This window comes from Lethenteron reissneri, chromosome 22 (assembly GCF_015708825.2).
Source record: "Lethenteron reissneri isolate LAM-NWPU_2019-01 chromosome 22, ASM1570882v1, whole genome shotgun sequence".
NCBI lineage: Eukaryota > Metazoa > Chordata > Hyperoartia > Petromyzontiformes > Petromyzontidae > Lethenteron > Lethenteron reissneri.
Window position 1 is genome coordinate 8,189,515 of NC_083800.1, and position 120,962 is coordinate 8,310,476.

The 120,962-nt window shown below is 45.1% G+C and overlaps 2 protein-coding genes and 1 long non-coding RNA gene across 6 annotated transcripts; 2 read left to right on the forward strand and 1 right to left on the reverse strand.

Annotated features, from left to right (window-relative positions):
• Positions 1–1,617: 1,617 nt before the first annotated feature.
• Positions 1,618–5,985, forward strand: LOC133345427 (uncharacterized). The gene is made up of 3 exons (XR_009755441.1): positions 1,618–1,678; positions 5,383–5,441; positions 5,783–5,985. It is a non-coding gene; the product is annotated as an uncharacterized LOC133345427 (long non-coding RNA).
• A 9,312-nt stretch (positions 5,986–15,297) lies between these two features.
• ZFYVE27 (zinc finger FYVE-type containing 27) lies at positions 15,298–73,575 on the reverse strand. Of its 4 annotated transcripts, XR_009755455.1 has the most exons (13): positions 73,142–73,575; positions 55,615–55,685; positions 54,027–54,213; positions 52,289–52,384; positions 51,805–51,917; positions 49,071–49,264; positions 44,899–45,006; positions 38,981–39,001; positions 33,725–33,878; positions 27,115–30,211; positions 24,221–24,267; positions 23,446–23,527; positions 19,574–19,584 (listed from the first exon to the last, which is right to left on the reverse strand). XR_009755455.1 is itself a non-coding variant. In XM_061556505.1 (12 exons), the coding sequence occupies exons 1-12, from the start codon at positions 73,378–73,380 to the stop codon at positions 19,517–19,519; spliced, it is 1,380 nt and encodes a 459-aa protein (XP_061412489.1). In that variant the 5' UTR covers positions 73,381–73,574; the 3' UTR covers positions 15,298–19,516. The 4 variants fall into 4 exon arrangements, 3 of the variants coding, with proteins under 3 accessions (XP_061412489.1, XP_061412491.1, XP_061412492.1); XM_061556505.1 differs by lacking the exon at positions 27,115–30,211 and having other exon boundaries at positions 15,298–19,584; positions 73,142–73,574; XM_061556507.1 differs by lacking the exons at positions 27,115–30,211; positions 38,981–39,001 and having other exon boundaries at positions 15,298–19,584; positions 73,142–73,572.
• Positions 73,576–78,930: 5,355 nt separating this feature from the next.
• Positions 78,931–107,568, forward strand: SMYD1 (SET and MYND domain containing 1). The gene is made up of 10 exons (XM_061556136.1): positions 78,931–79,272; positions 81,055–81,228; positions 87,065–87,278; positions 89,390–89,520; positions 91,891–91,929; positions 94,602–94,779; positions 95,838–95,930; positions 98,025–98,188; positions 101,027–101,195; positions 107,397–107,568. Exons 1-10 carry the CDS (start codon positions 79,145–79,147, stop codon positions 107,550–107,552), a joined length of 1,446 nt encoding a protein of 481 aa, XP_061412120.1. The 5' UTR covers positions 78,931–79,144; the 3' UTR covers positions 107,553–107,568.
• Positions 107,569–120,962: the final 13,394 nt, after the last annotated feature.

Genomic DNA, 120,962 nt, shown 5'->3' on the forward strand with positions numbered 1-120,962 from the left:
AACTCTCTTGTGCTTTCCAGTTGTATTGCTCCAGAATTTATTTCCTGCCCAGTGGTCAAGAATTTTTCTAAAAGTTAAAATTTGGAAATATTTCCTCGAGTTCATTACCGGTCGTTATAGTAACGAAGCGATCGGAAAATCTGAGATGGTTAAAACAGTCACCCTTCATCTGTTTGTCTTTATTTCTACAATTCAGTTTCCATAACACTATCTCCGAGTGTCACTGCGCCATAGCTTTTAGTTTCTGAGCCACGGCCAGATATTTTGTTTGTCGGTACCGCCTCAGGTGACATCACTTTCAGTGGTTCTAATTCTGTGTGTGGCCAACAACAATTCATTGTACACCATTGGAACCTCATTTGCCAGTAAAAAATATGATAATTGCTTTTTTACCCTTCTATCTGGCAACAAAACTGCGCCTTTTGGCATCATCTGGTCCAACCCATGTGAGACTAGGCTCTAAGGAAAGCTGTCTCGGGTGTGGACCAATCAACTTAAACTGCAGTGCATACATCATCAGAGTTGATGTTTTTTGTTTGCATTATGACTGCAGGTAATGTGGTCTATGCAAACATGACTCCTTGTAAAAAAGGTGTCAGTTTTGTTGCCAGATAGAAGGGTAAACAAACAATTATAATATTCATTGTGTCAAACAAATCATTCACTCTTATTCGCTATGTAAATACATCGATGACTAAACTTGTGCTACCTAACGTTGGTACCAATTTCAACTCCGGCGCACGGATTGTTTTGCGTGAGAATAACTCCTCGTCTGACTCTCTCATTGTCTTACTTTCCTTATACAATCTTAGCTGTTGCAGCTCTACGAATGATTGCGCTCATTTCTGTATATAATTGTTTTATCGAGGCTTTGTGATAGCGGTGAATGTCTTCTTCAGTTTCCACTTACTTCTTTTTCATAAGCAGACAATAATAATAATCAGTTTTTATATCACGTGATTCACAACGCTGCACAATCCGCAACACGTGGAGACAGTTTCTATGTTTTCAGACAATTAAAGATGAGTGCTTGTGTGGGAGGAAACTGGAGCACCCGGACAAATCCGCTTACTGCATCGCGCGCTTTCAGATGCGCTTCCGCGGCCGTCTGGATCGTTCTTCATTCCGATATTAGGAAGCCACGTTAGCCATGCACTTTTAAATCATCTCCATTTAAAGCGAATTTCTCTAGAACTGCTTTTTGTGTTCAGTTTGTTGCCCTTCCCCCCCGCACCTCCAATGAGCTGGGTTGGCTACGTACGGTGCGATAGAAGTTCAACATGCATACATACGTCCGTACAAAACTGCACGTGTGCGAGGGGGCAACATTCTATCCCATCAAGATGGAATTAGCTACTCAATAAATAGTCCCTCGGTTAACAGCGACATCGGTTAACGGTTTTTCGGTTAACGATTTGCCTCCCATCGGACCCCATTGTTTCGACCAACGTTAACATCTTGATTAACGGCAATGTTGACGTTTTGCACGCGGCCGCCAAATTTGTCCAAACCGAGCACTCATAAGTGAGCTGAGCCATTGACCTCCGCCAATCACCTAATTGCTACATTCGATTAACAGTGATTTCGGTTAACAGTAGTTTCCGTGGAACGGATTAAAAACGTTAACCGAGGGAACTACTGTCGTCTATTGCACTATCCAATCAATCGTTTGTATGTGGTGAGTGTTAAATATATATTTTTATAAATACAGCTAGCTCTCCTGGTTGATTGGCCTCTAAATAGACGAGCGTTGGATGTATCTGACGTCCGTGAACCGTTGAAGAATGTGCGATCAGATGTGAATGTGTTTGCGAACTTTCATACCGGTGTTGTCTCCCTATTCGAATGCAAGAGCGTCCGAGGCATCGTTCTTCAAGGAAGACGTTTAATTTCGGAAGTTTTCCATATTTTCATCCTGTAAAAGGCAGCTCTTACCTCTTCAGCTGTGACATCTGGAACCTCTTCCCTCCTCAACTGAAAAAATTAAATAGATTTTTTTTTGCCTATGAAGATCTGCGTAAAATTCCTCTACTAGTTTTACGATTCTGTCTCTATTATGCATGCATTATATATGGTTCCATTGAACAGGTCCTGGGTCTCCCCTAGGTCTACTCAGTCTCAAATGAGTACCTGGTGCGATGTGTAAAAACATCGCCACTAGGGAGACAAAGGTGGCCGGGTGTGGTGCTGGCCACCCACACTATCATGTGCCGTGCCGGCCTTCATAAACTAAACTATTTTTTGTTTGACCAGGTAAAGCCCACTAAGTTGTATAGCTATTTTCAGAAGCTACCTGACCACAAATGATAGCTCAACGAAGTGGCTTATCACGTGGAAATTTACATCAGCCAAATAATTTAAACGCATGTTTCTAAATGTTGTGGAGGGAAAAAAACTGGAGGACCCCGAGAAAAATCCACGCGACCACGGGGAAAACATACAAACTCCAAATAGACAGGCGTCGGGATCGGGATCGGGATCGAATCCACAACCTCCTGTATACCAGGCGAGGTAGTTAACATTTCGCCACCTCGGCGCCAACAGCACTTGCCCCAACAGTCTGTTAAGGCTATACGGGAGACCTTTGTCTTTGTTCATCTGATTCTGTCAGGGCTACTCTGGTGCAGTGTATCAATCACCAACTTCTTTTCTTGCTGCTTCCATTCCCCTCTTGCTTGTTTCGGGCATGTCGAAATATCATTTGCAGGATAAATTATTGAAAATTTATTTTTTAGAAAATATTGAAATGCACCTGTTTGCTTTACAAAAAGAGATTGCACGCACGGTTAATCCTTTTTACCCCCAACATGGAATAATAACCAGCATTGAAATAAATATTACATACTGGTACCTTGCAAAATTCGCTAAATTAAAATCAGTCGACGCCCTCAAATAGCCAGAGGCTCTCTGTCACCGTGTTTCACTGAGAGACAGGAAGAGCAACGCGCGGATTGGAGAACGTACGCAAAGTCATTGCTCCCGTTACCGTGCCATGAGATGGGGTGATTTTTTATTATTTTATTATTTTATTTTATTTTTATTAATTTTAATTTCATTTTTTTACCTACGTGACTTTACCGAAAAAACTACAAGTATGAATCCTTGCAGTCACGAAAGCTTCAAATCTAGAATGAGATGGGGACTTTGGCCGAGATCCATGGAAAGTGGCAGCCAGATGAGTCAAACGCACGCGGGAGATTGAGCGTTGAAATCATCCCGCGTGCAGGATCGGGATGGATCGTTAGCGTCGCAAGCTGCACGATATGTGACGGCGGTTTGGGGAGGTCAGCATCCAGCAGCGGAGAGATCAATGGCTGCTGCTGCTGATGATGATGATAATGATGATGAATAAAACGATCTGCTGTCATGAGTGAGTCACCCAGTTAACAACACGGGATGGGTTTGTTATAGAAACTACGTAAAGTAAGTCATAACATGCTCCGGTCTCAAATTATCTTTGCCATTCCTGTCAGCCCAACCGAATCAAATAGGCAATAACAAAGTGCTGCCCCATTAAATGTTGCTTCTGACTGACCTCTCTTTATTTTATTTTGCTTTTGGGGGGGGGGCAGGAAAAGCTCCCGATATCGCTCGGCTTTGATGTTGAAATTGTGTAAACTTTCTTTGTCAACGGACTTGAAGCACCTGCTGCGAGCCGACATGGGGGCACGAGGGTCAATTCCTATCCGGTGATCGAGCGATTATCCCAATCCAAATCCACGGCTTTAAAAATAAATATATATACACAGCTACGCGTATTACCTAATCGTGTATCTGACATTCGCATGCGGAAATCAGTTTTGTTTTGTCCGGCGGGAGGCGGTGGCGTCGGGGGGGGGGGGGGGGGGGTGATAACAGCCTCGCAATGATTAATAGCACCGTTTAAGATTTCAAAAACTCCTACGGCTTAATTACACACCAATTATATTTATACGAGGGGTAAAGCCGAGATGCGTAGAGTTAGCGACGTGAGACAGAAAAATTGCGCACCAAACGGGGTGATTTAAAGCCGCGTCTAGCATTCTGCACGGGGCAGCAGCGAAACACCGCAAGAGAGCCGAAGAAACCCTCAATTGGCGTGCGTTTCGCCGCCCCCCCCCCCAGCCCCCCTCCCAGCCCCCCATTCCCCCCACCGGTTCTGTCGGAGACGAACGCCGGTCAAAGAAGTCGACGTTTTTGGGCACCTCGCGAATTGTGCGGCGAGCGCTCGGCTACCCACCGCCCCGCTTCCCTTTCAACCGCACACCCTTCTTCCATCAGTAAAGACACTCGGGGGGGGGGGTCCCGGTGGTGGGGGAGGGTCCCGGTGGGGGGGGGGGTCCCGGTGGTGGGGGGGGGGGTCCCGGTGGTGGGGGGGGGGGTCCCGGTGGTGGGGGGGGGGGGGGTCCCGGTGGTGGGGGGGGGGGTCCCGGTGGTGGGGGGGTCCCGGTGGTGGGGGGGGGTTTGGTGGGGGGGTGGTCCCAGTGGTAGAGGGGGTCCCGGTGGTGGGGGGGGGGTGTCCCGGTGGTGGGGGGGGGTCCCGGTGGGGGTGGGGGGGTCCCTGTGGGGGGGGGGTCCCGGTGGTGGGGGGGGGGGGTGTCCCGATGGTGGGGGGGGGTGTCCCGGTAGTGGGGGGGGGGGGTCCCGGTGGTGGGGGGGGGGGTGCTGGTGGGGGGGGTGTCCCGATGGTGGGGGGGGTGTCCCGGTAGTGGGGGGGGGTCCCGGTGGTGGGGGGGGGGTGTCCCGATGGTGGGGGGGGGGTCCCGGTGGTGGGGGGGGGGGTGTCTCGGTGGTGGGGGGGGGGTCCCGGTGGTGGGTGGGTGGGGGGGTCCCGTACAACAAGCGCCGCTTGAACAAGCAAAACATCGGGGGCATTAGCGCAACGGCGTGGCATTTCACAAATAGCTGCAGCGTGACTCCTCCACACGGCGGCTCACGGCGCTTACTGGAGTCTGCCGCCATATGAGGGCATTCGCACGACGTCGGCCGTGGCACGCGGCGAGTTTCTCAAAATGTCGAGCACGTGCCCCGAAGTGACTGCAGATTTCAAGAGAAAAAAACCGAGGGCTTTTGTTTGCAAGAGCCTGTCAAAGGTTACGCGCGTTTTACCGGGAGCTCGGCGATTGCGCCCGGCTTGTCGTCGGGCACAAACGATGGCACGGCGAGACAAAATATGACAATTTTTTAAATGCCGTACCACTGAAATGCGAGATCGAGGAGATTGCTAGTATTGTTATTGTTATCGCCGGTGTTGTAGGTATTAACGTGAAGGAATGTAGCTTCCCTAAGAGTTGCCCAATAAGCGTAAAAAAAAAATCGGTATAAAAACTGCGTATTAAATTACGTCTCGCGTGAAGAAACGGAGGATCGCGGTAATGTATTAAAATCAATTTGTCTTCGCAGGTGACTCTGTAAGACGTTACTGGAGGAACTCCACTCTTGTTAGGTTCCGTGACCTTCAGGTGCGTTAGCAAAACCAAATCCGACACGAAGCCGAGACCAATTTTGCAACAAAAAATACAAAAGTTCGAACAAATGTAATCAGTGTTGCACGGTTACCCGCGCTTGTAATTCATAACAGCGTCTGATTAATGCTTTTGCCATTGTTTCCACGACCCCTGCCTGCAGCTACTACAACGGCACAATGTTATTATTTAGAACAAAATCCGCCGGCTCCCAATCGGACTCTGCCATCTTCCATCACTCAGCAGGCTGACAAGGGATTTGTTCTGACTTCTGATTCCTATCAGTTCTCATCTTACCATGAAGAGGGCTGGAATGCGTGTTTTTTCTTCTTTTCTAGGAGGGAGCTTTCAGCAGCCAGCTTCATGCACGACCACCGGATTCTACGAAAAAGTGTCGGACGTCATGCGAAAAATCACGACTGCACATTTTTATATGATTATTATTTTCATATATATATCGCCGACGTACCACGCTTCTGATGTGCGTACATTGTACATGATAGGCCATTGTTTGTATACAGATATGTTCAATCAATTTGGGGGGGGGTTGTCTCACAATGTACTCAATAATATATTTCAAAGTCGTTTTCATCCCACATTCGATTAAACGCATCCCGACAGACAAGATAAACTCGTCTTCCGCACTGATGAAAAAAGCAGCTTCTGTAGGGTGACGGTGGCGATGGTGGCGTTGATTGAGAATATGTTTTAATGACTGCGGGTTCAATAAGAGTCGACTAATCCCCTTCTACGTAAATTGAAACATGGAACAAATCACGTTTCGGAATCGTGGGATGAAGTGACGACTTTGTAGCTTTTCGCGCTTGTGCTGTTTGGCTTCTCCCGTCTGTTGTCGAGGTCGTACCGCGCACTGTTCAGCACGACGTCCGACGTTTTGCACCACGTGCTGTGCGCTTCTTCGGGAACTGAACACAGAAAGCGAAATGTCGGATAACATGCTAACACACACGCGACACGCCCCAGAAACGTATCGGACCGTAGGCAGGAAATCCGCTTTGGGTTACCAGCAGATATAATGTGGAGTCATTGCATTAAAGTTGAAATCGACGCGCGTCATGCGTTAAGATGAAACGTTAAAAAGATATGCAACTGGAGTCGTACTTTTGTTCTCTCTCGATAAAGCTCCATGAGCAATTTCAAGTGGCCCATAGGAATGGCACCATATATGTCGTGCGTGTGTGTACGTGTGTGGGGAGCGGTGGTGGAGCGGTTAGCGCGCTGCGCTACGAACCCGGCGACCCGAGTTCGATTCCCGCTCACGGCCAACACCGGTGACGATTATCTGAACCGGTCCTGGGCCTCCCCTAGGTTGAATCAGCCTCAAATGAGTACCTGGTACGATGCGTAAACATCGCTACTATGGAGACAAAGGCGGCCAGGCGTGGTGTTGGCCACGCACCCTCTCGTGTGCTAACAGCACTTGCCTCAACAGTCTATTAAGGCTATACGGGGGATATTTGTCAGTGTGTGCTCGCTAACGGCTCTTGCCCCAACAGTCTATTGAGACCATAGAGGCGGTCTTTGTCCGTGAGTACCTGGTGCGATGTGTAAATATGGACCACCAGGGAGACAAAGGCGGCCGGGCGTGAGGCTGGCGACCCCCATCCCCCCTCGTGTGCCGTGCCGGCCGTCATAGGTGCTCGATAACAGCACTTTCCCCAACAGTGTGTTACAGACTATACAGGGGATCTTTGTCTGCCTTTGAACCCCGCTGCCACCAATTTTTTGTTTCCAAGAAATTTCACTTTTTTCGGCTAAGAAACCCATTTTTTTTGTTGTTGTCTGGTTCTGGCCGGTCGCATCAAAGCGCTGCTGTATCAACTCAAATTGCTGGAGAGCGCCGCCGCAGTGCAAACAGCGGCACACGTCGGCGACGTGGATGGCAGAGGGGCGAATGGAAGAGCCGTTAGAATTGCGCATCGCTCAGTCGTTGGGGCTCACCTATATACCATCGCAGCTATGATGAGGCGTCGTCAGTGCTTGGTTCCCCCGTTGTCCATCGTATTCATTGGATCGACCTAGAGGCTTTCAAGTTTCAAGTTTCATTTATTAGGTATAGCCCTGTGAGCCATGCGGCTCTTAAGTCGGGTGCAACCACAACAAACAAAATATGAACACAGAACATCCCAAAGGGACGACGCGCAACAGAAACACCCTGGAATAAACCAGCAAATGTTCAAAAAAAAAACGTATTAAAACGCTGTGTGCAAAAATCACAATGTGGTGCAAGCCCACAACAACCATAAGACAATTTAGATTAACCATATGTTTTGGAATCACCAAAATAAAGCTATAAAAACAATGTAACAACTGCAATCATAGCAACTATGATTTAAAGTTAACAATAAACGATATGCAGTTTATCGTTAAACGGCGCTCTTTTAATTGTTACGCAAGTTGCGCAGGTTTTCGCGGTTGTCCTGCGTAGCGCGCTTTCAGACGCGCTTCTGCGACCGTCTGGAACGCTCTTCCTTCTGATGTTCGGAAGCCTCTGGGAGCTATGCACTTTTAAATCACCGAGATTGAAAACTCATTTCTTTAGAACTGCTTTTTGTGTTTAGTTTGCAGCCCTTCCTCCCGCTTGGTTGGCTACGTACGGTGCGAAAGAAGCTCAAAATACATGCGTACATACGCAGCTCACCGATGTGTTGTCGGGTCACACCGCGTGTTCTTGGGCACAATGTCCGACGTTTTGCTCCACGCGCTCCACATGCTTGGAGATTTTTTTTCAGGAACTGATGAAGTGTTATAATTTTTTTTTTTTAAACCCCCATGTTCTGGAGTCTCGAGATTTAGTGCATGGGAAGCACGGTATAAACAATCACCCGACTGCGTTCAGTTTCTGAGGAAGCACGTGGAGAAAAACGTCGGACATCAAAACGTACTGCCCAGAATGGTGACTTATGATCACACATCCCGCATGACTGACAATTGCCTTTAGCCAGCAGTCGATTAGTAAAACGCTGAAAATAATTACCTTCATTATACACTACCATACCTTGCATTACGTACATTACGTTTTGTATATAATGTACCAAGCCCTCTATATTTGTAGAAAGACCTGTAATTGTTGTTTTGAATCATCACACTCATGGACTGAGTTATTAGATTTGTATGCAATGATGACCTGCGGCATGGCTTTATGATCAAGGCAATGGATATTTCACTGAAATTGAATCCTTGCTGGTGCGCATTATTGTGCAGCGTACAAATAACTAAGGAACAGAACAACTATGTTAATACGCTCACGGGGCAGCACAAGTCATGACACCACTTTGAGATCAATCGCCCTGTGTTACGTTATCCAAATTCAACGTAAATGCGAACATGGGCAATGGTATTCGAATTCCAATCTGCTCAAGACACAATTTCTAAAAGAAACATTACATTTGCGAGTAATTACGCAGCTCTCTGCTATGTTATCATAAAAGGTCACAGCGCACATTATTTAATTTCCAGTCGTTGAGGTCATGTTTTTCTTTGCAGTGGTTGAGTGTAAATTACTCGGCGCCATTCTAAAATGTACCCTCATACGAGTGGCTGATGTTGTCGTCGCAAATAACCACGTGTTATGTTTAAATAAGGATTTCGATGCGACCACAGCTGCTGTTTTAACCGTAATAGCTGTTGAATTATCTAAAGTGTTATTAGCGAAAATAAATTTTGCCTTTTAACAAAAATGCTTTCTAATTAATCACAGTCGTGTTTTAAACAGCACACTGTGTAGATGTGAGCGGGGTTTTTTTTTCCTTTTGCTATTTAGAATACGCGTAAACCCCACCTCCGATTATCACGGTTGGCTACGTACGGTGCGAAAGAAATTAAACAGACACGCGAAATGTTTACTTTACATGGGCTTTCTTTCCACGTTAAATCGGTCCGAAGAATTGAGACATTTACGAAAAAATGTCATTGCTTCTTAAACGTTTCACCAAATCCCATATTTAATATCGAACATTCCTCATCGGTCAGCTCATCCAATGGACGTAAATAAACACATACCACTGACCATTCATGATGACATTCTCGGGGCTCCAGTGGAACAAAAGCGGTTAAGTGTGACAAACCACATGGGCGGCTCGGCGAGAGCGTCTTGTTACGGCACATTCAATGAAAACGCTCTCACGCCAAAATTAAATGCAGTTCGTAGTATTTTAAATTACGCCGAGGATAGTCAGCCGGGGGGAATATTTTCCGTGCGTGGTTAGCGCGCACTGAACTTGCGAACCAGACGGAGGCAATGAGGCGAATTCAAAGAGTGAGGCGAGTTTCTTCAAGTTCCCAAGCGCCTCGGTCTATCCAGCCAGCAGCACACAAAATGGGTTCATCACGGTTCGTCGATGGGCAGTTCGTGTGTGGTGGGGTAAAGTGTGGGGACTCACACCTCCTGGAAGAGTAGGCCAAATACCATGTACAGCTCCCTCGAGTGGAGCCCCCCTCCCGCCAGCAGTGTCGTGAGCCGGTCACCTGCAGGGCTGCACCTGAACCTATCTACATCGCGATTGAAATGGTCGGTCACACGCAGCAGCCATTGCAGCTCCATTAACTTTCACTGAAGTATTAAGACGGATATGTTAACAAAATATTCTGCAGTGCTAAACGTAAGCACGCTCCATCTATGTTCAGTGCGTACTGTCTAGTAGAACACAACGTAGATTTCTCACGTGAAGCTGCTGGATGAAAATCAGCACTGCGCAACGTTCAATAAACCCTGATATTTATACGAGACTCAATATGAGACACCGCAGAACCAAGCGAATTATAGTGATCACGATTTGAAGGTCACGGGATAAATCCAATTGTCATTTTCATTTATATATGTTTTTTTAACGTGTCTATTCATGCCAGCTGCGATAGAACTCGAACTCTCATCTCAGTAAACCAAACCCAATCTCTCTCCTTTCTCCCATGTTGCCCCGTTCTTCAGTTGGGGGTGTGCACAGGTTTGTCGTGGGGGCAGCAACGGCGGTGAATGGGTCAAGTCAGATGTGTTGAGAGTTTAATTGAGCCATTCCAATGCGGAGGGAGGTTGTTGACCACAGGGTGTATATACCCGCAACACTATTGGCTCCCAGAAACTCTTTTCAATTGGAAGGGAGGAAAATTTCATGAAAGATGTCCGTTTGTTTCATTTGCCGGTGTCTCCAACCGCGTCATCTTCTTCCTTATTCTACAGGATGGTCCAGATGTCTTGTGACACCCCCCCCCTTCCCCCCACACAAATAATGTAACCCCAATGTTTTTCCCTTTTCATATTCCTTTCTGTTTTAAATAAACCACCTTACTTTCAAAATATTAAGTTTTTAAGAATTCAATTTGTGGGGGGGGGGGGGGGGTTATCACATGCCATCTGGACTACCCTCAACACGCAGTGCGATCGTATTGGGTATGTAACGATGCATCGACGAAAACGACGGTGTTACGTGATTCTAATAATACCTTTAATGGGTCGCACGGGTCAACTGACATTAGCAAAGCAGGTGTCGAGCATAAACTGCGTAATTAACTTTTAAATGTTGTGGTTTCACTTCCAGAAGTGAATCTTAGTTTGGGAAATAGCGTTTGATTATTTTTAACGATTCTTAAGCTGAAACACACGCATAAACATCACGGGTGTAAAAAATAATTTATATTTAAGGGGTGTATATACTGCTTTCTCCCGATATTAGGAAGCCACTAGAGCGATGCAATGTCTACTCGAGGTTGAAAACTAATTTCTTGAGAACTGCGTTTTGTGTTGGCTACGTACGGTGCGAAAGAAGTTCAACATTCAACGTAAGTAATGTATTTATTTGACTCCCTCCAGCCACTGGATGCCGCTACATTTGCACGAAGTAAACAACGAAAATAGATTCGACACAATTGTGTCGTAACCGTGCAGAATGTTGTTATTCTTGACGGCGGCGAATGGAATGTTATCGCAATTATTGAGATTAAACGCAAGAAAACACGGACAAAATACTTCTTACCTTGCCAGCTGTTGGTCCGACTGGCTTCTGTAGGTTACAGGTCGAATTAAGTAACCTGTGGCGAGGTTTATGACGGGAGAAAAGCACGTGCGTTTTGTTAAGATCCCTTTATGCGATTGCCAATGCATGAACCAACAGATGTCTTTCCGCGAGACAGCCAATTTAATGCCTTAGATACCAGAGGACCATAAATAATGCTAATCGCTTCCAAAGGTTCTCATTCATTCTCGGCCACTTAAAGTTTTCATTTAAGTAAGATGGAAATTACCGAAATATTTAATGAGTCACGCAAAAAAAGTGTCAGTTTATGAGTTGGTCAGCTGGAAAACATTACGGCGCTCATCAAAAACACTTGGCCGAGCCTTCTTGATCGAGAAGTGAGAAGTTTGCGCCTGAAGAAAATAAAAGCGGGTATGTGTATCTATCCCTGCACGCGTGAAACAACAACAACAACCGCACAAGTACCACCCCCCCCCCCCCCCCCCCAAAACTTGCAAACGTACACACTTCACGCTATGCGCACACAAACAACACTCCCCCACACGTAGTTTTTATTTACACAATACTTACTCCTCTTCATCCCCGATGGGACTTAAGGCTACAATGAGCCATCTCTCATATTCTTAGGTTTTTTCGGTAAAGTCACGGAGGTAAAAAATTTAAATTAACAAAAATTTATAAAAGTAAAATTAAAATAAAATTTTAAATCACGATAGCTGTATCACTTGATACAGATATCGTGCTGTGACGGTTCCACCTGAAGACGGAAGCTTGTGTTGCCTCCGAAACGTCGTGATTTTTATTTTATTTTTATTTTACTTTTATTAATTTTAATTTTTTACCTACGTGACTTTACCGAAAAAACCTAAGAATATGAATCCTTGCAGTCACGAAAACTTCAAATCTCGAGCCATCTCTCTTTCTCTCCATATTTTCATGTCCTTTGGCTCCGTGTTGTGCCTCTCACCATCGCGTCTTCATCTCGCCAGGCTCTATCGGTGACGGTGTTTCGTCGGGTGGTTTTTGGCCTCTTCGATTTTCTTTTGCCCGGGCGGGGGGGGGGGCTCCATCTCAGAGGAATTGTAGGGATGCGGTTACCGTTCCATTCTATAGAAATGGCCTGTCCATCGCAGTCTTCGTTGTTCGATCTCCGTCGCGATGTTCCTCGCTTCGGCTCCTCGCGGACAATTCACGTTTGTAAATTTTGTTTGGCCAAAATATACCGCAGATATTTCTGAGGCATTCATTGAGGAAGGGTCCTCTCGACCTTTGAACACAATCTGTACCCTTGACTTACGCAGCCGTTCTCGTCAATATAGAACGTACACAATAATGTTAATAAGAAGCAGATATTGTAGCCCACGACTTTACCAAAAAGCGACGACCTTCCCCCAAAGATGGGGGGATAGAAGATCGTCTCCACGACTGCTGACCCCAGCAAAATGTTTTTTTTTAATCCAATCAACAAACATATTTCATGTCTGTCAACCCCCTTATCAGTGCCTATCTTACTACAGACCAATTCAGACCTTATTGGTCACCCTGTGCCCTTATAAATCTCAACTTTCATCCTACCAAGTCCCATCATAAGGGAGAAACACAAACAAATAGACAAACACATTTTTGCCCGTATTGAAACGGGCTGTACGCCGTATGGAACCGAAATCTCAATTTCTTTGAACAAGAATACGGGGAAACCGTATGGGTCGATATTTGTATCCATTCATTCACCAGCTGATTTATCAAATCAAAATAAGCAGACAATCAGGATTTTCTCTCCTCATAATTTATCTCTACAACAGCAGCCGCCATTCGCCGCCAAGTGCCGGTGACGTCCCCACGGCACCTGTGCCAGGCTATGTGCACTTTAAGGCCACGTGAAGTGTCGAACGCTCGCTGGCAGTAGGTTTACGGGTCAGACCCAGGTGCCCATGGGTTGACTAACTGAGATGACTGGCAGATGCGCCACCTGTGCCCCATAATGTGCCAACTTCCTGTGCTTTAGCCACTCGGCGCTCCGCTCGTTGTTGTGAGCATCACTCCTCGATATACACGCAAAAAAAGCTTTTTTAACCAATAATATCGCCCCCCCCCCCCCCCCCCCACTCTGGGAGTGCTTTATTTCAGCTGAATCGGTTTAAGACTGGCACAAACCTCTGGACCGGTTTCGACATTCACCTTTATAACATCAGCGATCAGGATTGCCCTGCCAGGTATGTATCGGCAAGGACGTTCTCTGTTAGACATTGATCCTAGTTCGACGATACGTTATACTGGTAGTAACCACCTGGTTCCACCAGCCCACAGGGGATTATTGTGTCCGTCCGTCCGTCGTGCATCCAAAAATGGGAGGGGTAGGGCTGGATGGAGAGGGCAGGGTGGGGAGGGGAGGGTGTGGAGGGGCTGGGTGGGGAGGGTGGGGCTGGGTGGGGAGGGGCTGGACACCCCGTGGTGCCCTTATAAAACTCAACGTTTAACCTACTCACGCCGGCTTGTGCCCGCCCTCACAGTCGGGCATATTTGCGGAATACACCACGCCGCCGTTGACCCTGCAGGCCATTGACCGTGCAACCCAATGTTCCTACCAGCTCCCTCCACAGGAGTGTTATAAAACACAAACCACGACGGAGATTTTCTCAACCACATACTTTGATTTGCGCAGACCTTTAGAATTACTCCGTCCAGGGTTATTCAAACTCCAGTCCTCTCCGCGTTACAAATCTACTCCCCATTCAAACTAACTGGTTTCATTCTAGATTTGAAGCTTTCGTGACTGCAAGGATTCATACTCTTAGGTTTTTTTTCGGTAAAGTCACGTAGGTAAAAATAATTAATAGAAATAATAGAAATAATAATAGAAATAATAGAAATAAAATAATAAATCACGACGTTTCGGAGCCAAACACAAGTCTCCGTCATCAGGTGGGATCGTCACAGCTAAATTTACAGTTAAATTTACTGTAAATTTAGCTGTAACGATCCCACCTGATGACGGAGACTTGTGTTGCCTCCGAAACGTCGTGATTTATTATTTTATTTCTATTTCTAATTTACTGTAAATTTAGCTGTGACGATCCCACCTGATGACGGAGACTTGTGTTGCATTGTGTTGACTTGTGTTGCCTCCGAAACGTCGTGATTTATTATTTTATTTCTATTATTATTTTTATTATTTATTTTTACCGACGTGACTTTACCGAAAAAAACCCAAGAGTATAACTGGTTCCACCCTGCACGCGCCCGATGATTGTTAAACACGCCCCATGTAACGCGCTAATAATTCAATTAACGCCGCTTTATAAGAGCCTATTCAACTAAAATTGAGCGTGTAGCACGTGACGCAGGCAGCGTCAATTGCTCAGCGCGCCACGTGGGACGTGTTGAGCAATCATCGGGCGCGTGCAGCGCGGAACGAGTTGATGTGTATTTGAATTGGAGCAGTAAATCGTGAGGATTGGGGTCCAGGGAATCCCCGCCTTAATCCTTCCGTTGACGAAATGTAACACGACACCTGCTTTCTCGCGTTTTGGTGTTTAGATTTAGGGGTTAAACAGTTTGCAAACGACGTGCTTCCATCTCAAGGGATGATCCGGGTGAAAGATTTAAAAGCAAAAGGTATTAGGGTTACGGGTTTAAGTAAAAGTAGTGCCTTAGACCCGCTCTTCTTACCGCTGCATCTACCCCACGCCCCCCACCCCTAAGCGGCGCTTATCCTAAAGCATTTAAAACATACCTTGTGAACTCTATTCAGTCTTTCACCATCATCACAGTGACGAGAGTGGAGCAATGGCACGATACCGAAGATACCGTCGGTCAAGAACGGCGCGCGGGGGAGACGTCGTGGGAGATTTTTTTGTTTTCGTAATTTTATTTGGAAACGTTAAAATGTGTACGAGCACACAGTCGGGAGGGGGGGGGGGGCATAAATTATTGGCAAAGAACAACAGCCATGCCTTGGTGTGCACACGCACAATAAACGAACGCATTGACAGAAACAGAGGGGTTCAGAACAGAGAAATCCAAACTCAAACCCTCCCCCCTCCCCCTCAAATCGTTATAAAAAACCTTAAAACGTAACTCTTATAAATTATTGTACAATTTAACTTCACGCCGACGTTCTGCGCGGATTAACGTCGCCATTACTACGTTTCGCGTAACATAATCACGTAACTGTGATTATACACAAGCCTTGTTGCAACAATAAAGGGGGTAACGAAAAAGTACATTTTAATGCAATAAAAGAAAATGATCGCCAGGGGAATCGTTCGGTTACTTTTTGATTACTCGCGCAATCTCAAGAAAGGTCACGGTTTCAATCGGTGTGTAAAGTGTCCACAATCATTACAGTATTTTGATAAATCACGTATTGCGCTTACTGTAAATACCACAAGGTGTACGAACGTTGACGTCGTGCAGGGAACTGTGTCTGCTAAGGTGCTGGTTAAGAAACACAAATTAATCGCAAAAAAAACTGAATCAGAAAACGGCGTCAAGATACTGTGCAAATTAGCCACGTACACAGGACATCCATTACCGGCGAGACAAAGTAGCGTGATGGTTTATTCCAGTGTTGCTTTGACTTTCATTTCACAGGCAAACAAAACTCTTAAATTCCCTCCTCCAACCACCACTACCTAAAATTCCTGGGGCTTTAAATAAAAAAATGCACTTCCATGAACTTTCTGCGACTTTTTTTTCAATTGTTTACACGCAATAGCTTCTTTCTTCACTCGATGTGCTGGGGAACATTTGTCTAAGTAAACATTGCACAGGAGCCAAAATGCTCTACAAAATCAAGCTGCTGAATGCATAGAGCTTCAAAAGCAAGAAGCACGTTTGTAAGACTAGAAGAAACGTTTTAAAATGGGGTGGGTGGAAATAAAACACAGATGTCACATTAAAGTTCGTGGGCATTTCACACCGTTCCCAAGTGTAAATTTTGCCTGTAAAGGCTAACGTTTTACAACAACAAAAAAAAATCAACTGGCACAACGCAAACTCTGTATCTGTAATAAAAAGGAGTAAAGCTAATTGTACATACGCTTTCTTTAAGTTTAATATCTGCACCAACGTTCTCGTAAATCAAAAATGGGACGATTCCGAAATAAAGAGATCACACCGACGCACCAAAGCGCGCAAGACGAGAAGGAAACCTTGCGTTAAACCTTTACGATTCATAAACACAAGTTAGCAACGCTTATCATAATAAAGTGTACGTTTAATTTTTGCACATGCATTCGATTGACTCCAAAAATCCATCCAATAAAGTGCCTGCACGTCGAGGCCTGGGTTTGATTATGCTCCATTTAAAAATCTGGACATACAGTACTCTATAAAAACAAATGTTTCTCGAGCACTTGACATGTCCTTCCCGTTAAAACGTAACTGTCAAGAAAAAAACAGCGGGGTTCCGTAGACAGCCAGGACAACACGGAGAGAGATATGTATTCAAAAAGAAAGCCAGTGCGCCACTGTAACATTTATTTATCTCTAAGAAAAAAATATGCATCTCATTTTGAAAACCTGCAATATGCAAAAGAACACATGCCCTCAATGGCAAACTCAAAATGTGGAACATTTAATGGACGGACTTAAAATTGGCAGATCAGAGCGCTTTCAATCTCGCCCCTCCCCCACAAATTAAATCGTTTCTGTGTGTCGCTTTGGTGTCATCCCTTGTCAAGAAAAAAAGCCTTCAAACATGCATCATGTACACCAAGTAACACTAAAAGTATGTTTTTTTTAATGCCATAAAACGTACTAACTACCCTGTTCTAGTTTGCAAAATATGCTGAAGAAATCAACGTGGGTAATCAGCCAATTAAGTTGAGCCTCAGCGTGATGGTGACACTTAATGTATGAACAATACGAGATTGGCGCGCGACACCTTATTGAACTGCTGTGTAACAGAAAGCTAGTATTGTTAACAAATTGACACATTTTAAAATGCATTTAAAATGTCTTTTACTGTAAAACAAAACGTTACTGTGTCCATGTGTCCACAAATGGTAACTGACAAGTTTGATGCTTCGGGCTGTCATTTGGCCGCTATAATAACAAAAACATTCGGTACACAAGCAGGCAACCACAATCACGTGACATCATAGGTGGCTTCATTTTTTAAATAACAAGAGGGCCCATAAATGAAAAGATATGCAATCATATATTCGTAAAAAAACAGCATAAAAGTATTGATATGGTAATGCCAAAGCTTTCTCAAAACGTATCCAACATATTATTGCATGTTCCCTCAGGTGGTGAATGCCTGCGTGCTTTAGTAAGCCTGGCAGCAAACCATTGGTTAACCAGCGAGGTCTACAGGAACACCAGTACAGATATTTAATTGGAATTCACTGAAACTGGACTTTTCAACACCTAATATTTTCTCCTCCCAAGAAAACTTGCCGCCAAAGTAAAACCGACTTAGACTAGCACGTGAAGACCGTTGGTGCTGCAGAAGGTTATTTTATATTGGCTAACAGATTGACCTTGTTTCAAAAAGCTTCATTTCACGATTCTCCAGCAAGAAAAAAAATGCGTTCGATGCACGCTATTGCGATATTTCAAATCCAAGTGGTATCTTCTTATCATTTCTTCAAAGCGTTTCTAGCTTCAGCACTTAACCGTAAAGTGGGTCCCCCCCCCCGCCAACCCCCATGGAAATTGCAACGTTACAATCGATTTACTCAGCAGCCAGGGGAACATTCACTGTGGCATACCACGTCGCAGCGTTTGGCAAAAAACAGTAACGGACCTGGAGTCCTGATCGTCCCCATTGCTCTCGCGACCCTTGTGCGCACGAATAACGGTCAGCAGAAAATTACGCCGCATTTATGAAGCAAGTTTTCGTGAAATTTGTATAGCGAATATGCGCCGTGTTTACTGCGGTTAAAGTGTGATGTACGGTGATTTTAATGATTTCACTCTTATATTTCATAAATATCGATATTTCGGTAAAGTTTCCCGTTAACATGGGTCACGATAAAAAATAAATCCGCTTCAATGACAACAAACTGCGAGGTTAAGTTCTCCATTCTTTGGATAGGGTGAGAGACACGCACGGACCGAAAATAAGCTAAACCAGGGGCCACAATTCACGTATCCAGGCAGGGGACAGTCCAGTTGAATATCATTCACGAATGCTTCGAGGTGCCATCGCCCACGAAGCTCTCAAAAGACTGGAAGCAAACGACCACTCTGTCGTGTCTGCAAGCACAGCATCGAAGAGCCGAAGCCCATGCATTTACAAACAATACCGGACTGAAATAGCATTCTGGTCTCCAACCGTAAATTGTTTCTGTACGAATCCACATCAGCACATGGGGGGGGGAGGGGGGTTACTGTTTAATAGTGTTTGCCACAAGCCCCATATGTAAAAGCAAGGATTTCTCATTTGAGCTATACATGTCACACACATGTCACACACATGGAATGCTTATTGCAGAATATCACTTCCCCACCCAACTCTCCCCCCCCCCGCAAACCCCTTGCGCCACTGCCATCCCCCCTTCAAATAAAAACCCACCACCGTTCTTGACAGAAATCTGAACAGAAAACAACAAAAAAGTTGTGACCGATTTACAGAAATCACGCAAAGAAGCGACACGCGTCCACGTGTGTGAAACAATAAACACCTGTGCAGGTTCAACTATCACAGTGGCCCGCATGTCAAACATTATTTAGACATTTTTTCAATGCACTTAAGCACTTTACCACCCATCCAAATGTCATCTAATACAGTATTCCACTGCCAGAAATGTATTATCAGCCCAAGGTGGCAACGTGTTGCGGCAAAAACGGCGCAGACTCTGGCAGGACGAAAGCAGTTCAAAGCAAACTCCACGTAACTTCATCTGTGCACAGAGGGAACTGCAGGTGAGAGGGTTAAGGGGGAGGCTGGCATTTCCTGCCATTTATCATCTTATCCACGAGGCTTCACGTGTCCAAGCGTCCTTCCCCCCCAGTCTGCGCAGTGTCTCTTTTAAAGCGTTCGACAGGATTATAGGGTCTGTTATCCGACGCAGACGGGGGAATCAAAGCTTCCACAGGTCCTGTCGTGACCCCGGCTGATCCAGTGTCTGTTTAGTACTTATTCAGCCGGCCGTAGCAGGTGTAGCAGACTTGCACCGTCTCCTTTTGGGCATCTGGAGCTGTTAAGATAAAGAAAAGATGTCACGTGCACGCGGAGATATGCACACAGACACATTTAACAGACGTGTTATATCAACGACAGTACTCTTAAATAAATCGACACTTACTCCGGCACAATTGAATTGCTGGTGCAAGAGATGTGTTTTAATTACGAATCGGCACATTAAAGATGTTATTTTATTCCACGGCCAACAGTATTGTTATGGTGTTATTGCTTGTAAAGGAACAATTAATCACGAGTCATGCTCAAGAGCCACAATCCTCCATGGTAGCTTTTAATGTATTTTTTATTAAATGAAGAAAAAAAATACTTCTGTATATTTTTCATACGCTACTCAAATTGTCAATGACCTCAGTTTCGCCGATTACTTTAGTTGAAGAGATTTGTGCACCCCAATACCAGATAAACAAAATAAACCAAAGCTTACGTTCATAATGGCCAGCAGGTGCATTAAGACGATTTGGCAAAACAGAAAAATCATCCCATAAAGTCCGAATGCAACAAATGTTGAAGACATTAAAGGGATATTTAATGGGTGCCTAAAACACTGGGTTCCTTGAGATGGTGAGGGATAGGCGACAGGGGGAATTATGAGCTGCATTACAATATCCAGAACATGCGTACAAGTTTTTGTCTGAAATGCTGATGTTGGTGCCAATCTAAACAAAGCTGACATGCTCCAGTGAATCGGCCATTGGAAGGTATTCAGCAGAAAGCGCGGTCTCAAGGGTATCATTATATCGCCTTCTGCGCATTGAGTTCTGCTCCTTCATCTCCACGGTATATTCATTTACACTCGCAGTGTACTTCCAACAGCACACATTCGGCCATGCGAAGTTCGACAGCTACAACGCTTCAATGTCACAGCAATGACGGCCTATCAAACGCCGTACTCGACATGCAAGCACGCGTGCGTGCGTATATTCAAAAGGACTCTCCAAAAGCTACGTTGCGGGCAGTCCAACAAAATCCAATGTTGTACTGTACTCCGCTTCCCACCTTCACCAAACAGCACCGACAAATAAGCCCCCCCCCACTCACGCACGCAGAGACGCTCTCTCTCTCTCTCATCCGGCAGTGCATTGACAAGTAGGTGCGCACGTAACATCGAAACACGATGGTGAAACCCCATTGCTCGTCTTCCTATCAACAAGCTAAGTAACTACGACGTACAACTGTGAGTCACAACTGTTGGCGACTGTATCACCACAAGGTCACGCAGAGCCATTGGTTATCCAAAACGGCACAGCTGTTCTACATCTTCTGCGGCAGCTTCGATGAGCGTGCGAAGCGCGGTGCCACCAATGAAACCAAACTCGGATCTCACAATGCCGATCAAGTTCAGAAAAAACCCGAGTCCGCTTTATTCAGCCACCACCTTATGCCCAGTCCCCAACGAAGCGTGGAAAATGCAAGCCGGGGGCAGGCTCAAACGCCACGGCACGCAATTCCACAAATCGCTCATTCATTAGCAATGATACGTACTCAAAAGATTAAAATCGCACATTTGGAGAGATTCAGAATGTGATTTAATGAATGGCGCTGCTACAAATTACGCCGCAGGAATAATAAACACGGACGGCGGTGTGTGCGGCCCAACACAATTGTTTCAATATGACAAAGTTCAAACAAACTTTCTGCTGAATTCTGCTGAAGTTGTAATAAGCATAGCCACAGCAAGATTTATAGTTGCAGAACAGATGAGCGCTTACAGGGAAAGGCAATTGAACACAAGAGCAAAGCAGTGGCCTAAGTGATGCCACAAAGTATTTTATTTGGAGGAAATATTTTCCAATTATAACGCTCTTTTGAACAATTCACATGCAAAGGAGGCACATTATTAAACAAAAACGGCCGACTGTTAAATGCATTCTTCAGATTGCCAGATGCCCCCGGAAAGCAAGACTCATCCCCCACAAAATTGTGCCCGATGCCAATAAAGTTCTACAGATCTGGTCACTCGCAAGCCCTACCAGATTATAGGATGCGCAGCACCCCTCTGTACCCCCCCACTCCCCGAGTGAGAAAAAAAAGTGCATTGATCTGCACGATACAGGACTCGTTGAAGATTGAGTCGACCTAGAGGAGGATCAGGACACATCCCACGGTATGCCAATGGCATGTTGTCGTAGCTGTAGCACAGCGCACTAAGCACGATTACACCAGTGTGCCCTCCCCATTCCCTCCCACCACACACGCAGACATATGCCGAATGCACAGATGCGCTGAATGCCAAATTAATTGGCGTAATTTGATTTAAAAATAAATGTAGTTTCTGGCAGCGCATCTGGCATTGTGTTTTTCTCATTATTCAAAACCTCGTGTTTCGACGAGGCTAGAGAGTTAAACAAACTACCCAGGAACCCTCGCAACATTACTGCAGGCCACCCTTCACCTTGCAAAGATAATATTAACTGTTATTGTTATTCATAACAATTAACTTAATCTATTCATTTTAACACTGTCATTTTTACAGAGTTGGTTGCTTTGCTCCTGAGATGACAAAAACTCGTTTGAATATCTTTATTGATTCAGTTACTCCCCTCACGAGAACAGACAGGTTTATTACTCATGATCATCATCAGCCATGATCAATCCACTGCTGGATAAAGGCTTCCCCCCACCCCAAACCATCTCCATCTCTCACCATCCTGTGATGTAGCAATCAATCTACTATCTGCACCTTAGCTGATATCGTCGCTTCGTCTGCACAGTTGGACAACCTCTTGGGTGCTTTCCCTCCTTTGGCTGCCACACCATCATTGATCTTGCCCATCGGCCATCATTCCTACAAGTCCTGCCCAAGGCCACTTTACTTTATGAACTGTCAATAAGAGGTATCTGACGTACATACCCGATACTCTGACCAGTCACACCCAAACATACAGACACTAGACACCTAGGCAGGCGCTATAATAATACTTTCATGCAATTGCTAAGAGAGGACGTGACTGACCACAAACAGACAAGGCTGCGTGTCATGATAAGATATAGGAAGCAACATTTTAAATCTGCACAGAAAAATTACAATCTTTGGGATGACCAAAATATGCAAAGTCTGAGAGAACAGCCACATCAGCTTTTGTCTTTTCACACAGAAAATGGATGGCACTTGAATCGTAATCACAGTACTTTTATATAAACAACAACAACAAAAGACTGGTGAGCACAATTGGGACTTGCCAACGAATTCTAAACGACAGAAGTCACGTTCACGACACTGTACGGTGGTGCGTTGTTACCCTTCGCAGTGGACGGAGTTTACGCTCGGCGTTATGGATCGGTTTTGGTTGCAGTGTTGCGTTTCACCGAGTTTTAGCGGTAATCGTGGCTCAATTTTGCATTTGTGATATTTGTTTCCAAATTTATTTGAGCATTGCCAAGGACTTTTTTTTTTTACTGCTCGTTTCACTAAAAATAGCTTCGGCTCAGCGTACATTGAAAATCTGATTTCCATATGTGTGTGGGAGTAATGTCGTGGTTTGCTCCCTGCGCTACGAAACGAGAAATCCCGAGTTTGATTCCTGGCCACTGCCAACATCGCTGGCAAATATCAGAATCGGTCCTAGGCCTCCCCCTAGGTCAGCTCCATCTCATACGACTACCTGGTGTGGTGTCTTCACATCAGAACTGGGGAGACTAACGGTGGGCCGAGGCAGAGTGATAGCCACACCGTCGCTTCGCACGAGTCGGGCCTTGAAAACGAGCTTCTTAGCTCAATGGGCTTCGGAAGCGTGCGGAGCCAACCTTCATATGGTGACACCATCAGCACTTACCCCAAACAGTCCGTAAAGTCCAAACGGGGGAGGGGTGAAGCGTGTCGTTGTGTGCGGCGGTGGTTGGATGGCGAAACACCCACCTGTAGCCCCCATCGCCGATTTTGTCACGCGATAGTTGAGGCAGCGCGTGCAGAAGCCATTCCCACAGTTACTGCAGCTCCGCTGCAAACCACAAAGTGAAGAAGCGTTGTCCAAAAAACAACGCACCGCCAAACGCTCAACAAAGTGCCACGACCGTCACGTCACAACAACGCATTTCATAAGAAGCGGACATCAAAACATTATGACAGCGTAACGCTTATTAATTCACATCATCTTTCGTCTCAAGAGGCCCGTTTGGTGTGCTTAACATATTCCAAAATACATTCTTACGCGTTACGAATAGTTACAATAAAAATGAAGGTATTATCAGCCCGTGTGAACTATGGCCTATGACCAAAGCACCCTGAAGAGATATCTTCTTGTCAGTTCTCAGAAGCTATGCAGAGTTGAGCCTGGACAACGCTAGGATGCTCAAGAATGTGCGTTGGGCTGTCACGACGGTTACATTGTGGACAGCAACAGCAACGCAGAAAAAAACCTCTTTGTTGTACTGTACTATGGCCCACCATATCTATGCTCCCCACTTTCAACAACTCACACTGACCAGTGTGGTGAAGCGTAGGGAGGCCCTTATCCATGAAAATGCATGTCCTATTTGTACTCAGTTCTTGTATGCCATAGCACGTCTTCATGGAACAAACCAAAAAATATCAAGTGTCCCGAAGTTTGGTTCAATTTAGTTTTCAAAATTTTTTAACGCAATTTTGTTTTCAGAAAATTGGCAGCGCACGCGCGCCGATGTTTAATACTCACCCGTTTCTTTAGCACTGAGAAATTGTTACTGCACGAAGTACACGTTCCTGCAACAGAGCAAGAGTTTACACAATTAGAATTGTGACTTACAGCAATAAAATCCAATTGCAGCGGTAATGCGAACAGCTCGCATTCGAAAGTTGTGCGTTCATATCTCAGTCGGGGGGGGTGGGGTTCAACCCTGCTCCTTCATCCCTCTCCAGGGTGGATAAAATAAGTACCGCGTTGTGGAGCATGTGGAATTTCAATCAGCGCTCACTCAAGCGAGAAACCACTTCGGCTATCGACTTTCTTTCACAATGAGTGACGGAATATATTTCAAATAGACGAACCCACGAATCAACATGGTGCTATTAATATACTGCGCCTTGCGTATTGCTTTATTCCCCAGGTATCCCAAGTAAAATCAACATGTCTCCGTGGAATCTCACCTGGTTTAAATTGGATTAAGAAAAACAAACCACTAAATATTTAATTTAAAAGTATACCATGACTTATTTTTTCGTAACTATCAAAGTGGTTATTTAAAACTATTCAAGCATATAAAAATGGAAACCTGCAGACTCTATAAATAAAGGAAACTTTAAAAAACGCATGCCCCCCCCCCCCCCCCTTTCCACATGTTAACGTTTGTCTTAACATCCTATTCTCAATAAGGCCTACATACAACACTCTGCGCTCCGAATGCTTCAAATATTAATTAACGTGACTGGACGGCATAGCCGCCACTAAGCACAAGTCTGCAAGAACCATCTGGCCAATTTAGTCAAAAACAAAAAACCCAAGCAATATTATTCCATTCATATTTTGTTTCCGATGCATAATTTTATATGAGGGTCGAAAAATAAAGTCGCAAATGTTAATGGCGGAGCAACAAAAAGTCTGACTCGGGGTTACAATTATATTTAATAAAGACATCCTGGCCGGCTCGTTTGAATGCCTGTTAGTTTAAGAGTGCTGCCAAATTCATTTCGTGAAGCAACGGTGCTCCGGCACACAGAGGTTACACAGCCCAAAGCCAGATCTTTTCCTAATGCAAGCGGATGCAGCATTAGCATCCGTGAACGACTCTGGGATTAACTATCAAATGGGAATTGCATTTCCCTCTACCAAGGCGACACAACACTTGGGAAACTATGCACTGGTATGTGTTGCCTTTTGCACATTTTTGAATATGGCATTTGCTCACAGAATCCAATTTTGATGGCCATGTACCTTTTTTCGTTTAAAACTATTTTCTTTCCGTAATCTAATCAGTAAGTCGAAAGCTGGTCCCAGTAGCTGCAAGTACTTGCTCTGTGTTTTCGTCAAGGAGCATAAACCATCATCACGCAACCTACGGTCATTCTCGAAGCGGCTTTTGGCAAACTATTGAACAAAGACAGACACTGCATCGCGGGCTTTCAGATGCGCGTCTGCGGATGTCTGGAACGCTCTTCCTTCCGATATTAGAAAGTCACTGGAGCTATGCACTTTTAAATCTAGATTGAAAACGAAACTGCAGTTAGTTTGTTGTCCTTCCCCCGCACCTCCGTTTAGCACGGTTGCCTATGTATGGTGCGAAAGAAGTTCAACATAGGTCAATACAAGAGAAGGCATCGTGGCATTATGCAACATCGGCACAGTGACTTAACTCGGCTCTGGCCCACAGAAACATATTAAACTCTCAATTTTTCCACCACGTTCAGCGTGGCATTATGTTATTACGAGATAATTTAACCTTTGACGATCAATGATCGTCGCATTTTCTAAAATCATCTGGACTTTTTCTGCATCTAACTGCCGTGTAATTTATTACACACACACACAGTAGTGAAACGTTGTGACCTGCATTTTGCAACAGCACGTCATTTCTAAAACATTTGTGCAAATAAATGTCTGCAGTTTTTCCTCACCACATCATAACTCTATGCAATAAGTGTAATTTAGTAATTAATGTGGGACCAGGCATTACTTGAAGGCAGCGGTTGGCGAACGAGCAGCCGGCGGGCCGGATTTCAATTCACGCGGCCCCTGTGGCCACTTGAGGCCTTAATGCTTCAAAACAGCCCATACAACAATATTTATCCGTCGCTACAGACATCTCGGCCACAGGAATATTTTCGACCTGGCACCGTCGAGTTTATAAATTTACTGCCGTGATTCCGTCACTGCAAAGGCCTCCTTTGCGCTTGGTCGACGAGCACGTTAACTTTTAATGTTCTTTTTTTATTACACTTAATGCGTGCCCGCCAAATGCATTGAACACTTTCCCATGTCGAGACGTCTGCAAGTTGCAGGGTGGGTGTCCCGTTCACCGCTGAATCTCGGAACGCGCAAGGGGTTAGCGTTAATTTTATTCAGAGAGGCGTAGCGCTGCTGTTATAAAATATATTTTACTGTGCTCGCCGCAGAGAACTGTAGCGACACGACCGCACTTGACGATAGCTGGCGTCAAACTGCCACGCGCGCTCCCGCATGGACTTTGACTTCCGATTCCGAGTGCAATCGACACAATTCTATTTGGAATCGTACGCTTACATCATCGGAATGGAATAGGAATAAAAACTGATGACGTACACATACATCATCAGAACGGGAAAGGGTAAAAAGCTTATTCCTCCCTCATTAAGGAAAAAGGTTTCCCACCTGTGGTGTATATCCATAAGCACAATGTGTTTATACGTACTGCTGTATATACACTAGGTGATTTATTTCTGAATACCCCACTGATTTCTCGCAACCAGATTACTTTCTTGGCTGTAGACAATTTACACGAGCTACATTGGACAAGGTGTACCAGGAGAATTGCTACATTGTTTAATAAGTGTATGGGGAGAGTGATGGAAGACTGCAGAGGCTTTAAAATAAAATGTAGGCTGTGCGATTGTTGTAGTCAGCTGGTAACTTCTCACTGCTGAGCAAAAGTCCTCCCCTCCCCCAGTTTCTTCCATTCACTCCTCTCCCTGGTTACTCCGATCCAGCAGTGGACACCAAACTCTGTGATGTTGTCTCTCCGTCATCTCTTCTCCCTTCGTCTTCCTCCGCTTCCTTTGGCTTCTCTCAGTATCCACCCTTCCTCTCAGTCACACCACCAATTAGCACGGTTGGCTACGTACGGTGCGAAAGACGTTCAACATACAAACATACACCCTATAGTCAATATTGCCTCTCATCTCACGTCAGCCGTTCTCATGGTATGTCCTGTTTAGTTCCACTCGATTTCCTTTGCGTTATCAGCAGCATCGGTGATCCCAGTTCTTTTCCTTATTTCGTTATTCCGTAACCTATCTGCTCGATGTATTCCGAACATCCAAAGTTCTTTGGCCAACTTATAGCTCCGTCTTTGTTTTTTTCCTGTAACTCGTTTTCTCTATCATTTCTCCCCACTATGTTTACGGGGTACTTGTATAAATGCATCACGCTATGCATATATATATATGTGTGGCACAAGGAGCCGCCAGCCAATTCATTTCTCAACTGTTAAGGTTTTCTGCCCCTCTTGGCAGAGGGGGGCTCCAGTGAGGAGGCGGCTGCTGCTAGCGAGCTGTGGGTCAGGGTGCTAACAACAGGAAAACACCTCCAGGGACTCGACTTGCTGCGGGATTCCCATTTCCTCCCGCTAATATTAATGACTAGCGTCTGTTTGCTTGAGGTGGTCCTGTCTGTAAAAAAACGGGGGTGGAGGAGGGGGTGGGGTTTGTGCTTCATAGAAAGACATTTATTTTTTCTCCAGTTATTAATATCCTCTCCACATGCTACAGACATCACAGTGGCAAATCCGTACGGCCACGCCGACTTGTAACAGGATCGCACTCAAGGTGGGGAACCAGTCTCTTTTCTTGTTCTTCCCTAACCTCGGCAGTGTTATTCGTATTATATTATAATTACTGCAGTGTTCATTGATGGGATGGGGGGGGGGGGGTAGCTGGGTGGCCCGAGATGTAATGCAACTACTTCTGCATTCAAAGTGGGCCTCGTCGGCAAACCGCCTCCCCGCATTTCAAAGTAGCGGAGTTGACACAACATGTCCCGCTCCGTCCATTCTATTCGCCATTTCCAGACTGATTTCGTATTCCCCGCCGAGCGACTCGCGCCGAGTCGGTGTGCGCACGGTAAAAGCGAGCGGACAATTTCCTGGTAGGTTTTTATTTTCGGAAACAAAGGGCAAAAATTATTATAACATCTTGGCCCGCTTCTAAATGGCGTCCCCCCACATGCCAACTCTGGTATGATTGTATGTTTTTAATATATTTCTAGAAATGTTTTACGAGCCTTGTACACGTGCAGCTCTCTTTGCCAATTCAACGCGTGAGGAGGGCCTCCCTCACACGCTGTGGGTCATCGGAGTCACGTGGCCAAATTTCACCATGGTGGTTGGTGAAGGTGGGCGGCAATAGACGATGAAGCATAGTACAGTACAATTTATTTTGCTGCACTGCCCTCTGCTGACAACGCAGACCCACAGGTCTACAACAGCTGTTTTATGTCTGGTGGTGAATAACCCAAGCACTATATCCAGGCTCAAGCTTACGAGATCAACAGACATGACAAATACCATATGTAAAATTATTACTATAATATTAAAACCTATCCAAATATAAAATATCAGAATTCCAACCCAGTGTTTTTTAAATCACAAATCGTAAAACAAAAACTGTCTTCACTCTTTCACAATTGTTCGAATGAGACTTCTGGAGTTACTTCACCCTTAATTGTCATAATTATTTTACTGTACATGCTGTATAATAGAATACAACTGCACATAAGAGGTCAATTAAGACTGCGCTTTTTCAGAACTCCAAAAGGAACATCATCTTCAGTACACCCAGTGTCAAATGCCAAAACAGAATTCCCATCAAATCACAACTACCTGGCAGGTGTTGACTAAATTAATTCGATCTCCACTCATCGGTCGGTATCCACCATTTCACGAAGAAGAAAAAAAAGAAACTGACGCCGTTTTCTCGTCTAAAACAAGTTGATGCCGGAGCATATTTCCAACGTGCCCCAAAATGCATAACTTTGGAGGAAAGCCGCATCGCAATAAAACTTCGCAGACCGTCCGGGGGACTGACACTCAACGATGCGTGTAATGGGCCTTGCTGGCCGCTGTCCCGGAACAGACGAAAGTCAGATGCAAAGTTTTGCCGTACTTCCCCCAGCTCGTCAGCCGCAGTGTCTGCCGATTAATCAACGTTGCCAGAGGAGGCCGCGGCACTAAAGGGACGAAAAAAAATAGCAGAAAAAATTCCTCCCCAAGTGCAAGGCTGTCAATGTGCACACCCTATGTGAGTGAGGGGGGGGGAGTAAAACTGGAGTGCCGGATTTAGGTGACCTGAGGGGGGGGGGGTTAGGGGGGCCAGGGTGCTGGGGTGGTGGTGGTGGGGGGCGGGACAACTTTGGTTACAGCGAAAAGACTCCGAATCTGCCGCACAACGCTGCAAAGTCATGTCATGCCGTTGTGGAATTCAATTAAAGCAACAAAAAAAACCTCGAAATCCTGTTACGTTCTTATATCGGTGTACAGCGCCAACGATGACCTGAGCGTCCGCAAAGGTGAGAAGCGAAATAATTTCCTTGGGGTTGGGGCTTGAAGATAGTTGGTAAAGTAACGTAGAAGGGAAATAATTAAATATAACACAATAAAATGCTATTGTTTTATATTTTCATTTTTTTATTATTTCCCTTCTACGTGACTTTACCGAAAGAACCAAGAAAATGAATCCCCGCAGTCACGAAAGCTTTAAATCAAAATGAAGATAGTTATTTACTTATTTGTGTCACTCGTGCCACAGAAGCACAAGGGAGGGGGGGGGGGAACACAGGAAATCTGTCTTTTTTGGTTTTTAGTCGCATGTGGTAGTGTGAGCCGAGTCCCCAAAGTTTGGCAAAAGTTCTAATCGCCACGTGTTGCTATTGTCCAGACACCTTCAGAGCCGCAATATTAATGAGGAGCCCACGAGCAATGTATGTGTGATTTGTCTCCAGTCTTTCTTTTGAATCATCCCCCTGCCAACATACACACAAATGTTTAAATGTAAGTATACATGCAAATATATACTAAACGTCTTTGTGTTTATTGTAATGCAGGTCTGAGCATGTGGGAACAATTGACTCTTTTGCAATGGGATAAACGCTTTAGGAAGTTTTAGAAGAACATGCATTTTTAAAGCCTATAATCAGCATTAATTTAGTTTAGTAAGGAAAATACGTTTTTTTGTTTTAAGTTGCAAGATGTAAATATAACGCACGCACACAAATATATACAATAGATTTTGCTGCAACGTCAGCCTTAAAAATCACTCGCATGCGCTGTGACATGAACTGCTGTTAAATTATAGTTTTAACAGGGTGGTATTAAATGCTGTACATACTTTAAATAAAAAAAAACAACAATCTGACTGGCACATGTCCCAGATAGGGCCAATGACCCCACACAACGGCTGGACTTGCCATGTTTGCCTTTACAGAGTCTGGCAAGGCAGCAATAAATCACATTCCCAGCACGCTGTCGGGAAAGGCTGCAACACACGCGGACAAATCGCTCCCTCTACGCACGACTGTCAGTGTGGCTCCGCGGGGAATACACCCCCATTATTAGCGCAAAGATCTCACTGCCCAGCGTACACGGACGAGGTGGGAAATAATGCAATGCAGCTTTCTCCCTCTCTCTCTCTCTCTCCATGTCACACATTAAAGCTCGAACATTACCAGCGTTCGTCTCGCAGTGTCCTGGTTGGAACTTGAGCGGCCCAGCTTAACGACGACGACCGATCAACTACGATGCCACGGCCATAAGTCGGTACGATAATACCAACATGGTGGGGGGGAGGGGGGAGGTAGTGGAAAATCAGCGTTACAGCTACCGTAGGCTCTTTCCTGCTGCTTACCTTCACATTTTTTTGTACAAGTGTTATCCAATTTCCACTGTGAAATATCTGGTGCCAAAATGACTTTACGCCGAGAGGTTATGAAGGTTACGTGTAAAGGAAGAAAGGAAGGGGGGGGGATCCTAAAAAAATACATTCTTTGCGTCAGGCAACCCCCAAGACGGATTTGCGGTTATCACACCCAGGATTAGCGGAAACAAAGCGATCTGTCCTTGACAGGCACCCGATGACAGACCTTGTAAAGAGAATTACTCCTTGCAGGGTTTTAGAGTTTTTTTCGTTGTTGCACTTACCTCATTGCAAGGCAATATCAACTCTTCCCAAAGGTCACAGCACAACAGCTGGCCCCCAGCGGGTCAGATATCGACGCTGATGAAAAATGTTGACTTACATTGTTACTGCTGGCAGAGGACAGGCTATGGGGGAGGGATACAAGTAGGATTTTGCTACCTGTTTTATTACACAGCCTATCCTGAAAGTGGGCCCTTGATAGTTATTATAGTTTGACGTGTTGGATTCAACTACAAAGATATTATGAAACCTTATACACATCTATATGATCCTTGCATATTTTTTTTTACATGAACGTTTCTCCATTCCGACATCCTAACTTGTTTTTAGAAGGGGCCACATTTTAATCTTCCTACGTCCGAATAAAGAAAGTTTGGTGTGGGAAAGGCCCTCATCCAGAAAGACAAAATGGCTGTACTTACTTAACATGTTTCAGTGTGTTACTTATACGTCGCTCGACTAATTCCAATTCTAACGAGCAACTGCACAATGGAAATCACTTAGCCTAATTAGTCTAATGAGACTTGGAATGTGGGCTTGAGTCAGCAGTGTAGACTCCGCGCTTTAGAAACAAGAAGGCTTGGAATTAATCTACGAGAGGGATGACTGAACTTCAGCTCTGTTGAGCAATTAAAAAGCATACATTTCCCCAAGCCTTAACCAGAGACAATGCACAGTTATTTAGCAAAACGAACCATCTTATCCAGTTGTGTCTTGAGCGATGGTTGTAACCCTGTGGCTTACAATTTGTTTACAATATTCGCAATGACTTGTCTGCACTAACTGTCCTTCTTCCGGTGACACTTTTATTAAAAATGTAATCGCACTTAGGCATGTAATGCATCGGTGTATCTTTGTCCAATACCAGACAAATACGGTGACTGATCACCAGGAACGTATTTCAGACACACAGCATACACAACTGTGTTCGGTATGTTAATAGAGTAACAACTGGTTCAAGTAACAAGAGGCCTCCGAGATGAAACTGGGTGGCTCATGTCAACTGAAGATTGAATAACAGCACTTGGTAAAAATTACAAACGGCAAGCACCCAAAAGGGATTCCCCCACCCCTCATACAGGAGGTTAACAACTCGGGTGAGTAATTATTAACGGTTAAAGCATCTGATTAATTGCTGAAATAAAATAAAATGTAAGTCCATCAATTTGTCAGAACTGCTGTCCCACTGGCCAAGGCTGCAACGCATTCAGCCACACATGAGACCCCCCCCCACCCAAGGAAACTGAAACTATGCGTTTGTATATTCACACCTGGACATGACCTAATATTTCTTACATTTCATTCACCATAAACCTGATGTTGCAGTAACCGCTCAATTTTCATCCATTGATCGTGTTATTTAGGTTTAAGCACTTTCACGGCCTTCGTTTGAACACCAACACATTCACTGCTTTTTTTCACCCACTCACTCCCCGGTGCTGAGAGAGGAGCGGGCGAAGTGAGTGTGTTGCCGATAGAGCCCTCAAAGAGAAAAGTGAGGATACACTTTGTTATTTAAAACTTCCATATGCTGTGCTCAGACACGTAACTCTCGGTTAGAGGAATGCCCTGACACTGTGAAAAAAATAAAGAAAAACACCCCACTTAGAAATTCACCAAGTAGGAGGATTTGACCAGGCGAGATTTTACTGTCCTGGAAAATATAATCCAGAGCTGAGGGGGTTATCACTCTTGCTCTTATCTCAGGAGTACTATGAGATATTTTAATGCTTAAGGAGACAAGACATGGGTTTAATGTCTCACCTGGTTAAACAAAACACCTCCTACAGCAGCGCCCCCCATACCCATACTGTAAATCACAGAGACAAGTATTCTCCCTCCTGCAAAAAACCACCTGCGGTCACAGAGCGTGCAGGCATCCTCCCACGGACAGCCAGATCCGTCTCTATCTACCAGACTTCACGTGCTCTTCGGCTCCAGTGGCCAAAGCCCTCTGTCGAAACCCTCAGTGAACCTCTTCTTCTCAACTGCAGGTGCCCCTTCCTCTCAGACGATGCCCCTTTCGCCTGCAATATACCGTGTTCAATTAAAATCAAGAAACCAACTGTAGAGAATCTTTCGTACCAAGAAATCCCTCCCCGTACAGCCATAAGTAATGTCACCGTAACTGCATGGCTTGATACTCAAAAACCTGAAACCCAGTCTCCCAGAGTCTTATAATCCCAAATGATATCATAGAACCCCAGGTGCAATGCAATTTTCCATACATCCTGCCATAGCGATGTGCACCGTGAGCCGAAGCAATTCCTTTTTATCCTCAGATCTGGATTTTTTGCCAATTTAAATGAAGTCTCGTACTGAATATGCATGCGATGCTCACCGCTGGTGCTGGTGGGGTAGTGCCTGCGCTTCAGTTCGGCAAGCTTGGAGGCCACCTTGTAGCGAATGGGCTCAGGAATTCTGGCAGGGGGCCCTCCGTTGTCCAGTGGCACCATGTCCTGGTCGCCAGAGCTCGAGTGGCTGTCTTCGTCGCCCTGCCCACGAGATGATGCACGCCGTCACACGCCGTCACACTGGCTACCTGGGCACACTTAAGGCCAGTGGTGCAAGCATTGGTTTGTGAGCAATTTTGAAAGACACTTCTTTATATTGTATTTACTTTGTTTTCACAAATGTGCTCGCAGCAGTGTGAAGGACCCGAGTTGGATTCCTCATTACGGTGCCTTTCTGTGTGGAGTGTGTACGTTCTCCCCCTGTTATGCATGGGTTTCCTCCATGTAATTGGGTGGTTTCAGATGCGCTCCCGTGGCCGTCTGGAACGCTCTTCCTTCCGATATTAGAAAGCCACTGGAGCTATATACCTTTAAATCTAGATGAATACTTATTTCTTTAGAACTGCTTTTTGTGTTTCATTTATTGTCCTTCCCCCCGCACCTCCAATCAGCACGGTTGGCTACGTACGGCGCAAAAGAAGTTCAACATACGTACAACATATATGGCAAAATATACCAATTCAGGACCCTCCTGAAATCGAGTCGTCAGACTCAGTGTGGCTTTTCTGGGTAAATAATTAATCAAAAAAATTCCCAGATATATATAAAGAAAGCTACACAGTTTTAACATTTTTTTTCTATCACATCTACAAGCACTTAACGTGGGTAGGTTTTTTTTAAATAACTGCTGTTTATCTAAGTGTGCATAGGACTATTTCAAGTTGGACTTGTGTGGTTCAACACAAATGGGAAAACGCATGGGTAATTAGTCATACAAAGGGAACCTATGGAGCTAAAGGGACTTTTAAAAAAACACCCTAAAACACCGTGTAAATACAGGGTAAATGTAAAATGACAAGCCAAATTAGAGGGAATATTTAGCATCAAGAAATCCCTACCCCTACAGCCATAAATACTGCCGCTATCTTCTCATCTATTGCCATGTAAAGTAAGTAAGCATACTAGATTTTTTTTTAACAACTGCTGTTTACCTAAGTGCATGGGGCTATTTTTCAAAATAATGAGCGGTCCTTCTACATGTGACTCTTGTTCTGCATAACCACTTCTCTACGCTTTCAAAGAACTTCCCCAAATAAGCCCGGTCTCGTGACAGATTGATTTTGTTTTTGCCCATATATTTTGCAGCAAACACACATTTAAGGGGGTCATTTTGTCAAATTTGTGAATCTTCGTTATGTTTATGCACCGTCGAATGACATTTTGCCATGAGTGGAATTGATTTCTGTCTGTCACAATTCTTAACGAGTGATTTATCGTTTTTGGGACTCCCTCTGGCTTATTCTCTTATCAAATGTGCAGATTTTGAAGGAGCTCTTGAGATACGAAAGCACAGTAATACAAATCCCAACTAAAAAGATTGTTTCAAAGTCACAGAATATAATTTTCATGACATTATAACAGTTTTACCATCATCTCTTGCCATAACATTTCTACTCCAATGAGCTCAGGTCACTGAAGGAGGTGAAATAATAGTTGAGACATTTATGGAAAATTTCACCATCAGGTGTGAAAGTGACAACCACATTCAATTAGGATCACCTGATTGATAAAAACTGAGAGCTTTTAAAAACTGGCAAAACATTCAATCTGCCAAGTCAAATAACCTATAATTAAAACTGATTAATTTTATAACAGTGTACCTTTTTGTGAATTACTTAAATAAAATTATAGTTTTCAGCCCTTTGTCAATCCACTGCTGGATCAAGGTCAACTGCTCACTGTGTCAGTCATAGGAATTGTTTAACCATACTTCACCACGATGGTCAAGTCAAGTTTATTTCACCAGGTGGGAACTCAAGAGACAAGGATAGTCTCATTTGCAAGGGTTACTTGGTCAATGTGGGTTGATGAAGTTGGGAGCCAAAGACCGGTTCTGATATCACGAGCCATTGATGTTAACCGTGACTGGGAATCGAACTCAGGTCGCCGGGTTCATAGTGCAGTGCAAACCCCTATCTTTAATTGTACAGGAATAAAATAATGAACAAAAATAAAAAAATAACTATTAGACAGCATTTATCAACAAGACATCCCCTTTCGATTTAAAGCTTTCGTGACTGCAGGGATTCATCTTCTTGGTTCTTTTGGTAAAGTCACGTAGACTCTGTCTTCTCGACAGACCTGTTCTTCACCTGAGGACGGCTGCTTGCGTTGTGGCCGAAACGTCGTGAGAATTATTTTATTATATTTTATTTTTATTATTTTATTACTTCCCTTCTACGTGACTTTACCGAAAGAACCGAGAAGAAGACATCCCCTATAAAATGTTCTCAATGACAGAAGCCACTAACAAATTACGAAAAAAATGAATTCATAACATAAATAGAATAACTTATTAAATAAATATATTAGTTAACGTGTGTTTTTTTAGAGTAATGCACTGATGAAAGAGGTAACTGGCGGTGTGGGAATAGTGAGTGGGAAATGCAGAGAGGGGAGCAGGCTGGGAAGTTCAGTCGTATTTTTCCACAGGAAGGCAACACAGCTGCTGAATCAGCAGCCGTGAAACCAGACTTTCTCCCCGTCCACCACCTTTCACACAGCTCCGAGGTTTTTTTATTTATAATTTAGTTTTGTTTGCCGTCAGGAGCACAGCTTCTGTGCCGAGTTAACCAAAGCAAAGTTCACTCGAACCTATGACCAAGTAACCGTAAATGCACCCGGCTTCATGAGGTGTCTGGTGGCAAGCAGGGTCGAGCCCAGTTGGTGTTTAGTTGGGTAAACCATCCCCAGGTGTTGTGAAATGGCCAAGGGATGGCACCGGTGATTCTCACCCCGTTGTATGCGTGGTGGAGTTCATCTGGGTATTTTTCGGTAAAGTAATGTAGGTAAAAACAATAAGTAAATTAAATAATAATGAAAATTATATTTTACCTACGTGACTTTACTGAAAAAACCTAAGAATATGAATCCTTGCAGTCACGAAAGCTTCATATCTAGAAGCTTCAAATCTAGAATTCATCTGGCTACTCGGGTCTCCTTCCACGTTAAGTCAAAGCCTCATTAAAACGGAGCTGGGCGAAGATCCCCATGTAGGACATCTCAAGAAGTCTTCCTATAGATAGAGACTCGGTGAGGCTTTGCTGAATAAATAACGTACATTATTGTCATTAATATTAAACTGAGGGCTCCACCGTAAAAAAACACTAACAGTGTAGGTGTTTTAAGTTCTGCTGTATAGCTCTCCAATTTGTTTGAAATGTACCACGTGTTGTTTGGAATGAAATTCGATGTCACGCACCAAACGTTGGGCTTCGTTCAGGAACAAAGCGGTAGACTTATGTCAAATAACATGTGGTACAAGCAGGAAACATATCAGAAAGCTACCCTAAGGTATCCCTCGGAGCGAGAAAGACAAGTGACAAAGCAGCCAGGTAAGGATATGCTCCAGTAAATGAGAGGAACTGGAAAGCTTGGCTCTGAAAATATCCAACATTGAATGGAGCAAATTGTGCTGCGAGGATTGCATGATGCGTTTTCTAATAGGGCCACAGAGGGATATGCATGCAAGATGCACACCGCAAATGCACCCACTTGTGTTGTCAGTTTATCTCATCAACAGCTAAGTGACGGAAAAATAAGCGACGTAATAAAAAATGCCAACAAAAAATACACATTTCAAAATGAACAAAAGAGTGCAACGGAGGTAAATTAAATTGTCACATTCTTAATATTTACTAAGTTTTTATATTTTTAAATGTTTATATGCATGGTGTTTGCATGAGCTGCAAGCATATAACATGCTGCTGTATGGTGATAATAATACTAAAATTCATGCCTTAATTTCCAGAAGAATAACTAATTTCAGGAGTGTCTAGCATTATGATTTTAGGTCAATTTAATAAATGGGCATTTATGATTAAAGTAGGATAGAATTTCTTAAATTGCTCACGGACTGGTCAAATTTACCACGGCTTTGATTGGATATGGCTTTATTCATCAGCAGCCAGTGACACACAAGGGGATGGCACAAGAGGGCATGGGTCAATAATTGGCCTACTCTTTAAAGCAGTGTGACATTTTTTTACGGCTAGTGATTGACATTTTATTGAGACGCTTACGACGCTGCAAAAATTAGAGTTAAAAATCACAAATATATCTGCAGCTGAAATTTGAACGTTTTTAAAATTACGATATTTATGAAGCCCTTTTTTTTAACAAGCGGCTTTTAGAAAACAAAGAATGCATCGTCAACATCTGCGAGGAAACGTGATCATGCAGGTTACTAAATGTTCTTAAAGCGGCCCCAGATAATCTTACCGCAGATCAAGTCGCTGTGTTTACACAGCCTGGCCCGTCTGCTTTGTGCCAGTGTCACACGCCACACTAATAATCAGAACCACCTTCCTACCACGGGAAGTTTGGGAAATTGTGTCCCTGAGCTGTAATCACCTTAATTGCATTTCCAATTAATACCATCTGCATCGAGTTGATCATCTGCTGTTTAAAAAAAAAACTAACCACAAAGGTATTCCATATTCATTTGATTAGTCACAGCACCGCAACAGGGCTGCACCCCTTTTCTGAAATGAGTGTTCCAAGCCATTTGCAATGATTAACGGTGATGTAGATTTCTTTTACCCACCAACCACGGCACATTAAATGCTAATCACAAACGGTAACTGTGAAGCTCATGCCATCCTCTGAGGGGTTTGCGTTTTGTTCGCCCAATTGTATATTTGAACATAGCCGATATCCAAATATCGAGATGCCTACGTTTTGGTGCAGAATGTACGATTTTCACGAACGCGTTAAATAGGCTACAACCTTTTGCTCTGTATTCAAATGCAATAAGCACAGTCATCACACGCCCCCTATACATTGCAAATCGTGAACACTAATATCGGTATTAAAACTCGAATTCATTCCGACGCAGACAACGCAACCTTGCGATGCGTAATGAAACCTAGAGTCAGTCGCCCAGTCTCGTATTTTTTCACAATACACAGCTTAAACGCAGTGTCTTAAAGCAAAGACCTGGAAGTTATTTACCAACTTTCTTACAGAGCACACGGGGGGAAAGTATGTTACTCTATACCACATATTAGAAAACAGAGGGCAAAAAAACAACACAAGCAACGAACCACGCCATTATTAAACTTAAATTGAGCATGATTACTTACCAACACAGGCAGCATCCTCTCCTTTGCAAGTGCAACAGTGAGCAGCACAAAAAAAGAGAGAATCGCTATTTAATGGGTACAACAAAGCGTCAGAAACGCCTGTGCAAATATTTAAAATAAACATGCAACCGAGGATCTGACGAGCAGAGAAAGGAAGTAATATGCGAAGATATAATTTCTAGCGTTGCTCGATTTGAAATCACGTTTTGAAGAAAAGTACAATGGGATGCAAACCAAAATCCCATCTATCCATGACTCCTCATTAGAGTGGACATGTAGCACGTCTAATTTTAGCCCAGCGCTCCCAAAAGAAGATGGACACCACTCCATTGCCTTCTGCAACCATCATCGTCAGCCAAGGCCTATCCACTTCTGGATGAAGGCTTTCCCTAGCCGTCGCTGTCTCTCGCGCTCTCACGAGGCATCAAATCCACCGAGCTCATGCACACATGGACTGATCTCGGCGCTCCAACTCCCCATTGGACATCACCACACGTTGCGTTCCCTCCTTTGGGCTGCCACTGCAGATGCGATTCTCTACCGATGAACATCATCCCGTAACGGTGACGTGTGTCCAGCCTCAGCCCACTTTGCTTCATCTCAAAGTGAATATTATGTCGTTAACTTGCATATACGGACACGTCTTTTCTATCGTGGTAATTTCTTGTTGCTGGTACATTATAAGCGACACCTGCAAGAACAGCCCTAAAATACACATCTCACCAACGCTTAAGACTTTAAAACCAACATGCATTAGCAAACAAGGCAGCCTTTTTGAAAAAGTAAGCTTCAAATGCAGTTTATTACACCTTGTCCTGACCTTCACATTTCATTATTCTGCCTCTGATATAAAGACCTACCTCCAACTGACACCTAAGCAAATATAAACTTAAGAACACTTTCCTTATGGGGTGACTGACAATCATTGGTAAATATACAATTTTCACATCCTAAAAATATCCCCCAACCCCTTCTCCCACCGACACAGCAAATGCATTCAGAAGGGTCATAGGTGACCGTAGTTGACTTACATGGATAGAGCCCTTAGCTGTCTCCGCTATCCAGGAAAATACATTATTCATTACTTAGGATTTGGTGGGAAGCCAAAAGTCAGTTCTTATTAACACCAGTACTTTCTCCAAGTACTTCTTTTAAGTTTATTATAAAGTTTAGACCTGTTTTTTACAAAATGCTCCATTCAGTCTTACTTTTCTATGCTTATATAATAAAGTGTTTTTTCATTGGTCTCCCCATCGTGTTATAATGGATGTCGAAGTGGGAATGTGTGTGTGTGTGTATACGGATAACGCGCTAAGCTATGAACCCGGAGATCCGAGTTCAATTCCCGCTCGTTGCCAACACAAGCAACGATTATCTGAACCGGTCCTGGACCTCCCCAAGGTCAACTCAGCCTCAAATGGGTAAACATCGCCACTCAGGAGACAAAGGCGACCGGGCATGGTGCTGGCCACCCACTCCCTCGTGTGCTGTTCCGGCCTTCATTAGGTGCTCGCGAACAGCACTTGCCCCAACAGTCTGTTAAGGCTTTACGGGGATCTTTGATTTTGTTTTGTATGGATTGGACAGAATCACGGCCAAGACTAATAAGTCCAACGCTGCCAACCAAGGCACCACAACACAGAATATAATAATACCTTCATTTTATGTAGCATCATGCATGCCAACAGCATCCCACAACGCTGTACATTAATTATATATCAGCACCAAAACTCATATACGCGGTTGGCTACGCACGTTGCAGAATAGCCCAACACACACACGTACATACACACCAAGCAAATAAAAACCCTACGACCAAGCAAAACAAAAAAATTATAAACAAATTAATAAATGGCACCAAAAGAAAACGCACAAACAACAATAGTTATAAAAACAGTTAAATTAGTCCATTATGACCGATTCAAACTGTTACGATACATTATGGCTCACAATCAGACCTCCTATCACAGGATACGAGATGTCAGGACATTTAATCAACCCTGCATTCCACTCAATAGAGTTAATTAAATGTAAAAAAAAAGCTGATTATTTCATCCCAAAATCACATTTAAATATTGTATATATATGGAGATAAAAGCGTTGTGTTTAATTCTAAATATTGTGTCTGCTTCCTAAGAAATAAAATGCTCATGGGTGAATATCTTTTGAAACATGAACTCTCCAACATAAAAGTGGAAAAACACATTGTTTGGAAGACTTAAGTAACACTTCCATTTCAATAAGCGATTACAATTTTTATTTTAGAATTATTTTATGTCAGGTGTGTTTTTTCCTGCCTGTCTACGTAACAGCCTGCACGTGCCCGAATGATTGCTCGAGACAGGTACACAATGCTGCACTTATGGTGCATATAATGCTTTAAAAGTGGCTGTGATTTGCAACTGAAAACCTCATTTTCAACTTACTGCACTTGCATTTCCAAACATTAATCTGTAGTGAAACGCATGAAGCAGAAAAAGGGCCAAAATTGCTTGGCCATGTTTAAGCTGGCAGTTTATTAAACAAACATCCTCGCCCGTAATTAATGGCTTAATTATTTCATGCACGCTACCTCCAGGATTGCGGCACAAAAAAATGTGGAATTAGGGAAACACCACCGAGATGGTCATGCTTAGTCCAGCGCCTTCCGCACAAAACCTCTAAAAGTATTGAATGTCATGCTTTTGGCAGGTTTTATTACGTTTATCGTAACTGCTTAAGTGTGTTTAACATGTCAATACTGTAATTCGCTGCACACATGTTGTTGGTATGTACATGGCATTTGTTTCTGTGCACCTGTTAGTCAAGTGTGAAATACTGTGTATGCTTCGATTTAAAGCTTTCGCGACTGCAGGGATTCATCTTCTTGGTTCTTTCGGTAGTCAAGTAGAAGGGAAATAATAAAATAATAAGATTAAAACATAATAAAATAATTCTTGTCGGGGAGACAGCGACAGACCTGGTCTTCACCTGAGGACGGCTGCTTGCGTTGTGGCCGAAACGTCGTGAGAATTATTTTATTATGTTTTATTTTTATTATTTTATTATTTCCCTTCTACGTGACTTTACCGAAAGAATCAAGAAGACTGTGTATGCTGCTTAGGATTCACACAATGTATTCCTATGAATGCTGCTGCTAATCGGATGCAAGTGAAAGTGAACATTTATGCTTTTAATAAAAAGAGTCTGCAGTCCAAAGGCGGGCGATTGAGCAGAGAAAGTTTTAGCGGATTAGGACAACCACATGATTCAGAAAAACCTCGTGTGACCGACTATCCGCTCCTATTATTAGGTGGCATAGACTTAAGGCTTACATACCTAAGCAAACGCTAATGTTTTAAAATATGCAAGATGGACATTTCTGCACTGGTGCAAATATTTTTTTTTTTCACTTAGAAAAATGAAACATTCCAGCATGCTCAGCCAACCAAACAAAAGTGCCAAATTCTTTTGCACTATTTCTCATTGGCTGATCATGCAAATGAGTGCGCAAAATGAAAGTCCCCAGCCTCATTGTTGCATACTGCAACCCGAGGCCACTGCTCACTGCCAAAAACGAAACGATATTTTAATTAATCTATCTGGAGCCAAGCGCAGTTTTATAACGATATTGTGAAAATCAAAGGGGCGTGTACCGCGTTCCCAAATTGAAATGTTCACACTGATCAAAACAGAATAGAGCAAATGTTTAGTTAAACAAAAACAAGTAAACCAGTAAAAACAAAGTTTTTCACTATAAATCCTTTATATGCGTGGCATCGGGGCGGCTAGAGTCCTCTCGTCCTCTGGCTTGAGATGGCTGCCACCTATGGGTCAGATGATTGTCTGGCAGCATTAAACAATTGGTAATTAAATATTTTAAAAAAATTCCCTAAACAGTGCAAAATTTTTGAAAAAAATTTTCACGAAAATGCATTGTCACGCACAACGAGTCTGTGTGCAAAATGTCAGCTCGATTGGATCACGGGAAGTGGGTTAAAAAACGACAGAAAGATTTGCACGGTCCTAAGCAAGCAAGCAAACGAACTTAATATAAAGGATTTAAAAACAGACTCGTTTCCCGAACCCAGAGAGCAGAAGCAATGCTGCACACAACCCTACTCACTCCCTGATGTGCTTTTTAGATTGTACCGCGTGTTACTCAGCACCATGTCTAACGTTTCGCTCCACGTCCGGGCAACTATGCAACTAAATTGCAGTACACTACTATTACACAGTATAAGAGGAACCTACCCCTGGAATTGTGGGTAACAGGCATTACATGGGACAAGTGTAACTTCAGAAAGTACATTTTCTCACTCTAATTACAAACCTTTACTCATTTCTACGGTGACAGTTTATTGGCCAATTGTTTTTAATCTATTCTGATAAACACGATCCATCTGTTGCTTCAAGGCAACAGCGGAATTTGGAAGTGTTTTGGTCATGCCAAAAGGGTTTCTGCTCAATTTCATGTTTCTTCCCTTTTCTTTTACTAAGCGTACTTGAACAATGATGCAAAAACCGATTCAGAATTAATTCTCCAAAACGTTCCCTTTAAAGCTGCGGTTTTTGTTATGCATATATACATGAGCAGTGGTCAAAACAATTTGAAAACAAGACACTGCAAAAAAATCAAGACTACCATAGTTTGACATTTTCGTCCCACTTATGAGTACAAATAACACCATCTCACAATACATTAAGAGCGATTACCTTTCAAGTAACGTATACAGAGTCTGCTCAATTTAATTGTCCCATTGCTTTACTTTTTTTATACCGATGCTCATGCAAAAATAAACCTCATATTATTATTATGGGACGGGAGAATTCGTCTGCATTATAAATAATCGTAAAACCATCAGTTTTCACAGTTATATATCCCATGCCGCATTTTCATCTGAGGGGGCAGTGCAAAATGTCCTTTAAGTAACCAGTATCGAATATGTGCCACATTTTATAATTTCCAGAGGGTGACATTTTCTTACTGAAGCACCCAGGGGGCAAGCAGCTGGCAGATGACCAGTGCAATGAAAATCTAGAGAACTTCTAATACGCTTAAAAACAAACATTAACAATTTCTGCAGGCAACGGAGGTTTTCTATTCACCGAGCTAACCCACAACTGGGGTCCGTTTATGCTTGTGTGAAGGAGCGCATTGCATTAAGTGGTCAAGTGCGAATTAAGGAACACGAGTGCTTCCACGGATGTGGACGAGAGTGCCTGCCGGTGACTTCAGGGCCAACGGACCCAGTAAGCGCAGCGTTGTGGCTGTGCGACAGAGGTCGCAACCGGGTACCCGATACCCGTACCCTACCCGATACCCGGCTACCCGTACCCGGCCGGGTACGGGTAGCCGTTTGCGACCCTGGTGCGGCCGGGTACGGGTAGGCCGTGAGTCACTGGTGAGTAGCCATTTGTCACTCATTTCGGGTAGGGTACGGGTAGGGTACGGGTAGGGAACGGCTACCCGTACACGGCCGGGTACGGGTACGGTTACCCATTTGCGACCCTGGTGCAGCCGGGTACGGGTAAGGAATCAAAACCCGTTTGCGACCTCTGCTGTGCGGGTACCACGTCCCAATGCTGTTCAACTCATATCAGTCTTCAACACGTACCGGGGAGCTTATTACACAAATGCGCCACACAATACCGCCAGTCACCGTCCAACGATGTGAACAATATATAAATATAAAAATGCCCGTTTCCTTTTAAGCTTAGTGAAACAGTTGTATATAGTGAAATGCACTGTGCATGACATTCTTGCTATGCTTAAGGGTCACATTTTGAATCGTCGTCTTGAACCAAGTTATAAAAGGCATACGAAGGCAATTTGTACAGTGTAGTATAAGCAAGTACTGTAGTAACGTCTGAATATAAGACTGTAAGGTAACGCGAGTATAATTCAGGCTACAAGTGATTAACATTACAGGTCTTACCTCGATAGCATCCTTAAACTCATCCTCCAGTGACTGCTCTTCGCTGTCGTCTGTGCTTGGCTGCAAAGACTCATGAGAAAAATATTTTACGGGATCCTCCATCAGACCCTTCAATGATACAAAAAAGAAAAGAGCGAAGTTTCAGAGCATTAGCATTTGATCTTTTGTTTTAAATAAACACTCCGCTCATAGTATACAGTTATTATGGCTACATATAAAACCACACTCTGCATAAATAATCATGAATTATGAGAAATGTATTACCACTCAAAACTTAACATTTTATGCAAATGTTAAAAATGTAAAGAAGAAGTCGGGCAACCTACTCCAACATACCTAGAGGATAGACTCAATAAGAACACACACATTGAAAGAAAATAAATTACAACACGAGTACCAACTTAACAATGAAGATTTTTATACCCGTAAGTTACAGTGGTGGCATTACTGGAAGCAGTTTAGATTGCAAAATTACACATTCAGCAGTCAAAGGAAATGACTCCCATCACTTAAGTGTAAACTATCCCACTATGCTTTTGACTGATCATATGACCAACATGCAAACAGGCATTTGCCAGGAGTAGACGGTTAAAAAGAAAGGCCCTTTCCAAAACCTCTCCATTCTGCAACATTAACCTTTTGGATTTTACAAGGGCTCTCTCTACTGTCTGAACAAGACAGCATGGTCATAAAAGTTAAATTAACTGCAGATATTATCTGAGAAAGTTGATTATGTAAGTAAAACTGTGGGATTTTCATGAATATAGAGCCCTTTCATGCTCCAGACGTTTGTAGGAAATTAGCTCTTTTCAAGCATAGCCAAAGAGTACTTTCCGATGCAGTACAACACCTGGATTTGGTCCCAACGAGAGCAGCATTGGTCCGCGTCAGCCTAAAGCCCCCTGGGTTTCTTACGTGGATAATGTCCAGATGAATAAAAGCTTATAACGTGTACAAATATTGGCTCTGCTCCTTACAAAAACAAATATCATGTTCAACATGTGCTCAGAAATCTGCACAGTAACATACCTTGCAGGCTAACCTGGCCATGGCAACATTTTCCAACTAAATCCAACTCTGGACATTAAGAGTTTCTAAGTGTTATTAGCATACGGACAATTAATAAACGATAGTCCGAGTAACGATGACTACGTACGGTGCGAAAGAAGTTCAATATTGTTATCATGGGTATGTTTTTCAGCAGTTTCGAGATGGTTAGTGTTGTTTCCATGTTCATGTTGAAGTCATTCTCCAATCCGATAAAAAAAAAAATCTTCTTCTAAAAATCACTGTGAATAACTTTGGCAAAAGCGCGTCACCTTGTCCGAGTACACCGCTGCTATGCCGTTTTGTAACTTCATTCTTGTATATGCTGTTTAGAATTTGTAAATATTTCTTAATTATGCCTTGGTGGTGAATGTTTTGGATGAGTGCATCAATTTCAATTGAGGAAAATGCATTTTCATCGTGTACAAAGCCTCAGCACCATTATAACGCAGTTTCCAAGTGGTCGACAACTATTTTCTTGAGCTGCAAGACCGAGCAGGATACTACAATGATACAGGAACGTGGCGGCGTACTCTCAGTTATGTGTAACGCAATTTGCGAGTACATCGTATCTTGTCAAACTTCATCGTTAAATAATTTGAGGAAATCGTTTGCGCTTAATGTTGTTTTTGCTGAACGCAGCACTTTTCAGAAATGCACCTACCGCAGTGTTCTTCGCTAATTTTCAGTAGGGGGCCACTTTTGCCAATAAGACATCAGTGTGAGGGCCATCACACATTTGAAACCATTGGGTTTGACAGCACGACGATGTGGTGTTTTCACATTTGTGTATTGTCGGGGGCCGCACTAAAGGCCAGTGACCCGCGGGTCTTGTAATGAAGAACACTGATTTACCGTGTTAAAAACGACAACTAATGGTACTTCAAATCCATTCATCTTTTGCATAATCTTATAGATACAGGTGTGTGAAGGTAGAAAAACCCTCTCCTAAATCTGTTTTGCTCATGTGGTTGGTTGGCCTCTAAATTGTCTTTTCTTCCATCCTCAATCATTGTCAACCACTGCAGAAATGGAGCCATGCGATCAGTGCGTGTTCAGGAGCTACATGGATTTTTTTTTTATTGCGAGACTGAAAAATGTGGATGGACTTTGTGATGTCTTCATCTAGCAGTGGATAGGTCACAAATGATGATGTACCCAGACTTCTGCTTATTTTAATGGTTGCGCTCCGTTGATAATACACGTATATTACATTGTCAATAATTGAAAACATTGCCAACAATGATCAATGTTGTTATTGCAAGAGTATGCAAAGCCCGCCTTCTTGCAAATTAACTAGGTACATTTTAACAGTGACGATTCATATGAACAGTGTTCGCCTTCATTTTACTTTTACTCCGAATACATTCAGTATAATTTTAAGAATATGTAAAAATGCACGAAAACACATGTAACCATGTGCTCTAACCGGGTTCGATCACGAGCGATCAAATTACCACAGCGTAAAGCCACACAGAGTGTTTCAAATCAATATCTCTCAACAGTTTCATCGCATGAATGAACGCGTACGCTTCAGCGTCAATGACATCAGTTGAACAGTTCGTGTATTTGCTTACCAGCGCCCTTAATTATGGGGCATTCCACATTAACCCCTAATTGGTTTTGAATGGCTGTTTTGCCAAGAAGAAGTGGCCAGCAAACGCTGTAAAAATGTGCCCTCGACCACCAATGTTGTGAGTGCGTGTCTGTTTTTTTTATTCATAATTAAATCATCTGCCAGAATTCGTTCTCATTTGTTTTATATATATATATATACAAATACTACCACTCTCCTGGTTAGTATTATTATTTCTGATTCATCCGGACCACACACTGAACGTGGGGACACATAAAAAAAAACCCAACGACTTCACCTTTACTGCAATCAACTACCCCCCACAAATTCACCGTGATTTCAGTCGCAAAACCCCTATAACAACCTTGAACAGCCATCAGTCCGCATCACTCGTCATGAGAAGAGGTTTTCCCCTTTTTTCTGGCAACAAAACAGTTGTGTTAAGATGTTAGAACACCAAACTGAAACTTTTAACGAGGAATCATTTCTGCATGAACCACAATACTTGTGGTCAGGATGCAAACAAAAAACTCACTCTGATAATATATGCATTGTCCTTGAAACTGATTGGTCCACACCCGAGACAGCTTTCTTTTGAGCCGAGTCTGAAAACGGTGTTAGACCAGAGGACTCCTTTTGGTGTGGACCAATCAGTTTCAAAGACAATGCATATATTATCAGTGTGTTTTTTTATTGCATTCTGACCACAAGTTTTGTGGTTAATGCAGAAATGATTCCTTGTAAAAAGGTTTCAGTTTGGTATTCTAACATCTTAACACACCTGTTTGTTGCCAGAAAAAAGGGGAAAACGTATTCTCATATTTTGGAACTGGCAAAGGAGGTCCCATAATGTAGCTGATCACTCGTCATCTTTAGCAATTATATTAATAAAGCTGACATCAATGTGAAAATCGTTAAACCAATGTCAAGATTGCCGCCGCCGCCAACACCAGCAGAGCAATCCCCGTCCCCGGTAACAAGCAATTGGCGCTGCGTCAAAAAGCAGCATCTCATGGTGGTCTCCACCGACAACCAGGGTCAAAGTCAGCGGAAAAGAGGCCAAAGTAAATAAGAAAATTTGATATTCCGCACTCTTACGAGTCCAGCCCATCACAAACGCGCAAAGTTGAGACATCTGACAGCACCGTGTGATTGGACATTTAACCACAATTTTATCCCAATTGGACTTTCGGTGTCGTGTCGAGAGACAAAACAAATCCATTGCCATCTCTCGCAGGGCGGTGTAGCCCTTCTTGTTCGAGAACGGCCCAAAGGAGCGGGGACAACAAAGTCACCTCTGAGATCCCTTCAAGTGAACTCTGATCCACAAAGGTAGAGAGGGCATCAATTTCCTGCCCACTCTTGTTGTACGAGCATCATGTTCATCGCATGACAATCAAACCGATAACTGTAATTCCCAGAGATGGAATGTGGCCATAGTAAGCGCAGCACCAACTTTAACGCGATGGGATTAACGTCCCAAGGCCGTGGGCCGTAGGAAGCCACAGGCTGCTAGGGACGCTGCCCGTGCCTGGCGTTGGCGGCGCACCTCACTGCCGTAGCTATCGGGGGCAACGGCCTCTTCCTCTGCCTCGTTGGGCTCCGTGACGGTGACCTCCACGGGAGACAGCGGGGGCCCCAGCTCCTCTTCCTGCTGCTGCTGCTGCTGCTGAACCTGTTGCTGCTGCTGCTGCTGCTGCTGCCGCCGCTGCTGCTTCCGGTTGCGCCACCACTCTGACATCACTGCATGCAGCAGTCGCAGTTATTTATGAGTGGACATATTAGATCTATGCATGCATTCAAATGTGTACATGTACCGCACTTTAATCATATCTACTGCTGGCTGGGTTACAGCTTCCCCACGCCGTGCAGGTCAAGGGGTTATTTGACCAGACCTTCACAGTCTTGGTAATCGCGGGCTGGTGAAGGCAGGGTGCATAGACATAGAAGTATAATATACAACAATGGATTTTGCTGTGATGCCATCTGTTGTCCACCACATAAAACTCAATAGGCGTATAAAACCTGTTATATATAGTGCTCACCCGTACAAACACTAATCCAGCCTCAACGCTGCTTAGCCTTCGAGACGGCATTGTGGCCAGCAGAATGCACCATAGCCAAATCCATTGTTGTACCGTATTAAAAACAAGTGGGCTTGAGCCTGCATAGTGCTTGGATGTGAGACCACCTGTTGCACGGTACTTCTATGCTCCAACATCTATGCTGCCCCTCCTTTGCCAACCCATCCTGACGAGCGCGGTGAAGTATGATCACATAACTCTCACAGGCCGCACAACGCGAGTAAGGCCCTTGCCCAGCAGTTGATTAGCAACATGTATTTCTGTGCGAATTGGCATTGGACAATGCGTGTGCTTGTACACGTGCTTACAAATTTCAAGCACTGACAGCGTATTACAATGGGTAGCTCTGTTTGGCTCAACATGCAAGTTATTTTACAAGACTTGCTTGTTTTGGCATCGCTTGTTTTCCAGATGAATCACTTAAAAGTTGGTAATTAACTTGGTTATGATAGTGGCAGCTCACTGCCTTCAATGTTCTGACCACTTTCAAGTGCCACAGCAGATGGACCAGAAGCTAAATGCCCTCTCTGGGAGGGGATTTAAGAAATGGAATGTGAACACATAAAATAAACAGATTAAACGGATATGAAAGAATGTGGTGCATATCGAGCAAAATCCAGGCACACAATCCACACTGCCACCTTTTGGCAAATTTAACAAAAAGCTAATGGAAAATTACCATAAGTCTAACATTTATACTAGTTTTACTTACTCTAACATTCATGACGAAATAATGACAACTGAAATGTTAAGCTTAAGTAGCAAACATCTTCTAATATTAGTATTATCTTGTGTGTCAGCCTGAATAGTTGCAGTTTGCATGTTCTCCCCGTGGTTACGTGGCTCCGGGTCCTCTGGTTTTTCCCTCCACATTTAGAATCAACGTGCGTTTAGAGTATTTGGCAGCTTTACATTTCCACATGAAAAGCCACTTCGTTGAGCTATCATTTGTGGCCAGGTCGCTTCTGAAAAAGCTATATAGCTCAATGGGCCTTACCTGGTAAAATAAAAAATAGTTTATAGCTTTGTTTCGTGTTCTTAATTGTTCATGTCACTTCCCGAAGCACAATGGCACCATCTACTGGAGGAATATGGTAACTGCAGATAGGCCACAGCCTTGTGTGCACACCAATAGGGTGGCTATAAAACTGAACTTGGAAACGTTTTTTTGTTTGTCTGTAAAAACCATAAACTATTATTATTTTACCAAGTGAGGTCCACTGAGTTATCCAACCCTTTTTTCAGAAGTAACATTGGCCATAAATTATAGCTCATGGAAGTGGCTTATCGTGTGGAAATATAGAGTACCCAAATACTCAAAACGTACGTTGATTCTAAACATAAGAGGGAAAAACCAGAGGACCCGGAGAAAATTCCATGCGACCACGGCAAGATGCAAACTCTAAATATACAGGTGTCAGGGTAGGGATCGAACCCACGACCTCCTGTATACCAGGCGAGGTAGTTAACATCTCGCCATCACAACGTTTGTGTTGAAAACACCATGATGCTTGCATAAAGCTGGGCACACAAAAAAAACTGTTTCCAGCAAATGATTTAAAGGCATTAAGTGTGCCCGATGTCAGAATTACATGATGATTGCAAAAATAAAGCGTATTATATGTGAAGCTTTCATGACTGCAGGAATTACTCTTTGGTTCTTTCGGTAAAGTCACGTAGAAAGACACCGAGGGACACACACAGTGAGAGAGAGACACTGTGTGTCTCAGTGTCTATGTGTGTGTGTCTCTCTGTATGTGTTTCTCTCTCCGAGCTTGCATTCTTTCACACCTGATGACGGTTGCTTGTGTTGCAAACGAAACGTCGTGTATCCCATTATTTCTTTTATTTCTACATGACTTTACCAAAAGAACCACAGTATTAGATTTGCTTTAGTTTATCGAAGACGCTCGTATTTTTCTGATATCAGACACCTAACATTGTTAAGCACTGCCAAAGTAAATGAAATCAGATCATTTAAAATTGGCATTATGTCGTGTATGAATCAGCTCGTGTATGCTAGCTGGTGTTATTTATCCAATGGGCAGTGTCAGAGGTTTAGCGAATGCCTCGACCTTTGCTTAGGACGACACCTTTAAGCACCGCATTCACAAAAACGTCGTGACCGCTGTTGATTTACATTACAACCGAGAAGTTCCAGTTGCATCTGCATATTTCACGAAAAAAAAAAACTCTCACCTATGAGGAAGTCTTGATTCCAGAAAAACGTTATATTCACAACCAACAGTATCATCCAGTGCAGGGGCAGGAAGTAAAATGTATAAAGTGCAGCCAATAGACATCCATAAAACCTATTAAAAGAGAACAAAGCAATTCACATTTTAGAGCATATCCTATTACACACATGCAATTGTACTTCCTTATGCAAGTGCTATGATATATTTGTGACTATCTTTTACAAAAATACACATTCATGCTTTTATTGTAAACCAAGGCCTTTAAAGGACAATCTGGTCCTCATACCCTCCAGACTAAGGCATCTTAGCAGTGTCTGAATGCCAATGTTTATCACTCAAGTTGTAAATCGTCCGCTCCAATCATTCGTGCGTTTATGAAGGCCCTCAATGGTAATCGGCGCTTGGCAAAAGCCGAGGCAGACAGGAGGATAACTAGAATTGCCTGGACTGACACTTGTATGTATGTAATGCAGTGGTACACTCACCTCACCGAGAGCGCCTGACTCTCCCAGCTGATAATGCCATAGAATATCTCGCACAAATCGCACGCTCTCGTGAGCATATGTTGAAGTTGAATTAAACTGCATGACAAAAAGGAGAGCAGATATAGAAATAAAACTAGTTATATTTTTTATAAGCATAGTAAAAAAAAACAGCACTTTTAAAAGTACACGTCAGATTATTTATAACCAAAGTTTTCATCGGTTGTAAAAATGTCACAGCATATATGACAAAAATTGCTCCTAATTTAAAGCTACGGTAAATCCAGATGTAACAGGCAGTAAATGCTAATGTCGTTGGTACACTAAGGCGACAATATATACATAATATTAAATAGCTGTGAACAATGCAATAACAATTACATTACTTACAGCCCAATAAAGTTTAGCAGCTGAACAAATGGCTATATTTCTCTTAAGTGACCATTATTGACCGAGATTACACAAAACATCCAACTCCAATTGTATCTAATCATCTTCAAAAGCCATTCTCAGGCCACAGATTAATTATAGACGATAGCATTTTCACTTGGTGGCACGCTTCCAGGAGTGGCAGGTCACTTGATGCCACAGTTCTCATATTTCACGAGACAGAATCGCATGACAGAACAAATATATAGGTTCTTGTTGTTCTATTACAAGAGCTCTCTGAGGTTTAGAACAATAGTAAGTTCCTTATAAATTGTTTAGCGGAGGAAGCCAACATATCTGTATCAAATAGAGAGTTTGTTTCAAGTGTGTCCAAACTATTCCTTGGCTAATACTTGAAGAATCCCATGTTCGCAAATGTTCCTTGTAAATGAATGTTTCTAAAAACAGATGACCCCCTCTATTACAGTCTTGCATAACATTGAAACGAACCATAAGGTACAACTGTCCATCTGCCAGAGACACGTGGCAGGCAGATAATCTACCATAATTCTAATTCACACAGAGTATTTGATTCATCTTTCATAAAGTGGGGGGGGGGGGGGGGGGGGCAAACTCTGACGAAGAGCAGAGCAACAAGGGAGAAAGGTTGCTCTGAGAGGGACCAGGCTGTACCGCGTATTTATCAGGGTGATGTCCGATATGTTTGTTCCATGTCCTTGAGCGATTGACCCAAATACGGCTTTTATTGGTACCACCAAGGCAGGCAAATGCAATCAATGATTTTCCTGAATCAGATTATCTCTAGATTACAAGCATGTATGGATAGCTCGGTTACTGTGGTAGCTTTGTATGCTAAAATTGTTTCATTAAACAAGGATAGTCAGGAAGAAATTATTCGGTAATGGTACACTATTTATTTTTAATGAAGTGTTATTGACATGTTGAGGTTTTTTGGTGCGATGTTTGATAGAGAATATAATTTTAGCAAAAATAAACGTGATACGAAACAGCAATGTAATATGAACATCGGTAGAGCATGTACAAAACAGACGGATATATCCAAATATATCTGTTTGATGGATAATTGGAGGTAATTTTTATATTTGGACCATGATGCCAACATACAAGATGCCCTGATGTCAAATGACATTAGGGCATCTTAGGCATGCAACTGCGACGCACAAAGGGCATGCATTTTTTTTCCCCAATCAATACACTCGCAGTAATAACCAGGGCAACCTGCCGACTTCGAACGGCGAACCTCTGTAACAACGAGCAGCTGCCACGCTTCCGGCAGGCCGCGGGCCACGTCACCCCCCCGCTCCCCTCTGTTGATGGTGCCATTACTCACAAATGTTTCGTTTCCGCGAGGGCTTCGTGCCGACTCAGTGTGATGCGGCTGAGGTCCTCCTTCCACACCGAGTGCCTCCTCTGCACCATGAGCTGCTCCTCGGGGAGGCGCGGCCGGCAGCGCTCCTGCGCATAACCCAACGTCGCCGGCACCGTCAGCAGCAGGGTCGCCAGGGCCAGCCAGGCGCCTGCCGCACAAGTGTGCGTGTGTGCGCGTAGATAAATGACATCTCAAACACCCGGTGGTGGAGCGGTTAGCGCATTGCGCTACGAAACCTGGTGACGCTACTTCAAATCCCGCTCATGGCCACCACCAGTGACGGTTATCTAAACTGGTCCTGGGCTTCCCCTAGGTCGACTCAGCCTCAAATGAGTACCTGATGCGATGTGTTAACATCGCCACTGGGGAGACAAAGGTGGCCGGGCGTCGCCTTGGCCACCCACCCCCTCGTGTGCCGTGCCGTGCCAGCCTTCATAGGTGCTCACGAACAGCACTCGCCCCAACAGTCTGTTAAAGCTATACAGGGGTCTTTGTCTTTAGATAAACGACAATATGCAAATAACGTGCATGTACGTCACACTAATGCTGACCTTGGGTCAATTATAATTACAATGACCGGAGCATTGTTAGCCGAAATTACTATTAAGTTACGATTTAAAATATTGTTATGCATTAGAACGTAAAAATCATAATTGGGCCCAGGTTTGTTCTAACCTCACGTTTACTTTGACGTAGGAGCAGCACTGCCTTTTGTCAACCCACTGATGGACGAGGGCTTCCTCCCGTCGCCAAAAAGGTCGTGGGGGCTATTTGGCCATACTTCGCCGTGCTGGTCAGTGTGGGATGAAGGCAGGGCGCATAAACTTGAAAGCACGGAAGACAGTGTCGCAACAATGGCTTTTGCTACAGTCCGTCCACATTTATCAAACGAGATTTTTTTTTATATTTATGAAATAATTAAGTAATGCTGCCCCTTGTCAATTATTGTTGAAGGCCTCTCCACGGGACGTTGGTACATGGGGGTTGTTTGACCATACCTCACCACGCCTGTCTGTGTGGGTTTGTGAAGAGGGGTACTCAGGATCAGTTCAAATTGCACTCACCACTAATAATAGCCAGGGTCAAGATTCGAACTTAGATAACCAGGTTTATCAAAACAATTCAGCCAACCACTATGCCACTGGATGTTATAAATATGGTTAAAAGGTTAAATCCGATAGAGGTAATTACTCTATCATTAAAACATCACTGTACAGTATACGTTTATGATATTTTATTTATCTTTGGTTCGCACTGTCAAAGCATTTTCACAGACTGAAATGCAGTTAAATTTATGGTGTTTGGTTATTTTCTTTTTTAATCCGCAATAGTTCTGCAGACAACTTCCGAAGGCCCTGCGGAGCATCAGATTGGGATCCACTGCTATTTTAACACGAGAACAGCCAGGCATGACAACTTCGATAATCATAACCATCATTGAATGAGTAATCAAAACGAGTGTTCCCAGATGGCACTAACTTAAGTCTCGGGCCACTTTACAGCTTTCTTTCTATGCAGAGTATTATCGATTCAAGTAACAGGCACTTACCATGAGATAGTGCAAGTATGAACAAGTTCAACACCAAACAACAGAAGACCGACACCACTGGGGTTCTCCACCTGCAAGCACAAACGTAACATTTGTAAACAGCTGCACACGGCACACTGACACTCATCACCGTCATCATCACGATCCATGGGGCAGATAGCCCGTTGGTGACCATTGCAGATTTCGTCATTTGTTTACACTTTCCTCCGTCTTGTAGTGCCAATATGCTCAAGTAGTGTCACATGTTTTTGGCACCTATCTCTTTCGGGTCGTCAACAAGCCATTCTCTGTTAGATCTTCCTTTCTTTCCGGTTCCTTCCATTTGGAATGTTCCTATTGTTGCCCATCCTACACGTATCCAAATAGTGCGAGTTTCCTTCTCATCACTGACACTATCCATGCAAAAATTAATTGAATACATCGAAACATTTTATTACAATGCATGCATTGAATCAAGCGCTTAAGAATCAACAACTTTACGAGTAGACAAATGACAGTTTAAAAAAGAATGTAAAAAGCAGGCGCAAGATGGTTTGCCGCATCGTGGGAGTACAAGCAGTGCGGATAGCTGGGGGAGGCCTTCTCTCAGGAAATCACGGCTTATGGAGATCACCAATTACGGGAATGCTCCATGTATCCACAAACCTATTATCCACTGGTCCAGGATGACCAGCAAAATACTCTATTATCCACGGCTCGATTGTTCATATTTTCCCGCATTTATCCGCGGGTAAGATGATAATGACTTTGATGACTTGTGATGATGATTGATGATGATTTTGCCACTTCCACCATATCTTCAGTCCTCATGGCACCACATGCAACAGATGCAGCACACTACACTCTTCCGCACACCACTAAAATGGATATCTTCGGCATATTCCTATTATGTGCATGTTTTTGCACATAAGAGAAATCATGAAGAACATCCATCCCATCATCCGCAGTTCATGAAGTGAATAGGAGGATTTAGTTTTTTGCGACAAGCACAGATAATAAGAGAAGTCAATAACACGCCCTCACATCATGGATATGCTAATTCTGGCTAATTAAACTAATGGGACAATACAAATACAACAAAACAATCGGTTCTTGTATTACATTTTTACCCCAAATTGTGCCAATTAATTTAATCACAGAGTGTGTCCAATTCGTTACATACACAACTAACACCAATATGTACTTTTCAATGCACAAGTGTGGTTAAGCATAAGGCCACGTAACACCATCTAAAGCCATTGGTGGCTGCCGGCACTAATAAGCAGTTGCGTTTTCAAATTACACACGTTGACAAATGCTCATAGAAGCAATACAAATGCAATTCCCCCCCCCCCCCCCATGCCGATTTAACAAAATCAACCTTTCTGAAATCTGCTTCAGAAAAAGCTCAACAGTACAAAGGCGAAAATCCCAACTAATTGGGGCTGCGGATAACTTGGATTCCTGAACGACTGGGACGCACCAGCGGCTCGTCATAATCACGTGACCGATGGCCACCCAAGGATTATCACAAACTGCCCCACACCGGCCCAACTCTAGTGAAGGCATTTACAGTGCACAGCTTTACGAACGCCTTGGATTTCAGATTTTGGACGGATTTAGCCGGGAAAGACAAATCCACAGTCCGGGGTTTTACTGCTTTCGGATTTCGGACGTACCTTGCCAGGAAAGACATCTCCACAGGCTAGCATTTCCTATTTTCAGATTTCAGATGTATCTAGCCGGGAAAGACCTCTCCACAGGCTAGGATTTCCTACATTCAGATTTCAGATGAATCTAGCAGGGTGAGACATCTCCACAGGCTAGAATTTCCTACTTTCAGATTTCGGACGAATCTAGCCAGGAAAGACATCTCCACAGGCTAGCATTTCCTACTTTCAGATTTCAAATGAATCTAGCCGGGAAAGACCTCTCCACAGGCTAGCATTTCCTACTTTCAGATTTCAGATGAATCTAGCGGGGTGAGACATCTCCACAGGCTAGAATTTCCTACTTTCAGATTTTGGACGAATCTAGCCAGGAAAGACATCTCCACAGGCTAACATTTCCTACTTTCAGATTTCAGATGAATCTAGCCGGGAAAGACCTCTCCACAGGCTAGCATTTCCTACTTTCAGATTTCAGATGAATCTAGCGGGGTGAGACATCTCCACAGGCTAGAATTTCCTACTTTCAGATTTTGGACGAATCTAGCCAGGAAAGACATCTCCACAGGCTAGCATTTCCTACTTTCAGATGAATCTAGCCAGGAGAGGACATCTCCAAAGGCTAGAATTTCCTACTTTCATATTTCAGATGAATCTAGCCAGGAGAGACATCTCCACAGGATAGGATTTCCTACTTTCATATATCGGACGAATCTAGCCGGGAAACATTACCACAGCATAAACTGCCGCAAGACAACTACCTGCAAATTGGGTGTTACCATGACATTCTGTGAAACATAACAGAGATTCGCACGTGAAAGGTGCGTACCTAAGCGTGGCTATGTATCGCAACAGGTTTTTCCACCCACTCCGATTGACTCTCAAACATGCCCAAACAAAAACCAGGTGACAGTTTTACACTTGCACTCGATAATGTTCAGTGTTTATGCACGCTAGGTGTGGCCTATATGGGTTTTACGGGAGACCATAAGGTCAGACTGACATTGTAAATTAATTATGATTATACCGTGGGAAACTTGAGCAACTAGGCTGTTGCATGTGTTGTTAACTACAAGTGTCACCTCAAAGTATAGCAGTATAACAGAGGTCGCAATCGGGTACCCGATACCCGTACCCTACCCGATACCCGGCTACCCATACCTGGCCGGGTACGGGTACCCGTTTGCGACCATGGTGCGGCCGGGTACGGGTAAGCCGTGAGTCACTGGTGAGTAACCATTTGTCACTCATTTCCCAACGTCTTGTCTCTTCTCACAATTCAAGTTCCTAGAATCAACCCACCCGTGCCTGCAACATGGCTTCATCCAAGAGGTCGCAATCGGGTACCCATACCCGTACCCTACCCGATACCCGGCCGGGTACGGGTATTGGGTAGGGTAGGGTATGGGTACCCGTTTGCGACCCTGGTGCGGCCGGGTACGGGTACGGGTAAGGAATCAAAACCCGTTTGCGACCTCTGCAGTATAAGCAGTTGTATTCTGTAATGGTGACACCATTAGAGGCTTAACCATATACAGATGTACCATTGAGCTGTTAAGCCAGACATTTGCGTCACGCAATAACAACAAAGGACATGATTTTAAATAGGCCAAGAATAATTGTTGTTTATGCATTTCAATTCATAGTTTGTCACTGCACATTAGTACAAACACACACGTGCCCTAATTGACACAAATGATAGAGAGAGGAAAAAATATCAGAAGCAAAATGCCATACGATTTTTATTTGTTTCCATAATATAGGTTTTTGGGTTAGATCGCGTAAATATAAAAGTGTCGTTGAACCCGCCACCACCCGACACAGCTAATTAGTAAGGTTTGTCACGAACAAAAATGCCAATTCTTTACTAGTACAGCACACCGGTGTATTAAGAGAGTAAACCTAGTACAACATTTACAATTTCAGAGCGCTAAGCTAACGACGCTGAGAAAATAGGTTCAAATTCAGGTTTCACTTCATTTTGTATTATTACTTTTCTATCTACGTGACTTTACCGAAAGAACCAAAGAACATGTTCAAGTTGAGCGAGTTGATCATCTGTCGGGTCACCGAGTACTCCACAAAAATGTAATCCGGCAATAAAATCTGCCAAAACTTGTTCTGAGAATAAAAAATAAATACATTTCCGTGCTTTTGGACACATTTTCGACAGCAGTGCACATGTTAAAAACCAGAAAATCGAGTATAGACCTCAGGAGGTCTCTTTAAGGGATCTCTAAACACAGGCTGATTTATTGCTCCGTGGGAATTAACAATTGAAACTTCATTTGATGACACGATGCAAAACATCGGTTGTATTCATCTTCTTGGTTCTTTCGGTAAAGTCACGTAGAATGGAAATAATAAAATAATAAAAATACAACATAATAAAATAATTCTCTGGTGAGAATTCTCTGGTGAGAATTATTTTATTATGTTAAAATTTTTATTTTATTATTTCCATTCTACGTGACTTTACCGAAAGAACCAAGAAGATGAATCCCTGCAGTCACGAAAGCGTTAAATCGAAATAAAATCGGTTGTATTAATTGGGAAAAGACAAACCAAAACGTCTAAACTTATCACACATTATTTTGCAACTAAATCCATTCAATGTGTAACACTCTATAGAATACTGGATCATCCTCACCATTAGCCAGGCTCAATCCACTTGTGGTTGAAAACCTCCGCATGTGGCCGTTCCTCACGGTCTCACGATGCAGCAATTCATCTCTATCCTTGGGCTGCCACTCCATCGCCATCTCGACCAGCGGCCGTCACACCTTCTAGTGACGCGTTCTGTCGTTATGTCTCCAATCTGCTTTTGTTCGTGGATTCCCACGATACTCTGCTCAACCCTCCCTGTAATTCCAATGATGCTAGTTTTCATGCTTATTAGGGCACTTTAGAACACTTGTTCCGTTTCCTTAGCCAATGTCCATGTTTCTGATCCATATGTCAGCGTTGGGCTTGGTGCAGACTGGTTGTGGGATGGGGCTCTACCGATTTCCCCTGGCGAATGGGACCAACAAACGTCAACACCTTCTTGGTTCTTTCGGTAAAGTCACGTAGAAGGGAAGTAATAAAATAATAAAAATAAAACATAATAAAACAATTCTCACGACGTTTCGGCTACAACGCAAGCAGCCGTCTTCAGGTGAAGAATGAGACACTACCAAGCTACCCTGGGTTGGAGGTGCAGCGTATATATAAGCTCCTAGCTTGGTAGTGTCTCATTCTTCACCTGAAGACGGCTGCTTGCGTTGTAGCCGAAACGTCGTGAGAATTGTTTTATTATGTTTTATTTTTATTATTTTATTACTTCCCTTCTACGTGACTTTACCGAAAGAACCAAGAAGATGAATCCCTGCAGTCACGAAAGCTTTAAATCGAAATTTAAACGTCAACACAATTTTCGTAGGGGATCCCGCACCTCCGATTAGCACGGCTGGCTATGTACGATGCGAAAGAAGTTCAACATAAATACATAACAGGTAATACTCACCTATTAAAAAATATACTTCTTTAGGCATATGGGTGTGTTGATATCCAAGATAAAGTCTTTCCATTATTAAGTCTATAAAGTCACTCTAACCTGATTTTGCACACCTCTTCATTTCACAATTGTCTTCACTGACCGCCTTAAATAAATTCCCTAGGTACACAAACTATGTGTTTTCCAGTCACTTCCCTCCAATAGACACCTTGATTGATGTTACATGACTTTTGTTTGCTCATTTTTATCTTGAGCTCATTGATCTTTGCCAAAGATCAATGGAAAGCGGTTTGTTAGGAGCAAATCAATAAAGTAGATTAAGGAACAAAGATATAAGGGACAAAAGGGATCACCTATGATGCTTCTGTTAAAGCAAAATAATTCAAGTGGAAATGGGTACGCTGCAATATGAGAACTCATGAGAGGTTGACAGCAGCGGACAGCGGAAGAGAAGGTGAGACACAATGTTGGTGTTGACTGCTTCAGCACACTTCACATGTAAAGGACAAAAATACGGCCGACTAACTGCTGCAGTGACAAAAGACAAACGAAATAAAACACTGAACCAAACTGAACTTCATCCTGATAAGCCAGCGCAGACATTGCTGGGTTCACATGAGGTAGGATCAATAGGTAAGGCACAGGTAGGTATGTAGGTGTGTCTGTGTGCACATTGTGCTCAGGGAAATTAACTTTCCTGAACACAGATTTCAAAAAAATCCGATGGGTAAATACACCCCCGTCAGACTCCTATGGACAATGTGGGTAAAGTTCACAACATTCCATTGAACAAGAAACAATTATTCTCATTGGATGGCTTCAGAAGGAAAAAAAACCTAAACAGAAGAAGCTATTAACCACAGCAGCAGAGCATTCACTGAAACCAGTCGGCACACAATCATGTGAATGTCACTGCCGTCATATGCTGCGGCAAACTCAATACTTTTATATGAACTGCAAACGTATGCTAAAGAACATACACATTGGAACTGATGACCATTCAAAATCTCAAGCTACAAGACAAAAATATGTGTGTACACACTGCAACCACAAAAGTATACAAAATAACTGAGAGATTCACGTAAAGCGTATTAGCTGTGCACAAGTCTCGATGGATTACTTCACACACTTGTTTGCGTAGGTGCATACCAAAATGCACCAAATTAAAAAAATATGACAAGAAAAAAAATTCTAAAGCAACGCATGCAAAAATGCATCATGCCTGTGTTAAACAGCTGTTAACAAACACCGAATACCCAAAGTTGAGCATTGAGTCACACTTTCCGCCAGTGTATTTGCTCCACACTATGCAGCTAAACCATTGAATTGTAACGCCTAACTTGATTTACGTTCGGAGCAAAAGACCTTCGCAAGACTCGTGGCTTGGGAAGGAGACTCATTTTTAAACGAAATGTTGACCACAATCATGTTGTACTGTACACAGTGTGTACATTGCATTTATTGGCTTTTTCCACTTTCGCCAGGGTGCGATGCAGTCTACTGCAGTGCGGCATTAATCTTCACTGCCACTACAGAATTTGGGTCACAAAAGCCAATCTGAAGGAAACATCTTCTCCAAAAGGTAACCCTTGAAATTGTAAATCCTTTTCCTGTTGATTATGTTAAAGCGGCTGGAATGACACTTCTCCAATGCACCACAAAAATCAGGTAAAATACAAGAAGCAACCTAAAGGTGAGAAAATATATGTGACGCTGTCTCCCCAACAGACCTGGTCTTCACCTGAGGACGGCTGCTTGCGTTGTGGCCGAAACGTCATGAGAATTATTTTATAATGTTTTATTATTTTATTATTTTATTACTTCCCTTCTACGTGACTTTACCGAAAGAACCAAGAAGGAAAATATATGTTTGTGTTTAACCGGAAGTGGGATTCCTCTTTCCGTCCGGCTTTGGGTGTCACTCCACGGCAAGTGAGTAACTTGGTTCATTGATGATGGGGATACAGTAGCATAGTTGCAAATGTTTAGTAAGAAACGTAAACCCAATTATAACTTTAGGCTGACCCTGCCCAACGAGTAAATCCGGTCAACTTCCAGTCCATAACTTTTGTCACCTAAGATTCAAATGGTGGAGAGGTGGGGCAGCGGTTAGTGACACTGTGCTAATAACCCTGCAGCCGGTGTCCAATTCCCAACCACGGCTAACATCAATGGAAAGTGATGTGAAACAGTACAGTGATCCGTCGTTTATCGCGGTTAATGGGGACCGAACCCCCTCGTGATAGGTGAAAATCCGCGAAGTAGGATTGGCCCCCTAGGAATTTCCGTATATGTGTGTGTGGGTACCAGAATGTTTAAAATATGTATATTTATACTTTATATATATTTTACTTAAATCTATTTAATTATAAAACCTTAATATTATACATTATATTTATACTTTATATATATATATTTTACTTAAATCTATTTAATTATAAAACCTTAATATTATACATTCACTCTCTCTCTCATACGATACGTATTATGGTGTTCTACACTCACCAATGACAGTAGTATCTTGAGACTTGACTCTAGTAATGACGACGACGACGATGACGATGACAATGACGACGACGACAGACCTGTGCAGTTCGATGAATGTGATGATGAATGATGATGATGATAGTGTTACTGCACACGTATAATGAGGCCTTTAAATCAGTTCGAAAAATCCGCGATGCACTGAGGCCGCGAAACTTGAACCGCGAAACTTGAACCGCGAAGTGGCGAGGGACTACTGTATTAGACATCTGTCCACCCCTTTCACCATCCCACCATGACCATCGTAGTGAAGTATGGTCAAATAAACCTCGTTCAGAGTCTGCACTGGCAAAAGGCGGTGCCTCATCCAGCAGCGCCTTTTCAAGGAGCTGCCATTTATTTTTTACAAATTTGAATAAACGTTAAATTGTGTGGCGTTTCAGATATTTCTCGTTGTAAGAAAAGATTCGACTACAACTTTATAGCCCTTCTAGAATATTATTAATTACATAACACACTCAATAAATCTTCTTTTTAAGTACGGTACTGTATTATATTTGAAGCCCCAAATCACTTCCTGAAAAATCTCCACTGGTCAGACGAGGCATTTCGAAATGACAAACATCTTCCAAGAGGAGGAAGTTACAAAAATGTAACAAAGCAAGCATTCAAGGCAAAAAACCTGCATTTGCATAAAACCTCATGGAACACAAAGCATGTACAACAAGAAGACTGTAAGGCTGCTATCAAACGAAAAGTAACAATCCTACACATTTACATGGTTTTCATCAAACATGTCCAACCTCTCCCGATGAAGTGGAAACCAGTCGCCAAGTTACTCCCAAAAGAAACATGGCAACAGGAAACAGGAAGGGACACCGTATACTCTGGGCGCATTCATATTTGCCTCGCAGACAGCCATCGACTCTTAAAAGTAGATGGCTGGAATCCTGTTCATGTGCCATTTTAACGATTTATTTTTATTAGTACTGGCACAGTGATCAATGTACAACTGAAGGAATTAATTTAGATCAATTTGTCAATGCATTGCTGGTTGAAGACCTCCCCGTGATGGTCGAGGTTGTTTGACCATACTTCACCACGCTGGTCAGTGGCGAGGGGGGCAGGACTGGTTCAGATAGAATTCACCTATTATGTTGTTCGCTGTGGCTGCGAATCAAACTCTGATCGCTGGGTTGATGGAGCAGTGTGCAAACCACTGCACCGTGGCTCCACACACAATTACTGTAGTAAAATGATTCAATATAATTTGCTTACAAATTTTTTTGGATTTTTTTTATTGCATGCATTTACAAAAGAACTGGCAATAACTTATTTTTTTTTAAATCCACAATAAAATACAGTATAACTGAAAAGCTACATGTATATTGATTAAATGCAAAACATTCTTAGTAGAACGTTACTGTATTATGAAGGTGAATTTAAAAAAATAAGCACATTTTTAAGGGGAAGTGACATTCCTATTTATCCCAGCGTGAATTGATGAAGAAGCTAAATTTCTGAAAAAACGGTTCTAAAATATTAATAAAGTAAAGGCTACTGCAAAAACATTTCATCATGCTTTGTGTTAGGGACATTGCTGGCTCCATACTACAACACCCAGATTCTTAAGGGAGTGTGCATATAGAATCAGAATGTGGCAATCCAAATTTAACTCGTGTCAATTCAGTATGTTGACAGAAAATGTATAGAGGAATTTGTTTTTCTATTATTAATTTCACGAATGACCTTGCTCACTGCTGCTCTGCAGATTACAGCAAGTAATACCCTTAACTGGGCGAGACGCCATGGGGGCTCTTGATTTCCATCGGCAAGGGTTTGGCTTGGTTAACCTTAGTCTTGCACGAACAATCTTTTCCACACATTTCTGTATTTGCAAGTTATTTATCATATTTGGTCTCTGGAGAATGACATTGCCACACAACCACTTATTCTTGAAAATATTACCTGTATATTTACGTACTGTCATTCCTGTACTGTGTTCTTTACGGTTTCATGTTTGTAAACTCAACACATTTAATTGTCTGAAAGGTTGTGTGCAAGTGCTGTTAGGAAGCATTCATTAAGGTCAGCATGGCATGTCTATGTATTTACCCATGCCAGGTAAATATAATTAACACTGATATTCATGGCTAGTAATCGAGTGCACCAACCATTCCGCCACCATTTCCGATCGAGTTTAATGTCAAATAGCAATACCGTTTACCACTCGGCGAAAGTGAAATCACTACAGCACTTGTGCCAGGCTAGGTGCACAGCAACAAGTGTCGGTGACCTCAAAACCGCGCTTGTGCTAGGTGCTCTTTGAGATCTTGTGGAATGGCAAAGGCTCTCTGGCACATCACAATGCAGGTAATATGGGTTCACTGACTGGAGTGACGGGAAGATGCAGGAACATTTGCATTTGCTACCAAGGTGCACGATGAAGCCAAAAAAATAAAAATAGATTCAATCCAGTCTTCCAGACTATATGGGGTAAATTGTTAGCGAGCACCTTTTAACTGCCAATTTGCACACGAGGACAGAGTGTGGTCCGCATCAATGCAGGCTATCTTTGTCTCTCCGGTGCGGATGCTGACGCACCTCAACAGGCGCTCATTTAAGGGTGGGCTGATCTATAAGATGCCAAGGACAAGTTAGGATACTACTCGCCACCACTGATGTCTATGGCCAGGAATCAAACCCAGTTTACCAGATTCGTAGCAGAGCGCTACCCCACCCCCCACCACCACCACAGTACGACATACAGATCCCACCTCCCCACATACACACATACAGCCAAGCACACACTGCCCCCCACCACCACAGTACAACAGAGCCCCCCCCCCCCACACACACAGCCAAGCACACACTGCCCCCCCCCTCCACCACCACAGTACGACATACAGAGCCCCCAACATACAAACCGCATCCCTCAATCCCCCAGCACCCACACAGACAACACACACGCAGCCCCCCACAACCACTGCCCCCCACATAAACATAGCGCACCCCCCGCCACAAAAGCCGTCATTCACTTCTAAGTGACCACGACGTCAACTCAACGCTTGTACCAGGCTAGGTGTACTTTGAAGCTCGCTGACAGGTCACGGAACAGATCCAGGTCTTACAGGTTTGCTCCCCACCACCACCACCAACCACACAGCCCGCCAAAAGACAAAGACCTCCCCGCGTATAGCCTTTGAAACAGGCTGTTGGGGCAAGTGCTGTTAGCGAGCACCTATTAAGGCCGGCACGGCACATGAGGGGGGTGGGTTGTCAGCACCACGCCAGCCCCTTCACACAGACCACACAGCCCGACACACACACACACACAGCCCGACACACACACACACAGCCCGACACACACACACACCACACAGCCCCCCACACACACACACCACACAGCCCCCCACACACACACACACAGCCCGACACACACACACCACACAGCCCGACAAACACACACACAGCCCCCCACACACACACACCACACAGCCCCCCACACACACAACACACAGCCCCCCACCCACACACACCACACAGCCGCCCACACACACAACACACAGCCCCCCACACACACAACACACAGCCCCACACACACACCACACACACAACACACACAACACACAGCCCCCACACACACACACCACACAGCCCCCCACACACACAACACACAGCCCCACACACACACCACACACACAACACACACAACACACAGCCCCCCACACACACACACCACACAGCCCCCCACACACACACACCACACAGCCCCCCACACACACAACACACAGCCCCACACACACACCACACACACACACCACACAGCCCCCACACACACACACCACACAGCCCCCCACACACACACACCACACACACAACACACAAAACACACACAGCCCCACACACACACACAAAACACACACAGCCCCACACACACACACAAAACACACACACCCCCACACACACACACACCACACAGCCCCACACACACACACACCACACAGCCCCACACACACACACACCACACAGCCCCCCACACACACACACCACACACACACAACACACAGCCCCCCACACACACACACCACACACCACCACACAGCCCCCCACACACACACACCACACAGCCCCCCACACACACACCACACACACAACACACCAAAACACACACAGCCCCACACACAAACCCAAACACACACAGCCCCACACACACACACCAAACACACACAGCCCCACACACACACACACACACAGCCCCGCACCACACACACACAACACACAGCCCCTCACACACACACACAACACACAGCCCCACACACACACACACACAACACACAGGCCCCACACACACACACACAACACACAGCCCCACACACACACACAACACACAGCCCCCACACACACACACAACACACAGCCCCACACACACACACAACACACAGCCCACACACACACACACACACACAGCCACACACACAACACACAGCCCCACACACACACACACAACACACAGCCCCACACACACACACACAACACACAGCCCCACACACACACACACAACACACAGCCCCACACACACACACACACACAGCCCCACAACACACACACACACACACAGCCCACACACACACACAACACACAACACACACACCACACAGCCCCCCACAACACACACACCACACAGCCCCCCACACACACACACCACACAGCCCCCCACACACACACACCACACAGCCCCCCACACACACACCACACACACAACACACAACACCACACAGCCCCACACACACACACAAAACACACACAGCCCCACACACACACACAAACACACACAGCCCCACACACACACAAAAACCACACAGCCCCACACACACACACACCACACAGCCCCACACACACACACACCACACAGCCCCACCACACACACACACCACACAGCCCCCACACACACACACCACAACACCACCACACACCACACACCACACACACACAACACACAGCCCCCCACACACACACACCACACAGCCCCCCACACACACACACCACACAGCCCCCCACACACACACACCACACAGCCCCCCACACACACACACCACACACACAACACACAAAACACACCACAGGCCCACACACCCACACAAAACACACACAGCCCCACACACACACACAAAACACACCCAGCCCCCCACACACACACACCACACAGCCCCCAACACACAACACACAGCCCCACACACACACCACACACACAACACACAGCCCCCACACACACCACACCACACAGCCCCCCACACACACACACCCACACAGCCCCCCACACACACAACACACAGCCCCACACACACACCACCACACACAACACACACACCACACAGCCCCCCACACACACACACCACACAGCCCCCCACACACACACACCACACAGCCCCCCCACACCCACAACACCACACAGCCCCCCCAACACACACACCACACACACAACACACAAAACACACACAGCCCCACACACACACACAAAACACACACAGCCCCACACACACACACAAAACACACACAGCCCCCACACACACACACACCACACAGCCCCACACACACACCACACCACAACAGCCCCACACACACCACCACCACACAGCCCCCCACACCCACACACCACACACACACAACACACAGCCCCCCACACACACACACCACACACACACAACACACACCCCCCACACACACACACACCACACACACACACACACAGCCCCCCACACACACACACCACACACCACACACACAGCCCCCCACACACACCCACACAGCCCCCAACACACACACACCACACAGCCCCCCACACACACACACCACACAGCCCCCCACACACACACACCAACACACAACACAAAACACACACAGCCCCACACACACACACAAAACACACACATCCCACACACACACACAAAACACACACAGCCCCACACAAACAACACACACAGCCCTCACACACACACACACACATCCCCACACACACACACACACACACAGCCCCACACACACACACACAACACACAGCCCCACACACACACAACACACAGCCCCACACACACACAACACACACACACCCCACACACACACACACAACACACAGCCCCACACACACACACACACAACACACAGCCCCACACACACACACACAACACCACAGCCCCACACACCACACACAAACACACAGCCCCACACACACACACACAACACACAGCCCCCCACACACACACACAACACACAGCCCCACACAACACAACACACAGCCCACACACACACACACAACACACAGCCCACACACACACACAACACACACAGCCCCAACACACACACACACACCAACACAGCAGCCCCAACAACACACCCACAACAACACACAGCCCCTCACACACACACAACACACAACAGCCCCACACACCCACACAACACACACAGCCCCACACACCCACACAACACCACACAGCCCCTCACACACACACAACACACACAGCCCCACCACACACACACAACACACACAGCCCCTCACACACACACAACACACAGCCCCACACACACACAACACACAGCCCCACACACACACACACAACACACAGCCCCAACACACAACACACAACACACAGCCCTCAGACACACACACACAACACACAGCCCTCCAGACACACACACACTACAACACACAGCCCCACACACACACACCACACAGCCCCCCCACACACACAGCCGACACACACACACACACCACACAGCCCCACACACACACAGCCCACACACACAACACACAGCCCCCCACACACCCCCCCACACACACACACCACACAGCCCCCCACACACACACCACACAGCCCCCACACACACACACCACACAGCCCCCCCACACAACACCACCCAGCCCCCCACACACACACACCACAGCCCCACACACACACACACCACACATGCCCCCCACACACACACACCACACAGCCCCCCACACACACACCACACAGCCCCCCCCACACACACACCACACAGCCCCCCACACACCACACCACACAGCCCCCCCACAACAACACACACCACACACACCCACACACACACCACACACACACAACACACAGCCCCACACACAACACACAGCCCCACACACAAAACACACACAGCCCCTCACACACACAACACACACCCACACACACACACACCACACAGCCCCACACACACAACACACACAGCCCCACACACACACAACACACAGCCCCCACACACAACACACAGCCCCACACACACCCACACACAGCCCACACACCACACAACACACAGCCCCACACACACACACAACACACAGCCCCACACAACACACAGCCCCACACACACACAACACACAGCCCAACACACACACACAAAACACACAGCCCCACACACACACAACAAACACACAGCCCCACACACACACACAAACACACAGCCCCACACACACACAACACACAGCCCCACACACACACACACAACACACAGCCCCACACACACACACACAACACACAGCCACACACACACACACACAACACACAGCCCCACACACACCACACACAACACACAGCCCCACACACCACACACAACACACAGCCCCACACACACAACACACAGCCCCACACACACACACAACACACAGCCCACAACACACACACACAACACACAGCCCCACACACACACACACACAACACACAGCCCCACACACAACACACACACAACACAGCCCCACACACACACACACAACACACAGCCCCACACACACACACACAACACACAGCCCACACACACACACACAACACACAGCCCCCACCCACCACACAACACACAGCCACACACACACACACACAAAACACAGCCACACACACACACACAACACACAGCCCACACACACACACACACACAGCCCCACACACACACCCAACACACAGTCCCCACACCACACACACACACAACACACAGCCCCACACACACACACACACAACACACAGCCCGACACACACACCCACACCACACAGCCCCACACACACACCACACAGCCCACAACACACCACCAGCCCCACACACACACACAGCCCCCCACACACACAACACACAGCCCCCACACACCACACAGCCACCCACACACCACACAGCCCCCCACACACCACACAGCCCCCCACACACCACACGCACCCCACACACCACACCAGCCCCCACACACAACACAACACACAGCCCCCACACAAACAAACACACATCCCCCCCACACAACCACAACACACAGCCCCCCACACACACACACAACACACCAGCCCCCCCCCACACACAACACAAACACCAGACCCCCACACACACACACAACCCACAGGCCCCCCCACACACACACACAACACACAGCCCCCCCACAACACCACACAACACACAGCCCCCACCCCACACACAACCCAAGCCCCCCAACCCACCCACAACAACACAGCCCCCCACACACCACACACAACACACAGGCCCCCCCACCCAACCCACACCAACACACCAGGCCCCCCACACACCACACAACAACCCCCACACAGCCCCCCAACACACTCCCCAAACAAGCTACACAACACACCAGCCCCCACACACACACACCACACAGCCCCCCACACCACCACCACACACACACAGCCCCCCCACACACACACACCAACACACCAGCCCCCCACACACACATCACACACACACAGCCCCCCACACACACCACCACAACCACAACAGCCCCCCACACCACACACACAACACACAGGCCCCCCACACACCCACACCACAAACCACACAGCCCCCCACACCACACACACAACACCCAGCCCCCCACACACAACACACAGCCCCCCACACCACACACAACCACACAGCCCCCCACACACACACAACACACAGCCCCCCAACACACACACCACCACAGCCCCCCACACACACACACCACACAGCCCCCCACACACACACACCACACAGCCCCCACACACACACACCACACAGCCCCTCCACACACACACCACACAGCCCCCCACACACACACCACACAAGCCCCCACACACACAACACACAGCCCCCCACACACAACACACAGCCCCCCCACACACACACAGCCCCCCACACACCAGCCCCCCCCCCACCACACAGCCCCCCCCACCCCCACACAGCCCCCACACACACACAACACACCCCCCCACACCCACACAGCCCCCCCACACACCACACAGCCCCCCACACACACACAACACACACCCCCCACACACACACAACACACACCCCCCCCACACACCACACAGCCCCCCCCCCCCCCACACACACACACAGCCCCCCCCCCCCCCCACACACACACACCACACAGCCACACACACACACAGCCCCCCACACACACACCACACAAGCCCCCACACACACAACACACAGCCCCCACACACACAACACACAGCCCCCTACACACACACACAGCCCCCCACACACACACACAGCCCCCCACACACAGCCCCCCCCACACACCACACAGCCCCCCCCACACACCACACAGCCCCCCACACACACACAACACACACTCCCCCACACACACACAGCCCCCCCACACACCACACAGCCCCCCACACACACACAACACACACCCCCCACACACACACAACACACACCCCCCCCCACACACACACAGCCCCCCCCCCCCCACACACACACACACAGCCCCCCCCCCCCCCCCCCACACACACACACCACACAGCCACACACACACACAGCCCCCCACACACACACCACACAGCCCACCACACAGCCCTACACACACCACACAGCCCCCCACACACACAGCCCTACAAACCACACAGCCCCCCACACACACACTACACAGCCAGACACGTACCGCACGATGTGCTTGACCACCTCGAGCGCGTCCCTGAGCGGCCGCGCGCTCTGCTCGATGCGCCTGAGGGCCACGGCGAGCGTGAGCACATCGAACGAGCCCCCCGCGCTCGCCTGGAACCGCTGCCCGCCTCCCTCGCCCTGGACCCGGCCAGCGCCGCCACGCCCGCCCGCCTCGCCACCCCGGCCCGTGATGCCGGGCCCGGTCTCGGGCGCGCCCTCGCCCGCGGGGCCGCGCATGCCGAGCCGCCCTAGCGTCTGCTCGTCCTCGTGGCCGTCGACGTTTGCTCGCTTGCTGCCGTTGTCGTCAATGTGGGAGGCTCATAGCGTCACGAGGCTTCGGGACGGAGCGAGCGAAGAGGACGAAGCCGCGTCCATCTCCTGGAGGAGGCCTCTCTGGCCGTCGACTCTGGGCTTGCCAGGCGAGAGCAATGGATGCTCGAGCGGCAGGCGACGTCGGATCGGTTCGGTAGTGTCGACGAGCTCCCCCCGCCCCCCACGCCCTTGGGGTGAGTTGGCTCGACGCTCGATTAAGTGCACCGATTTGTCGGTGGGGGTTGGGGGGTGACGTCAGCCTGAAGGGAGTGCGGATAAATGAATATGCGGTTAAGTGAGTATGTGAGGATAAAATAATAAATAATACATATTATAGAAATAATAATAGGAATAAAATTATAAATCACGACGTTTCGGAGGCAACATAAGTCTCCGTCATCAGATCACCCTGATTCATAATTTTATTTCTATTATTATTTCTATTATTTTTTTATTTTTACCTACGTGAATTTACCGAAAAAACCTAAGAGTATGAATCCTTGCAGTCACGAAAGCTTCGAATCTAAAATGAGTATGTGAGTTATCGTATGTGCGAATAAGTGAGTATGTGAGTTTTCATATGTACGGATAGGTCAGCATGAGATGTATCGTATGTACGGATAAGTGAGCATGTGAGTCATCGGATGTGCGGATAAGGGGCCGTCCATAAATGACGTCACACGATTTAGGACGATTTTTGACCCCCCCCCCCTCATCACACGGCGTCACAAAAAGTCAGACCCCCCCCCCCTCAAATATGACGTCACAAAGCTCTGCCCCCCCCCCCACCCCCCAAAAAAATAAAACATGCTTCAAATCGCTTTAAACTATTGTCATTGTAGTGCGTATCTAATGTGGCGCTGCACTCTGATGTTGTAGGAGAAAACATTGATTTAAAAGCCTATTTAATTAAGTAGAACGGGTTGTCTATATTTATTTAAAGTTGCGCATTTTGATGTGACGTCACATTTCTCACCCCCCCCCCCCCTCGTCACACATCGTCACAAATGTCTGACCCCACCCCCCCCTAGGTGGACGGCCCCTAATTGAACATACGAGTCATCGTATGTGCGGACAAGTGTTACGTGTGGTATATCAGATGCGCAGAGAAGTGAAAATGTACGTGGATTTGCTATATTCATCGGATGACGAAGGCAATTTGGTGGAATGCTGGCGCAGTGATCAGCGCTATGAACCGGTAACCTGAGCTCGATTACCAGCCACGGTCAGCACTTGTGTGGGACGAGTGATATCTGAAACTGGCCCTGTACCCCCCGTCCACACCGATCGCGTGAAGTATGGTCAAACAACCCCTGTGACCGACACGGCTTGTGCTCGCATTCTATTTTAAGGCCAGGGGCATTGCCTGCGACCAAACTAAGCACTTCACTTCGCGGTAAGTGCAGGAGACTGCACTTATTTTTTATATCTGGATTGCCTACTTGATGGGTAACATCTACACGTGCAGGCCTCTTGGCAATCTACTGCTGGATGAGGGCATTCCCACGTGGCGGGTTGTGTGACCATGTGAAGGCAGGGAGAGTATAGATGTCGAGGCAGACAGGATTTGCTACACTACCCCTCATGGCCCACTACATAGCCCTGCAGCCCTATGGCAACCTGGTGGTCACCCATACAAGCATTAGCCATGTTCAGACATGCTTATCTTCCGAGATCAAGTCTAGTTTTTTTTTAGAGCGTCAATTCATGAAAGTTTGCATCTCACAATGCTTTACAATCGTGTACCGCACGGAGGCAGGAGGAACCACAGACAAACGTGAAGGCAGCATCCCCGCCGGTGAGCCGGCAACAACAATTGCCCAAGTTTTGCAGTCCTCTGTATATGTCAGGACGTTTTCAGCCAATGAAAGTGTTTCTACATATGAGAGGACACCGCAGCACTAAAATAAATAAATAAACAGCATGTGAGGGGGCAACACTATATCCCATACACATGGGGCAGATGGAGATTCACTTGCTATACCGCCTTCCGGAAAGCCAGGGCACCTCGACACCGATGGGAAGGGAGTTTCACAACATTTGTGCTATCTGCCAACCCTCACTGCCTGCACAGTGCTGGATTACAGGCGTGTGCCATCACGTAGTCAAGATTCCTAATTCACTCCGTGAAATGCTTGAATGTATATTTTAACAACTTTCGACCACAAAACTGATTTTAAAGTGAAATTACCATATTGCCGAACATGTCGAGTGCTCAGTTGATGCTGCATTGGTACCAGCAAGCTTTGCCTAATTGTGTACCAGAAATAACACGGGTGGAAAAGATTGCCAGGTTAATCTTCTGAAAGTTAAGCTAAGATGTCCTCATGTAAGAGAGAAAAACCAGCATGAGCTCTCACTGGCTAGAGAGAATTTTAATGCCAGACACACAGCACTTAAAAATATTATCATTAGCTTGTAGAAATGCCAATACAATGTCAAATACATTCCATGACAATTTCATTTAATACAGAAAGTTGCAAATAAAGCATACTGTTCAGTATTATTGTTGGGGATGGAATGTGGAGCAATGGTGAGCACACTGCGTTATGAACCTGGTGACCTGAGTTTTCTTCTAGAGCACAAACAACAGCGAGAAATTATATTTTAAAAGAATCTTGGCACACCGTTCAACAATCCGCAATGATCAGCATGGTGAAGTATGGTCAATAAACCACCTTGCCATAGTGTGGGGAGTCCTTCATCCAGCAGTGGATTACGTATTATATTTATTAGAAGTATTAGTTCTGACATGCATATACAATTTCATAAACGTTACTTCGTAATGAGAGGAAAACAGTGGCAAATTCACCTTTATAATTTATAGTCATCGATCATTAAAATGTACATGTTCACTGAGCAGCAACAGCTGCAGTGACAGGAGTCCCATCTTGCAGTGGCATAGGTATCCAGCGTACAAGCCAGTGATGGGCAACCCAGACGAGTTAGTGGGCCACGTGAGCGGACCTCCTTCACCTCAGTGGGCCGCAAGCTTTAAATTGTGTACTCTTAGTTATTTCGGTAAAGTCACGTAGGTAAAAAATGAAATTAAAATAAAATAAAGACAATAAATATCACGACGTTTCGGAGGCAACACAAGTCTCCGTCATCAGGTGGAACCGTCGCAGCTAATCTGGCTGTGACGGTCCCACCTGATGACGGAGACTTGTGTTGCCTCCGAAACGTCGTGATTGTTATTGTTTTATTTTAATTTCATTTTTTACCTACGTGACTTTACCGAAAGAACTAAGAGTATGAATCCTTGCAGTCACGAAAGCTTCAAATCTTTAAATTGTGCTTGTTCGCTAATCATGAGCCCACACATCACCCGAGACACACTTAGACCAGGTCACCACGAGGGGCCTCATGGGCCCGCGGCCCGCATGTTGGCCACCATTGGTGTAAGTTGTGCAACTGCACCGGGGGCCCATGGGCTGGAGGAACCCGGACGTCAGGGTATGAAGGATGGGGGTGGAGGGGGGGGTCAGAATTGGATAGGGAGGGTGACCATTTAGTTTCTTGCAGCAGCGCCCATGCCAATCATGCTATACCACTGCCACCCTGAATAAAAACAGTGTTCAGTTAATAACACCGATCGTGCAGTCTTGAATGTTCAGGGGAATGCTGGAGGGTGACACTGGTGGAGATGAAGGAATGCATGTTGAAGTCAATGCTACCTAGTCTGCGTACTGTTAGGAGTCATCGGCAGTAGCACCAGCAGCCACAATTCAATCGACTCCTCGATAGCAGCCTCAGCAAGTGTAGTGAAACAAAAAATGCACATCTCGTACATAGAGACTTTTGAAAGCCAGCTCATGACAACAGTAAAATAATTTTCAGAAGATTAACCCAGTAATCGTTTCTGGCTCACGTTATTTCTGGTCGACAATAATGCAACGCTTGCTGGCACCAATGCAGTCTTAACTTAGTGCTCAATATGTGTGCATTAGTTTCACCTTCTGGTCAGTTTTGTGGTGAAACGCTGTTTAAATATGTATTAAGGCATTTCAGCAAGTGAATTATCAGTGAAAATATTTTTGACTACATGTTAACATGACCTAAAAACATGACCTTGGAAAGCACCGGGTCTTATCATAACTCCGAAGCTAACCAGGATTTTTTAAAATCTGTAAAGTGCTTGGATGGGTGACCACCACGCACAAACAGATTGCCAGAGGGCTGCGGGGCCATGCAGTGGGTTGTTGAGAGCAGTGCAGCAAAACCCCATTCTTGTACTCCACATCTATTCTCTCCCTGCCTTCAGCAACCCGCACTGACCAGCGTGGCGAAGTATGGTCAAATCATTTTCAAGGCCCGCACAAGCGCGAAAATGCCCCCATCAAAGCGCGGCGGATACGCACTGTTACCCGTACATACGTTACTCAACAAGTAGACGAGCCAAACAATGCAACAATAAAAACGTGCCCGTCTCCTGCTGTTATCGCAATGTCAAAGGGCTTTGTTCGGTAACACGCATTCTCTGGCCTAAAATAGAATGCGAGCCATTAGTGTGTGTGAGAAGAACACCAAGCCCAGCGTCGGGCCGGGCCCAAGGTTCACCTTGGTTTACCATCGCGCACAATGCCTGCTTTGGACGTATCCAGTTACCTTTGTCGAAAAGGCAGTTTAGTTTTACCAAATCTAAAATGAATGAGATATATACCTGCGATCGTATTCCGTTTCAAGTCATGGACAATGTAATGTATTATTAAATGGCTGCGCGCAGTTTTTCAGATATGTTCCCGTGTTACTCTGGGGGGCACGTGGCACTCTCAATTGTGATATTGAAATACAACTCCTTTACAAGAGTGAGGTGCTGTGTTACTAAATTAGGGACGTCTGTTAACAAAATAAATACGGACATCAATTTTTTTCTTATTATTTTTTGTTCATATTTTATTTTTCCAAGTAAAACACACTGAGCTTTCTAGCTCTTTTTCTAGAAACGACCTGGCCACAAATGATAGCTCAACGATGTGGCTTATCAAATGGAAATGTATAGCAACCAATACTCTAAACGCGTGTTTCTAAATGTATAGGGGAAAACCGGTGGACCCGGGGAAAAATCCACACGACCACGGGAAGAACATGCAAACTCCAAACAGAGACGCGTCGGGGTCGGGATCGGTATCGAACCCACGACCTCCTGTATACCAGGCGAGGTAGTTAACACTTCGCTACCGTGGTGCCCAAACACAACATCATAACAATTAACATCAACACTTAACATTATTTTTATAGCAATTATACTGGTGTAAAATTGAAGTGTCTTCCAGTAATAAAATGTATCTAAAACCCGAGGGGTATTTGCACTCATAACTTAACAAGAAAATAGCAGACATTGTGATACTGACAGGGGCTTAGGATCTTTTTGTGGGTTGCCTAGCACTGCGGCCACCTCGCTTTCAACTTCATATCCCTTGGGTAGGTCACCATAGCAGGACTCTTCTAAATATGGTGTTGAATGCGCGTGGCTGGCTTAATATACGGATGCTGTTATCTCTATAGAGCCCTTGCTGTCGATGCCTTGGGCATTCTGTCGGGACAGGCAAACTGAGAACGCCGCTTCGTCGAAGGGGGCAGACAGCCATATAAACATTATTCGTTGAGTGACTTTAAAAAAAATCAACATTTGTTGCGGCATTAGGGCTATTTACAAAAAACAGGTTTCTCAATTGCTAGAAGAGCCATGTTTCTGGAAGGGCTAAAGATTGTGACGCTGCCAGGGAAAGGACGCTGTTTGGTGGCCACAAGGAGTTACCAAACCGGGGACGTCATCTTCTCAGCAAAGCCTTACGCTGCAGTGGCATTTGACAGGTATGTTGTCAGGTACGGTGTCGCGTTTGACATGGTACAATACGTGTGGACTGTATATGACAAGTCACTACTGTCATCATCATGACCACGACCATCCGATCTATCCGATACCACTTGCATAGCTTTTTTTGTGGTTGTGCTTGTAGTCCTCTGCCTTGTGATCAACAAACTCATCTCAAATTTTGATTTAAAGCTTTCGTGACTGCAGGGATTCATATTCTTGGTTCTTTCGGTAAAGAATTCTCACGGAGAATTTTTTATTGTTTTATATTTGTATTATTTTATTATTTCCCTTCTACGTGACTTTACCGAAAGAACCAAGAATATAAACTCCTCTCACTCACTCTGCAGAAGAGGAGAACATACAAACTCCACGCACTCACTCGCACTTTAGAGAACAGGGAGAGAACATACAAACGCCACTCTCTCAAACTCTGTAGAACAACATCCCAACTTTTCACTTCGCATGCTGGGAGCTTTTTGAAGAACTGAATTTCTGGTTATAAGTTCCTGAAGAAGCTTCCAGCACATGGAACCAAACGTCGGACAACGTGCCGAAGAACAAACGGTGCAACCCGAAAACACATCGAAGAGATACACCTCGATACATTGTTGAATTTCACTTACCTAACAATATTCTGCTGGATGACGACCTCCGCCATGCCGTACGGGTTGCAGAGTTATTTCACCATACTTCACCACGCCGGTCATTGCGGGTTAGTGGCGGGTGTGCCAGAATCGGTTTTCGATGTCGCTCGTGACTGACGTTAGCCGTGGCCCGGAATCAAACTCAGATTGCCTGGTTCATAGTGCAGATCGCTAACCACTCTGCCACTGTTCCGCAACATATGTAAAATTGTTATTAATACAGTGTAGGTATGAAAAACTAGTTGGCATGGCAACCACACTGCATTTCTGAGTGACCATTTTCTCTCTTATTTGTTTCGCCAAAATGACACATTTTTAATGAATGGGCGATCTCCATTTTTTTTTCATGCAGTGATTAAGTATTGAAATATTACACTTCTACTCCTGCAAATGTCAAGGCCGTGGTGTAGGTCAGCACACTAGAGGTCACCGGTTCGACCGGCCATTACAGCGGTTGAAACAACGGTGCAAGTTTCCTTAAATTCCTCCGCCCACCCAGCGGTAACAATAAACACGCCGCAATTAGTCGATCGGTAGGTCACGTGTGGTGGGGTAAAGTGTGGGTACTCCCACCTCTTCCAAGTCGTCTGGCCTGCGTGCAAGGCTTGGCCAAAACACCCTTTAGAGGGGCTCTCCAGAGCCACCTCTAGTGGAGGCCCTTCCACCAGCAGTGGCATGCGCACACATTTGCAGGGCTGCGCCTTTATTACCTGCAAATGGATTACGCACCTGGACATGCTGGTGCGTTTTTAAATCCTTTACATTAAGTTCGCTTGCTTGCTTACGACCGTGCAAATCTTTCGGTCGTTTTTTAACCCACTTCCCGTGATCCAATCGAGCTGACATTTTCCACACAGACTCGTTGTGCGTGACAATTAATGTTCGTGAAATTTTTTTTCAAAATTTTACACTTTTTAGGACAAAAATATTATATTTAATTACCAATTGCTTAATGGTGCAATGCAATCATCTGACCCATAGGTGGCAGCCATCTCAAGCCAGAGGACGAGAGGACTCTAGCCGCCACGCATATAAAGGATTTATAGTGAAAAACTTTGTTTTTACGGCTTATACTTGTTTCTGCTTTAATCCATTGGCACGGCCTGGCGTTGTCTCTCTGCCGGCGTTCTAAAGCCACTTTACTCAGGTTTGCCACAGTTGCTTCCGCTCTGGCCAAAACCTGCTGCGGTGTGGTCGCTGTGGCTTCGCCTTCTACTGCGATCGGACGTGCCGACAAGAAGGCTGGCCACAACACAGCCTGGAGTGCGCCGACATGCAGAGCTGCGGCCTGCCCACGGACAACGTTCGGTAAGAAAGCTTTTGACTTCTGCCGCTCCGAGCCCTTTGTGACGTTATCAGCGCATGCTTAATGTAAGTCCGTTTTAAATCGGTTTCCATCTGTGCGGGGTTTTAAACAAACAAACATTTTTATTTTACCAGGTAAGTCCCACTGAGCTATATAGCTCTTTTTCAGAAAGCGACCTGGCCACAAATGATAACTCAACACAGTGGCTTATCATGTGGAAATGTACAGCAGCCAAATAGTCTAAACACATGTTTCTAAATGTGTCGGGGAAACACAGGAGGACCGGGAAAAAAATCCACGCGGCCACGGGGAGAACATGCAAACTCCAAATACACAGGCATCAGGGTCGGGATCAAACCCACGACCTCCTGTATACCAGGCGAGAGAGTTAACATCTCGCCACCACGGCGCCCTTTTGATTGTTACCCGCATGCGCGATTGGGTATTCGCCAGAACATTCCATTTTAGGACCAACAGCTCTTGGGGAATTGTTGATGCCATGTCTGGCTGCCTTCCCGCGTATCTGTGATTTTTGCCCCTCCTGTGAAGGTTTCCTGGCTTGGTTGAGATTGTGGTCTATGATGTGTAGACCTAAGGGACCAATTTCTTTGTTGTGAAAACTTTTTTGTTGTTTGCGATTTTCGTTTTGGTGCCGTTTCTTAATTAGTTTATTCATTTTAGATTTTGCTTGGTGGTAGGGGTTTCATTTTCTTGATAGTGGCTGTATATTGGATTTGGTTCTTATATCTAATTAATGTAATGTATTGCGTTATGGGATGCTATTAGCATGGATCTTCTTCTTCTTCTTCCACGCGTTTGTCCCACTCACGTGGGGTCCGCTGTCCTTGCCAACCTTCTCCACGCTGTCCCGGGCCACCGTGTCCCATCGCACTACATCACCCCCCCCCCCCCCCAACCTCTTCTTCTGCCTTCCTCTTGATCTCTTTCCTTCCACTTGCATCACTTGCACCTTCTAACCCACATCATTTTTCTGCTCTCTCCACATAACCGAACCACACCAGTCTTTTCTCTCTCTCTCTCTCATCTTATCTGTGATTTATACCCCCTTGAGTCTTCCTCTCACTTCTTCATTTCTCACCCCCCCCCCTGTGCTTCCTTGTTAAAACCAACATCCACTGCAACATCCTCATCTCTGTGACTCACATAGCTCGGTCCTCCCTCTTTCTTGTGCCCCAGCACTCGGCCCCATACAACAGCACCGGCCTCACCACCGTCTTGTACTATACACTACACTATACACTACACTATACACTACGCTATACACTACACTATAAACTACACTATACACTACACTATTATACATTACACTACTATACACTACACTATACACTACGCTATACACTACACTATACACTACGCTATACACTACACTATACACTACACTATACACTCCACACTTTTCCCTTCAACCCAACTGGGACCCTCTTATCGCACACCACACCAGTCATCTCTCACCATTTCAGCCATGCAGCCCTTGTTCTTGATCTCATCTCTCTTTATAGTGACCCATCACAGCACACATCGTTGCACCGAGGAGCTTAAACTCGTTCGTCGTCATGCTATTAGCATGAATGACGCAATATAAAAATTAATATTATTTCCCGCACCTCTCAATCATTCTCTCTCTAAGATTGACGCAACAACTGTGCACTTTCAAAAAAATTGTTAAACGATTAGGAAAATTATTATGACTGTACAGTTGTCGCAGTGTGAATGGGGGACGTGGCATTGGTTGGATTGCGCGCAGCTATTCATGAGGCTCTGGGAATCCCACGCCTGCGAGACGGCCTTCCCAGTTGACATTCCCATTCATGCACTCGTAGTGAAGAGGAGGAGGGAGCAAGACTGCTGCAGCTTAACTGTGGTGATTGGGGGGGGGGAGCAGGGCAATAAGGGGCCGTCCATAAATGACGTCACGCATCTAGGGGGGGGAGGGGGTCAGACATTTGTGACGATGTGTGACGAGAGAATGGGGGGGGGGGGGGGGTTGAGAAATGTGACGTCACATCAAAATGCGCAACTTTAAATAAATATAGGCAACACGTTCTACTTAATTAAATAGACTTTTTAATAAATGTTTTCTCCTACGACATCAGAGTGCAGTGCCACATTAAATACGCACTACAATGACAATAGTTTAAAGCGATTTGAAGCATGTTTTATATATTTGGGGGGGGGGGGGGCAGAGCTTTGTGACGTCATATTTGAGGGGGGGGGGGTCTGACTTTTTGTGACGTCGTGTGACGAAGGGGGAGGGTGTCAAAAATCATCCAAAATCGCGTGACGTCATTTATGGACGACCCCTAACCCAATAACGGGGGCGCACGACGCAGTGAACGTGAAACAGACGTTGACACAGGCGGAGTGCTGAACAGGCTGAGCAAGGATATGCGGTCTGCTGTGGTCCGTCGTGCATTCTGCTGCAGCTCTCGCCACCGATGCTGATGAAGAAATGGGCCTCTACGCGTCTCGTAGCGCCGTTATTTTAAATTTACTTTAAGCAGGGGTTCATTTCATTGGTACGCGGGTATGCATGCTCGCTGATAAGAACTAAATAACAGAGTACATGTACAGCACTTCGTTGTTGTTTAATCGACGCGGAGACGCGTACCACCACGATATGCCGACAGGGTGGTTCAGATGTCATGTGACCCCCCCCCCACCCCCCATTTCATTCTCTAAAACGTAATCATTTACAATTAAGGTTAATTTAAAACAGAAATGAATATGCAAAGGAACACAAATGTTAGGGGGCAATTAATTTGGGGGTAACAAGACATCTGGACCACCCTGTACTGTGGCTCTATTTTTGGTTGCAGGATCTTCACTTTTACTGCAGGCAAATTATCCTTCCCTGTTAACAGGTCTCATGGATTTTTCGATTTAAAGCTTTCGTGACTGCAGGGATTCATCTTCTTGGTTCTTTCGGTAAAGTTACGTAGAATGGAAATAATAAAATAATAAAAATAAAACATTATAAAATAATTCTCACGACGTTTCGGCCACAAGCGCAAGCAGCCGTGGTCAGGTGAAGAACAGGTCTGTCGAGAAGACAGAGTCTGAATGAGTCTGAATGAGACTCTGTCTTCTCGACAGACCTGTTCTTCACCTAAGGACGGCTGCTTGCGTTGTGGCCGAAACGTCGTGAGAATTATTGTATTATGTTTTATTTTTATTATTTTATTATTTCCATTCTACGTGACTTTACCGAAAGAACCAAGAAGATGAATCCCTGCAGAATGAGACTCTGTCTTCTCGACAGACCTGTTCTTCACCTGAGGACGGCTGCTTGCGTTGTGGCCGAAACGTCGTGAGAATTATTTTATTATGTTTTATTTTTATTATTTTATTATTTCCATTCTACGTGACTTTACCGAAAGAACCAAGAAGATGTCTCATGTAATTACTTTGATGTCGCAAAATCGGAAAACGTGCGCACCTTTGCGATTTTCGAGCTCGCACAAGAAGAATACTCGTGATGAACGATGTTGAATTGTTTTAGCGAGGGGAAGGGGAAGGGAGTGCTGATGAGACGTCGCATTTATTGGGGCCGCAGCTGATGAGACGTCACATTTCTTGTGGCCGCAGCTGTTCATAATGCTCCAGGCATTTGGGAGCATTCCGCGTGTCCATTTGACACCGAGTTGCCATGGCGAAACGAATATAAGAACCTTTGAACATTTGCGCGATGTGATTTCATTAATCCACACTGCGAAGGGAAACGCAGGTTACATGTTCCCTCCTGGACATCTGTGAAAAAGAGCTTACATTGCTCATCGGATTCCACCAGTGTAAGGAAATTATTCTGATTCTGAAACGCACTGTGCTTAAATACGAACGAACGCAAACACTTTACTCAACGTTGTGCAGCAATTCCTATATCGAAAGTTACTGCTACGATAACCATGGCAGAAGGTATCATATACTATATAATACTGTGGATTCTAAATATGTAGTTAAAAATATATATATATAATTAAATATATATAGTCCAGTGCCTTTGAACAGATTACCCACATTTCACCCACCCTATCTTGTCAGATCTCGGAAGCTAAGCATGCGTTGGGCCTGCATAGTGTTCGGATGATGCGTGACCACCATGCACACACAGGTTTTTAGGATGCTGGTGCTGCTACAGAGTTGCATTCTTGGCAGAGGGCAGTGTCGAAAAATCTATTGTTATGTTGTACTGTACTCTGCTACAAAATCTATGCTCCCTGCCACCTTCACAAAACCCGCACGGACCAGCACGGTGAAGTATGATCAAACAACGGTCATCCAACATCCAGCAGTGGATTGACTGCAGTGGATTGACTAATGGGATATGCATGCACTCACATGTACACATGTACAATACAGCATGCTATTTTTATTACAAGCCAGCAGAGCATCCAATGAACGATCTACTTCGTGGATTAAAGATGCTCTTGTTATGTTTCCAGTGCCAGGTGTGAGAGACATTCACTTATATAACTGATCAGTAATTTACATTAAATTCCCATTAGCTGTTGTAGCCGCTCCTCCCTCGTCATGAGGAATTGGGCCTTTCGCATTTGGCAAAGTGGGCTGGGTTCTCTGTTATTAACCCCTGCGTAGCCTGCTTGCTGTATGCAGCACGCACACAGACTTGGTATAGGCAGCACTGCTGAGGTATTGTAGTTCCAGTAATGAGATGTGAGATGGTCAACGTCGCATTTCAGACTTACTGAAGACTGAGGTTATAGGTGGATATGTTGAAAGGTCGTGCTTACGTGCTCGGGTCGGACAACATTCTCAGTTAACACCATCGTGGTTACTGGCCAAAAAGAGAAATAGCTTTAAACATGGGATAATTAATCTTCTTGGTTCTTTCGGTAAAGTCACGTAGAAGGGAAGTAATAAAATAATTTAAAAAAACATAATAAAATAAAATTATTCTATTTTTATTATGTTATTACTTCCCTTCTACGTGACTTTACCGAAAGAACCAAGAAGATGAATCCCTGCAGTCACGAAAGCTTTAAATCGAAATGGGATAATTAAATTTCGATTTAAAGCTTTCGTGACTGCAGGGATTCATCTTCTTGGTTCTTTCGGTAAAATACAATTCTCACGACGTTTCGGCCACAACGCAAGCAGCCGTCCTTCGGACGCTGTCTTTCCGACAGCCCTGTTATTCACCTGAGGACGGCTGCTTGCGTTGTGGCCGAAACGTCGTGAGAATTTTATTTTATTGTATTATTTTTATTATTTTATTATTTCCCTTCTACGTGACTTTATCGAAAGAACCGAGAAGATGGGATAATTATTTACCGTGATTTAAAGGCGAATGTACACGAGATTAAGAATACAATAGTGAACATCCGCAGAAAGATGCAGTTGCCCAACGACTGCACTGCGTCAGGGCGGATTTGTGACAGCCGGATAAGTGTCGCCATGCCATGCAGCATCGTGCCAATTAGTTTTGCAATTGTGCACAAACAGAAGTAGGCCTCTATTGTGATGGGACCTTACATAATCATTATCATGAGCCACGATCAATACTTTTATTAATTTTAGTGTTTTACCTACGTGACTTTACCGGAAAAAAACCTAAGAATATGAATCCTTGCAGTCACGAAAGCTTCAAATCTAGGATCAATACACTGTTGGATGAAAGTCTGACCAAGCCCTCGCCGTCTCTCATGCTCCCGAGATGTAACAATCCATCTGCACGCGAGCTGCTTTCTGTATGCACACGTATATGGAACTTCTTTCGTACCGTACGTAGCCAACCCCGCTAATCGGAGGTATGATCTCACAATGTGTTGTTGTTGTTGTCATTATCCTTTTAAATAGGTTGGTGGCCCGTATTTTGAGGCGGGCGATTAAGGACAGTGTTTTCGGAGCAGAGGGCGAAATCATTTCTCCAGATCGGCTGGAAACGCACATCGAGAGGCTGAGCAATGACGAACGGCAAGCTATGGAGCAAGACGTGACAGCGTGCCTGCAGTTCTGCCCCGCGGCATCAAAGCACTTCGACACAGCCTTCATACTGCAGATGCTTCAGATTGTAAGAATACTATTAAAACCCTTTCCCGTTCTGATGACGTACATGTACTGATGAAATGCAAATGATGTACGGAATCGGAATGGAACCGGAAGATAAACTAATCAAAGAACGTTACCAGTACCGAGGCTGCCACAAGGCCACGTGGGAAGGCGTGTGGCTATCGTAGAGGGCGGTCGTGTCGCGACAGTTCTCTGCGGCGAGTACAATATCTTACTGGTAGGAACCACCTGGTTCCACCAGCCCACAGGGGAATATTGTGTCCGTCCGTCGTGCATCCAAAAATGGGAGGGGTGGGGCTGGGTGGAGAGGGGAGGGTGGGGAGGGGCTGGGTGGTGAGGGGAGGGTGGGGAGGGGCTGGGTGGGGAGGGTGGGGCTGGGTGGGGAGGGGCTGGTCACCACGTGGTGCCCTTATAAAACTCAACGTTTAACCTACTCACGCCGGCTTGTGTCCGCCCTCACAGTCGGCCATATTTGCGGAATACACCACGCCGCCGTTGACCCTGGCCATTGACCAAGCAACCCAACGTTCCTACCAGCTCCCTCTGCAGGAATGTGTTTAAAAACAGCGGGGCTATACCTCTCTAAATAAAATTAATGCTAACCGCTTGCGCGTTCTGGGATTCAGCGGTGAACGAGACACCCACCCTGCAAACTTGCAGACGTCTCGGAACGGGAAGGAGTTAAAGTGCCACCACTCGAGCAAGAGACACAAAAGCATTTTACAAACGTAGGAAGCCCACGTCTGTTTCGCGAATCGATTCCATGCAATGCGGGAGATACTAAGCCTGCTCCAGGGATTCACTGGCGCGCTCACAAATTGACAGGGACAAAGTTGCGCCAAGAGAAGGCACTAAAAATAGCGAGTGCCCCTCTTTATATGCCGGCGTTAAACTTAATGTTAAACCAAAGCTGCTTCAGCTCTGCTCGTAAAGAGAAAATTCACACGAGGTTACGTGAACCCTAGCAAACACAGTCAACTTTAACAAAAAATGCATGAATACCGCACTGTACGAATTTAAATAACTCTTTGATTGGATTCACATTCATATACTCATTGTACACGCGTGTGTAATCGCGCGTGAAATCGTTTATTATGAACAATGCCTTGACATTAAATGCAAATGGTAGACGAATGCGAACCGAAACACGACAATGAGATGGACCAAATGAGAGGGGGTACACGCGAGAACGCAAACGGGACACGAAGAGATCGGTTCTGGCAGGGAATTGTGACCCCAAGACGTGGATTATTCATCTAATCATTGGGATTGGGAAGAGGTAAGTCGTGAAATTATTGCTGCATAGCCGTCTTAAACTCATGTTGTAATTTTAGCGTTTTGATTATTTAACACATGCTTTTGCCAATTGTTCCTGCTTGTTTGTGAGCCCAAGACTAAGGTACTCATGCTATTTCTCATTACATTTGTTGTTTAAATCAGTGCTGGATATAATAAACCTTTGAATGAATGTCATTGCCCATGACCAAAACTACCCGATTTCATGATATCTCAGAAACTAAGCAGCATGGATAGCTCTTAGTTAAGCAACCATCGTGCATATACAGGTGCTATAGGCTGATACGGGGCTACATTGCCATCTATTATCGCTGCCATCACTGAACCACATTGACCAACGTGGCAAAGTATGACCCAACAACCCTAACGACTTGTCTGCTGTATGTATGTTGAACTTCTTTCGCACCGTACGTAACCAACCGTGCTAATCTGAGGTGCGGGGGAAGGACAACAAACTAAACACAAAAAGCAGTTCTAAAGAAATTCGTTTTCAATTTATATTATTTGGGTCTTTCGGTAAAGTCACGTAGATAGGTTCAAAGAAAATAACAAAAAACTACGACGTTTCGATCACAAGACAAGCAATCGTCATCAGAAATAAAATTTAAAAATGCATAGCTCCAGGGGCTTCCTAATATAGGAAGAAAGAGGGTTCCAGACGGCCACAGAAGCGCATCTGAAAGCGCGCGATGCGGTAACCGTCTTTGTTCGACGGTTATCAAAAATCCGCTTCTGCTGCGAGGATGGCCGGAGTTTGCGTGATGGTTTGTGCACCTCGACGAGAGAAGCACTGTGTCGTGTTGTGATTTGTTGCAGGTAAACCTCAACAGCCTCATCCTGACAGACCAGAGTGGTGTCAAAGCCATGGGGGTGGGCCTCTTTCCAACCATCAGCCTGCTTAATCACGACTGCTGGCCCAATTGCTGCGTGACCTTCAACAACGGAAAGTAAGAGTTGACCGGGTGGCTATTTGCGTCTGAGCACCAAGCCAGCGCCACTAAGATCCTGGGTTTGAATCTGCATTTCAGCCGCGCCGTGATCAAACTGGGATCTCGAGTGTTATGAGTTTATGGTCTCGGTTCAATAATTATCAATGACTGTACAACATTAATATAGCATTCGGTTAGCCGTCTTATTTGGATAAGTACCAGCTCTGAGTCCTAAACATTTCAGCCTGATTGACATGTTATAAATCGGGCATTCAAATGTGTGCTCCTAACGTGGATTAAGAAGTGAGGTGAAGTCACCTTAACACCAGTTTCCAGGACCATTCTCTAACACAGGGTGGTGCACTGACAGCTGTGCGTATTCCAAATGTATTTTTCTCGTAATTTCACACGAACAGTTGGAACGTAAGTGGAGACAAATGTAGACAATGGAAAGTAATTCACCGAGCAAATGGAATCCCACGAGGAGACAATAGACATGGAATTGGAAGGTGGTTCTGAATACCTCTGGGTGTTCAAGGGTTGCTGCTTAGGTTTAAAACGCTTCATTCTGGATAGCTTTGTCTCATGATTTATGCCTCACCCACCCAACCACATAATGTCCCTGTGGTGCCTCCTATTAATTATCAGACCTCTGCCAACCTTATGGTGACCAACTCCCGTGCCTTTGCTATTAATATCTCACACTGTCCATTCAGGCTTTTTCTTCCTTAAAGAGTTTGCTCTGATATCGTTTCTATTGCACCGATTCTCCGGTGCGTGTTTTCAAGTTTATACCACGGGTATTGTTCGGTGGGATGTCTGACGTTTTGCTCCACGTGCTGGGAGCCTCTTAAGGAAAGGACATTCTGCTGAGCAATGCGCGGCACAACCAGAAAACCCATCGGAGAGCTTTATGGCACGAGTGTGAAAAACCTATGCAGGATGAGACTGGTTGTAATTACCGGCGAAACGTCGTACTCAAATTGTGAATGTTGTGGGTTTACTCTCAATCACACCGATGTCCTGAACTAGCAACTAATTTGCATGTTTTGTTTACGCGACAAACCTTACTAATTGGCTGTGTCGGGTGGTGGCGGGTTTAACGACACATTTATATTGATGCGATCTAACCCAAAGAAAAAAATATTCTGGATAGATTTTGGTTGTGTTGGTGGTAACGATGTTGATGATGACAGTGATATATCTCTCATATACATAACACAATAGGGGGCACAGGTGGTGCATCTGCCAGTCATCTCAGTCAGTCAACCCATGCCACCTGGGTATGTCCCGTGACCTGTCAGCGAGCCATCGACACTTCACGTGGTCCTCAAAGTGCACGTGGTCTGGCACAGGCTACGTGGTGACGTCACCATGGCGGGTATTGGTATATGCGTAACAGAGCTTTAAATATAATGGAGGACGTTAAATGGCTCCTTAAGGGTTTGTATTCCTAGCACAGTATGTACCAAAGTACGTTGCATGCAGTCATTGGTAAAAACCACACACACATGGGGAATCGTTTGAATTCTAATCCTGGTGCATGGCATTAAGTGGTAATAAATGGAGAGGAATCGTGGTTTATTAATGTCTCTGTTTCCGTGCCAGCAAATATAATTGCCTACCCAATGATGTGTTGCCTAGCATTGCATTAACAATGATGCGGGATGTGATTACACAGACGGAGATGGTTATTGATATATATTCAATCATGCAAAAAAGTCCCGGCTCAGGATGTGTCGGTATAAACATGCCTCTGTTATTATCTGTCAAAATTCCTACAAAACACACTTTAGAGCTATACTCGGTTTTGTTTCTTCCTGCCAATTGAACAAGAAATGGAAACAGTCCTTTGTAAATCAGCTATTGGATGAAGGCTTCACCACACTGGGTAGGTCGTGAGGGTTGTTTGACCATACTTCACCACGTCGGTCAGTGCACGTTGGTGAAGCGAAAGTATCTTCCTGTGTTTAGATATCACTACTGTATATTTGTTTTTAATTCAGGCATGATTACAAACTAGAGGTTTAATAATTCATTCGATTAAATATGTCAATACGCCCAGGATGCATGCATTGAATCGATGTTTTAATATGAATAATTGTCATATGTAATGGGTTCACATGACCTCTATCGGCTGCTGCATTCAAACATTTATAAGATTGATTTTCGGTATAAATAGCGGCCTTGAATCGTGTTAAATCATCGAATCATGAGCTGCACGTGGGGGTGAACCACGTTGACTTACTCGTACCAGGCTAACATGAGACTAATTTGAGGATAAAAGCTATGGCCTGTTGCGGAGCGATTTCATTTACAAGGTCCAGGCATTCACAGACTCCCAATGTATTGAATGTTCCATAAATGGTGCGTTAAACTGTCTTGCAGCCGCCAAGCAAATAAAACCACCTTCCACTCAAGTGCAAGGTGAGCGAAACATTTTCCGTCATTATCACATGTGAGACGAGGCTCTAAGGAAAGCTGTCTCGGATGTGAACCAATCAACTTCAAGGACAGTGCACATTATCAGAGTTATGTTCTTTTGTTTGTATTATGACTGCAGGTATTGCGGTCTATGCAAACATGACTCCTTGTAAAAAGGTGTCAGTTTTGTTGCCAGATAGAAGGGTAAAAAACCAATTATCATATTTTTACTGGCAAATGAGGTTCCCATAGTGTCAATCACAAAGGCAATGAAGCAGACAATTTAAATGTAGAGCAAACTTAGTGCTGAAATTGTATTTTTCAGCTGATGGAGGTACTTAATGGCTGGTTAGAATATTAGCTTGCAATGTAACTATCAATAAACAAATCGCATCCCTATGTATTTAAGTTGCTGTGCGTGTGATTAGTGCGTAAATATAGTATATCTAATAATTGGTTTTTTACCCTTCTATCTGGCAACAAAACTGACACCTTTTTACAAGGAGTCATGTTTGCATAGACCGCAATACCTGCAGTCATAATACAAACAAAAGACATAACTCTGATAATGTGCACTGCCCTTGAAGTTGATTGGTCCACACCCGAGACAGCTTTCCTTAAGGAAACTTCAAGGACAGTGCACATTATCAGAGTTATGTCTTTTGTTTGTATTATGACTGCAGGTATTGCGGTCTATGCAAACATGACTCCTTGTAAAAAGGTGTCAGTTTTGTTGCCAGATAGAAGGGTAAACAACCAATTATCATATTTTTACTGGCAAATGAGGTTCCCATAGTACAGTATATCTATTAACGCTTTGTTCTTTAGGACACGGTTGAATAAACCCATATAGAATCAGAGTGCACGGCTGTACTTATTGCAAATAATTATAAAAAATATGCAACTCAAGTTTCATGTAATTAAAATATGTGTAGATATGATGTGTATTAGTAAATATACGTAAATTAGCATATACACCTTTATTCCGTTTATCACTAAATGCAAGTGCTGGGATTTGGAATGCAGTTTCTTAAAAACTGCCTCTAACATACCCGAGAATTGGTATATTTGACAAACCCTTTATGATTTTTGATTCATTTATCCAATGAAGATCCATTTCATTTTACCCACAAGCCCGTACCAGCCCATTCTAATGGCAGGGCATCTATTTATTTATGACAACCTTGAATAAAACTGCATAAAATGAATGACCTTGAACTCACATTCGGCTTTGCCCTTCAGCACCCGGTTACGTGTGACCTCATCAAGGTTACCCCATGAATGAAATCTGCATTGCCTATGGGTGACCTTCCACCTCACCGTCAACTCAACACATGTGTCAATGGCACTATGGCCTTTAAAGGAAAAATATAGAATATATACAATGTAATGTTAAAGGCAATGACCATTTTTCATAGCACATACATTTATTCCCATCTTCATAGCACGTGATTTCACGTGCTATAAACAAGGGCCATTGCTCGAAACGTTGCCTGTAATATATATTTTTTCCTTTTTAGGGCCACAGTGTTATTGACAAAGGTGTTTAATTTTTCGTTGGCTATTTTTTCTGATGTGCACCGCTGCCAATGCATCGCCAAATAAATAATTACCGACTGGTCACTGCTGCCGTCTCGTGGTTGTTAGTGCAATGTTCATGTAAAGTCCTCAGTCCACTGCTGGATGAAGGCCTCCTCGCTACTTTCTGTCATTGGGGTCGTTTGATACATTTTCACCACGCTGTTCAGTGCGCTGGTGGTGGTGGTATAATAACATGACATCTATTTTACGTGAGGTTGTGTTTTTTTTTCATGTGAGGTCATGGTTTTTTTTCTAAGTCATGGTTACTTTACCAGCACATCGTCGATACGGTAATTCATTTGTCTTCCAGAGATACAGTAATTAGCCCTTTACTGGACTCTCTTCGCCAGGAGAATTACTCACGTCTTATGGTTGACAAATTATTTGCATACCTTGTCATGTGACATGGACCGACGGTAGCGCATTCGCCGCTTGTTGCAGAGGTTCACGGTTCGAATCCCGTGGCCGCCATGATTAATACCGCGGATCTGTTAACTGTAAAAAATTAACCCGTAAAAACAAAGTTTTTCACTATAAATCCTTTATATGCGTGGCGGCTAGAGTCCTCTCGTCGTCTGGCTTGAGATGGCTGCCACCTATGGGTCAGATGATTGCCTGCCACCATTAAGCAATTGGTAATTAAATATAAAAAAAAATTCCTAAAAAGTGTAAAATTTTGGAAAAAAAATTTCACGAAAATAAATTGTCACGCACAATGAGTCTGTGTGCAAAATTTCAGCTCGATTGGATCAAGGGAAGTGGGTTAAAAAACGACCGAAAGATTTGCACGGTCGTAAGCACGCAAGCAAGCAAGTGAACTTAATATAAAGGATTTAAAAATACACGCCGCCTACGTCACAGTGAACGTTAAAGATCCCGTGACATAATTCTCAAGAGTAAGCCATTGTGTGGCGGCATCATGGTCCAAATTTGCCACGCAAAAAAATGCAATCACACACAGCCCCTGAAAACGTGGGAGGATCCTCATGCAAAATATGTATTCGACTTGGTAAGCGTGCTAATTAAAATCAAATCTACTCTAAAGGCTGTTTTTGTCCCTGTCTCCCTGCCTCTAAACTTCACTTCGACAAAAGGGCGGAGCTGCGTGTGATGCGAGCGATCAACGCTGACGAGGAGCTCACCGTCTCCTACCTGAGTTTTGTCGGCCTGGCGCAGGAGCGCCGAGCCTTCTTGCTCCGAGATTACTTCTTCGAGTGCAACTGTGTCCACTGTCAGGATCAGACGCAAGATACTTTGCTCACCGCAGCCAAGGTTCGCAACTCGCCAGACGTGATCATAAGTGACGCCTTGTCCAAACTTTCGTGCACTAATTCTAGATTTGAAGTTTTCGTGACTGCAAGGATTCATATTCTTAGGTTTTTTCGGTAAAGTCATGTAGGTAAAAATTTTAAATTAATAAAAGTAAAATAAAACTAAATAAAAAATGACGACGTTTCGGAAGCAACACAAGCCTCCGTCTTCAGGTGGAACCGTCACAGCCACGACAGCTGTATAAAGTGCACTAATATATCATTTCCGGACCTTTTGTTAATCCATGTTCTCTAGATGAGCCCCCCCTCCCCCAATGCCGTGTGGATTGTTTGGGTTATTTTGGTAATACTTCATCGCGCCAGTCGGTGCGAGTTGGCGAAGGTGCAGGGAACACAGATGTGGAAGCTTAGAAGTAGAGAACAGCAGGTGATTTAAGTGCACCGCCCTCCGTAACCGTACGACAAGCAGCGTGTGCATGGCGGTCTCCCATCCAAGCACGATCCAGGCTTCACTTTGCTCAGCTGCTGAAATCCTATGACAACTTCTTGGTTCTTTCGGTAAAGTCACGTAGAATGGAAATAATAAAAGAATAAAAATAAAACATCATAAAATAATTCTCACGACGTTTCGGCCACAACGCAAGCAGCCGTCCTCAGGTGAAGACCAGGTCTGTCAGAAAGACGCTGATGAATCATCAGATGAATCCCTGCAGTCACGAAAGCTTTAAATCGAAATCCTATGACAAATTCACCTGGAATATGTACTTAACATTTTCATTCACTGATGCATTTTAAGCTAAGAATTGTAACTTGCGTGGCAAATTTACATATCCATTTACTATTGTGTGTGACTGTTGACCATTTATTGAATTCCTTTTAGAATTTCATCTCTCGCCACACCAGGGTCACCCTCAAAGCTAATTCCCACATTTTGCAAGTCACAATGCTCGGGTATTCACAGCTCTTGATTTATATAAAGCAAACATGCTTTCCATTAAAGCAGGCAGTCGTCCCAAGGACACATAATCCTGAAAGGCTCGTGTTGTTTGTTGTTTCCAGTCAAAAGATATCGATGCCAAGCAAGTTGCGGAGGACTCCAAACATGCCCTTGGGAAGGTTGACATGGCCATGGCAGAGAGGCATTGGGACGAGGTAATGTAAATGCCAGACAATAAAGGTTACTGACCATGACTGCCAATTCATGTAATGGTACTTTGTATTCTTAGGTTTTTTCGGTAAAGTCACGTAGGTAAAAACATTAAAAAGTAAAATAAAATAAAAATCACGACGTTTTGGAGGCAAACACAAGCTTCCGTCTTCAGGTGGTACCGTCACAGCCACGACAGCTGTATCAAGTAAATGAGAGATTGCAGGAGCTACCACTCCATTATAAACATTATATACACGGAGTGGTAGCTCCTGCAATCTCTCATTTACTTGATACAGCTGTCGTGGCTGTGACGGTACCACCTGAAGACGGAAGCTTGTGTTGCCTCCGAAACGTCGTGATTTTTATTTTATTTTACTTTTTAATGTTTTTACCTACGTGACTTTACCGAAAAAACCTAAGAATATGAATCCTTGCAGTCACGAAAGCTTCAAATCTAGAATTGGTACTTTGTAATTCATGGCGAGCCACACTGTGTAACGTGAGCTTTAATTGCGCGTAGCAATGGAGCATATTTTGCGTTGCGTTGCTCTGATTTATCTGCCTTCGCGATGCTATTTTTCTCTGAATTAATGAGCTCTTCAAGTACCTAAAACACCGTACTCATAAAACACTGTACATTCACAATCGTGGTCAGCAATTTATTTGAAAGATACTAATAACAAGCAAAACCCGACTTATTTGAAACACCATATGTATATGCTAATCGCAAAAGAATATATACATTGATCAAAGACAAAAGTGTGAACCTTTTATTAACTACAGACCTTTGTAGGACGTGAAATACGATACCTTTGGTTGTCCACACTTTAACACACGCCTTCGCATTATCCAATAATAATAACTTGTAGAATTATGTGCCTGTCCACCGAAATAATAATGAGGCCCTTGCAGTGACTTGAGTGGGCTAAAGTTACCATTTCCAGGTCGGATCTATTCCCTTCTCATACACGATCAGTGTGGCTATGATTTGCAGGCTCTGTTAAAGAGGTAGGCCTCATGTGGTTACAGGCTGTCGGGCTGTAGGTTCCCCAATCCTGATATAAGTTAAAGTAAAAAAAAAAAATAGAGGTGCAGCACTGAAATTACTTGATCATGCCAGTGCTGGCAGAAGGCGACTCCAAGAGATGGAGTCTCTCGAAAGCCCTTCTAAGGGGCATTTGGCAAACTCTAACATGCTGGCCAAATGTCTTGGAAGAGGTGGTAGTATCCACACTCTACGCCACCACGTGCGACCTTCCAATTGGCTAACTATGGTGCGCGTTATGGGGACCTCATTTGCCAGTAAAAATATGATGATTGGTTTTTTACCCTTCTATCTGGCAACAAAACTGACACCTTTTTACAAGGAGTCATGTTTGCATAGACCGCAATACCTGCAGTCATAATACAAACAAAAGACACAACTCTGATAATGTGCACTGTCCTTGACAGTGCACATTCTTCAAGGACAGTGCACATTATCAGAGTTATGTCTTTTGTTTGTATTATGACTGCAGGTATTGGGGTCTATGCAAACATGACTCCTTGTAAAAAGGTGTCAGTTTTGTTGCCAGATAGAAGGGTAAAAAAACAATTATCATATGGTGCGCGTATTGCTACTGTCGGGTGGGATTTAAGGAACCTGTCCCAATTTTTCAACTGCTGCTGCAGGTTGTAAGAGGCGGCATAAAATCATACTCAAAATGTTCAGAGCATCGCTGGTCTGTATTTTTTGTGTGTTCCGTTTGATGTTATTCCTCCGCACCTCCGGTGTGAAAAAAAAAAAGTTTTAACATACGTGCATACAACAAACATATTTTATACTCTTTGGTTCTTTCGGTAAAGTCACGTAGGTGAAAATAAAAATAATGATGATAATAATAATAAAATAATAAAATCACATAAAATATAAATAAATCAATTAAATCAATAACTAAACCATTTTTATTTTATTTTTATTATTTTATGTTATTATGTTTTATTATTCTTTTTATCTTCACCTACGTGACTTTACCGAAAGAACCAAAGAGTATGGATCCTTGCAGTCACGAAAACTTCAAATCTAGAAATATATTTTTTGTTCTGCATGACCACAGGTGTGGAGCCTGTGTAAAGAGGCACTGGACAAACACCTGCCGGTGCTCGCAGACACAAACATCTACCTCCTGAGGATGCTGAGCGCTGCGGCAGAGGCTGCCACCCACAACCGGGAACTCGGCATTGCTGCCATCTACGCAGCCAGGGCTGTGACCGGTTATCGGTAATCCATCCGGCATCATGAACACGTAACAGCCCTTTATTGCCAATCCACTACTGGGTGAGGGCCTCCCCACGCCTCTGGTCAGTGCAGGGTTGTGAAGGCGGGGAGGAGAGGTATGGAAGCATTGCAAGTGCGGAACCACAGTGTACCTTGCAGCACTGCCCTCTGTGAGGTCATGGTGTTTTTTCTAAGTCATGGTTACTTTACCAGCATATCGTCTATACGGTGGTCTTCCATCCTAAGCACTATCCAGGCTCAAGCCTGCTTAGCTTCCGAGATGTTAATGAGACCTGGTGCAATCCTGGTGATTTGTTCATATGCTACAAATTTTACTGGCACGTATAGACACGTTACATGACGCATTTAGCCTACGATAATGGACATGAAACCTACCAATAAGTTAGGTGGCAGTCTTAAAGCTTGAGCACCATCCATGTACGTATGGTGTATTTTATATAAGCGACTAATCTGTATGCATGTATGTTAGGAGAATTCTAGACTTAGGCAGCTTCACCATTTCCATGAACGAGGAGTCATTTTGATGCTTTTAGGAACCAAGTTGAAATTACAAAAACATTGACCCTCTTACCTACCCGCACTAACCAGCATGGTGAAGTATTCTAAAGAAAAAAACGCCCATGAATGACATGGCTTGCGGATGCCTTCACCTCGCAGCGAATTGACAAAGCGCCACAAATTATAATAAGTATTAACTATATTCTTGGTTCTTCCCTTCTACGTGACTTTATCGAAAGAACCAAGAATATGAATCCCTGCAGTCACGAAAGCTTTACATCAAAAGTATTAACTAATCATGATTATTGAATAATTATCATAAGTATTATCATGTAACCATACTTATTATAAAATCATTATCATCAGATAAAGATCCACCGCTGGATTAATCAGAACGTGTTCTTACCAATGCCAGCTTTGTGTGGTGCTGGAAAAATGCAACTGCGTGTTGTGCTCCTGCCTCACTCTCGTGATTTAATGAGCTTATTTCCTCAACCAACGTTCCAGGCTACGCTGTCCCCTACTGGGTTGTATTCCCGAGAGCTGAGTCTTGCTGCCAATTTAAAGAGATGCACAGCTTACGGTGTTGCTTTGTTCATCGAAGTTTTGTTATTAAATTTAGGAATATCATTGAGATTTTATATCAATTAGTCATGTATGCCTCACTCCTGTAAGTGTATCATTGTTATCACCTAATTAGGACCTCTGGGATATGTTCAAATGTGACTCATTGCACTGACAAAGAACCGTATAATCCACAGAGAATGGATCTGTTAGAAAATGCTATGTTTAGTCTCCACAATGTCCTCTTCCCCCATCTTATAAATAACTTATGAATGATTTGTTTTGCCATTAACTCAATACAGGTTATAATTTTAGAGAAACATGTTTTGGCAGGCTAGCGAATGAAAGAGATCGCTTTTAGAACGAATTCTGTCCCAAGTGCCAAGTGTTATCCTGCGACACTCCACCTGTCCCTGTCTACTTGAAGTGCTTTAAATGGTAACGTGATTTAAATGAAACTCTAGAAAAAAAACTCTTAGTACAGTACTTTACACAGCTTTGCTTTGATTTGCTTTATAGCAGTTTGATTAATTATTCCGAGTGTATAAAGTATTTCAAAGTAGTTTTTTTCCCACTACATAATATTCCCCAGTCACGGTTACCTTTTTCCCTCGTCCTGCTTGGCATCCTGCCAGCGTGGCAAATTAAGCAGATAGATTTTCTGTGTGGAAGGCTGACACAGACTTATGTATACAATAATAATAAAATAATAACGTAATCATGATTCTAGATTTTAAGTTTTTGTGACAGCAAGGATCCATACTCAGTTTTTTTCGGTAAAGTCACGTAGGTAAAAAATATAAAATCTATTAAAATGAAAGCAAATAAATGTTATATTTTTTACCTACGTGACTTTACCGAAAAAAAACATAATAATGTTTACCCCTCTTCAATGTTTCCTCCTTTGTCAATTCATGGTGGTTGCTTGACCAACCTTCACCGAGCTGGTCAATGTGGGTGGGTGAAGGGGGACCCAGGACCAGTTGAGATGTCACTTGCCCGTTGAGATGTCACTTGCCACTTATGGCCGTAAGCCAGGGAACAAACTGAGGTCGCCTGGTTCGTAGCTGATGCAGTTCGCAAACAACAGCGCAACCTCTCAACCCCGACGAGCTCATAAATAACTTGCTGTTGAATATAAATTCCAAGCAACCGAATGCAATTGAATATCATTGCAATTTGTTAATAGTAAAACGCACAAATTATGTTGGGTCACTCCAACAAACAGATTTCACTTCAGTTGTCACTTGCCCGCAGAGTCAGTGAGTTTCACCTTCATTCTCATGACAAATGAGTCTTATGTGTGAAATATTTGCTTGTATGTCCCATTATATGGTCTGTGTAACATATATATAGCAAACGTATGTTATCAGCCACAACTTTAGGTCGCTTGACAGGATGTTGTGGACAGCCAGAAGAATTGAGCTGCTTTGTGATATTCCTAATTGCCACGGTGTGTGTGTCTCTCTCTCTGTGTGTCACTCACATATCACGACTAACGCGGCCACTTGAGTTTGATTCCTGTTCTCGCAAATCATCTATGGATATTATATAAACTTTGCGTGGACTTCCCCTGGGCTCGAATCAGCCTTTAAACACGAGTACCTGGCCCAGTCCAGTTTGGGGATACAAATGCGGCAGGGCATAGTACTGACCACCCTACCCTACTGTGCGCCATGCCAGCCGCTGTACGCCAAGAGCTCTTCTTGCCTGCGGAGGTCAACTTTGTCTCTGTTGCTGACCTCTGTGCGTTTGCAGTGACGTGTGCCACCCAAAGTCTCCACAGCTACTGGATGCGTTCGTGAGGGCTGGCGCTCTCTGCTATGGCTCGGCCCTCTATGAAGATGCCCACACCTTCCTGTGCGAAGCGCTTGCCATTCTCATCGTCACGCACGGAGCCACGCACGCAAGGACAAAATACATCCAGGTACAAACCGCGTGCTCTCTGGGCCAGCCTTGGCCAAATATGGTTCCGCTGCTTCCGGAAATAAAATAAATTGCAAAAAAAATATGATTAATGCTTTATTCAGGTTAGTCTTATAAACACACGTAGCTACAGTGATGGTCATATTACATACGCATGGTTAGCACGGTTGGTTACGAACTGTGCAAAATAAGTTCAACATACATAATGGAAAAATGTTACTTATATTTTAAAATAAATTTGTATCCCTTTGTAAATATATTGGATTAAGGCCTAACTCTACTGCCACATATATTTCGTAATTATTTATTTTGCAAATTCAGATAGTTTATATTTTGATTAAACAATGCTAGTTATTTTAAAACGCGACAGATTGCTAATTTCACATGTGCTGTATAAAGATGTTAGTTTGTCATGTACAAGGTGGTCCTGATGTCTCGTGACCCACAATTAATTGATCCCTAACATTTTGTTTTACCTTTGCTTATTCATTTTTTGTTTTCACACCCATTAGTACAGTATAAAAAATCATTTTTAAAAACACGCTTTTATGAAATGTACTCGTAATTGAAGAACTCCACGACTCCAGGAAGTGGCCCCGAAGCTTGCCATAACGTATGGGACTGTGGGCAATTACAGCCAACATTAGTTGACCGTGGACAATTAGACCCAAGCCGAAACATAACATATAAAAAATAGCGTTTAAAAATATTTTTTTCTTTTTTATGATAGAATATAGTATTGTCATCAGTATGACATAAGTATACCAAGTTTTCAGTCGATACCACATTGGGAAGTGGGTTAAAATTGAGTTACAAGATTTGAGGATACAACGACAACAACAACAGAGTGAGTTAAATAAAAGCGTGTAATCGTAATAATAATAAAAAATATTAAGTTTCAGAGAATTAAATGGGGATCACAAGACATCTGGACCTCCGTGTACAAGAGCCAACGTGCACGCAGACCGGCATTGCTGCATTCCGATGACTGGCCCACTGGCCCGATTGCTTAACCAAGCGAAGAGGCCGAAACCTTTCCCACCAGCGGGCCTGCGAGCTGCACTTGGGCCACGCAGCCCACTTTTTCCAGGCCACGAAGCTCACTTGTAATTGCACCTTGGTTTTTTTTTTGTGGTGCCTCTTGCTCTCATGTTCTTATGTTTGCATTTCGATTTAAAGCTTTCGTGACTGCAGAGATTCATCTTCTTGGTTCTTTCGGTAAAGTCACGTAGAAGGGAAATAATAAAATAATACAAATAAAACATAATAAAATAATTCTCACGACGTTTCGGCCACATTTCTCATAAATATGCTAAATTCCTCTTGATATGCAAATTATTTTGTCAAGGCGCTCTTCCCCCTCCAACCAAGCTTAAATATACGCTGCCAAGCCTGGTGGTGTTCATTCAGACGCTGTCTTTCCGACAGACCTGTTCTTCACCTGAGGACGGCTGCTTGCGTTGTGGCCGAAACGTCGTGAGAATAATTTTATTGTTTTATTTTTATTATTTTATTATTTCCCTTCTACGTGACTTTACCGAAAGAACCAAGAAGATGTTGGCATTTGTTTTCGATTCGCGTGTATTTTGTTTACGACCTGCGTTAATTACCTTGTTTGTTAGTTGTGCGCAATATTCCTTCAGGACCCTGTACTCTGAGTTGTTTTGCCTCTCGTAAAATAACCATGCGACTGGCTACATGAGACAATCCGTGTAAGAAATTATATATAGTAAACTGAAATGTTTTCACCAGGGCCTCCCTCGGAAAGATGTGACGATACCATGGGAGTCCAGTTTAACATTGGAGTCCAGTTTACCATAAAAGTCCAGTTTACCGTGGAAGTCCAATTCAGCAGACACATGAAACAGACACATACCGTTAATACTAGATTTGAAGCTTTCGTGACTGCAATGATTCATATTCTTAGGTTTTTTCGGTAAAGTCACGTAGGTAAAAACATTAAAAAGTAAAATAAAATAAAAATCACGACGTTTCGGAGGCAACACAAGCTTCCGTCCTCAGGTGGTACCGTCACAGCCACGACGGCTGTATCAAGTAAATGAGAGATTGTAGGAGCTACCACTCCGTTTATATAATGGTTGGAGAAGGTGGGGGTGCAAGGGCCGCATACTTTTTACCTTACCATATTAATAAAAAGTATGCGGCCCTTGCCCCACCACCTTCTCCAACCATTATATAAACGGAGTGGTAGCTCCTACAATCTCTCATTTACTTGATACAGCCGTCGTGGCTGTGACGGTACCACCTGAAGACGGAAGCTTGTGTTGCCTCCGAAACGTCGTGATTTTTATTTTATTTTACTTTTTAATGTTTTTACTTACGTGACTTTACCGAAAAAACCTAAGAATATACCGTTAATAGTTTGAGGTTTTTTTATTTATTTATTCGATTTGTTTCACGGATGATCCCATTCATCCAGTTTCCCCGGCTATTTTACCATGGTGATCTGTGGTGTGTGAGCACAGCAACAATAACAAAAACGACACGCATAAATATTGCAGGGAGCAATATTGATGTATTGGACAACTACTAAACGAGGTATTTGATGGTTATAAACGAAACAACATCTCTGGCGTAGCTTAACTTCAGGGCCATGTTTTTGTGAGCAAATATCGCAAACATTGATAAATAACCATCAATAGACATATTGCTTGGCATAGCATGAGCTAAGCCAGTAAAATGTACTATTGCATCCGTGGAGATAAAATGGGAAGGGATGCGGAAGTGGTGTGGGTCTGCAGAAGGGGGGTCCAAAGTCACATCTTCAAACTTGATTTGAAGCTTTCGTGACTGCAGGAATTACTCTTTGGTTCTTTCGGTAAAGTCACGTAGAAAGAAAATAAATTAAATAATAGAATGCGACGTTTCGATCGCAACACAAGCAATCGTCATCACGTAGAAAACAAACCTAGTGAACTTAGAAATACAATGCAATCCAACACAGAGAGTCGGCTGACACAACAGTCAGCACCTTACCTGGTTGATTACGTTCTTCCAAAGATTGCTAAATTTGAGAGACAAAACACAGACACGGGGACACACAGACAGACACACAAGCAGAGAGAGACAACACAGAGACACACAGAGAGAAACACACAACATAGACACACATACAGACACACAGAGAGAGACAACACAGAGACACACAGAGAGAGACTCACAACATAGACACACAGACAGACACACAAGCAGAGAGAGACAACACAGAGACACACAGAGAGAGACACACAACATAGACACACAGACAGACACACAAGCAGAGAGAGACAACACAGAGACACACAGAGAGAGACACACACAGACACGGGGACACACAGACAGACACACAAGCAGAGAGAGACAACACAGAGACACACAGAGAGAGACAACACAGAGACACACAGAGAGAGACACAACATAGACACACAGACAGACACACAAGCAGAGAGAGACACACAGAGACACACAGAGAGAGAGACACACAACATAGACACACATCTTCTGTTTGGGACAAGACTTGAGCTGCTTCAGACTTTCCCAGGAACGACCCCTCATGGCTTATGTCTCGTTTATAATCATCGTAAAAGCGCAGCATGTCTGCGGCAATATAATTAAAGGCACGAGTATTGACTGTATGTCCTGTTTTACCTTTTGCACCCACAGCAAAACAGAAATCCACATCCTCTTTTTCACAAACTCAACATTTGATCCTGATGGCGGTACCCCGGGGTGCCAATTAATACAAAATTGCCGAGGCAATTAAATATTTTATTTCTGGGACACAATTTTTGTCCAGGGGTGTACTTAACTCCGCGACTGGGGTACCAATCAATCCGAAATCGGTGCCACTCCGCGATGTCGAAACGCAGCGAGGACGATTGCTCTGAACCCCTGAAGGCTCGTAAGCACCATGTTGGTGCATCGTGTACAGCTCGTCGAGATGAGTCGATTGCCGCATCGCCGACCATCAACAGACTAAAAATTACCGCATCACGGATATTATGCAAGAGCCATGAGGTTAATTTGCCCCCCTCACACCTGCGCCTGTGGCTGTATCTCGTGTATAAGAACAATACGTTTCTGTGTAAAGTGTTTTGTGTGGAGCCTTTTAATAATTAAAACAACATCTCAGCATCAGGGGAATTATTTACATTTTAATCGCCCTGTAAAACCCATTACGGTGGTTGCAGTAGCCAAGTCAGCAAGATTAGAATTTCCAGCTGATTACACACAAGTGTCACGTGATATTTCTACATTAATTTTCGAGTTGGAGGTGAAGGGTGTTCGGGCCGTCGTAAGTTTGGGGCACTTATGTGGCAATTACCGGCTAAATATCGCGTGACACAATTAAAATATTAATGCCTCATTCGACTTGACAACATTAAATTTGTTGCTGTAATTTGAGGCTCTTACCAAGTAATTACATTGTGATTTCTGCTCCGATGAAAAACAAAGTCCCACGACCAATTAACATTTCTAAACATGTTGTAGTCTTAAGAAAAAATTGCTCGTTTCCCATGCAGAAGAGCTATAGATAGGATAATTATCATCAAAATGTATTTGTAAACAGTCTTTTTCCACGTGGGATTTGTTTATTTAACAGCCTCATGAGCAGTGATTTACGCATTGGTTTTTACATTCGCGTGATTATAATTGTGATTGGTTCGTAATCCATCACATTTAGCCTATCAAATTAAAGCATATGCACTGCATCCTAAGCGCAATCATTTGACAAAATATTAATGGCATATAAACGTTCATCCAATTCGATGTTGCTCATTTGAACGCCTTGTATGGCATTTGAAACAATAAGACCACATCGCCTCTGTCCACCCAACAGTACAGAGTGCTTAAAAAAATGATTAACACTTATATGGGACTATCGTTTTTACTGGAAAAAGAACGAATAATACACTGTAATATGATAACAAATGTATGTTCATAGCTTCAAAAAGAATTCAGAATGTCCACTTGTTCGCCATCATTGTCAACACGTGACTGGATTCGTCTCCACGTGGTCTCCAGAGCCCGGAGGCACATTTCTTGTGGCAATGTTGCAAATTCTCAGAAGTGTTAACACATTTTTGAAGCACCATGTATAAGCGTGTACACACCACAGGCGATTTGGCGAAACGCGTGTGGTGGGGTAAAGTGTGGCTACTCCCACCTCGACAAGCGTGTGGAAGGGTAGACCAAAAACAGGTCCCTGTGGAGTGGGCTGGTAGGAACGAACAAATACGATACGAAGGGAGAGTTTGAGGTCTAGTTCTAGGCTTTAGGCCTAGCTGTAGGCTTTAGGCTGCTGTGAGTTAATTTTTAATTTAAATGTTTTAATTAAAAATTATCTCAAGGAATGAGTTAATTTTTAATTAAAATGTTTTAATTAAAAACTATCTCAGGGAATTAAAAAAACTATCTCAGGGAATTATAAGGGAATGTTACACTTATTTAGCCAGGAAAGCCTCACTGAGTCTAAAGGTTTTTTTAGGGTCCTGCCAAGCGTTTGCATTAGGGGGTGATGTTGCTACACCTAATCGGACATCGGACGGACGGACGATATAATCTATTGTAGGCTGGTTCACTTCGTTCCTACCAGTAATACCCTCTTAGAGGGTTGGGGGAATGCTCCATCGAGCTTTCTCTCTTCGAGGCCCTTCCACGAGCAGTGGAGTGGACAAGGAATTGCACGGCTGCACCTTTCACCCGTTCGTGAGTATAGAATGAACGTTTTTTTGCAAGGACATTTGTCTTTGTATTTGTTTTTTATTCTAAGGTTTTTTCGGTAAAGTCACGTAGGTAAAAAACATTAAAAAGTAAAATAAAATAAAAATCACGACGTTTCGGAGGCAACACAAGCTTCCGTCTTCAGGTGGTACCGTCACAGCCACGACAGCTGTATCAAGTAAATGAGAGATTGCAGGAGCTACCACTCCGTTTATATAATGGTTGGAGAAGATGGTGAGGCAAGGGCCGCATACTTTTATTAATATGGTAAGGTGAGGCTTAAGACTAAGAATAGACTGCATAACAAAGGCTGAGCCTTTGTTATGGAGAGGTGCGGTTTGTGACTCAACCTGTAACAGGGAGACAACCACTAGACATGGTAAAACTGTGATGGTTGGCAGTCATTAATCAGATGAACGGCACGTATCCGAACAAAACCCACTCTCATCGCCCGGCTCATGCGTGTTCGTGTGCTCAGGTGATGAAGGTGAAAGTGGAGAGGGAGATCGCTCTGCTGCGGATGAATGAAGTCATTCCGCGCGTTGTTCAGAGCGAGCGTGCCCTCGAGCGCAAGAGTGAGCTGCATGGCCTACTGGAGCCGTACATCAAGACCATCTTCCCTCGCAGATACTGAGCCAGCCCTTGCGGTGTCGGGGGGTGGGGGGGGCACTGGAGGGGGTGGGGAGCACTGGAGGGGGTGGGGGGGAGCACTGGAGGGGGGTGGGGGGACACTGGAGGGGGGTGGGGGTGGGGGGACACTGGAGGGGGTGGGGGGAGCACTGGAGGGGGTGGGGGGGAGCACTGGAGGGGGTGGGGGGGCACTGGAGGGGGTGGGGGGAGCACTGGAGGGGGTGGGGGGGGGGGGGCACTGGACGGGGGTGGGGGGCACTGGAGGGGGTGGGGGGGAGCACTGGAGGGGGGGGGGGGACACTGGAGGGGGTGGGGTGGGGGCACTGGAGGGGGTGGGGGGGGGAGCACTGGAGGGGGTGGGGGTGGGGGGGGCACTGGAGGGGTGTGGGGGGGAGCACTGGAGGGGGTGGGGGGGCACTGGACGGGGTGGTGGGGGGCACCTGGCGGGGGTGGGGGGGAGCACTGGAGGGGGTGGGGGGGAGCACTGGAGGGGGTGGTGGGTGGGGGGCACTGGAGGGGGTGGGGGGGAGCACTGGAGGGGGGTGGGGGGCACTGGAGGGGGTGGGGGGGCACTGGAGGGGGTGGGGGGGGCACTGGAGGGGATGGGGGGGGAGCACTGGAGGGGGTGGGGGGGCACTGGAGGGGGTGGGGGGCACTGAGGGGGTGGGGGCACTGGAGGGGGTGGGGGGAGCACTGGAGGGGGTGGGGGGAGCACTGGAGGGGGGTTGGGGCACTGGAGGGGGGGGGGGGGGCAGCACTGGAGGGGGTGGGGGGGCCCTGGAGGGGGTGGGGGGCACTCGAGGGGGGTGGGGGCACTGGAGGGGTGGGGGGGCACTGGAGGGGGTGGGGGGCACTGGAGGGGGTGGGGGCACTGGAGGGGGTGGGGGGGCGCACTGGAGGGGGTGGGGGGGCACTGGAGGGGGGTGGGGGGCACTCGAGGGGGGTGGGGGCACTGGAGGGGGTGGGGGGCACTGGAGGGGGGTGGGGGCACTGGAGGGGGTGGGGGCACTGGAGGGGGGTGGGGGCACTGGAGGGGGTGGGGGCACTGGAGGGGGTGGGGGGTGGGGGGGAGCACTGGAGGGGGTGGGGGGGGGCTCTGGAGGGGGGTGGGGGCACTGGAGGGGGTGGGGGCACTGGAGGGGGTGGGGGCACTGGAGGGGGTGGGGGCACTGGAGAGGGTGGGGGGGCTCTGGAGGGGGTGGGGGAGGACTGGAGGGGGGTGGGCACTGGAGGGGGTGGGGGCACTGGAGGGGGGTGGGGGCACTGGAGGGGGTGGGGGCACTGGAGGGGGTGGGGGGTGGGGGGGAGCACTGGAGGGGTGGGGGGGGCTCTGGAGGGGGTGGGGGCACTGGAGGGGGTGGGGGCACTGGAGGGGGGTGGGGGCACTGGAGGGGGTGGGGGCACTGGAGAGGGTGGGGGGGCTCTGGAGGGGGTGGGGGAGGACTGGAGGGGGGTGGGCACTGGAGGGGGTGGGGGCACTGGAGGGGGGTGGGGGCACTGGAGGGGGTGGGGGCACTGGAGGGGGTGGGGGGTGGGGGGGAGCACTGGAGGGGGTGGGGGGGGGCTCTGGAGGGGGGTGGGGGCACTGGAGGGGGTGGGGGCACTGGAGGGGGGTGGGGGCACTGGAGGGGGTGGGGGCACTGGAGAGGGTGGGGGGGCTCTGGAGGGGGTGGGGGAGGACTGGAGGGGGGTGGGGGGGCACTGGAGGGGGGTGGGGGCACTGGAGGGGGTGGGGGCACTGGAGGGGGTGGGGGGTGGGGGGGGCTCTGGAGGGGGCTGTTCCCCGCACCCCACGGAAAGCTCAGCGCCCCTTCTATAATGACATCGTCAAGTATAGAATTAATTTGGTACAATATTTAATACCAGTGGCAATTAAGCAATTAAGAAATGGGCGTCGCAGCCATTCCTGCATGGGGGACGATGGGATCTAGAGCAGAATGCCCGAGAGAGGAAAGCAATCGTTACTAGTTCTGTTCAGGGTTTAATTAAAGTTGCTTTAAAGTTTGTTTTAACACCGACTGTGTCATGCCCCCGTGTGAGTTTCCGTATGGCCTTTCTCTTTACACACAACGTAATGCTGCAGGGTTGTACTGAACCACCGTAAGTAAGCCAGTCGGTTTATTTAAGGTAAGGCCTATTGAATTAAGAATCAATTTTCTAGTGGTGACCCGCCCAAAGAATATAGTTCAGGAAATGATGTCACTTGTGTTAGTCCTTGAGTCCAGACGAGATATTTCACTTGTCAGTCTCAGCTGAGGTGGCATCACTTTAGCAGTCCCAATTTCGTGACGTGGCCAACAACAGTGAATGATGATGATAATATCTTCTTGGTTCTTTCGGTAAAGTCACGTAGAAGGGAAATAATACTGGTAGGAACGAAGTGGACCAGACCACCAATAGATGATATCGTCCGTCCGTCCGTCCGCGTCCGTTTGTCCGTCCGTCCGTCCGTGGGAGGGGTGGTGTTGAGGGTGGTGTTGGAAATGAAAGACTACGAGTCTTTAAATCTCACAGCGTTTCTTGTCAAAACAAACACTTTTAATTAACGTTACACTAGAATACAGTAATTTTTTCTTTAACTCCTCTATACCTGGTCGATATCTCTGTTCTATACCTGGTCGATATCTCTGTACCGGTACTAAGTATTATTCCTACCAGCCCACCCCGCAGGGTCCTGTTAAAATACTAAAAATAAAACATAATAAAATACAATGCTCACGACGGCTGTTTGCGTTGTGGCCGAAACGTCGTGAGAATTGTATTTTATTATGTTTTATTTTTATTATTTTATTATTTCCCTTCTACGTAACTTTACCGAAAGAACCAAGAAGATGAATCCCTGCAGTCACGAAAGATGTGATAATAATTTGAAATCAGTGGGGTTATACATCGGAATGACGATAGTTTTGCTACTTTCGGTGGTACTGGGTTATTATTCTCTTGCCCACGGACTATATCTGGTGACTCAGTTTATTCACAAGTGTGCTGTATGTAATTTTACTTTTAAAATGTGATTTATTTCAAACTCTGCTGCATTTGAAATGTAACCTACAATCACATCATTGTCGTGCTTATTTTGGAGATGATTTTTAAACAATGTTTTTGAACTTGAATCACAATGGCTAATATATGCTTAGATATGAAAACAAATACGGCGTTTATAATAATACATCAACTTGTAATACTCTTCTTGGTTCTTTCGGTAAAGTCACGTAGAAGGGAAGTAATAAAATAATAAAAATAAAACATAATAAAACAATTCTCACGACGTTTCGGCCACAACGCAAGCAGCCGTCCTCAGGTGAAAACCAGGTCCGTCGAGGCGATAGAGTAGACTCTTATGTTTTATTTTTATTATTTTATTACTTCCCTTCTACGTGACTTTACCGAAAGAACCAAGAAGATGATTCCCTGCAGTCACGAAAGCTTTAAATCGAAATTTAACTTGTAATACGTCAACGCACAGTATTCACTCGCTATTAAAAGAGAGAGAACGAGTCAGAGGCGCGAGGAGCGATGGGCAAGCAGGAAAGGCAGCCATGCACTGAGCTGGTGCCAAATTTCCTCCCCAAGTTCTGCGGTCCTCTGCATATGAAGGTGTTATCAACCAATTAATGAGTGTTTGCGTGATTGCAATAATGATATGCTGTGACACTGAAAATGTAGCCGTTTAATTATATGTTTCGTTGCTTTTAGTTGCATTCTAAATCATGGCTTGCTTGTAATGTTTTACATCTGGCTTGGGTTTTAATGAGCCACTGAATTAACTTTAATGCCCGAATTCATGACATTGATAATCAGCACTTTTAACTGATCCTTTTCACTACTGCCAAACAGGTATTTCAGCAATTACTGTACTATAAAAAAGTATAAGAAACGTTCAGTACCATAATTATCTTAAATGGCATTTTACACAAAGAATATAAGCAAGAATTGCATTTACCGAACGTAACCGATAAAAATGTGTTCAGTTTAAAGTAAACTATTATAGCCAAACTAATTTTGGATGTGCTATGAAGAAGGGCAATTGCACAAAAGCCACCTGAAATATATAGTTTGTCCTTTTAATGTAGTGTTATTGACAGATCTGTTAAAGTTTGTATTAGTTAGCAACACACTCCATTTAAAATGTCGTGCTTTCCAGGAACCGCTATTATAACTTGTTCCAACATTATTATTCGCATCTCCAAAGGGACAGAACGACCTGTGACGACTGAAGGGAGGTGGTAGTCATCTGCGTGACATGTCACGTCATGGAAAACAGCTGACTAGGCCATATAACAGCAAGACATGTTTTTTTTTCCTAAGTGCGTTCCTTGCTGAAAGCCGACTAATGCCCTTGACAAAAGCTCGAATCCACAAGTAAGCATGGTCCAAACATCGATTTAAAACAAAGGTAAGCATAAAATTGGTGAATGGAAAATGGAAGTGCCTGCAATAACCATGCTCCATTAAACTGCACTTGCTGAATCATGTAAACAATATACTGTCGTTTGCAAACGTGTGGCTTTTGGACGATTCGATGCATTCTGCATGAGGGGGTGGTGGTACTGTGGCTTGCACACTACGTTGTGCACCTTCACTAGCAGTGACCCGAGTTTCATTCCCAGCCACGGCTACAAATCGGCAGTGAAAGGGTCCTGGGAACCCCTATCCACAAACCCATCACCGTGCCAGCATTCATAGGGGCTCGAGAACAGCACTTGCCCTACAGTCTGTTAAAGGCTATACGGGGGATCTTTGTCTTAGCTCATGAAGATGATATGTTGGGCACAGGAATATGTGTCATTCTCCATTCAATTACTGTAATCCCAAGAGTCTGAAGAAATTAGATGTGCATACTGTGTGATGCCTTTATGGAGACAGCATTTATCTCTGGTGAAAGGCAGGGTTCATTGCAAACGTGGTGATTTTACAAATAAAATTCACTGAGAGAACACGTTGCTCTGCAGCAGAAAATAAGAAACAGCTGTCATTTCAATCGTCTATCAGAACTGCAGTATTATCTGATAAAGCTAAACATTGCTCAGTGCAAATCAATTCCTGCCACCTGTGCACAGATGCCAATTCCCAGACTGTAGAGGTGAAACTCGAAACAGGTAGCAACTCTACCACCCCTGTGGGTCGACAGCCTATAACACCTGTTATGCATGGCGGTCACCTATCGAATTACTATCCCGACTCGAATCCTGCTGCGTGCGTTCTTACCAGTGACCACGTGAGGTAGTAACATAACTGAAACTGCAGGGGGCAGGATTGCATTTTCACAGTAGGCTAAGAAATAACGCACCCGTGTGTTGACTTTGCTCAATAATACTGCGGCATGTTTACACAGACAGGTGTACAGTGATTTCATGGGCATATAGACATTAGAGTCAACATTTAACAAATTATATTTCATTGTCATACCTACTTCAAATAAACGTGCTCATCATATTTGCTTTCGGTAGTCGTGCCTAAAGCAATATCACCTGTGCCATATTCCGCAAACCTTTACATTTTCGCTGCGTGCGATTGCGCCATGAGAGTTCTAAATCGACAACTTATCCAGCTCAAACAATAAACTCAGAACCATCATAAAAAAAAATAAAGATTTTTAAATCACAATGTATGTTTGTGTAAACCATACATATGCGCGGGGAATTTTAAATGAAAAAGCAACGCTTAATGATTTTGGAGGCACATTTGAGGTACAGGGCCAAAGCATGCCTTTGCCCATCAGCACGGGTTTTAAGAGTCTGTGCAAATGAGTAGGAATATGTAAACAAACGGATCACGTGGCATGGACAATTTGAAACGCATACAAATGTAGTGTTTTGTTGATTGACACGCGTGTTCAACTTAGGATGTTGCTCATTGCAAAATTCGTATTTTCATGCACAACATACTTCCTCCATGAATGTGCCGAACACCATCTGTGTACAGCACTTGCTAAGTGCCCATTGGGTGCAACTGAAACATGTTGGTGAGAAAGGGGCCCACACTGGCATTGTTATTCTGATAACTCTTGCTGCCTGGAAAGAGGCCAAATTCAATTTGCCAACTTCCTGGTTTTGTATTAATAATGATCTATGTACATTCTGTTCCACTTGTTGTTTGTTGTACCTCTTTGGAACGCAACAATGCCCCCTACTCACGAATTCACATTATCTTCAAGGGAAATTTTTTTTCCAGTTGGAACCACGTAAAATGATTCATAGTTCCATGCAATAGTTTGAAACGTTTACTGAGAAACCAATGTGCTGTATTGCTATAAAAGAATGTTGAGTGTGTGTTTTTTACACTCCATCTGTGTTAGATTTACAACAGACTCTCGCAGTGGACTTGCAATACAAAAGTGGCAGGTTCCAATCGATTTCTTGGCATGGCAGTTTAAACAACAGGCAAGTTTCTTAAATGCCATCCCGCCCTCCCCACCTCTGTCCACCCAGCAGTATAAATAGGTTGAGCACACCATTGGAACCTCATTTGCCAGTAAAAATATGATAATTGTTTTTTTACCCTTATATCTGGCAACAAAACTGATCCAACCCATGTGAGACTAGGCTCTAAGGAAAGCTGTCTCGGGTGTGGACCAATCAACTTCAAGAACAGTGCACATTATCAGAGTTGTGTTTTTTTTTGCATTATGACCGCAGGTATTGTGGTTTATGTAAACATGACTCCTTGTAAAAAAGGTGTCAGTTTTGTTGCCAGATAGAAGGGTAAAAAAACAATTATCAGGTTCAACACAGTCAATCTACAGGTTCCGTGTGGTGCTGTGACATGTGGATCGTCCCATGTATTCAAGACGTCCAGCCAGAGTGGAAGAGTAGGCCAAAGTTACCTCTAGAGACACCCACTAAAGGTGCCACGAGTGGAGGCCCTTTCGCTTGCAGTTGCACGAGCAATGAATTCCATGACATCTTTACCTAACTTTTTATGTTTTTTTATGATGGACGTTTCATGTGTGCATTGGGAATAGAATACAGCAATAATGAGATGTTTAGCCATTTGTCAATCTATTGCTGGATGAAGGCCTCGCTATGCCATGTTAGTCACACCCCTATCACTGTTGTTAGCCATGTTACGGTTCAATGAACCTGGGCCAGTAGTATGATCATCACCATACCATTGGCCCAGGTATACAATATAAATACGCCAAAAAAACACTTGTTTGTTTAGCTAATGCTCGCTTTTTTTAATTACCAACTACACAAATATTCATATTGGCCATAACTCATGTGAGAGTTGAGAACAAAAAGGGGAATCATGGAACTGTGCCGGTGAAGTTAAAGTTATTTCTCTTTAACTTACGGTACTGTAGAGAAAACTATAGGGCATGGCCGGTAGAACAGAATCTCAGTTTCAGCCTGCATTGTATACAAATGGTTGTATGTCAGTGGCACCGCAAGACGAAAAAATGAACCAGTAAAAACAAAGTTTTTCACTATAAATCCTTTATATGCGTGGCGGCTAGAGTCCTCTCGTCCTCTGGCTTGAGAGTTGGCTGCCACCTATGGGTCAGATGATTGCCTGCCCCCATTAAGCAATTGGTAATTAAATTTTAAAAAAATTCCTAAAAAGTGTAAAATTTTGCAAAAAAAAATTCACGAAAATAAATTGTCACGCACAACGAGTCTGTGTGCAAAATGTCAGCTCGATTGGATCACAGGAAGTGGGTTAAAAAACGACCGAAAGATTTGCACGGGCGTAAGCGCGCAAGCAAGCAAGTGAACTTGATATAAAGCAGCGGTCGGGAACCTATGGCTCGCGAGCCATATATGGCTCTTCCAGTGACGGCATATGGCTCCCAGACAATTTTGAGTTGAAAAAAAAATCAGTTTGGAACTGATTTTAAAATACTTGTGATATTGCTTAATAATATCGTGTCGTTTTAAATTAAACAGAAATTAGTTTTGAAGATAAATTTCACGGGTCACGCCTGCACGACGCTCAACGTCACCACGTATGAACCAGACTACAAGGCCATCAGCAAAAGCACGCAGCACCAGAAGTCGCATTAAAAGTAAGACATATTTAATTTATTATACGTTAAAAATTACCAGAGGTGGGACAAAGTCATTGTTATGCAAGTCCAAGTCGAGTCTGAAGTCATCAAATTCATGACTCGAGTCTGACTCGAGTCCAAGTCACATGACTCGAGTCCACACCTCTGAAAATTACTATATGGCTCTCAATGAAATATATTTAGAAATATTTGGCTTTTATGGCTCTCCCAGTCAAAAAGGTTCCCGACCCCTGATATAAAGGATTTAAAAATGCCCCCACACTACAGAAAACTGGCACGGTTTAGTGATAGCATGGCCATCTTGTGCAGCACGTGCTTTCATTTCAAAGGCCTCCAGTATGCCACTGAAATGCTTGTACGTGTCAGTGTTTATGTTTGTGCTCTTAGTTACATGCAGTTGCGTCGTATCTTTGACCTTTTGAATTGCAATTGGATATGACATGATAAAATATTGTGCTTCCTCTGCAGTAAAACAATGTTTTCAAATACGCTAATCTGTTAATACCCAGATACAGTGGCGCGCTTCCTCGGTCACAAATCAATTTCTGTTGTCGACCGAATACGCTAATGGTGTAAGCAGATATGTACACACGGCCTGTTGTAATATAATCAGTCGTCGGCCATGATCAACCCACTGCTGGATTTAGGCCTCCCTAAGCTGCCCAAATCTCTATCACGTGATGTAATAATCCGCTTAGTACATGCACATAAACTGATTTAATCGCTCCATCTCCTCTTGGATGAATTTCTCGGACTCGTCCCGTTCCTAGGATGCCACTTTGTCATTATTATTGACCACCGGCTATCGTCTCATCTCGTCACGTGTCCTACCCAAGCCCACTTGACAGTTTTAAAGACGTGAATAACCTGTATATGTCAATGCATCCTATGCTATAATGCATGTGTAATGCGGTTGTAAACGGCCCTTCTGAGGCGCCGTCAGGGGGGGAGGAGTTAGGTCACGTGGGGGGCAGAGGGGTTGAGTATAGAAGGAGGGGAACCGGAAGAGCAAGGGGAGTGACGGGGAACCAGGAACAGAGGAAGGCCACGAAGGGCGAAGCGGGGTGTGGCGAGATCGCCACGAACACGGGGGGAGCAAGGATCGGCACCGTTGGCCAGCGGTGACCGACCCGAAGCAGCGAGGAGGCTGCAGTCAGCAGCGGGGCTGCACAGAGAGGGTGGGCAGCGGGTCTGCATACAGTGACAGCCAGAGGGTCTGCACATAGGGGTAGCAGCGGGAGTCTGCATAGGGGTAGCAGCGAGTCTGCAGGGAGGAGGTTACAGTAGATGAAGCAGAGAGTCAGAGGGGAGAGGAAGCTATAATAGCAGTGAATAGCCGGGGGCTACAAATACAGGAGTTATAACAGAGTGCCGTGTGGGTAAAGACGTGAACCTGAATAAAGACACGAAGACAGAGAGAAGTGTTCGAGTCCTTTTATTACACTGGAGTCAGAAGTGAAACGGCATGGCGAAACAACTGAGGAAGAAGAATATCCCATCTCCGGCGTCGGCTTCATCATCGGACGACGACGATCTTCCTCCTGAGGTCGGCTTCACTTCGGCGGAGGGAGAGATCCGTGAGGGCCCGGGTGTGGAGGAGGTTGCCGCTGCGTCCGACCCATCTGCGTTGAAGGACGAAGATTTAAGATGGACCCGGATGGCGGAGCAACTGGTGACCCTAAAAACCGTCATCACGGAGTTGTGTGACCTTGTCACGCCAAGGGCGGCGTTGGAAGGTGATGGTGGTGATCGGCAGGAGCCCGGGTCGTCTTCGATGGCGCCGCCATCGGCCACGCGGCGTGAAGACGCCATCTTGGGCGTGGCGCACCACGGAAGGCGGGAAGCCGCCATTTTGGGGCCGCCACGAGGATCGTCCGCCATCTTGGCGACACCGCGTTGCGACGCCTTGCTGAACTTGCCGCCGGAAGAGTCGGTGACGGACGGAAGCAGGCCAAGGAGCCGCAGTCGTCACCTTACAACTGTTAAGGAGTTCTCCATCGGGGGCGATTGGAGTGCGTTCGCTTGTCGATTTTTGGCGGCGGTACGAACGGCAAGGTGGACGGACGCCGAGGCGCTGGAGGTGCTTCCGACTCTCCTTGACGATGAGTCTGTTCGTTTTTTTCGCTCTATAAAAGCTGCGAAGAAGAAAACATTGCGTGGAGTGTTCGACGAAATGGCGGACGCGTACGAGCCACCGGATGACGCCCATCGCCGTTTCGTGCAGCGGCAACGCGCACCGGAGGAGTCGCCTGTAGCGTACAGGGGCGCCGTGCTGGAACTCGCGATGGCCGCTTACCCGGAGACGGAGCCTGACCTGCTGGAACCTCTCATCTTGGGGAAGATGTTGGAGTTATCCCGGGATCTGGGCATTCCTATGCCGGCGTGCGGTCACGAGAAACTCACGTCCCGGACCGCGGCCAAGTGTTTGGACGCCCAGTTCAATCTCCGCCGCTGGAAACAAGTCACGGCGTGGACGGGCGGTCCTGTCGTCGATGGGGGGGCCGTAGGGTGGGACCCTACAAAGGCCGTGTACGTGCCGGATGCGACCGGCCCAAAGGAGCTGTCGGCCGCCTCCACTCCGTGGCCGGCTCGAAGCGGGCCGGGGCTGCGGGCTCCGCCGCCGGCGCGGCCACGTCGGGACGGGGTGCCTGCTGCGCGCCGACCCGACGTCGACTGTTTCCGCTGCGGCCGTCGGGGCCACTATGCCAGGGACTGCTGGGCCCGGGTTCCGGGGCCGCCCCAGCAGGAGGCCTCGATCGCGGACGTCCCAAAGAAAGACCCTCCGGCACAGACAATCCGGCCGTGACAGCGCAGGGAGGAGGACCTTCCGCTTGTGGGACGCCGACCGGAGCCGCAGAACCCACGGGACCTGCAGCTCTTCCTATCCCTCCGCGGACGCGAGTACGGGATGTTTCTGGACGCGAGCGGGACAGTGGCGGGCCTCCAATGGCGACGGAAGAATTTGCGCCCGTCGCCCCTAAAACCCTTCCACGTTCCCGCTCGGCGGGTGGGCCGCCGACCGTCCGGGACGGCCCGGCTACCCGTACTCGCTCGAAATCCCTCACGTTTCGTTAGATTGTGTTGTGTTGTGTTATTGTTATAATGTTCTTCAATGCTTCGTGTCTTTTTGCGTGTTGGCCCTTTACACCCGCATTGCTTTTCAGGTTGCAATTCAGCCGAGGTCGGCTGGATTTTCTTTAGGGGGGAGGGTGATGTAATGCGGTTGTAAACGGCCCTTCTGAGGCGCCGTCAGGGGGGGAGGAGTTAGGTCACGTGGGGGGCAGAGGGGTTGAGTATAGAAGGAGGGGAACCGGAAGAGCAAGGGGAGTGACGGGGAACCAGGAACAGAGGAAGGCCACGAAGGGCGAAGCGGGGTGTGGCGAGATCGCCACGAACACGGGGGGAGCAAGGATCGGCACCGTTGGCCAGCGGTGACCGACCCGAAGCAGCGAGGAGGCTGCAGTCAGCAGCGGGGCTGCACAGAGAGGGTGGGCAGCGGGTCTGCATACAGTGACAGCCAGAGGGTCTGCACATAGGGGTAGCAGCGGGAGTCTGCATAGGGGTAGCAGCGAGTCTGCAGGGAGGAGGTTACAGTAGATGAAGCAGAGAGTCAGAGGGGAGAGGAAGCTATAATAGCAGTGAATAGCCGGGGGCTACAAATACAGGAGTTATAACAGAGTGCCGTGTGGGTAAAGACGTGAACCTGAATAAAGACACGAAGACAGAGAGAAGTGTTCGAGTCCTTTTATTACACATGCATCAAATCCACTTCTGTTTGTCAAGCCACTGCAGGATAAAGGCCTTCCTCATGCTACGTTGGTCAAGGGGGTGGTTTTACCATACCAGTGTTAACCTTGGCCATGAAGTGAGAAGTGTTGACATTGTTGAAGAAATCTGGAGAGAGAATCATGAGCCAAGTGCAGTGGTAACGTCACAACTATTTGTGTTCCAGCAATGTGCTGTCCAGCTGTGTGCTGAGCAATATTTATTTTTTACATTTTCTTTTTCAAGCAATGAAACATCCATCAGTCTATGGTATGAGTATTATATAGGGTTATGAATTACTATTCCTTCAACTGCATGACCATCATTGATTCACGTTAGGACACATTTAGGGATGCTGCCGTGACGTCATGGTAAGCACACGACTTACAATCCAGAGATCGACACTTCGATTCGATCTACAGATGCGGCAATTGAAACAGTGGTGCAGGTTTCTTAGATTTATTTCAGTTCTGTCCACCCAGAAGTGCAATATAACAAATGGCTACCGGCAGTTAGTTGTGTCTAGTGGGGTAAAGTGTGGGTACTCCAAACTCTTCCAAGACGTCTATCCAGCATGGAAGAGTAGGCCAAATACCCGCATCGTTAGCTCGCATCCGCTAACAGTGGCTTCAGGAGGCAATTTCAAGGTTGAAAAGAATTACACGGTTGCATGAAATATTCACATTATCTCATTAGAACACCTTTAATCCTCAGGTGATTTGAAGTTATCCCCAAGTTATGTGTGATCTCGTATAAAAGTCAAACCACGGTAATGCGATAGCATTCCATTTATTTTAAGCTTTCATTGTAATTTCGTATTTAATGGTACGTTGTGTCCTGACATACGTATCAAACACTACATTCATAACCAATTTTATTTTAACACGACACTTTGTACAATGCAGCGTAATAGGATACACAGTATTCTATATTCTAAATTACATAGCGTCTTGCCATATATTACAGCAGTGACAATACGTACGTATCAAATTCCTATCAATGACAGTACACTCCATTGTTTCGTCAGCCTGAGCAGCACGCTTATCACTTTCATTCACAGCAGTTTTTTTTTAAATCCAGGCGTCAAACAGTAATTGGCTGTAGAACATCCAGTTCTGGTTTCAAGTTCGGTGTTTAACCAGGCGAGAGAACTCGAGAGACCGGGATAGAGTCTTATACTGGTAGGAACGAAGTGGACCAGACCACCAATAGATTAATGTGTCCGTCCGTCCGTCCGTGGGAGGGGTGGTGTTGAGCGTGGTGTTGGAAATGAAAGACTACGAGTCTTTAAATCTCACAGCGTTTCTTGTCAAAACAAACACTTTTAATTAACGTTACAATAGAATACAGTAATTTTTTCTTTAACTCCTCTATACCCGGTCGATATCTCTGTACCGGTACTAAGTATTATTCCTACCAGCCCACCCCGCAGGGTCCTGTTTGCGAGACTGATCTGGGTCACCAACATGACAAAATGACAGCGCTGTAGCAAATAGCGATGAGAACAAAACAACTATTGTCTTCCATAGAAGTCTAAAACATTGCGAAAACACAAGCTGATGTGAAAATACATTTCCCAGCAGTGGAAAATGTTTGATTGATAATTATCATACAATGACTAAGTTTAAGTTACAGAAA

What these genes read in the sequence shown, in the direction of transcription:
- SMYD1 (XM_061556136.1), top strand. Translation starts at nt 79,145, where the DNA reads ATGTTTCTGGAAGGGCTAAAGATTGTGACGCTGCCAGGGAAAGGACGC. An exon ending in AGGGCTGTGACCGGTTATCG is followed by an intron (nt 98,189 to 101,026) that starts GTAATCCATCCG and finishes GTGCGTTTGCAG; the next exon opens with TGACGTGTGCCACCCAAAGT. An exon ending in CAAGGACAAAATACATCCAG is followed by an intron (nt 101,196 to 107,396) that starts GTACAAACCGCG and finishes TCGTGTGCTCAG; the next exon opens with GTGATGAAGGTGAAAGTGGA.
- ZFYVE27 (XM_061556505.1), bottom strand. Translation starts at nt 73,380, where the DNA reads ATGCGCGGCCCCGCGGGCGAGGGCGCGCCCGAGACCGGGCCCGGCATC. An exon ending in GTGGTCAAGCACATCGTGCG is followed by an intron (nt 55,686 to 73,141) that starts GTACGTGTCTGG and finishes TTGTGCTTGCAG; the next exon opens with GTGGAGAACCCCAGTGGTGT. An exon ending in CTACCCCACCAGCACCAGCG is followed by an intron (nt 24,268 to 33,724) that starts GTGAGCATCGCA and finishes GCTCTGTTGCAG; the next exon opens with GAACGTGTACTTCGTGCAGT.